Source organism: Hemiscyllium ocellatum, chromosome 20 (genome assembly GCF_020745735.1).
Source record: "Hemiscyllium ocellatum isolate sHemOce1 chromosome 20, sHemOce1.pat.X.cur, whole genome shotgun sequence".
In the NCBI taxonomy this organism is placed as follows: domain Eukaryota; kingdom Metazoa; phylum Chordata; class Chondrichthyes; order Orectolobiformes; family Hemiscylliidae; genus Hemiscyllium; species Hemiscyllium ocellatum.
The window spans coordinates 36,081,717-36,222,768 of NC_083420.1; the positions used below are offsets into that span (position 1 = coordinate 36,081,717).

Below are 141,052 nucleotides of genomic sequence, written 5' to 3' on the forward strand. Positions count from 1 at the left end.
GCTGTAGCTTCTTCAGCTTAATGAGGGGCTGTCTATGATCCAGATAAAGGAACCCAGCCAGCCATATAATTTACGTAGTGCCAACCTCGGCAGCATCACCGGAAGCATTCTCATAGGGTATAGGAGACGGGGCAGGACATTCATTTTAATTAGTGCTATTCTACCCAACCAGGAAATTGGAAGGTCTCCCCATCGCTGGAGGTCCTGCCTTATCCTTTCCAGTAAATGCATAAAGTTAGCCTTGTATAACTGACCAAATACTGGGGTAATAAAAATGCCTAAATATAAGAAACCCTCCAGGGACCACCGAAAGGGAAAGTGGGAGCCGTCCAATAAGTGGGATATACTAGCAAGGCCACCAATTGGCATAGCCTCCGATTTTGAGAAATTAATTTTATAGCCTGAAAATACACTAAATGTATTAATAACTTGGATTAAGCGAGGCACGGACATCAAAGGATTACTGAGAAATAGAAGAACATCATCTGCATAAATGGTAATTTTATGTTTACCTGTACCAATCCTCAGGGCCGTTATATTAGGGTCAGCCCATATAGCTTCTGCTAGTGGCTCACTCATTAGCGTAAATAGCAATGGCAAAAGAGGACACCCCTGACAGCAGCCCCTACCCACACTGAAGCTATCCAAGCCTAATCCATTGGTAATCACAACTGCTTTGGGATCACTATACAGTGTTGATACCCATTTGGTAAACACCTTTCCAACGCCAAACCTTTTCAATGTGTAAAACAAATATGACCATTCAACCCTGTCAAATGCCTTTTCTGCATCTAATGAGACTACTACGCCTGATATCTTTCCCTGATGACAGGCTTGAATCACACTCAAAACCCTTCTAATCCATGGATGATCTACGGCCCTCAATAAACCCCATCTGATCCTCCTTTATTATATGTGGCAATACCCTTTCTAGCCTCAATGCTAACATTTTAGAGAGGATTTTAAAATCTACATCAAGCAAGGATATTGGTCTGTATGATGCGCAATCTTCTGGGTCCTTTCCTTTTTTGAGGATAAGAGAGATATTCGCCTCTTTCAGCGAAGGCGGGAGACAAAGAAAAAGAAGGCCCTCAAACTATCACGTATGAATAGTTATACGTGCCCATAAGCGGACCAGCAAATATTCCTGTAAATTCTTTATAGAATTCAGCTTGAAAGCCAGCTGGGCCGGGCGCCTTACCGCTCTGAAGTTGCCTGATTGCGTCAAGTATTTCTTGGATTGTTAGGGGAACATTCAAAACTCATGATCATAAAAGGATTAACGCAATCTTTATAAAATTTTATTCTGATTTATATAAATCGCAGGATTGCGAAGACAGGACTAGGAGGATGCAGTCATTTTTTAAAAACTGACCTTGAAAAATCAGAATAAAATTTTCTAAAGATTGCGTTAATCCTTTTATGATCATGAGTCAGAATACCCGTACTTTCCTTTATAGACGTGATAGTTTCAGGGCCTTCTTTTTCTTTGTGAGAAATGCTAAGTATTTACCCGGGTTATCGTCAAATTCATATAACCTTTTTTTTGCAAATAATATTTCCCTCTTAGCCGTTTGGGTAAGCGTGGTGTTTAGAGTTGTCCTAAGGGCCGTAGTCCTTTGTAATTTGATAATAGAAGGTCTGTCAGCGTATGCTGTTTCAGCCACTTTTAACCGAGCTTCAAGCAGATGCTGTTGTTCTCCCTTTAATTGTTTCTGGGTCGCTGAGTCTGAGATGATCAAACCTCGCACTGAGGTCTCCCACGTCATTGATGGGTTGCTAGCCATACCTGAATTAATTTCTAAACAAGTTTTAAATTCTTGAGAGAAGTACTTTCCAAATTTACTATCTTTCATCAGAAAGGGGTCCATAGCCAATGCCAGGGGGATGTCTCATTGTTCCTCGCCTTGATTTCCATATATACAGCAGTGTGATCGGAAAGTGCTATACTGCCTATTTTACAGGATGATATGGAATTTTAAAAAAACGAGGGGGCAAAAAATATATCGATTCTGGTGTGACATTTATGTGGATTGGAGTAAAAAGAAAAATCTCTGCCCTGTGGATGAAGGCATCTCCATACATCTACTAGTCCTAGTTCTCTGTTCAAATCCACCAAATATCCAGATCTGGGAGATACTCCTGCAGTACTCTTGGGAATCCCATCTATTTCCAGATCTATAATACCATTATAGGGGGAGATTTTAATTGTATGACGAGCACCAAGAGCCATCAATTTTGAGAAGGCTTCTGTTATAAATTTAAAAGGATGTGCTGGCGGGCAATACAAGTTTAAGATTCCATATTCCTCTCCATTTATAAGGGCTTTAATCAGAATATATCATCAAGATTCGTCTTTTATCTGATTTAGGATTTTGAAAGGGAAACTCTTCCGAATAAGAATAACAACTCTCCTGCTTTTTGAACTGAAAGAAGAAAAAAAGCCTGATCAAATCCACCCTGTCGTAATTTCACGTGTTCTTTATGCAGTAAGTGCATCTCCTGTAGGAGAGCTATATCGACCCTTTCTTTCTTGAGATTTGATAATATTTTCTTTCTTTTGACTGGTGAATTACTCCCTTTGACATTCCAGGTGCACCACTTAACTGACTGATCAACCATAATCGTCTGGGCAAGTCCGAGACTCCTCGGGAGGGGAAACCCTAGCCAGAACATCCCAAGCATAGAGCATATAAAATTTACAAAAATAAAGGCTCTTTAATACACTCACATCAATAAAATAAAAAACAACTTCTAAATTAAAAAAAAGTATTTAAATGGAGATTTTCTCCCTTGTTCCCAGGGGGTATCACTTCCTTTCCAAAGGTCCATCGTATCCTCTCCAAACCAGTGCCCCACCCTTGACCCAGGGACTCCTCAATAGGATGAAGAAAATTCAAATATACTACAGAGCTAGAGTTAACGGTGAGCACCCTACCCCAACACCTTGATATATTTGGTAACGTTAATACCATGTATAAACATATTTAACTATAAAATTACAGCCTCAACAAGTAATAATTAAATATAATAATACAAAATAACAGAGGAAAACAACACCACTCCTCAAGACAAGAAATAAAACAGGATAAGGTAACCACCTCCTCCCGCCAACATTAACTAGACCCCCGGTCTATATATATATATTAAAAAAAAGGGGGTGGAGAAAAATCACTAAGTTGAGAACAAATAAATAAATCCATCTCCCCACCCCCCAAAGACAATATTAAACAGGAAGGCTAAAAAAAGGGATTAATATTAAAAAAGGGGGATGTAAACCAGAGTGGGGGGAGAGCAAAACAACATCAATTAACTCTTAGATAAATTGTAAGAGAGTCCAAACATTCCTTGGCCTTTTCCGGCAATCCGAAGTTACACACGGACTCTTCATGGTTAAAGCTGGGTAGCACAAGGAGTGCTGAATATTTAAGACCCTTAAAAACTTCTTCGCTTCATCAAACGCTTTCCTCTTTGGGACCAGAGCTGGGGAAAAGTCCTGGAATAACATAATCTTCGATCCTTTATAAATCATGGTTTGGGGATCCTTGCTGAAAATGTGTTGCTGGTTAAAGCGCAGCAGGTTAGGCAGCATCCAAGGAACAGGAAATTCGACGTTTCGGGCATAATCGCTTCATCAGGAATGATGAAAGTCCAGATGAAAGGCTTATGCCCGAAACGTCGAATTTCCTGTTCCTTGGATGCTGCCTGACCTGCTGCGCTTTAACCAGCAACACATTTTCAGCTCTGATCTCCAGCATCTGCAGACCTCACTTTTTCCTTTGAGGATCCTTCCCAAGATTTCTGGAAGCTTCTAAGAGCATCTGCCTCTCCTTATAGCTCTGCAGCCAGAACAGGACCGGGCGGGGGGCGCTGGTTCAAGCCGGCCCGCATATTGCAATCTGGTAGGCCTATTCCACCCTTACCTGGCCTGATCCAGCCTCCAGGTTTAGAAGCCGTGGAAGCCACTGTTTGAGAAACGCTGTAAGCTGGGCTTCCTCTTCCTGCTCGGGAAAGACCAGCCAACAAATATTTTTTTGACCTCGATTCTCGAGGTCGTCAATGTGATTCTCTAAGGTCCGGACTCGCTGTTCGAGAGTTCAGACCGATCCACGGCTGATTCTGCTGTAGTCTCGGAGGTCACGGCCTTTAACTCCACCCCTCCGACTCTGTGCTCAATTCCCTTGATGTCTCAGTCGTGTTTTTGTTGTGCAGCCGAGAGCGAGTCCCATTGGCTCCAGGACTTTTCAATGAAGGCACCGATCTTTGCATCGAGTTTAGAGATTATTTCCGCGAGGTTCGCCACCGTAGGCAAGTCCTCCGGGACGGCTGCGGACGCCTCTGCTGCAGCTGGGGAGGGTGGGGAGTGGTTCCTGTCTGCTGAGAACTGCGGGCTCCCTCCCTTTTAGTCATTTTTACCGGAGATCAAATTGTTTAAATTCAGTAATAAGCAACTAATTACATTAAGTAAAAACTATTTTGAATGATTTGGTGAGTGGTGGGGGTGGGTGACTCACTTTGCCCAAGTCTTGGGAGGTGCACTATAGACTCAGACTTGCTGGGTCGCCGCCATCTTGGATCCTCCTGTATTGGAATTCTACTGATTGATAAGGCAAAGTATTTATCTGGCCTTCCATTCCCTTACAATTGTTCAACCTGAAAGAGCTGGTTACGTTAAAAAAGATGAAAATGTATCCTCCCTGCATGAAAGTCGAGGCAGAAAGAAAACTATCAAAAACAAACACTTAAGTGCACTGAAGTAGACCAAGTACAGCTTGACCAGGATCTAACTGGACAGGACACAGACACAAAGCATTTGCAACAGGTGTGTGTTGGTTCTGTGTCTGTGAACTGACAGTGGGGCTATGCAAGAGGTGGCAAGGTGTAATTATAATGTGTATATAAGTCCATCCAGTCTATTATCTATGATTGCTTATCAGTCACTGAAAGTCATTTTGACAAAAACCCTACCTGTAAGGCTCTGAAGAACTGCTTGCAGGCAAGTTGGATTTGAAGGCAAGTAGGCTATCCAAAGTATTTACAACTGGCTCAACTGGCAGAAGGGTTAGTTACTAGAGGGAACAAATTTAAGAATAAGATAATTGGCCAAAGAACATGAGGGAGATGAGGTTTTTTTTGTAAAGAGTGATCATGATCTGGAATGCATAGCCTGAAAGGACAGTGAAAGCTGAAATGTTGTTAACATTTAAAAGAAGAATTAACCTAATACATAGAAAAGGAAATATTTTCAAGGCAGTGGGAAAGTGCAAGGGAATGGAAATAATTAGAGATCTAAATTTCTAAGAGCTTGTGCAATAGCCCAAATCACAATTCTCTGTAGCACAATTCCACCAAACAGATATATTACAGAGCTGAAAATGTGTTGCTGGTTAAAGCACAGCAGGTCAGGCAGCATCCAAGGAACAGGAAATTCGACGTTTCGGGCCGGAGTCCTTCATCAGGAATGAACCAGCATCTGCAGACCTCACTTTTTACTCGAAGATATATTACAAAATAATACCAAGCCTGTAAGGCCCAAAACCCCAAAAGAGAAAAGAACAAAAATAAAGATTTAAAAAAAACTATACCATTGTCCACACATATCTTTTCCTCTTTTCCCCCCTCAGTCAAAGTCTATCATTCAGCGAGTTCAAAAATTCTTTTACTTTTTCCGTTGAGTCGAAGTTGTAGACAGTCCCCCCATAATTTAAATGTAGCACCGCCAGGTACCTCAGAGAATATTGAATGTTTAAATCTCTTATTTTTTTCTTTACTTCATCAAAGGTCTTCCTTTTCTTAATTATGGCCCCAGAAAAGTAATGAAAAAACATTATCCTTGAACTTTAAAAACCAAAGCCTGTGGATCCCCTCCAAGTCTTCTGGTTGTTTATAATTTCTTTTCCTTATAGTGCTGGAGTCGCACTAGGACAAGGCAGGGGTGCTGGGCTCCACACTCACCCGGCCCGACTCAATTTCCAACCCCAGCAACTCTGGCAGCCACCTCCCAAGAAATTCAGCAAGGTTTTCACCTTCTTCACGCTTTGGTAAGCCCACGATCCGTAAGTCTTTTCTCTGACCTCAGTTTTCGAGGTCATCTCCTTGTTCCATCAGGGCCTGAACCTGGCCTTCCAAGATTTGGCCCTGCCCATCGAAGCTCTCCATTGCGGCCTCTAAGGCCACAGTCCTTTGATCCACGCCGATCCAAAGTCTGGATCTCCTACTCATGCTTTGTCAGCATGGCAGTAATCGACTCCAGCACTCCCTCAATTTTTCCGCAGAGTTTTGCTAACTCCATGAGTAGATGCTGCTGCTCCACTAACCTAAAGGCACCACCACTGGAGTTGAGGCAATGGCTGCGGGCGTGCTTGACATAATAGGGGAGTGCCCTGCCTGCTGCACTCCCCTTGCTCCCTTTCCTTTAGATGTCTTCATTTCAGCTCCAGATTTTCCAAATCCTAATTTAAAGGGGCTCTAGGTATTCTACCTACTTTATACTAAAAATTTCCTCGCGGCGACTAATGGGGGAGAGTAGGAGCCCACCTTGCCTGGGGTACGGCACAGAGCCCAACACAGCAGACTGTCCAGACTGCCGCCATCTTGAATCTGCTGCACAATTCTATGTGGGTGAAGAGAGAAATGAATAACTGGGGAAAAACCTGTTTATTATTCAGTTACTGAGAGTGAGAATATTTCCTATGTTGCTTAATAAGTAACAGCTTACAGACCAGGCCTGAGTATCACCACATATAAATAGTTAACTATGGACTAACAAAGAGTCAACTAGCTTCCAGGTCCTGACCTCTCTCCAACATCATCTGTGGAATATCCATCTATACGTGTATGTTGCTTGAGAATAGGATCAGGCACTGCCACAGTTGCACAGGCTTTTGCCACAGCCTGTCCAGAATCAGGCAACAGACACAAGACTGGAACGCCCCCACCCCCTCAAGGATTTATACCAATAAAGAGACAGCACTTTATGGTAAGTGGGAAAGAAAATCTGGTGAAGGTTAAAATAAACATTACGAAACAGAGTGGTACAGCCTTCGTTTCTTGCAATGATTATCAAACTACAGGTCTTTCTACATTGTCCTAATAAACATTCCCAGAACAGATGTAGGCCTAGAGCTGAAAAGAATGTAAGAACATTGTAAAATGTTGGAGCTTTATCCCAGGTGTTATTCTCGAACAGCTGGGAGTAAAGGAAATAAAGCTTGTAGAAGGGAGAGGCAAAGAGTGGGAATGAACGTGAGTTAGGGAGAAAAGGCATGTGTATGCAAATTTGTTGTTAATGCGAATAAATAAGGGAGACAGTGAGTGAGCAAACAAGGAGCAAGGAAGATGGAATTAAGTGAGAAAGTATGTGTGAGAGTGCGCAAGAAAGTGTACGGGTACAAGAGCTACGCATGCGCTCAAAGATTACAAGCGAGTAATGACAACTGACAAACAAGCTCTCTTATACTTTATGCCAGAAGTTGGAACATCCACTGAAACCAATGGTCAATTATACCAACAACACTTTTTCTTGGGTGATCGGAGTGCAGGAAAATCACATACAATCAATATTTTTATTTCAGAAATATTTTAATCAATTAAATACACAGGGCAGCTAGAGATTTTTCAAGAAAGATTTTATAAATCAATTTTTAAAAACTCAGACAGTAGCACAAACATTCTGAAGTAGGAGGGGAGACAGGTACTTTACAAGAAACAAAAATATTTAAAATTAACAATAGAGATGCTGAGACTGAACTGAGAGAGGGAAATATCATAAATACCAGGCTTAAGAAAGAAGTGTTAAGGTTAGTTGATTGGAGAAAGAAGATGAACAACAAGATACAAGAATACCCAGAGGCAGTGATGATAGAATCGACAACTCAAACAGACAATCACCCACATTATGGGAGAACTGATTTGCATTTATATAGCATCTGCACTGGTTTCAGCACACTCCCAAGCATTTAGAACAATTAGTATTTTGAGTGTACTGTAATGTAGGAAGTCAATGTACTATGTACTTCAACAAGCATCCACCAGCAGCAATATGATAATGAACAGATAACGTGTTTTTTTGTGTCAAAGTGCTATTAGTTGACAGACAGATATTAAACAGAGTAATGTGAATTAATTGTCCTGTCCTTCAGTGTTCAAATAGCTCAATGGGATCCTTTACATACACCAAAGTAAGCAAACATGGTTTAATTTCTTATCCTAAAGGTGGCCACTTCTGACAATGCTGTGTTCCTTCAGTGGGAGTGCCAGCCTAGACCAAAGGAATTCAATCACAGTGCCTTCTGCTCTGAGGCTGAGCTAAGAATGCTCTGATTGAGCCACAGTTAACAACTAATCCACTGATGTTAAAGTAATTTGGAATGTCTTTCCATCTTCAGTCCCACCTCTGTCTGAGTAAAGACAATGAATTCACATGAGGAGGAACAGGACAGGATCCCCTGTTTGATCATATCCAGTTCTGGGTGACAATAACATCCCACAGATTGCATATGTTTCAATTCAGCAGATCTAAACCATTTGCTTCAATAGAAAAAACACTAACACACATAAAACTCCATTTCCAGTTCCTAACCATTCATCTCCTCGCAGTGTCATCCAGTGCAGGCATTACTGGTCTCAAAGGACCTACAAAGACACACCTGTATGATTATGTGATGAGTTACATAGAATGTTCAAGTATTTGTCAAAATTCATGATTGACGTTTTTATGGGCTGCAAGTATTTGCGATCCTCTACTGCCTGGTGAAAACAGCTGATTAACCAGCCTAGATGGGAAGGCAGTGGACTGTGACATGAACCTCTAATTTCTTTGTTTATCTTTGCTCTGAGGCAATTCTTAATGGGTAAGGTGACTCAGACTGGGAGGAGGCAAGCACTCCTGTTTAAGGCTGCATCTTAACACGATGCTATACTCAACTATCAAAACACCCTCCTCTCCAGAACATACATTCAGGTATTTTCTCTCTTGCTGGTTTTCCTGCATCTGTTCCAGGAGGCTTTAACTCGGTATTTTTAACAGATTATTTTTAATTGAGAGGACTTAAAAGAGAGTATCATCAGACCATCAAATCGGTCCTGATCCCATTCTCCCAGGACTGGGGAGACAGCTATGGGTTGTGGGGAAGAGGACTCTGAGAAAGTGCTCAGTTAATTGCTCACTCCCCACAGCAGGGTTACTGAGTCTCTTGCAGCATTCAAATCACCAACCTGTTTATCTACTGTAAGTATACTCTGGGCCTAAAACCAACAGCAGATCCTCACTTAAACCATTCTAAAAAATGCCTAAGTTTGAAGTCATTGCTCTTAGCAGGCAGTTGGAACACACTCATCAACTGGTTCAAGAGCCAGTCAGAATCAAGGCAGCCTTCAACCACCAGAAACAGAATTTGTTTTGCAAACAGGACACGTGATCTTTAATGGATATTCCTCATGGTTGCAATTGCACTGGTCAGTCTCCGGGGGAGACCCTTCACTGCTTGCCTAAAGTCTTCAGGCTTTACTTTCAGGGCAGTCACAGTCTGTTGCAGAGTGCGGGATGGCTGTAAGCCAAGAGCATCCATGACATTGCTGAGGTAATCTAGGAACAGAAGAAATGCAACATTCCTTGATAAAAACGAACTTCATCACCAATCTCGCCAACAAAAATTCAATGTTGATCACACCCTTCACAAGAGAGAATCAGGGCTTAAAACAGAAGAGAAAATTACTTCCTCTTTATTTAGGTAGCATTAGCATTGAATATTTAAAGCTTATGGAATTTAAGAAATGGAGAGAATTCAAGCACTCAACAATTCAGGTCTTGGCTAAGATGTTTTTTTAATATCTACAGGGTATGGGTATCACTGGCAAACATCAGTAGTGACTGCCCATTCCTAGGAGTACAAATGAGTAGCTTACTAGGCTGTTTCAGAGGGCAGTTAAGAGTCAACTACATTGTTACCTGTGTGGAGTCACATATCATCTGAACACTCCTTAAAGGTCGTTAGCAAGTTAAACATGCTTTCAGTTCAGTAGTTTCATTATAACTATTACCATTCTCCTAGTAATAGAGTCTACAGCACAGAAAAGGGCCTTTGGCCCATCAAGTCTGTGCGGCTTAAAAACAACCACCTACAGTTAGAAACAACTCTTCTCATCCCATTTTCCTGTACTTGGCCCTTGACTTGTATGACTTGGTATCAAAAGTGTACATTTGAATACTCCTTAAGTATTATAAATGTTAAGTATTCTACTTTTACGTCTCTTACAGCCAGACTCCCACCACGTTCTATGTGAATCTTGTTTCCCTCAGAGTCCTTTAAACCTACGGCTGCTTACCTTAAACTGTCTCATGGTCATTACTCCCTCCAAGAAGGGGAAAAGTTTCTTCAACTTTACCATCATAATTTTATGCATCTCAATTGTGTCACCCCTCATTCTCCTCTGCTCCACGGAAGGAAAACCCCAGTCTATCCAATCTTAACTTTTATTCAGAATTATATCTACTAACTAAATTGAAATTTCTTGATGTTGTAGTAGTATTTAAAATCATTTTTCAGGATTATTAGTCCAGGTCACTGGGTACTAGCCCAAAAGCAGAATGATTATGTTAGAGCATCCAACAATACTATTAGGACACAGTGGTGAGAAGGAAGAGGGGTAGGCAGAGCCGGGGGGGGTGGTGGAGGAGGAGAGAGGATGTGGCAGCGGAGAGGGAGGAAGAGAGTGTAGGAGTGAAATAAGAAATGTAAATGCAGTGCAAGTTGTCTTTGCAGGGCTTCAGCAAAGAGTGTAATTCATGACGCTAATTGAATAGCAGTTCCAAAATGGCCTGTACTGGCATGATGTACCATGTGGCTTCCTTCTATACTGTATCATTCTTCTACTGACCATAGGAGTACCAGTAAAACATAAAAGTTTCTTCTTCGGATATTTTCCACTTACCAATATCTGTGGCAAGTTGTTTGGTTGCATGCGGTGTGAGCTCTGGGATCTGGAGAATGGATTCATAGTAAGTATGCATTGTTGCCCTGGCAATGGAGCCCAGCCAATAATCAGCCATGTTGTCCAACTCTGGCAGCTCATCCCCTAGTAGAAATGACAGGCAGGTGAAATTACACAGGTTTCAAATCCCATCTGTAAAGCAATGCAAACTAAATATCCCGACACTTTCTGTCACTGTCCTACATTAACCTCAACTTGTCTAAAACTTGCCTAACAACATACATTCTGTCCTGCATCAAGTATCCACAATCCCACCAACGCATTGGCCTATACTGATCCTCATCCACATCACTGAACTACACTGGTTCCCTGCCTATCTCAATAACTCACACAGGCTCTCTGCCCACCTCACCAACCCTTCAAGTTTCCCATACAGCTCAATAATCCATACAAGCTATCTGCTCGTATTATTGAGCCATACCTGTTCCCTCCACTTCAACAATCCATGGAGGCTCTCTACACACTTCAATGACCCATACAGGCTTGTCACACATCTCAGTGGCATACATTGTCTCCTTGCACCCCACAAGCAACTGCCCCATCAAATCTTTGTCTTAATCATGCTTAAGCCAGCTCCTTTCTACAATATTCATCAGCATGCATTCAGCTTCCAAGTCTGAGCTGCTGTACATTCCCTTTGCCCATCATCCTCAGCATAATTCTCTGGGACTCACAAAACATTTGACCTTGCTTGCCCTTATTCATTAAATAAATTCCTCAACTACCTTTCACCCAGCTTTCAAAATTGTTCAGCATGACTTCTAGTTCTTATTATTTATGTGAAATGTCTTTGAAACCTTTTTGTACATTATAGGTGCTTAATAAAGGCAAGCCCTTGTTCATCTGTTAATTTAGGAAATAGGTACAATTACCTTAAAGTTTGTTGCAGTCAAGGACTTTTGAATGATCAGGATTAAAATCAATCTAAGGCTGGAGTTGGAATGCTGTGGAGCGTTTCTGCATGGGAACTCTAAGTCCAATCCTTTCCACTCTGGCCCAGTCACTTTATGATCAGGTAACCAGGATATAAGTTGTCTTGGAGTGGAATGAGGACAGGAGGAGGACTTTCACATCATTAAGCTAGTTTTCTGTCCAATGAGACCCCCACTTTTCACCCTCCTTTTCTCTATGTCCCTTATTATCCTTACGAACAACAACCTGCATTCATATAAAACCTGGAATGTGGTGAAAAGCCGAAAGCACTCGACAGGAATAATTGCCAAATAACTGACAACAAACAACATGTGGAAATATTAGGCAGATAAAGTAGGTTTAACAAAGCACCTTAAAAGAGAGCAATAGTTCAAAAGTTGCAGACGTGTAGAAAGGGAATTCCAGAGCTGAGAGGCAAGACAGCTGAAAGCATAGTTGCCAACATTGGATCGATTAAAATTGGGTATGTGCAGAACTGGAGGGGTGTAGGTACCTTGAAGGGCAGTAAGAGGGCACAGAGATAGGGAGGGACAAGTTCAGAAGGGATTTGAAATGAAGGATGGCAATTTTTAAGTCAAGGTCCTATTTACCAGGATGAAAATGTAGGTTAATGAGCATACAAATGATGGGTAAACCTGGCTTGCTGCTCGTTTGGATATTGGCAAAATAGTGAATGATCCTAAATTTATGCAAGTTGGGGAGGTAGCCAAGAGAGCATTGCAAAAGTCTAGAGTTAAAAAGGCTACGGGTGGTAATTTCAGCAACAGGTAATCTGAGAAAGGGGTAGATTCAGATGTTGCTTGAGGTAGAAATATATAGTTTAGTAACAACACAATGTGTGTTGGAAGCTCATCTCAGGATCAAAAAGTGCAAACAGTCTGTTACCCAAAGAAATCTATCAATTCCATTTTCAACATTCCAATTGTCCCACAGCATCTCACTTTTGTGAGCGAAAATTCCAGATTTCCATCTCCTTCTGTAGGAAGATATACCTCCTTACATCACTCCTGACTGCAATTCTGAATCATCATCATACCAGGCTCAAAACAGTAATTCTGCTTTCTCTCCACAGAAGCCGCCAACCTGCTGAGTTTCTCCAGCATTCTCTGGGCTTGTTTCAGACTTCCAGCATTGCAGCATTTTGACTTGATCAATCCTGAATGGCCTGGCTCTAATTTTAAGTATGCTTTATTTGTTCTGAACTACCTTAGTAATTGAGTTATTTTATTTTCCACCCAATAATTTTATTGATGATTTTGACACTACAGGAAACAAAAGCCACATTTAGGCAATTTGGCTTCATAATTTAACCTTCAGAGTCCAGTTTCATTCTGATAACTTTACTCTTTTATTGAGCTGTTAACCTCAAAATTATAGGAACATAGGACTTAGAAGCAGAAATAGGCTATTTAGCCCATTGCGCTTACTTTGCTATCCTATAAGATCATGTTGATCTGAAGTGACCTTAATTTCCTATCCTGTCTGCCCTGCCCCAGGTAATCCTTTCCTTCCTTATCAAAACTCTAAATCAGTCTTAAGTAAATTGAATGACCGAGCCTTCACTGCTTTCTAGGGAACAGAATTCCACAGACTAATGACTCTGAGAGAGGAAAACAAAAGTTTCCTCACCTCTGGCTTAAAAGGGAGAAATGTGTAACTTAGTCCGACTCTGCCCAAAAGAAAAGAACCTGCCTCCCAGTTTCCACTTTAGTGAAGTTCCCTCAGGATTATTCATGTTTCACTGAGATCACCCATATTTTCCATTTGCAAATCAATGAGTTGGCCCAATTACAGAAACAAACAGGTACCCACTCACCCACAGACTAAAAAGAAACTTCAGCTCCTCAATGTCTAATTTTAAGGCTCCATTTTCTCTCATTTAGAGTCATAGAGGTGTACAGCACAGAAACAGACCCTTCGGTCCAACTTGTCCATGCTGACCAGATATCTCAACCCAATCTAGTCCCACCTGCCAGCACCTGCCCATATCTCCCCAAACCTTTCTATTCACATAGCCATCCAGATGCCTTTTAAATGTTGCAATCGTACCAGCCTCCACCACTTCCTCTGGCAGCTCATTCCATACACATACCACCCTCTGCATGAAAATATTGCCCCTTAGGTCTCTTTTATATCTTTCCCCTCTCACCCTAAACCTATGCCTCTTGTTCTGAACTCCCCCACCTCAGGGAAAAGACTTTGTCTATTTATCCTATCCATGCCCCTCATGATTTTATAAACCTCTAAGTTCACCCCTCAGCCTCCGAAGCTCCAGGGAAAATAGCCCTAGCCAATTCAACCTCTCCCAATAGCTCAAATCCTCCAACCCTGGCAACATCCTTGTAAATCTTTTCTGAACCCTCTCAAGTTATACAACATCTTTCCGATAGGAAGGAGACCAGAACTGCATGCAATACTCCAACAGTGGCCTAACCAATGTCCTGTACAGCCGCAACATGACCTCCCAACTCCTGTACTCAATACCCTGACCAATAAAGGAAAGCATACCAAACGCCTTCTTCACTATCCTATCTACCTGCGACTCCACTTTCAAGGAGCTATGAACCTGCACTCCAAGGTCTCTTTGTTCAGCAACACTCCCTAGGACCTCACTATTAAGTGTGTAAGTCCTGCTAAGATTTGCTTTCCCAAAATGCAGTACCTCACATTTATCTAATTTAAACTCCATCTGCATCTTCTCAGCTCATCTGATCAAGATCCTGTTGTAATCTGAGGTAAACTTTTTCGCTGTTCACTACACCTCCAATTTTGGTGTCATCTGCAAACTTACTAACTATACCCCTTATGCTCGCATCCAAATCATTTATATAAATGATGAAAAGTAGTGGACCCAGCGCCGATCCTTGTGGCACTCCACTAGTCACAGGCCTCCAGTCTGAAAAACAACCCTCCACCACCACCCTCTGTCTTCTACTATTGAGCCAGTTCTGTATCCCATTGGCTGGTTCTCCTGTATTCCATGAGATCTAACCTTGCTAACCAGTCTCCTAACCTTGTCGAACGCCTTACTGAAGTCCATACAGATTGCATCTACCGCCCTGCCCTCATCAATCCTCTTCGTTACTTCTTCAAAAAACTTAATTAAGTTTGTGAGACATGATTTCCCATGCACAAAGCCATGTTGACGATCATTAATCAGTCCTTGCCTTTCCAAATATATGTACATCCTGTCCCTCAGGATTCCCTCCAACAACTTGCCCACCACCGACGTCAGGCTCACTGGTCTATAGTTTCCTGGCTTGTCCTCATCACCTTTCTTAAACAGTGGCACCACATTAACCAACGTCCAGTCGATACAAATATCTCAGCAAGAGGCCTAGCAATCACTTCTCTAGCTTCCCACAGAGCTCTAGGGTACACCTGATCAGGTCCTGGGGATTTATCCACCTTTACCTGTTTCAAGACATCCAGCACTTCCTCCTCTGTAATATGGCCATTTTTCAAGATGTCACCACTTATTTCCCTACATTCTATATCTTCCATGTCCTTTTCCACAGTAAATACTGATACTAAATATTTAGTATCTCCCCCATCTCCTGCGGCTCCACACAAAGGCCGCCTTGCTGATCTTTGAGGGGCCCAATTCTCTCCCTAGTTACCCTTTTGTCCTTAATGTATTTGTAAAAACCCTTTGGATTCTCCTTAACTCTATTTGCCAAAGCTATGTCATGGCCCGTTTTGGCCTCTGATTTTTCTCTTAAGTATACTTCTACTGCCTTTATACTCTTCTAAGGATTAAGTCGACCTATCCTGCTTATACCTGACATATGCTTCCTTCTTTTTCTTAACCAAGCCCTCAATTTCTTTGGTCATTCAGCATTCCCTACAATTACCAGTCTTTCTTTTCACCCTAATAGGAACATACTTTCTCTAGACTCTCGTTATCTCATTTTTGAAGGCTTGATTTCTTTCTTTGTCTTCTCAAACAGATAAACACTGCCTCACTCACCTAACCCCACTCCCTTCCACAACCCACAAGACCTGCTCTGACCCACTCCCCTCAGCTTACCTTGCTCTGGAGGGTATGGAAGTTTCCCAGAATGCAGTGCCAACTCCAGTGCTGGATCCTCCTGTGCTACAAAGGGCTCCAGATGCAGAGGCAAGGACATGATGTACTGGCCAATCTGTGAACAACAGCGTGCATCAGCAAGCAGTGATTTATAAATCCAGCAATGACAAGATAGTGAGTAAAGAGGCTTTTAGAATAACGAGTGTCGTAGAATCCCTACAGTGTGAAAAAAGCCAGGCAGTCCATTGAGTCTGCGCCAACCACCCCAAAGAGGTATCCCACCCATTCTTAGTCCCTATGGTGGGAAAGGAGGGTGAAGCGGAGAGATGGGAAGGAAAATGGACAGGTAGGACAGTTCAAGAGGGAAGTACTGAGTCAGAGGGTTGGATCTGAGATGAGGTGGGTGGAGAGAGATTAGGAAACTAGTGTGCACATCCAAACACCTCCTCTACTGTGTCCATTGATCACTTTAACAGCACTTTGCAACAAACAATCTCCAGAATGTTTGGTTCAAGAGGGTCATGTGCATGGGATCACCATTACTTCCAGGTTTCTAAGTGTCACATATCATCCCGTCTTGGAAGTATGGAAGCTATTCTTTCAATTTAAAAATTCCAGCAATACGTAAATATCATCATGGTAGGAGTATCTTCTCCACACACACTACAATAGTTCATACAGCAGCTCACCACCTTCTCATGACTGTTCATAAATCAGAAATAAATGCTGGCCTTGTCAACAAAAGCCAAGTCGTGAAGGTATTTTAATGTGATGACTCACTTGGTCAGATTAGGTTCAAAGGCTAGAGAAAAAAAACTATTAGTTATTAATAAAACTGATTCTCACAGAAACAAGGCACTTACATTGCTGATGTATTCAAGAGGAGCAAGGCTAAATGTTGGGAGATCTTCAGTTAACGTCTCTCCCATAGTTCCTGTGTTCCAAGTCTTTTCAATTGAGGGAGAAGAAAATACAAAAATAAATGTGAATATGGGAAGTAACAGAAAATTAGGGGTAAACCAGAATAATTGTGACACCAACATAAACAGATATGCTCGAGCTACTTCACTTCACTGACAGTCATTTCCCTACCGCAACCACGCTCTCCCCTATTACAGTTGTTCCCCCATCCCAATCATAGTTACTTACTCTCCTCAATTCACATCATCTCTAACCACCTTGCAGTGGAGAGAGGAATAAGTTCCAATGAGCTGAACAACCAAGCCCTCACTCTCACTTTACCTCCATCCGAGGCACCTGGGCAAGCTGCTGCTTGATCCGGAGGAACACAGAGTCAAAAGCGAGCTGATGTGCTTGCTGGTTGAGCCGGGTCAGTGCTGCACGAGCTTCTGACAACAAGTTATTGTTCCCCGTTCCCTTTTCCTACAAGGGAGAAGGAATCAACTTTAGCCCACAAACACTTGGACATTTTTTCTGAAAGACTTGACTTTCCCCACTTCCTCAAATTTTTTCATCTGTTGGGCAGGAAGGAATGGAATCTTACTTTCAGCATATAAAGCATTTCCATCAGACTGGCATATTCACTTGGATTTGCTTTCAGTAAATAATTATATTCTTGCCATGGATTCTTGATGGAAGTTTTCTTGTCAGAGAAGCTTGTTTCTTGTATACCTGTCAGACTGTGTGGACTGTATGACTCAGATAAATACTTCCCTGCAGTGGATAATATCCTGCAAGAGAGATTCAAAAAATTAGGGAAGTGCTTACATCATAGACTAAACGGCAAGACATTTATAAAGTGGAGAATAAAATCTTTATCTGTCTGACCTTGATATAGAGAATGTTTCAGGACTAAATGTGTTAGTGTATAATTCAGGTGAATCTTTTCTGGAATCACTTTCCTGTAGTGTGGCAACCAGAATGGCCCAACTAACATTATATACAGCTCGAACATAACCTACCCATCTCGATATTGTCTAGATCTTACTGCATTTGAACATGGACTGCTTCAGTATCTGAGGAGTCATGAATGGTACTGAACATAATGCAATCATTGGTGAAAATCCCCGTTTCTGACTTTATGATGGAGGGAAGGTTGTTGATGAAGCAGCTAAGATGGTTGTGCCAAGGACACAATCCTGAGGAACTCCTGCAGAAATGTTCTGTAGCTAAGAAGACTAACTTCCAACAATGTGTGGTGCTGGAAAAGCATAGCAGGTCAGGCAGCATCTGAGGAGCAGGAGAATCAACATTTCAGGCATAAGCCCTTCATCAGGCCTATCATCTCCAGCATCTGCAGACCTCATTTTCTCCTAACTTCCAACAATCACAACCCTTGGTCGAATTCGGCCTTGATGTCAAGAGCTGTCACAATAATTGCATCTCTGGAGTTCAGGTCTTCTGTCCACATTTGAACCAAGGCTGTCATGAGATCATGAGCTGAGTGGCCCTAGTGGAACCCAAATTGGATGTCACTGCGCAGGTTATTGCTGAGCAGGTACTGCTTGATAGAACTATTGATGACACCTTTACTGATGATCAAAAGTATTCTGATGGGGTGGTAACTGGCTGGTCTGATTTGTCCTGCTTTTTGTGTACATGGCATATGTACACAATTTTCCACACTGTTGGGTAGATAACAGTGTAGTAGTCATGTTAGGGAGCTTGGCTAGGGGAGTTCTACAGCAAAACCCTTCAGTACTATTGCTGAATATTGTCAGGGTCCTAACCTTTGTAGTATCCAGTGGCTCCAACCATTCCATGTAGAGTGAACCTGTGATATTGGGGTCCATTGGAGGAGGCAGAGATGGATCATCCATTCTGCACTTCTGGTTGAAGATTGCTTCACTTATCTTTTGCACTGATGTGCTGGACTTTTCCATCTTTGAGGACGAGAATATTTGTGGAGCTCCCTCCAGTAAGTTGTTTAGTTGCCGACCACCATTCACGACTGGATGTGGCAGGTCTACAGAATTTAGATCTGATCCTTTGATTGTGGGATCAGTTAGCTCTGTTTCTCACTTCCTGCTTATGCAGTTTGGCATGCGAGTAGCCCAGTTTAGTAGCTTCACCAGATTGCTACCCATTTGTAGGTGTAGCTAGTGCTGCTCCTGGCATGTTCTCATGAACTCTCCATTGAAGCAGGGTTGATGCCCTGGCTTGATGGTAATGACTGAATGGGGGATGTGTTAGGCCATGAAGTTGCACATTGTGCTGGTTTATAGTTCTACTGTTGTTGATGGCCCATAGTGCCTCATGAACGCTCAATCTTGAATTACTACTGTTCTACGCTGGAAATGACATTTGTATTTCTATTCTCAGAACAGAGGGAATAGAAATCCCTGCCTGCTAACCAATTTTCAATCCATGCCATCATATTACCACCAATCCCATGTGCTTTCATATGACACAATAATCTATTAATGGGACTTTATCACAGAGCTTTTGAAAATCCAATTGCACCACATCCACTGGTTCTCCCTGATCTATTCTACAAGCTAGCTTAACTGAATGAATATTTCACACACCCATCTAAACTCTCATTCCAAACAGCTAGACTCTTGGGCCTCTTTTCCTACCATTACCATTGCCGTTTTTTGTTATCAAACCCTTTTTAGACTCCAGTGGAAGTATGTGTGTTACTTGGAGCTAACCTGTTGGCCAACTGCTGCTCATAGTCTCCACACTGCCGCAATAATTCACCACAAGTTGCAATAATTCTGAAAATAAAACAAAGCAATTAAAGAATGGAAAAATAAAGTACAGTTATTATGACAAACCAAGAGCTTTGATTAAGAGAATAAAGGCTAGGCAGACACAAAACTTATAATCAATTTCTTCACCTATCTTATTCTCAGCAACATGGTGTAGCTTCACCATGTTTATACACTGCTGCAAACTCCATCCATATGTTTCGCTACCTTCACACTAGATTATTCAAATGCATTCCTGATCAGCGTCATACATTCTACTCTTGATAAATTTATCATTTAAAACTGTGCAGCTTGTTTGAGCTGACCTACATTTGCTCCAGGCAAAGCAACTCCTTTTTTTTTATTGATTTTAAAACTCTCACCTGTGCTTCCAATTCTGTCAATGGCCTTTTTGCTCTCTACTCTGTAATCTTTTCCACCCACCGCCCTTACAATCTTCCCAGATATCTGAACTTAATTCTGCACTCCAGTACTCATGATTTTAATTTCACCACCAATGATGGCTGTGCCTTCAGCTGCCTAGATGCTAAGCTCTGGAATTACCTCTTCTGTTGTGGTTCTGTTCGCCGAGCTGGAAGTTTTTGCTGCAAACGTTTCGTTCCCTGGCTAGGGAACATCATCAGTACTATTGGAGCCTCCTGTGAAGCACTGCTTTGATGTTTCTTCCGGTATTTATAGTGGTATAAATAAATATATAAATACCAGAAGAAACATCAAAGCAGCACTTCACAGGACGCTCCAATAGCTCTGATGATGTTCCCTAGCCAGGGAACGAAACGTTTGCAGCAAAAACTTCCAGCTCGGCGAACAGAACCACAACAACGGACACCCGAGCTACAAATCTTCAACCAGACTTTAATTACCTCTTCTTTCCAATCTCTAATTTTCTCACCTTCTTTCAAATGCTCCTCAAAGCCTAGCTCTTTGATCAAACCCTTGCATGACTGCCCTAATCATGCCTTTTGTGATTTGATATTAATAATGCTCTATCAACACAAATTTCAGGACCTTTAACCGCAACAGTTTCTTCCCTCTGATACCAAATGACTCTGATGTGGGAATTGTCAACCTGTCCTCACTGAACCCTCAAGCCACTCTCAGATATCTTATCATTACAACTCCCACAAAAGGAACAGAATTATTAGAATGGGCAATTACAATATTACAGATTTCAATGACAACTTCTCTAAACATTCTGAAGAATCATCTTGGACTTGGAAAGTCAACTATGTTTTTCCCTCTATCAGACTTTGAGTTCTCCAGTATTTTCTGTTTTTATTTTAGGTTTTTGGATCTGCAATACTTTGCTTTTAATAAAACAATATGTTAGATTGTCAATCTGAGTGGAGAACAGGCTCAAATCAGTACCTATTATCTGTGATGGATGTGGGCATATGACAGGAGTATTCAGTTCTGAATTCACTCACTATCTCTTTACCTGATAGAAGTTTGGAATGCAGACCAGTCTTCCTGGAACAAAGATCCATTGGAAATTTCCTCTAGCTTGCATTTCTTACGTATGGACTGCAAAGTGCTGGCAAAGTTGGATACGTATCTGGAACAAAGAATTAAAACGTGAGCCAGCTTATCCCATCGCAAATATAGTCCATAACCTAATGGGAGTATCTTCCTTCCGTGAAAATTAAACTGTAATATTTTACATTGTAACTTGTGCCAGAATAAACTGTCCTACAAAGCCATGTGACAAATTTAAACGACCAACATTGACTATGTTCTATTTGAGTGCGTCAGGTAATGTTATTGCTTAATGTAGATGTTGCCAATCTTTTTGCATGGGGGAAGAAGGCCACATTTCAAGTTTTTACTTCCTTGGGGAGTGATGAGCAAATTTCAGAAGGATAAATGTTGTCACAATAGTAAGTATGAACTTCAAGAAAAAAATTAAAGAGCAATATATTTAAATTAGTAATTAACAGAAACAATGATTAAAAGGGCCAAGCAGCAAAATTGAATAGAAAAGCTAATGTTTGCTTTTTCCGTTAAGAAGCGGAGCTAGAGACAGAAGAAGAATCAGTCCCAATTCATGATCCCCAGGGAGAGAGATGGTGACTGGGGCCAAACCAAGGAGTTAGCTTTATCTAGCACAGAACTTGGGTCACTTCTGGTGGGGCACACTCTAAACTGGTCTCAGCATGAAAGTGGGGGTCAGAAGTGAGTTGACTTTCAGCCTGGGGTTTCTTCCTCTCACAACCTGCTTTCCCTTTCCCACTTACTCTCTAACACCTTTCTCTCCTCTATATACCGCTCCCTCTCTCTCACTGTCTGCCTACCTAAAAACAAGATCCACAGGGCTGTGGGCTCCAAACATTTCCACCAGTAAACATTTTGCGTTGAAAACCGGCCAACTTTCTTTTGCTCAGAGAGACTTGAATGTAATTTGGTAAAAGACAATTTATTTTTAAAAACTGAAATGAAAGGATAATTAGTGGGAGTGACCGGGTCTGACTATCATTCTCCCACTCACATCATGGCCCAACTTGCCTCTGCCATCTGATTCACATTGCCTTCTCATGGTGTGATTCTCATCTCCTTCCCTTCCTCCCACACCTCTCCGAAAGCCTCCCCTTCCCATATCCGGCTGCTGACCCACTGCCACAGTTCCAGGCTTTGGGCCGCCCCGAAATGCTGACTTCAATTAAACATGAGTAAAACAAAAATTATTTAAAAAGAAGAAATTTTCACTTTACAGCTTTTCTTTCTCCTGGTCTGTGCTCCTTCCCATGTAATTAGAAATCATGGGAGGCCTTTGAAAATTTGTCTACCTATAAACAGGCATCAGGTTATATGAAGTGCTCTGCGTGGGTCATGTGAGACTTCCTGGCCACAAGTTAGGAAACCTATTACAATCTTATTTTTCTGCTAATTCTAGAGTGACAGACTGTATAATCACTAATGTATAGCCACCGGGCAGCAAATAGGCACACAACTACTGGATAACAGAAAGGGGACTAACTTCGAGAAGAGAGTCTTCAGTGCTTTGAGTAGGCCGCACGCTGCAAGTCCATCAGTCAATTTCACACATCTGTCCACTGCTCCACTGGCCAGGCTGAAGAGTTTATTCACTGACTGATTAAGCTCCTGAACACAATCAATCAGCTCTCCACACTCCTGAAAAGAAGAGCCAAAAGAATTATAAACAAAGTATGACGAATATATAAAACATTTACTGAAGGGCAAATGAACACAAATCCCACAGTTAGGATATTTTAGAAAAATTCATTTGTGGGGTGGAACAACATTGGCTAGGCCAACATTTATTACTCATGTCAAATCACATTTGAGAAAGTAGTGGTGAGATACCATCTTGAACCACTGTTGTTCTTGCAGTGTAGGTTCACCTGCAGTGCTGTGAGGGAGAGGGTTCCAGGATTTTGACCTAGTGACAGTGAACAATCAGTGATATAGTTCCAAGTCAGGAGTGTGAGACTTGGAGGGGAAGTCTTGATGTGATGTTCTCATTTGTCTGCTGCCTCAGTTTTTCTAGGTCATCATTTCTCAATCCAGTTCCACTGTAACCTCATTTTTAAAATTGTTAAAAATATTCAAAAGGTTGAAAATTGTCGTGACCCTTCAGTCATTACTGCCTCAGAGCTCACAACCCCATACAAGGAGCTGACTCCTATATTGAAAACCCTGCAGTAGAGATTGGAGGCTTGAAATGTGTTCAACTAGGCTTGATGAACTGTTGCAGAGCATTTCAATGCAGATGTCACACATTGATGGTATTACACCCTGCTGGTAGGAGTGAATATTGAAGTATATGGATGAGGTGTCAATGAAGTGGGTCACATTGCCCACAAGCTTCTCAAATTGTGGCTGCATTTTTTTTTAGATTAGATTACTTACAGTGTGGAAACAGGCCCTTCGGCCCAACAAGTCCACACCGACCCGCCGAAGCGCAACCCACCCATACCCCTACATATACCCCTTACCTAACACTACGGGCAATTTAGCATGGCCAATTCACCTGACCCGCACATCTTTGGACTGTGGGAGGAAACCGGAGCACCCGGAGGAAACCCACGCAGACACGGGGAGAACGCGCAAACTCCACACAGTCAGTTGCCTGAGGCGGGAATTGAACCCAGGTCCCTGGCGCTGTGAGGCAGCAGTGCTAACCACTGTGCCACCGCATTTATCCAAGGAGGTGAGCAATATTCCATCACACTCCTGACTTGTTCACTGTACATGATTCAAAGGGTTTTGGGGAATCAAGAGGTGAGTTAATCATCACACAATTCACAGCCTCTGACCTGATCTTGTCACCACAGTATCTAATTCAGTTTCTGATCCTTGCTGACCACCAGAGGCTAATGAGGGAGGATTAAGCAGTGATAATATCTTTGAGTGTCACAGGGAAATAAAACAGCTGGAAATAGTTGGGCCTAGGACACAGCCCTGAGGATTTCCTGCAGAGGTGTCCCGGGATGAGAATGATTGGCCTTTAATAACCATAACCAGCTTCCTTTGTTCTAGATAAGACACCAAGCAGCATAATTTCCCTCTGATGCAAATTATCTTCAAATGTACTATGGTTCATTGACGTCACTCTCAGTCAACTGCTGCCTTTATTCCAGGACAGTCACATTCACTTCAGCTCTTCAGCTGAACTCTTTTATCCAGGTTGCCTCCAACCTCTATTGCCCATAGCAGAGTTTCAGTACAGGAAACAAAAAAAAAACCCAAAAGAAATGCAGATGCTGGAAATCAGAAATAAAAACAGAAATTGTTGGAAAAACTCAGCAGATCTGGCAGGATCTGTGGACAGAAATCAGAGTTAACATTTCAGATCCATTGACCCTTCTTCAAAACTGATAGTAGCTGGGAAAACGTTGGTATTTATGCAGAAGGTGAGGAGGAGGGAGGAATACACGAAAGCTGCTGATAGAGCCCAAAGAGAGAGAAAAACAAGTGGGGAGACAAAGGAGTGGGTAAAGGTCAACCTGAGAGAATGAATGGCTGCTGTTAGTAGCTGATAGCGAATTGTGTGGTAGAAGCCCCTATGATGACAAGGCCTGATGTTTGGAGTTTGGGGTAAGGACATCACCTCAAGCCCTAAAATTGTTGAACTCAATATTAATATCCAGAAAGGTGCAGAATTCCAGAGAGGAAAATGAGACGCTGGTCTTCCAGCTTGCACTGAGTTTTGCTGGAGTACTGGAGCAAGCCTGAGACAGAGATCTCGACCAGGGAACACAATGTTGTGTTGAAGTGACAGGCAACTAGTAACTCGGTCTTTTTTTGCAGACAGAACGTAGGTGTTCTGTGAAGAAGTCACTCAGTCTGGATGACTGGATCTGGGGTTTTCCAGCAATTTCTGTCTCTGCTTTCAATATAGAAATCAGCTGTCCACATGGGATTGAGAGTTCAAGGCAGTCATAATTGAAGGGTCATCGCAATTTTTTAAACTAGGCTGTCCCTGACATAATCATATTGAGCATCAGTTGAGTCAATGACTGCCAAGTGAGTGCCATGTGATAACTATCAACAACGTCATGATGCTATCTGTAATTCAATATGTAAACTACATTCAGAGGTGTTGAGTCAAACATACTGGTAAATTATCTCCTACTTTCATCTTTCCTTTTCTGTTTCTCCCAAGGTTCAAAGAATTCATCCTGTAAGCTTTCCCTGCAGGTATCTCAGGTGTGCTGAAATCAAAGCTCACTTCAGTTTCCTAACTTGTTAATCATAGGACTTCAAGACTGTTTTTTAAAATTTGTTGCTTCCCTTACCTTGATCTACGCTTAAATTTGTTTTTAAGTCTAAATTTAGTCATGATGATTTGAATTCAATTTGCCTTCTCATATGATTGTAATCCTTGGCACCTGGCTGTTTAGAGGTTGTGCTTAAAGCACTTCCAACGACCACCAAATGAAATAGGGAGGTGCTGCACTACCAGATTAGCATCCTTCAAAAAAGAAGTTAAAACCAGGTCACATTGATTGTCTCAGATGGATCTAAAAGACACCTTGCACTTCAAAAAAGATGAAGGAGCTATCCTGGTCAATTTTTAGTCACGGGTCAAAGTCACAAGGAACGGACTACCTGGTCATTATAGCATTATTCTTACTGGAGCTTGCTGTGTACATTTTCGATGCTGCATTTTCTACTTGTACCAACAACTGAGCTTAGCAATTAATTGGCTGTAAAGTGCTTCGAGATATCTGAGGTTAGTGTACGGCACTTTGCAAATTTAAGTCTTCCTTTCAAGCTCCAATGTGGGTTTGTCCAACCTTCATGCAAACGAAACTACATTTTAATTTTCCTCTCATTTAGAGGGGCCGGTGAGCAATTTCAGAAAGATATGGTTTGCTTTACTTTAAACATGTAGTTCAGAGAAGAAAAATAATTTTGAAACAGTAAATTGATCATGTGATTAATTTTTAAAAAATTACCGTTCAAAAAGGAACAGAGCTAACTAATAACACCTTCCTCTTTCATTTTCAGATAAGCGGAACTAGAGAGAGAGAGAGAAAAAAAGACGAGACCCCAAGTCTCTTTCATCAGGGAATGAGGTGATTATGGGGGTCAAGTTAATGAGTTGAGCTTCACTAAAACTGCTTTTGGTACACCTCTGAAGGTGGTGGGCAGGATGGTAAGGGGTGAAGAGGAAAGGATAAGCGGCTGTCCCCCAGTAAAAATCCAACCCACTCACTCATCCTGACCACTAGTTACTCCCCAATTCAACAAGTCCTCATGTTGATCCCTCACTCACCCAGTCCTCATCACTCACCCGTCCTTCCCTGGTAACTCTTACACCCATCCTTCCTCCCATCAAGCCACTCTTATATCTGTCCTCCCACCTCAGTCAACTAATCTCACTCATCTTAACCCCTCCAACAATTACATAATTTCAGACACTAATAGCCTATGTCAAGTCCCACCAAACCATCACTCTCCCAGTGGGAAGGAATGCCACATAATATTGAGGATCAACAGATGTGGATGTGAAAGCAGCACTTTTTCTCATCAACTGGAACAACGTAACCAAGTCGCTAATCAGTGACGCTGCAAGATGAACCAATCAATGATGTGAAAAGCTGCTCAATGCTAATAGTTATCTAGGGATGAGAATTGGTTTCTGGGAAAGAAAGGTTCACCAACTCCAATCCTGCCAAACCCACCCCCGCCATCAGCAGCCCACTTCCCACCCCACCACCCAATGTCCATACCAACAGCAATACTCCTACTCCCTACCCAAACCCCCCACCAACTGCCCAACTCTCACCCTGCCAACCCCCACAGCCCAAACCCTACAACTAACCCGCCAACCCCACCATACATCAGCAGCCCAACTCTCACCGTGCCATCACAACTCCCAACCCCACCAACAGCTCAATACTCACCCTGTCATTCCCAATTCCCATCAACAACCAACTCTCTCTCCATAACCCCCCCCCATGAACAGTAAAGCTCTCCATCCACCACCCACTACCCCCAACCAACAACTCAACTCCAACCCCCCACCCCCATCCCTGACCAACAGTCTGACTCCCACTCTGGCAAACAATCCCAACACCACAAACCAACTCCACTCACTTTCGACTCTATCCCATCGACAAACTGATTCTCACTCTCAACATCACAGAATTGCTACTGTGCAAATAGAAGTTACACAGCCCATTGCATCAGCCCTCTCATCCTTGATTCGTATATGAAGTTTCTTCCGATGCACTCTGTACAACTCCCTCATGATTTGAACGTTTCCATCTTAGCTTTGTTCTCTCCAAGGAGGACAGTCTCAACCTAAGCAATCTAAGTTCATAACTGAAATATATCATCCATGGAACAAGTCTTGTAAATTTCTTCTGCTCTCTCTCCAATGCTTTTACATCCTTCCTATAGTGTAGGGTCCAGAACTGTACACAATACTCCACCTGAGTTCCAACGAGTATCTTACACAAATTTAACATCATGTCCTTGCTCATGGACTGAAAGCCCCATTAATAAAGCAGACATCATGCTGGATTTTATCAACAGATCTCTCCACCTGTTCTGTTACATTGTGCATCCCCACTCTGCCAAACTCAAAGGTCCAAGCAAAAGAAAATTAATAGGAATGCTGCTATTGACCTAATTGTCACCTCACACCCCCAAATTCCAATGGACTGTTGGAACCCTGCTCCCTTCATTAATAATTCAACTGTCACTCTGTACCTAACCACTTTCCCCTCCCACCGATGGGTCTCATCCTGCTATTCCCCCCGAGTCCCCAAAAACGGACACCTTGTCTCTCACCTCACTCTGATGGCTCAACTGTCATTCATTCCACTACCCTACAGCATTCTAAATCTACAATCCCCACTGACAGCTTGGCTCTCACCCTACTCTTTCACCCCTCCCCAAATCAGCTGACTTCCAGCCTGATCTACCTTCCCCTTCCATCCTAATCATCAGCCTGACTTTTAACCCTTTCCATCCCAAGGGAGTAACTCTCATTCCACTCCCCGCATCAGTTTGACTCACATCGTGTACCCCTTGATGGTGTGACTATTACCCTAATTATCCCCCACCCCCACTGACATCTTGTCCACCCCCCAACCCCGAAAAAATGACTCTCAATCTGATTCCAATCTCCCACCTCTAATGGACAGACTCTTATCCTATTCTCCTCCTATCTCCGATGGCTTGATTCTCATTTCAATTCCCTATCCCACAACAGCTTGACAATCAATAGCTCCTCCTCAAGCCACATTCTCCAACATGCTATCCTATCAGCAGCAGCCATGGGAAAATGACATTGTCTGTTTGAAAGAACAATCCTTGCTAAATGTTGCAGTTATACTCACACGCAGCTGAGACCAAATGTAAATTCAGGGCACGTTTTGCTGAACATCTCAGCCGAGGCTGACCTGACCTCCCAGTCACAACCCATTTTAATTCCCCCTCCCGCTCCCTTTCTGACATGACCTTCCTTGGGACCTCACTATTGCCACAATGAATCAGACCATAAATTGGAGGAACACCTCATCTTCTGCCTGGGCAGCCTGCAACCTGGATATTGAGTTCAACATTGAGTTTTCCAATTTCAAATAACCTTCCCACCATCCCCGACTCCCTTTTCAGTCTCTCCTCTTCCTTTCCATTCCACCTACCGACCTTTCCTTCCAGCTGCCAATTGGATCCATTTTTTCCATCGACCAAAAGGTCATACCATCTACCTGTGCTCACCTATCACTACCTCACTACTCAGCCCCTAACCCCACCCAAATGTCCCCCCACTCACCCCCACCCCCACCACTAGTATCACTCCTTTATCTGCAGCTCCCCTTACACCCACCCCCCAGTCCTGAAGGGTTACACCCGAGACAATGACTTCTCCACTTCCTGATGCGGCCTGGCTTGCTGTGTTCTTCTAGCCTCCTGCTTGTCTATTACAAACTATACACATTGGTACAGAGGAACTTTGACTATCTGAATACCAATTATCCGAAAATCTGATTATCCGAAGGAGATCTCGTGGTCCCAATAGAATCATTACATCAAAGACGTGTTTCCAACAGTGAATGTGTCTTTTGTTTACAGTAATTAAATAGGCACTGTCTCCAAATGACTGACCTCCCTCTCTCTCCTCACACTTTCCCTGGAGTTCTACAGAGGGATGTACTCTAAACCTCCCCCCCCCCCCCCCCCCCCCCAGATAATCTCTCCAACATTGTCCTGTACAGGGCAAAAGTTGAGGTAAAGGTGTGTGTGTGTGGCTGTATGTGCTACTTGGAGATTTACCTCACAAAGTCAGCAACAGCAGCAACAGTCTTGTTGTTGTACAATCTGGCTGCCCCAAAGAGGGGGGGGGGGGGGGATTTTTGTGGGTGGGCGGTGGGGGCCAGTGTTGGAGGGTGCGGGGTGTGGGCCGGTATTGGACGTGGATAGGAGGGGAGCAGTGGTAGACGGGGTTGGGGGGCCAGGGAGTGGAGTTGGATGGAGTTGGGGGACCAGGGGGGCAGAGTTGGGGGCGGGGGCTCGCACGCTGTGTGTTGCTGCAGTCTCCTGAATGGGGAGCAGACTTTAAAAACTCCAAGCCCCAGAGGAAAGGTATTTAATCAATTAACTGAATAGTCGATTATCCGAACGAAATAGTGCCTGCCCATCTCATTCGGATAAACAAGGTTCCCCTGTTCATTACAGTATAGACTCTACTGCTCCCGTCCAATCCTCCCTATTTTATATACTTGCTGAGATCAAAATTAGGCAAATATATTTCATGCCTCAGCTTTTTTTCCACAAGATTTCAAACAAAACTAATGAGGATTAATAGTCATTTTACAATGAGTCTAAGCATGAAGGTTGCCAAAACCTCCCCTGTCACTATTATGCATAAAGCCCCATTCCCCTGTTTACAATCTCCCCACTATTGTTTTTTGGCAGGAAAAACAGTCAGTGATCCAAAATATGGGCCTTACCAGTGAAATGGCACTGATCTGAATGAGCAAGTTTGACCCCTCCAGGTCACCGTACTGCAGTTGATAAGGCAGGTATGGGCTGTGGATTGCTGCAACCAGTTCTGTAACTTTCACCAAATTGGTCTCACCTGTGAATCAATGAAAATTAACAATTGTATAAAAACTTGCTGCAATTTTCCAATTTCCCAGACTTGGAATGTACAGATTCAGATAAATTTGAGGGATTAAGCATTTAAAGTCTTTGTCTAGAGTTTTGGACAAGGTAGTTCAAAAAATTAAAACTAATACTGAAGTAAATAGATGAGAATGCTTGGTTCTCATGCCTGGAATGTCATGGTCCAAAAAAGATAAATGAGAACAAAGACTATTTGAACTTTTTTTGTTACCATATTGCTAGGAAAGCATATAATGAGTAGTAAACAGGCTTTGGAGATGCTGGAATTAATAAACAGAAAGTAATTTAAGATTAAAAATGTCTCAAGTAAAGGTTGGAGAGTGTCTACCAATATAATATACATGAATTCCAGAAGGCATTTAGAAGAATTCCTCAGGAACAACTGTTAGCTAATGTTGAAATTCACAGAATTGAAGGCAAGTTACTGAATTGCTAAGAAAACTAACTGAAACACAGAAAACAGAGAGAAGGGATAATGTGCAGGTTCTTGAATTAGCAAAATGTGCTATTATAGAATATGGCAGCGCATATCAGGAAACTGTCAACTGTGAGACAGTGGATCATAGCCATGACCACTGGAAGCTGATTGTTTGGAATGGCATTGGAAGAGCCAAGCACAATGATGTGTTACAACCTTAACTATTAACCACATTAATTAATAACGTATTGGATGAAGAGATAGAAAACCATATCTCCACATTTACTAATGTCACAATGACAACCAATTTTGTAAAGCAGTGCAGAAGAAGTCACAACATCTGAGGTAGTGATGGATTTTGTAAAATGACAAACAATGGCAAACAGAGTTCAATGTAAACAAATACACTGTTATCCACTTTGAACCTATAAAGGAAAAAACAGGGGACCTTTTAAATGGTGTAAAGTTAGAAACAGTGGACATACAAAGTGATTTGGCGTCCAAGTACCCGAATCATTTAGACATCTAAAACAGATGCAATTAAGAAAGTAATTAATAGGCTAATGGAATGCTGGCTTAAGTATCAAAGAGAACCAGATGAAAACAATGAATAGAAGTTATGCTTCAGGTAGAAAGAAATCCCTGATTGGATCACATGTGGAATACCATAAATAGCTCAAAGCACCATGTCTTAGAAGAATATCATGGTCATGGAGGTTGTGTCATGTAGATTTAGAACAATAATAGTCAGACTCCAAACATTACATTTCAGGGAGAGATTCAACAAATTAGGGTTGCCTTTCCTGGAATGAGAAAGAAAAGGGATGATTTGATCAAAGATTTTAAGGTATGAAGGACACAGAGAAAATCTTTCTGCTGTTTAGGTCATCTAGGACCATATTTTTGTGATTGGGATCAAATCCAGGATAACAATGTCTCACCATTATGAACATATTCTAATTTGTCTTTCTCGGATCCTAAACAAATTACAATATCATTTCCCACAATAAATTCTTTCTCCCCTAGTGCTGTCCATTCATTTGTCTATCTACATGCCTTTGTAACTTGTTTAACCAATCCACTAATTTTCTGTCCCATTTTTCTATTAATTTCCTGGTTGTTGGCATCACTGGCAAAGTCAACATTTATTACCCATTCCTAACTAACATTGAGATAACAGAGAAATAACTTCTTGAATATAGATGAGTGCTTACTGGAGCTTAAGAGTCAGTCATATTGGTGTGGGTCTGGAGTCACAGATAGCTCAGACTGGCCAAGGACATCAAATTTCCATTCCAAAAGGGCATCAATAAATCATTCAGGGCTTTTCTCTTAATTTGAAAGATTTTTGGTCCCGATTACTGCTATAAATCTTTAATGAATTAATTGAATTAATCCTTCTTTTGCCAAGGTGGAAACTGAACTTGTTTCAGTATCATTAGTCTATTCATCTGGATCACTAGACCCGTAATATAGCCAATATGCTAGGGTAAGCCAAAATTTAATATTGTTTACAAACTTGGATATGCAAACCTTGTTGATCAAAGTGAGTGGAAAAGTTGAAGCCCCAATACGAACTCTTGGGGAACATGAGTCGTTATATCCAGTGCACTTGAAAGTTGAAACTGCACCTCAACAATCTGAACTGGTCCAAAGGTTCTGCAGAAAATCTGAAGATACTCTGCACAGACATCTTACACAAGCTGTTTGGAACAAGATCCCATTGAAGCAAGCACTCGAAGCAGTTCGCCATGTGACCAGCTTTGGGATTAAGAAATAGGAGGATGAATCCACCAGGCAAAAGTGGGTACTGCAAATGTTAGAGATTAGAGTCAAGATTAGAATGGTGCTGGAAAAGCACAGCAAGTGAGGCAGCATCTGAAGAGGAGGAAAACTGATGTTTTGGGCAAAAGCACTTCATCAAGAATCAGGATAAATCCACCAGTCCAGGGAGCTACTAAGGGAGCTGTGATCAAAGTGACAGCAAGTTAGAAACACGGCCATGAACAACCTATAGCTTGTCTTCCAGGAGCTTCGCCATACTCTGGGAGCAGGACACTGAGGTGAATTTACTCCAAGATATCAAAGTGAGGTCAATCTACCATGAAGAGATAGGTTTACTGTTTCTCCTGTTCCTAAGAGATTTATTCAATGCATTATTCCATGTGAATATCCTCCCTTACCGCTGCAATTCCTGTGGGATGCCAAGTTCAGTATGCCAACATACCTAGGTGTGGGAGCATAGCTGCCTCCAGGCCCTTAGCAAAGTGAATAGTACTGTCATGGAGATCCAGCAGCATGCTAAGCTTGTCCTCCTGGCTCGCTCTCTCCATTGCTGTGCTGAGGCAGACAGGGATTGACGGAACAATAGCTCCCAGGGTCTGGATCTGCAGCACGGTAACAATCTCACAGGGGTTCCTGAAGACCTGTACAACAAAAGTATTCTTTTACACATAGATTTTTAGGTCTCAAAGTAAAGTACAAGAAAAAAGGTTAGAGCACATTTCATAAAGAATCATAACATTACAAAGGTAAGGAAAGATTTCATTAACTTTTGTCTTTCCCTATTGTGAAAATGGTGAAAATATGGTCTGGACCATAAATCCTCATCCTTCATCCAGTAAATTCCATACAAAAGCAAAAGCTGCATTATTTAATGTATGGGAACAATTACTGAGTATTTGTAGGGCAGAAACTGGCCATTTTGTCCAAAAATATCTATGATGGTATTTCTGCTTCACTCAAGAATCTTCCTATCCCTCTTCATTTCACCCCATCAGCAAAGCTTGTGCTCCTTTCAATTTTGTGTATTTTTGGAGCTTATCCTTAACCTTATCAATACTATGAACCTCAAATACTCAATGCAATCAGGAATGTATTCAGGGAACCAAGCTTACTCTATTTATATGTAAAACTTTAGAAGGCAGCAATAGCTCCATGGATTGTTCTCCAAGTCACAAGGTACTGGGTTCAGGGAGCACCTACAAATCTGGTGGATTACTGTACTGTTGACAATGCTTACTTTTTGGATGAGATGTTAAAATAAGACCCCACCTACCTTACTGAAAAACAACAAGGAAGGTAACTCTGATATTCTGATCAATATCCAACTAACATCACATTATAAAAATGACTTTTTGAAACTGTACAGCAATTTGAGACATGAGGTGATAAAAATGATACAAAGTGGATACATTTTTTAAATGGTCAGTACCTAAATCGGTGTTCCTCAAATTTCTTTTCAAGTACTGTTGAACAACAAATTTCCACTTATTGAAGAGTTAAAAACTTCAGCTTTTATTTTCTCCTTTTAATCACGTTCTAGGAACTGATTATTTTCAATTTTGCCTCTGGGAACATTGTTTCAGCAGCTTTTGGTTGTTCATTTGTTTCGGAAAGCTTTTTAAAAAAATGCACCAACATCATTTAAAAATAAAGTTTCTTAATTGCAAAGAGCTATGTTTTTCTTCATGTTTATAATATGTTCCTGTATTTTTCCATGTGCGTGACACAGCTCCATTGACATGAATAATCCAAATCACATATAAGGATGTCGAAATTACTGCTGACATTTTGAATGGATTAATTTGATAATTTGATGAAGGAATGACAAAAATACAATTGATGAAGCCATTTAATATTTCCTTGTCACTAGCTTAATTAGACAGTGAGATTTTATTGGCCACTGATGGCAAAACCAGTTTGAATTGAGTGGGAAGCAATAAAATTCCTCCTTATCAGAGTCCCTTCTCCAGACTATTTATCAGTGGTGGAAAGGCAGTGGCTTGACTTATCTCTGACCAGAGGCAAATGGCAAATATAACCAAGTCAAGGCCCAATTAAGGCCCATCTACTGAGCAGCTAGCATTTTGCCAGCAGTGAAGTGGGTCTCACCATGGTCGGTGGCCACTAGCTCTCAAGAGGCAGCCCTGCAGCAGTTTTCTGAGATGGGAAGTAATGTTGCATGAGGGTCTATGGTCCAATGAGAGGCTCCCAGCAAGAGAAGTCACTCCACAGCCCCAATGGTACTACCAGAGGGCTCAACATCTGATCATCAGAACATGCCTCCCCAGATCTGCCAAATGTTCCACCTTATTGTTTTCCTTCACCCTCAGCAGTGAACATAAGAACATGGAGCAGGAGTAGGTTATCCAGCCCTTTGAGCCTGCTCTGACATTCAATAAGATCATGGCTAAACTTTTTGCAGACTCAAAACCACTTAACTGCGCTCTCACTGTAGCCCTTAATTCCTTTATTTTTCAAAACAAAACCTACTTTACCTTTAAAAACGTTTACTGAAATTGCATCAACTATTTCCCTGAGCAAGGAATTCCACAGATTAACAACACTCTGGGTGAAGACATTCCTTCTCAATTCAGTGGCCATCTCTTGCTCTCTGTAGCTTATCAAGAATATAGAACTAACTGCTGGTGCTCTGATTAGGCAGGCAATGTGGTGAGCTCATTCTTCTGAACTGAATGGTGAGCCTGGCCAAGTAAGAGGCTCACACTGGAAAGATTACCACTATGCAGGCTCAAGAACACATACAGTCCTGATTTTGGGACTTTGTCCTTTCTGAGAAAATCTCAGTCATTATTGCTCAATTGTGAGACTGTGCATAATACTCTGCTTTCATGCACTAAAAAAAAATCAACATGATTGGAAATGCAATGGTCTCCGACTCAATGATTCTCCACTGCAAAGAATTCCAGGTTTTAATATAACATTTCTCCTAAACTCTTCCTTCACTCTAGATAATAATATTAAACCGAAGACTTATGATTGATTAATGGAAGTAGGTCTCCCTACTGACTCTACCAACACTCTGTAGAACTTCAACACCTCATTAAATTTCCATTAGCCTCCTTCTGCTCAAATGAAAGTTGTTTTTACAAGTTGTACCTGCTATCACCTTAGAATTAAAGATTACTACAATACAGAAAGAGGCCTGTCTAATGTTTTTGTCCCCTAATTTTAAAGTCCCCAAATGCTACTGATCTAATAGCTTTATCTCCCCATATTCTCATTTTCAGAGATTTATGTTATCATCTAGTAAGATCTGGCAGAGATGCTCAAGACCAAATGCAACTAGGAAACAATGAAGGGAGAATTGGATGAGAACTTGACTGGTTGTATATAGGAAACAAGTTATCACTGTGACTGGGGTATTATGATGTGCAAGTTGAAATAAAACTCTTGACTAAAAAGTACATGCTTGGACACAGTCATAAAATCTTTAACCTCCAGTGTTTAACTTTCTGCATTGGAATCCTTACATCTTTCCAGTTATAATCCGCCTTCAGTATCTTTCCATTGAACAGATGCTTTCATTTTTGATACTACTTATTTCACATTAAATTGTACCTGTTTCCTTAGTCTGCTAACTAATGTCTTCTTTTAGCCTTTCGCAACACTCTTCACTTCTGCCAACTAGCCTCTTATGAAAGGTTTTATCAAAGGCCTTCTTAAACATCAATACACAGCACACCAAGGACATTCTCTTTATCTATTTAATCAATTAATTTTACAAACAAAAACTCTATTCAATTTGTCAAAAGCTTTGAGGATTGACAAAGCCTTACTATAAATCCAAAGTCCTTTTTATTTCTGTACGCGCATGCTGATTCACCTTACCCACTTTATGATTGCGCCTTTGTTCCTCTCCACTAACTTGCTGCGACTTCCACCTTTATTAAAATTCCTTTTCGGAACATTAGCAGCATTGACAAAGGATGACAATTATTGCCCATCCCTAGTAACCCTGGGAAGAGACAGTGAGCCTATTTGAATTGATGGTAGTGATTTCATAGAAATTCCAGATCATTCCAGAGAGTGATTCAGTGTGGGACATGGAGTCAGCCATAGGCCCTGACCATCTATCAATGGCACTTTTACTCCCTGAAAGAACTTTTGTGATCCAGATGGATCTTTCTGAAGTATTAACCAACACTGTTGTTGAGCCCAGGTTTTTATTTACAGCTCTTCTAAAGTCTGAATGTATAACAGAATTAATATCTGGATTCTTAATCTAACTTCAGATTCAATACACCAACTTACATCTAATCAGAGTTCAAATCCTCATCCGCCCACTCACACTGGGGTATGTGACAATGGAAAGGTGCTTTAGATTGTACTTTTGGCCTTTTCTGTTTGATTCCAAATTTCTTTTTACTTGTAGTTTACAACATAAATCATCCCACGAGCTTTTCTCATGCTCACACATCTCTACGGACTTCTGTGTTAATAAACATTTTGAAACCTCAGGATGTTCCAAAGCTCTCTGCTGCCAACAATGCATTTCCAAAGTCTAGTCACTTTTGTAATGCAGAACACATAACAGCCAATTGAAAACAGTTAGGCCCACAAGAAGCAATATGACAATAACCAAATAATGCAGCCTTGTTGGGTGTTGGGTGAGGAATATTATACAAGACATTGAGGAAAGCTCTGCTCTGTTCAAAATTACCATTTATATCCATTTGAAGGGCCAAGGTTCAGAATCACAACCAGAAAACTGGAATTACGTGCTCATCATTGGAGTGGGATTGAACCTTCTGACTGGTTCTCTCTGATTTCTTATCCCAAGTCTACATCCAGGTAAAATTCTGGTGAAACACTTGATTTTCTATTAATATGAGCCTTCATTATGGCTGAACGCCCTAGATACGTTGCCTGCAGTAACGGAACATAACATGCGAGATCCGGAGAGATTTTACATGACATTTCACATTTATTGCTTTTCAGAAGTAATGTCTTAACGTTTAATCTATTTACATAAAGCTATTCTTGGAAACTGATCAGAGATAAGGCAGAAAATTTAATTCGAGTGTAACAAGTTGTACTGGACTGGAGACTGCACCCTCAGGGAAACAATTAAAAGGAAAGCCAAGAATTTTCAAACACTTGTTGGGGCAAGGGGAAATATTTCCATTAAAGAGCATGAAATAAAACACCAAGGAGTGCAAGTTGACGCCTAAATTCAGAAATAAAATCTCAATTACAGGAAGCGTCATCCCCTTAGGCCCGCTCTCCAAACTGCTGAACCCAGCTGTCCAACAGACCGGTTTGTCCAGCTCTTCAATGCTATGTCTTCACAATTCCCCTTATATATATTTTATACACACCTAACTTAAAATGTAGTCACTGTGGTATATATAAACTTCTAGAAAGAGTTACAGGTTGAAGCCTGTCCATCCATTTTTTTTAAAAAAGGATAAATGATTGAAAGAAAGATGGATAAAGAAATATAAGGATACAAGCACATATGAGAAATAGGTCAATCCTATACTGGATAAAGATCACTGATCCTCATGTCTGGAATGATTGGGATTGATGGGGTGGCAACCTTATGGATTGATGGGGTGATGACTATGCATATTTCTTATTTTGTTCAATTATTATTGCGAGAGAGCACAAGACCAAATAGAGAAGAGTGGCATTCAGGCAATGCAAACAGAGCTCACATTTGCTCACAGTAGTCACTCTACAGATAGAATGGGAACTGTGGTCAATTTTTTCTTCACCCTCCAGCCCAAGTTTGAAGCAGATTTTCAGGATATAACCTTAACCTTGGTTGGTCAGCCAATTCAACATTGCTCCAGGATTGAAACAAGATTTTTTTGTGGTTATTTCACAGTTTAGCCCAGAAAGGGAAGGGTTTAGCCTAGAGCTAGGATAATCGGAACTCGGGGGTAGTCAGGATGGGTGTAGCCGTAGAGCTGGGCATACATGCCTACTCATCTCTGGCTGATTATCAATTCAGGGACTTTTAGAGTATAGGAAGGAGAATAAAGACAAGCAGTGAAATACTAAACAGATTCAAATTAAACAAATTCCACATACACATTCCAGTGATTAATGGAACTGTTATCTACATCTGTTCAGAAAGTAAATTGACAAGGTACTGTTCTTTTTACTGTTATGGGAACATAAAAACTGGCACATTGCGATACCTGCAGCCAACTGAGAAGCAATCTGTCTTTGTACAATTTCAATAAGCCTTCTGGAATTGCGATGCCCTCATGCACATGACTATAAACTTGCCCTGTCCTTCACAGTCTCAGAATCTCGTCTAGCTAGCACAACAGCACATGAAAACAATACTTATTCTACAGGAGCCACTGCTGACCTGGGGTTCACTTCAGATGCATAGTGAATTCCTCACCAGGTGCATTCCAACTTGAATACAGCCAAGTTTGGGAATTATGCAGTGAATTACCCACCTCTTAACTCCCCAAAACCTATCCAACATTTATGAGCCACAAGATAGTTTTGGGAATGCGACATCCTTAGGCAAATATATAAATAACCAAAGTTAGAAGAGATTGGATCTGTACAATTTTCAAGTTGAAAAGGATTTACCACGTGACTTCTTTGAACTGAAAAATCAAAAGTTAATGCAACAGTTCGCCTATTGTTCCAAAGAGTCACATGACTTTGAGGATGGCAGACAAACAAAGCTTTTAAAAGAGGTAACAGATTCAATTTTATTACTTTAATTGTTAGATAAACTAGTTTGGGAGAATGCTGAAAGTTGCCTATATACCTGTAGGGTGTCAGTTAAAGACTGTCAAAGGATCTCCCAGCCTTACCTTATCTGGGCCAAAGGTAAAGCCAGTTGCAGACTATCTGATTTTTATGGCCTATGAGCCTATTTTCCTAATCAACCAGTTCAAATATGTTAGTACACACCTATGGAACAGGTGGGACTTGAACATGGGCTTCCCAGTCCATGGGTTTGGGCACTAACATTACACTGCAAGAGGGCCCCTTAAGAGCCAATGAATGGGCAACTGCCTTGATCACATCACCTGTATTCTAGAAATACTTGAAAATAACATTCACTCCAGTGACTAAAGCTACTCCAGTGACTATAACTAATTGGCTCAGTTAAATAGAGGCCCCAGTCTTCCACTCATCTTTTTTCCACTCACGTAAAAGATTTCCTGGCACTAATTTGGAAAAGATTAGCTATGATGTGGAGGTGCCAGTTTTGGACTGGAGTGGATAAAGTTGGAAATCACATTACACCAGGTTGTAGTCCAATAGATTTATTTAAAATCACAAGCTCTTGGAGTGCTGCTCCTTCATCACCTGACAAAGGAGGAATGCTCTGAAAGCTTGTGATTTCAAATAAACCTGCTGGACTATAACCTGGTGTCATGTGACTTCCAACTTTGAAAAAGATTTGAGAGAACTCTACTTTGCAAAACTGTTGCAGAGCAACAATGTATCCACAAACATACTCCATTATTCTAACAAAGATGATCCAAGAAATTATTGTACAAGTAACCAATGACACCATGATTTCTTGGGAGATTTGTACTGCTTTGCTGTTGCCCTAGTCAAAACAGTAAGAACTCTTAGATATTACTGGTGGATTTGATGTTTACCTCTCAATCAACAAACAGCAAAACAGTTTATCTGGGTCATTTATCACATGCCATTTGTAGGGGCTTGCTTCATGTGTGTTCTTTTCATGTGCGAGCTGGAGGGGATTAGTTGGCTGTAAATTACAATTATTTTGTGGCTCTTATTGACGAGGGCATCACAGTTCCAAAAGGCCAAGTGAAACTGTATGTAAACTGTCTGTCACATTGCCTAAAGGATTAACTCCAATTTTCCCTGTAATGCTGTGTTGTTACACATGGCTAGTTTGTTTCAATGTGCAGCAAAAGATTATCCAGAAATCCAAAATTTAACACAAACCTATGGGTACCTTCAAGGCTACACACGGAAACATTTGTGTAGCTTAGTGGAAACATTGGTTACCACACTTTAAATATTCTTCACTGGCAAAAACTTGGAGAATAACCTCTACAAGAGTTGAGGAAGGTATTGTATAAATACAAGCTAGTTGATCAACAGAGAGATCTTGGTGTCCAGATACGATGAGCAGAGAGATCTCAGTGTCCAGGTATATAGATCCTTGAAAGTTGCCACCCAGGTTGATAAGATTGTCAAGAGGCATACGGTGTGTTCGCTTTTATTGGTAGAGGGATTGAATTGCGGAACCATGAGATCGTGCTGCAGCTGTACAAAACTCTGGTGTGGCCACATTTGGAGTACTGCATGCCCGCATATATTAGTCACTACATTATAGGAAGGATGTGGAAGCTTTGGGAAAGGTTCAAAGGAGATTTACTAGGATGCTGCCTGGTACGGAGGGAAGGTCTTATGAGGAAAGACTGAGGGACATGAGGCTGTTTTCATTAGAGAGAAGAAAGTTGAAAGGTGACTTAATTGAGATCTCTAAGATAATCAGAGGGTTAGATAGGTTGGACAGTGAGAGCCTTTTTCCTTGGATAGCGATTGCTGGCACAAGGGGACATAGCTTTAAATTGAGGGGTGATAGATATAGGACAGATGTCAGAGGTATTTTCTTTACTTAGAGAGCAGTAGAGACATGGAACGCACTGCCTGCAACAGTAGTAGACTCGCCAACTTTAAGGGCATTTAAATGGTCATTGGGGGAGATCCAAGATGGCGGCGACTCAGCAAGTCTGAGTTTACAGTGCTCTTCCCAAAACCTGGGTAAAGTGAGTTACTCACCCCCACCACACTTACCAAACCACCCAAAAAAATTTTCTAACCTTAATTAGCTGTTTACTATTATATTTAAGCAGTTTAATATCAAGTGGATAATGAGTAAACCAAAGGGATCCCGCAGCTCTCAGAAAACAAAGACCCCTCCCCCACCCTCCTCTCCTCCTCCGGCTGCAGCTGATGTAAAAACAGGCCTTGAAGAGATGATTGCCAGGCTGGAAACGACACTCGTCAATTTCATTGTAGAATCCAGACAGAGATGGAATGCATTCGAAGAAAAGTTACAAAAGCACAGCGAGGCTCTCGAGGAATTACAGGGCCGAGTGGAGGGGGCGGAGCTAAAGGCCACGCCCTCCGAGGCTGCAGCACAAACAGCTGCAGAACAGGTGCGAGCTCTGGAGCAGAGAGTCCGGGCCTTTGAAATCTACATGGATGACCTGGATAATAGAAATCGGAGAAAGAATATCCGTCTTCTGGGCCTCCCTGAACAAGAAGGGAAGGGACAGTTAGTAGTATTTCTGGAGCGATGGCTGCCCCAGCTTTTAAACCTGGGGGCTGAAACTGACCGGGTAAGGGTGGAGTGGGCCTACCGGGTCGCAGCACGCGGATCTGGCCCAAACCAGCGCCCACGCCCGGTCCTGTTCCGGCTGCAGAGTTATAGGGAGAGGCAGATACTCCTGGATGCCTCCAGAAATCTTGGAAAGGATCCTAAAGCTATGATCCATGAAGGATCCAAGATTATGTTATTTCAGGACTTCTCCCCGGCTTTGGCACGAAGGAGGAAGGGGTTTGATGAGGTGAAGAAATGTCTAAGGAACTTAAATATTCAATACACCTTACGCTACCCAGCGACGTTATGCTTTAACCACGAAGGATCCGAGTATAATTTTAGATCACCAGAAGAGGCTAAGGAACTTTTAGACTCGTTTAAATAAATCGTAAGAGACAATTTATGTTGGCTTGCCTCTTCCACACTCCGTGGGGAGAAATGGATACTTTACTCTACTTTACTTTTGCTTCTGGGAGCAGGGTTGTCTTCCCTTGCTATTTTATGTTATTATACTTAACTGTAATTTGTTGGAGTTGTAATTTTATAGTTATGTGTGTTTGTACGTGGCATTGATGCTATCAGATATACTCAGGTATGGGTGGGGAGGGGTGGGGCGCTCACTGTTAACTCTAGCTCGGTATTATATCTAAATCCTATTAAGGAGCGCCCGGGTCAAGGGTGGGACACTGTTTGGGAGAGGATATGGTGGACCTTTAGAAAGGAAGTAAGGCCCCCTGAGAACAAGGGGGAGGATCTCCATTCAAACATGTTTTATTTTTTTTTTGTTCTTATTGTTTGGAAATAGTTTCCTTTTTATTATACTGTTATGAGTGTATTGGAGAACATTTTCTCTTGTTTGAAGGATGTAAGTGACTCAACTATACACTCTGGATAATTGTGGATTAGATTAGTAGTTAACTGAGTTTCATTGTTTTTCTTTCTTCTTTAGTATCATTCCTTTGAATTTTGATGATTATATATTTAAGATCTATTTTTATATTAATGTTTGTGCTTGAAAGTTCTGTTTATTTTTGTAAATCTGTCAAAATATTAAATTTCTAATAAAAATATCTTTTAAAAAAAAAATGGTCATTGGATAGGCATGTGGATGAGAACGAAATAGTGTAAGTTAGATGGCGCTTCAGATTGGTTCCACAAGTCGGCACAACATCGAGGGCCGAAGGGCCTGTACTGCGCTGTAATGTTCTATGTTCTGTTTCGTTCTTTATATGATTAGAGCTCTTTATTTATTTGTAAGTTTGGATGTTACCTGACTAGTCCACTGTAGCTGTGAGTGCCATGTTGCCAAAAGAGTATCGTAGAATTCTGTTAGTTGGTGATTCAAACTGAGGTCACTTTGACACAGCTCCTGCCACACAGAGACCAACTGACTCTGCAAAACACAAAACACAAATTCAACTAAGTCAATAATATAAGGTCCAATAAGAAACAGCACAAATCCAACTCAAAGTCATTCTAGGCACAACTACAGCTTTTCCCCACGCCTTTACTAACTTTACCTTCCTGTGTCCTGCTCCAGCATATAGCTAGCATACAATCAATTTTATAACTTACGGAATGCATTGATATGAAAGATTCTGAATAGACTGGCATAGAGAGCAAGAATAGAGGAATCAATACTATCTCCCACTAGGCCTCAGTTCACCTCTCCTTCAGGTATCGTTACACAGGGCTTATCCCAGGACATGGGTCACACATCCAGGCAGGGAGCACAAACGACAAGCTTGCTGGCACACAGGGCTCACTCATTGCGAGATCCTGGCACATGGGGCTCACACTGGGACAGGAGGCACACACTTTAAAATGGGCTAGTGCACAGAGCCTCACATTGGGGCACAGGCTGGCTCATGGGGCCTGACTCATGAGTCTAAACTTTGTCCAACAGAAGGGGCTATGAGTGAAAGAGTGGAATCATATTCCAGGGTATATTTGGATGGAAGGTGACCAAAGAAGGAAAGCACTTTTAACAACCATCTGTCATGTCTGAAACAAAACAGGCTTGCAAAAAATTTTAAAAAACAATAGGGAACTTCTTCATCCCAAAAGACATCATGTTGCCCACTGCTCATGGTCCAGTCCTATTGATAATAAATTCCACTGTTTCACACGAAACCTGAAGATATTTCTAGACCTTGAATTTCAAATGGTTAACTCTTCTCTACACTTATTTCCTGCACTGCCCCAACCCGGTCATGATCTCTGGTTAGCCCTTCCTTTAAGTAATGGGAAGACAGTGCTTTATCCAACCTTGTGACACTTGTAGTAGTATGTCAGGAGCTGGGGCATTCGGTCCACTGCCACAAATACTTTCACAAAAAGCCGGGCCTGATCTGAAATGGAAACAAATACAAACAGGTAAATACCAGAATTACCCTCTCCCAGGTCTGTTTTTAAATCCTTTCCTACCCGCTCTATCATATTAGTGTATCTTTTCAGGTGACTGCAAAAATCCCACAGGATAGCAACAGAGTTCAACCCAATGTCCTAGTCAATATGTATCCTTCAGAGCTTAAAAATGTGTAGCTGGAAAAGCGCAGCAGGTCAGGTAGCAGCAAAGGAGCAGGAGAATCGACATTTCGGGAATAAGTCCGAAACGTCGATTCTCCTTCTCCTTGGATGCTGCCTGACCTGCTGCGCTTTTCCAGCAACACATTTTTAAGCTCTGATCCCCAGCATCTGCAGTCCTCACTTTCTCCAAATATGTATCCTTCAACCAACATCATAAAAAACAGATGATTCAGTCATTATTGCTGTTTGTGGAATTTGCTGTGCAAAATTCCTCTGAGCTCCTTACATCAGAGTGACTTCACATTAATATTTTACATCTGGCAAAATATTACTCTGGTACATCCTCAAATCATGGAAAACATAATGGAAATGCAAGTTATTTACTTTCTTTGAGTTACTACTAGCGATTCCTCTGTGCAAGCAGCTGACCTTTCCAGAGGCATCTCCAGGGCCACTCATAAGGCTAAAGGAAAGGTTAAAGAGTTGGAGTAACCCAATACCCACCCAGGTTGGCACATCTTTGGTTGTCATTTTAGACATACCCTAGAAAGACCGTGTGGTGCAGATTAAAGTCAATGCCTTCTCTGCTGATTCTGGAAAACATGTCACAATATGAAATTAGAGTCGAGTGTGGGGTGCTGGAAAAGCACAACAGGTCAGGCAGCATCCAAGGAGCAGGAGAGTCAACGTTTTGGGCATAAACCTTTCATTGGGAATCCTGATGAAGGGTTTATGCCTGAAACGTCGATTCTCCTGCCTGACCTGCTGTGCTTTTCCAGCACCACACTCTCGACTCTGATCTCCAGCATCTGCAGTCCTCACTTTCTCCACAATATGAAATCATTCTGCTATGCATTAAAGAATATTGTAAAGTGTTATCTACAGGCTTATCCACGGTAGCTATCTAAATTTAGTAACCACATTTTGAAATCATGAAGAAAGCCTGCTGGCTTATCATTCCTGCCAGCATTTCTTTTAACGGCCATGCCATTGTCATTTCTCTTTTTCCAAGTCTAAACCTAATTCTTTTTGAAAGTTACTATTTGACATGGTTCCGGAACTGTTTCAGGCAAGGAATTCTAAATTATCCTAACTTGATGCATTACAAGTTTCACTTCAACTTGCCTCCTGTTCTTTTTCCAATTGCCTTAAACCTCTGGTTACTGATTTTCCTACCAATGGAAATGGCTGCTCCACATTTACTTTATCAAAACCACTCATGATTTTGAATGTTTCAATTATATCTCCCTGTAAGGAAAAAAACCCCACTATCTCTCCAATATATTTATTTTAAAACATACTTTCGGAAGATGCAGGAAAATCCAGTGTATTCTATGAACATGATTTAAGCAGATCAAGGCGGCTCCTGGTTTAATACTGGAGTCAGTTGACTTAATCTGTAAAAGTGCAGATTGTTGGCTATCTTACGTTTCTATTTCTGAACTGTTCTGGGGTTTGCGAGGAAGAAGAGATAAATCAATTCTTAATATGATCAATTAATCACTGACTCATGGTGTTCAGTTATTGGATGAAGGCTCAATTCAACTTGATCATGATACCTCCTAGTCAGAATGGCTCACTATTTTGGTTTGTCAGGATGACATGTAAAGAATGATCACTTGGGCAGTGCACAAGGCAGCTACTTAGCAGACATTGTGCAGAGAGGAATGTAGCAGCTATTGGAAAGGGACCAAGGGTGAAAACAATATGATCACCTGAGACAAGTTTTATCAAATATGCCTTGGAGCACTGCTCCTTCATCAGGTAGCTATTGGGGCAAAATCATAGGACACAGAATTGGTGTCCTATGATCATGCCCCACGAGCTGCCTGATGAAGCAGAAGTGGTCAAAACCTTACACTTCCAAATAAACCTGTTGGACTATAACTTGGTATTGTGTGATTTTTAACTTTGCCCACCCCAGTCCAAAACCAGCACCTCCACATCATTTGTTCCCAATGCTCCCAATAGTTTCAAAAGATCATGGAAATGAGTTAGCCTATTATCTTTTGGTAAAATCTTTGAAATCTTGCTCCTTCTGTAATTAAACTCTCCATATCAAAAAAAGGATCATGGCACCTTCAAAGTTCATATCCTGATGTCATTAGCACTCCCTGCATCCTGTTCTCATTGTGTTTCATCAAAAATTGCACACTGCTAGCCCCTGCTGTTTGGTCCCTGGTTTTGCACCTAATTTTTTTTATGGAAGGTTAAGAACAGCAGATCAGTTGCCAATGTTTTTTTTCTGACTCTAAGCAAGTTGGTGTCCCAGTTCTGTTCATCCATGCTCTCTAACACACATTACCTCCTTGTCCAGTAACATCTCAATTCTAGAATTTTCATTTTTACTTCCAATTCCATCTCACTCCACCCTATCTTTGTATGTTCTTCCAAACCTAAAACTCTCCAAGATCCCGTCTTTTTTTAAGTCCGGTCTCTTGCGCATCCATAATTAGTAGCCAAGCCTTCAGGTAGCAAGGCCCTTAATTCTGGAGTTCCTTACCTGAACTCCTCCGCCTTTATAATTCCGTCCCTTCCTTTAAGATTCTCCTTCAAACCTATCTTTTTCATCAAATCTTTTCTTGATTATTCACCAAGTCTTTATGTCGCTCTGTGTCAATGTCATTCTCTTATGAGTACTTTGGGCATTTTATTGTGTTAAAAACACTATACAAGTGCAAGTTATTGTTCATTTTGAAGCAATGGTGGACATAACAGTGCTAAATCTTACTGTATACAAAGTGGATACTCCACACAGCTCTCACAGTAACAAGATCACTCACCAATAGACTGAGAATTGAATGCAGCCACAATCTGTGTGCTTGCCATGGCTTCCAATCGATTCTTTAGCGCCTCGAGGTGAACGCATTTCTCTGAATAATCTGGCGTATCGACCAGCATAGCCAAACTGTTCTGCATACTTGTGAGTTTGGCTGAGATAGTCTCAATGTCCTGTGGGGAATAAATCATTTCCATCACTCTATGCCACCATGTTAACAGTATTCACCCACCGTGGTTCGAAAAAGGCAGTGGTATATAGCAAACCTGAGGTCCCGATTAAGCCACTGCAGCAGAGTGGCACACAAAGGCACCCTGCTTTTCTAGAGTGAAGTGGGAGGTAGTGTTGTTATTCAACAACCTCTGCCGTTACATCCTACCAACAGTTCTTCATTGGTTGGCCCTTTCAGAAACGCAGGTGAGTGGACGACTTGACAATGATGGTCATCACAACACAGCTCAAGTCTATCATCTTGGATGCATGTTTACACCCTCATATACATACAGATATGCACATTAAAAAAAAATATCCCTGACACAGCCCCCACAACAGATAAAGCACAAGGTGATGTCACTTGCTTGCCTGCACCAAGAGCATTGTGGTACTCTTGACATTTCCTGCTTGATTGAAATCCACAGCAAAGTTCAAAACACCAAGTCCCTTCCTAGTCTTTACAACACAGCACAGCATTTTTTGCCATTTGAACTCAGATTTATTTGAACTTGGCACTTGATAGTGCAGTGCTGAGGAAATGCTGCATTGTCTGTGGTCTCCTGGATCATTTCCTGAAATCTCCAGTTTAGGTTTTGACCTCATGTTTTTCTGAGGTCAGAGTGCTATCCATTCTACAGTATATAATCACACAGTTATGTTTAGGTTGTTGTATTCCATCAGTGCCCATGGCAGAGACCAGAAATTCATGCCTTGGACCACCTGAACTAATATCAAAATGAAGGATAGGGCAGCAACTTGCCAGTTCCACACCTCATCCAACAGCATTTTAACATATTGCAGTCTGTCTGAACTTTCTGATAGTACTGGACTGAAACAGTTTCGCTTCTACCTGTGATTTCAGTGTTTCTTCAATGTCAGCACTGAGTGTACTCCACTTGTCAGCCTCCTGCAATGCCTCAGACGCCGCTTGCATTCTGGACTTCACTTCATCAAGCTCGACCAATACCTGCAGCACACATCAATAAACAAGCAAACACAAGGTGAACGTTGGGAAAAGGAGGAGCCCAGCTGAAAATTCAGCCAGTATCTTTTACTGATAAGCTCCTACCAAGTGGTGCGTACTCACTTCATAGAGGCACTGGAAAAGGAGAAAATATGTTTCACAATGATGAAACCAAAACTGAGAGAGCATAGTTATTTAGAACAGCAAAACAGTTTTGAGTTATTTCTATATAAAAGACTAAGGGATGAGCTGAGAAAGGTTTACAAATATGATGGAGTTTACTAGGGTAGATGTACAGAAGTTGTCTTCATTGCCAGAGGAGATGACAACTAACTGCCATAAATAATGCAATAGTCACCAATGAATCCATTACTGAATTCAAGAGAAACTTCTGTACCCAGAATGTGCGACCACTTGGAATATTTGATTCTATAGCTTTAATGCATCTAAGAGGAAGTTCAATTAGTATATGAAGGGGAAAGGAACCAAAAGATGTACTGACAGAGTTAGATGGAAATGGGATGGGACTTATGTGCAGCACAAATACCAGAGTGAGGCCAAATGGTTCGGCTCAGCCCTGTACATTTGATACACCTTCTGTGATTATGAATATACTACAGGAAACAAAACAATTACAACTGAGCCAAACTGACAGAGGGGAGCATTCTGTTCACATCTTTTTCCTTTTTTTCCCTTCTCTTCCTCTCCCTCTTGTCTTGAGATTTTAAAGTGTTTTTTTTTTGATAAGGAAACTTACCTTGGAACAGCTGAGAGCCAGAGCGACGTAGGCTGGAGGCATGGAACAGTGTGAAGTGGCTGAGAACTGGAGCAAAGCAGGCTGGACGCCTGGAGCAGAGTGGCTGCGAGTTGGAGTGAAGCAGGCTGGAGACATGGAGTGGAGCATGACTGTTGTTGGATTGGGGTCTGGCATGGACAGTCAGTGGCTTGTGAGGCTGGTCAGACCACATGTGGAAGCCCCTGCACCGATCTACCACAATGTAATGCTTATCTGCAAGCTGTTTACCTGACTGTAATGCTTAGAATCACTGTAAGGTAATGCAGCTTTTTCTCTTCTTTGTTCTTCTTTTGTACCTAAGATTTGTACCTAAGACGACGCCATGAGATGTGACATTGTAAACTTTTCACTGTATATGTAAAAATAAAGGAGGTTCTAACTCTAATTCTGTTGGAGGAGAACTCTTGTAGATGTAAAGTGAAAAACAGGCAGTTTGCATTTCAAGCATGCTAAACATGCAGTAGTGAGTTGACATGAAAGCAATGCAAGCCTCAAAATGTTTAACATCCTTACCTGCATGGACTGTGCTGTGTCCTGTTCAAATTTCCGAATATCTTCTTTGACAAGGATCATTTGCTCCTTCAAAAAGGAAGCTTCTTGTTTCAGAGCTTCCACATCGCGGAGAGCCCTAGGCATATTTTGTAGTGCCTGGTGACTAGTTTCTGACCAAGAGAGATTATAAAGAAATAGGCTAATGCACATTTTACACAACTAGATATTTTGAATCTTGCATGACCTGAAGACTGACACATCAGATGGAGAAATCACAAGAAGGAACAGGTGCACCAGAACAGACGTGTTGCTATTCCACAAATATTACCGAAATCCTGACACACTCTCAGGGAACCCCGGTAAACACTGACACACACCCAGGGAGTCCAAGAAAGTACTGCTACTTCCCAGTCTTACAAATGCTGACACACTCCAGGAGACCCCTGCAAATACTGACACTCCACAGGATCCTCTGTAAATACTGCACTCCAGGAGATTCATAATAAATAATGATATGTTCACCAAGGCTCCTTAGAAATAATCTTCCACAGTCACTACCATCAAGTACAAGGACAGCATATATATGGGAACACCATCACCTGCAAGGTCCCCTCCCAGCCACTCACCATCCTATTTGTAAATATACCAACAATCGTTCAGTGTTTTTGAGTCAAAATCCTGGAACTTACCTCCAACCCACTAACAACATGGTGGGTCTACCTAAACCAAATGGATTGCAGAGATTCAAGAAGACGTAATCTATATGGACTTCAGTAAGGCGTTTGACAAAGTTCCTCATGGTAGACTGGTTAGCAAGGTTAGGTCTCATGGAATACAGGGAGAACTAGCCATTTGGATACAGAACTGGCATGAAGGTAGAAAACAGAGGGTGGTGATGAAGGGTAGCTTTTCAGACATAGGAGGTATAGTTAGTATGTTTGCACATGACACCAAAATTAGAGATGTGGTGGACAGCGACGAAGGTTACCTCAGAATACAATGGGATCTTGATCAGATGGGCCAATGGGCCGAGGAGTGGCAGATGGAGGTTTAATTTAGAGAAATGTGAGGTGTTGCATTTTGGAAAGGCAAATCAGAGCAGGGCTTAAACGCTTAATGGTAAGGTCCTGGGGAATGTTGCTTAACAAAGAGACCTTGGAGTGCAGGTTCATAGCTCCTTGAAAGTGGAGGCGCAGGTAGATAGGATATTGAAGAAAGCGTTCAGTATGCTTTCTTTTATTGGACGGAGCATAGGAGTTGGGAAGTCATGTTGCGGCTGTACAGGATATTGGTTTGGCCACTTTTGGAATAGTGTGTGAAATTCTGTTCTCCCTCTTATGGGAAGGATGTTGCGAAACTTGAAAAGGTTCAGAAAAGATTTACAAGGATATTGCCACTTTTGGAGGGTTTGAGCTCAAGGGAGGAGCTGGATCGGCTGGGGCTGTTTTCCCTGGGGCATTGGAGGCTGAGAAGTGGCCTTATAGAGGTGTATAAAATCATGAGGGGCATGGATAGGATAAATAGACAAGGTCTTTTTCCCGTGTTGAGAGAGTCCAGAACTAGTTTGGGGTTTGAAGGGAAAGATTGAAAGGGGATCTAAGGGGCAACCTCTTCACGCAGAGGGTTGTGTGTGTAAGGAATGAGCTGCCAGAGGAAGTGGTGGAGGCTGGTACAATTACAGCATTTAAAAGACATCTGGGTGGGTAAATGAATAGGAAAAAATTCGAGGGATATGGGGCAAGTGCTAGCAAATGGGACTAGATTAGATTGGGATCTCTGGTCTGCATGGATGAGTTGGACTGAAGGATCAGTTTTTGTGGTATATATCTCTATGACTCTAAGTCAGCTTACCACACCACCTTCTCAAGGGAATCTTGGTATGGGCAATAAATGCTGGCCTAGCCAGAAATACCCACATTCCATGAACAAATAAAAAAGATTCTTAGGGAGTCCCGGTGAACAGTTATACATTCCGAGGGACACTGTAAATGTCAACATATTCTGAGATAAACTCTAAATGCATGTAAAGTGTGACACACACCTTCAATGGCATTGTTCACCTCCTGAATAAACAACTGCAGCTTCATCACCAGCGTGGCAGCATGACTGTCAACCTTTCCGGGTTCTTCCTCCTGAACAGTCTTGAAAGCCCCATTCACCCAGTCCTTCACGTCAAAATTGTCATCCAGAAATTTCGAGAAATCCATTCCTCGTGCTTTGAAAAAGATGCTGTGGAAACAAACTGTACGTCAACAATATCCCAACTGTCTAATGATCTGCCATATGTAAGAGGAAACAAATATGTCAGTGTGATGAAAGAGACTGGTATTTGAATTGATAGAGAAAACTGGAAACAGTCAGTGAAAAAAAAAGTAATCAACAACGCTAAGTATTCAAGAAAGATCAGTTTGAAACACAGGCTTCAGTTCTGCTCAGAGTTCCTTCATGCTCCATTTCTAGCACCATTTTCTCAGAACCAGGAGGAAGCCTTTTTGCCCCTGCATTGTGTTTTACTGGCATACAATGAAATTACTGCAGATTTGATCTTGGCCTTAACTCCCCTTTCCCAAGTCTGTTCCCCTAAATCTTGACTTTCTTAAAGTTCAAGAATCTGACAGGCTTAGCCTTGAGTATATTCAATGACTCAGTGGAATAGAGATTCCAATATTCACAACTCTCAAGAGAAATTCCTCTCATTTTCCTCTTGCATAGAAGGTCCCTAGCTCTCAATTCCTCAATGAAATAAAACATCCTCAGAGCATCTATCCTGTCAAGTCCGCAGTATATTTCATTTCATTGAGAAACATCTTTTCCATCTAAACCATAATAATTACAGATGATTATATCCAACCTTTCTTAACACAACACTTCCATTTCAGGAATCCACCTAACGAATCTTCTCTGAATTGTTTCTAACATTAAGTATACCCATCTTTAAATACGAAACTTCTTGCCAAAGACCTGTGCAGCTGTAGGAAGACTTCCTGACTGATTGTATGTCATCCTCTTTTGCAATAAAGGAGACCATTCCATTTATCTTCCTAATTATGTGCTGAGCCTGCCAACATTTTGTGTTTTACATCTGAGGTCAGCCCAGTCTCTCTGTACTGTGGAGTTCGACCATATCTCTCCATTTCAATAATATTTTGCTTTTCTATTCAACTTACCAAAGTAGATAACATCATATTTTCCACATTATATACCTATCTACCAAATTTTTGCCCATTCATTAACAATAACTATATGTCTATCCCTTTGCAGACTCTGCGTCCTTCCCACGATTTGCTTCCCTAACTTTGCATATCAGCAATTTTGGCTACAATATACTGGGGTCTTCATCTAAGCCATTAATATGAACCGCATCCCTGTGACATCCTCTTGTTAAATTTGACCACCTAAAATACCTAAAAATGACTACAACTACTTAGTAAAAATGACTCCACCATTACTTAGGTAGTGTCTCCCACCCATCCTCCTCCTCTACCCAAAGAAAAGGTTCTGTGCGCCAATTCGGTTAAGTTACTAGTTTTTTTTCCAATAGTCTCTTTGGGAATACAGAATAGTGGGAATGGATGTTAGGGTAGTTGCATGCTCTTGCTGTAGAATGTGGGAGGTAAAAATCGGCACTACTGTCCCCAATTACTTCACTAGTGTCCCCACTGATATCATCTGCAGGAAGTGCACCCAACTCCAGCTCCTCGGAAACCATGATAGGGAACTGGAGCTGGAGCTGGATGAACTTCGGATCATTCAGGAGATGGAAGGGGTAATTGAGAGGAGTTACAGGGAGGTAGTGACACTTCAGGTACAGGAAGAAGGTAGGTGGGTTAAGGAAAGGGAACAGGCAGACAATGCAAGGATCCCCTGTGGCCACTCTTCTCAATGAAATTTTGGATACTGTTGGTGGTGATGGGGGTGGGGAGGTGGGATTCCTACCAGGGGAAAACCATAGTGGCCAAGTCTCTGGCACTGAGCCTGGCTCTGTTGCTCAGAAGGGAAGTGGGGGAGAATAGAAAAGTGTGAGTGGCAGGAAACTCAATAGTTAGAGGAATGGACAGGAGATTCTGTGGTCACCCAGAAGGTATGTTGCCTCTCAGGTGCCAGGGTCCAGTATGTCTCTGATCGAGTCCACAAGATTCTGAAGGGGGTTGGTGAGCAGCCGGAAGTCATGGTGCACATTAGCACTAATGACATAGCCAGGAAAAGGGATAAGGATCTAAAACATGATTTCAGAGAGTTAGATTGGAAGTTAAAAGCAGTACAAACAGAGTAGTAATCTTAGGATTACTATCAGTGCCATGTGCTAGTGAAGCGAGGAACAGGGAGTGCTGGATGTTCCAGAGTTTAGATCTTCTAAAAAGAACAGCCGGGGTGGGGGGGGGGGGGTGTTGGGTGAGTGAAAAAAGAGGGGAAGTAGCATTGTTAGTTACACAATGCATCACAGCTGCAGAAAAGAAGGTTGTTGAGGAGGGTTTGTCTCCTGAGTCACTATCATTGGAACTCAGTAACAGGAAAGGAGCAGTCACTTTATTGGGTGTTGTCTATAGACCAGATCTTGGAAAGGTGCAGATGTAACAGGGTTGTTGTTTTGGGTGACTTCAACTTCCTCAATAATAACTGGAACCTCCTTAGTGCAGATGGTCTGGATGGAGGTGGCTTTGTCACATGTGTCCAGGAAGGATTCTTGCCTCAATATGTAGATAGGCCGATTAGGGGGGAGGCCATATTGGATTTGGTGCTAGGCAAAGAGGCAGGCCAGGAGTCAGATCGCTCGGTGGGAGAGCATTTCGGTGACAATGACCACCCTTTACCATAGCGATGGAGAGGGATAGGGGCAGACAGTGTGGGAAGGTATTTATTTTGGGGAGGGGAAATTATATTGCTACGAGACAGGAGCTGTGGATTATAAATTAGGAACAATTGTTCTTCAGGAAATGCACAACAGAAATGTGGAAGTTGTTTAAGGAGCACTAGTTGCGTGTGTTGGATAACTTTGTCCCACTGAAACGGGCAAGGAATGGTTAGTTGAAGGAGCCATAGATGACATAAGCAGAGGAGCTTCTCGTCAAAAGGAAGGAGGAAGCTTACTTAAAGTTGAGGAAGTGAGGATCTGGCACAGTTTTAGAGGATTATAGGGTAGTTCAGAAAGAACTCAAAAATGGGTTCAAAAGAAGAGCTAGGAGGGGGCCCAAAAAAGTCTTGGTGAATAGAGAAAGCCCAAAGGCATTCTACACATATGGGAGGAATAAGAGAATGATCAGAGAGCGAGTAGAGCTGATCAGGGATAGTGGAGGAAACGCGTGTCTGAACTCTGGAGAGGGAGGTGATGCTCTAAATGAGTTTTTTGCTTCAGTATTCACTAGAGAGAGGAACCTTGTTGATAGTGAGAACACCATGGACCAGGTTAATCAGCTTGATCAGATTGATATTAAGGAAGTGGATGTGCTGCAAGTTCTGGGAAGGATCAAGATAGAAAAGTCCCCAGGACTGGACCAGATATATTCAAGGCTACTTGGGGAAGCGATGATCTTTGCATCCTCACTCTCCACAGGAGTAGTACCGGCTGATGGGAGGGGTGGTTGTTCTTCTGTTCAAGAAAGAGAATAGGGAAATCCCTGGGAATTACAGACCAGTCAGTCTTACATCTGTGGTAAGAAAGGTACTGGAAAGGATTCTGAAAGGTAGGATTTATGACAATTTGGAAAAACAGAATGATTAAGGATAGTCAACATGGCTTTGTGAGGGGCAGGTCATAGGCCTCACAAGCCTTATTGAGGTCTATGAGGATGTGACAAGCCAAGTTAGCGAAGGTGGAGCAATGGATGTGGTGTATATGGATTCAGGAGGGCATTTGATAAGGTTCCCCATGGTAGGCTTATTGAGTAGGTTAGGAGGTATGAAATTCAGGGAAATTTGACTGTCTAGATACAGAATTGGCTGGTCAAAAGACAACAGCAAGTGGTAGTGGATGGAAAGTATTCTGCCTGGAGATTGGTGAGCAGCGGTGTTCCACAGGGATCTGTTCTTGAGCCTCTGTGTTTTGTAGTTTTTATGAATGACTTGGATGAAGAAGCGGAAGGGTAGGTTAGTAAGTTTGCCGATAACAGCAAAGGTTGGCTGTGTTGTCGATACTGTCAAGGGCAGTTGCAGGCTACAACAAGACATTGACAGGATGCAGAGCTGGGCTGAGAAGTGGCATTTGGAGTTCAACCTGGATAAATGTGAAGCGAATAATTTTGGAAGGTTGAATCTGAATGCTGAATACAGGGTTTAGATTAGATTAGATTACTTACAGTGTGGAAACAGGCCCTTCGGCCCAACAAGTGCACACCGACCTGCCGAAGTGCAATCCACCCAGACCCATTCCCCTACATTTATCCCTTCGCCTAACACTACGGGCAATTTAGCATGGCCAATTCACCTAACCTGCACATTTTTGGACTGTGGGAGGAAACTGGAGCACCCGGAGAAAACCCACGCAGACACTGGGGAGAATGTGCAAACTCCACACAGTCAGTCGCCTGAGGTGGGAATTGAAACTGGGTGTACAAGGTAATGCGAGCCATAGATAGAGTAGATAGCCAGAGAATTTTCCTGCAGAAATGGCTGTCACAAGGAGTCATAATTTTAGGTGATTGGAAGAGGGTATAGGGCAGATGTCGGATGTAGGTTCTTTACGCAGAGAGTGGTGAGTGAGTGGAATGCATTGCCAGCGGTGGTGGTAGAGTCAGAGACATTTAAGCAACTGCTAGACAAGCACATTGACGGCAGTAAATTGAGGGGTGTGTAGGTTACGTTGACCTTAGATTAAGACAAATGCTCGGCATAACATCGTGGGCTGAAGGGCATGTACTGTGCTGTACTGCTCTATGTTCTATGACTCATTATCTCAATTGTTTCCTGCTAGCTAGCCAAACCTCTATTATATGAATATACTATACCCTAAACCATGACTATTTCTCTACAACCTTCTCTATAACCTTAGTGAATGCCTTTTGGAATTCCAAATACACCATATCTATTGATTCCCCTTTAACCACTCACAATCTCAAAGAACACCAACAAATAGAGTCATTGAGATGTAAAGCATGCAAACAGATCCTTTAGTCCAACTCGTCCACGCCGACCAGACATCCTAAATTAATCTAATCCAATTTGCCAGCACTTGGCCCAAATCCCTCTAAACCCTTCCTATCCATATACCCATTCAGATGCATTTTAAATGTTGTAATTGTACCAGCCTCCACCACTTCCTCTGGCAGTTCATTCCATACACGTACCACTCTATGTGAAAAAGATACCAAATGAGCATCTTTCCCCTCTCACTCTAAACCTATGCCCACTAGTTCTGGACTCCCCCACCCCTGGGAAAAGACTTTGTCTATTTATTCTATCCATGCCCCTCATAATTTTACAAACCTCTATAAATTTACCCCTCAGCCTCCAACACCCCAGGGAAAACTGCCCCAGCCGATCCAGCCTCTCACTTTGCTCAAATCCTCCAACCCGTGCAACATCTTTGTAAATCTTTTCTGAACCCTTTCAAATTTCACAACATCTTTACCATAGGAGGGAGACCAAAACTGCACACAATATTGCAGAAGTGGCCTAACCAATGTCCTGTACAGCCGCAACATGACCTCCAAACTTCTATGTTCAATGCTCTGCCCAATAAAGGAATGCATACTGAACACCTTCTTCAATATCCTACCTGCAACTCTACTTTCAAGGAGCTATGAATCTGCACTCCAAGGTCTCTTTGTTCAGCAACACTCCCCAGGACCTTACCATTAAGTGTATACGTCCTGCCATGATTTGCCTTTCCAAAATGCAGCATCTCACATTTATTTAAATTAAACTCCATCTGCCACTCCTTGGCCCATTGGCCCAGCTGATCAAGATCCAGTTGCACTCTGAGGTAATCTTCTTCCCTGTCCACTACACCGCCAGTTTTGGTGTCATCTGTAAACTTACTAACTATACTTCTTATGTTCATCAAACATCATTTCTCTTTCTCAAAACCATGTTGAATTGAATCGACTGAGTTATGATTTTCTAAATCTCCTAATCCTCCTTCCTTAATAATGGATTCTTGCATTTTCCCAACAACAAATGTTAGGATAACTGGTACAAAGTTCCCTGTTACAATCTTTTCATGAACAAGGTCATTGAATTTGTGGTTTTTGACTTTTATAAAGAAGAGTGAATTTTGGAAAAAAATAAACCATATATCTACCATCTCTGCAGCCACATAAAATCCTAAGACATAGGCTATCATGTTCAAGGACTTGTCAGCGTTTAGTACCATTAGCTTTCCTTCTACTTTTTCCTCTGGGTAATTATTTTTAGTTCCTTTCCCTGTTTAGCCCCCTGATTTTCAATTATTAGTGGGATGCTTTTTAGTGTTTTCTACTCGGTATAGCTGGAGACTGAGCAAAATATTTGTTCAAATTCCAAAAAAACCCATCAGCATCCCTATTAGAAGCAATACCTTGATTTCAGTTGAAGCGGCTAAGGGGAAGCATATATAAAAAAAATATGATTTTAAAATAATCAATCCTTGGTGGACACCCGGGTAATGTTCCAGGAGCAGGAGAGAATCACTCTCATTTCAGTACCATCACTGTTATGGTACAGAACCATTTGCCAAGCATCAGTACTGGCCCTCCAACAGTACAGATTTTCCTCAGTACTGATGCTACAGCAATTAAGCTCTCCTTCAGCAAACACTCTCCAACACAACTCTCTCTCAGTAGTAACCTTTTGTTAGTGCAGAGTTCCCTCAAAACTGAACTTCTGACAGTACAGATCTCTCTCAGCACTGACCCAACAGGGCACCTAACCCTTAACACTAATCCTTCAACAGTGCAGACCTCCTTCTGCACTGACCCTCTGATAACACAACTCTGCCTCAGTACTAACCCCCGAAATGCTGCACTCCTTCAGCACTGCCCCTGCAACAATGCAGCTGTCCCACAGCACTGACTCTGTGAAAGAGCAGCCCTCCCTCCACACTGACCCTGATAAAAGAGCCCTGCCTCAGTACTGACCCTCCAACAGCACAATATTCCCTCAGGACTGGCTTTCTGACAATGCAGCACTCCCTCAGCACTGACCCTCCAACGGTGCCGTACTCCCTCAGCACGGACTCTGATAATGCAGCTTGACCTCAATACTGTCTCTCCAAAAATGCAGCACTCCCTCAGAACTACCCCTGCAACAAAGCAAAACTCCCTCAGTACTGATCTTCAAACAATGCAGCACTACCTCAGCACTGACCTTACCTCATTGCAGTTCTTCCTCAGCACTGACCCTCCGGCAGTGCAATATTCCACACTCCTACCCCTCTGAATGAGCTGCACGCCCTCTGACAGTGCGGCACTCCCTCGGTACTAACCCCTCTGACACTGCGGCACTCCCTCGGCACTGATCCCTCTGACACTGCGGCACTCCCTCGGCACTGATCCCTCTGACACTGCGGCACTCCCTCGGCACTGATCCCTCTGACACTGCGGCACTCCCTCGGCACTGATCCCTCTGACACTGCGGCACTCCCTCGGCACTGATCCCTCTGACACTGCGGCACTCCCTCGGCACTGACCCCTCTGACAGTGCGGCACTCCCTCGGCACTGACCCAGCTGACAGTGCGACACTCACTGGGCATTGACCCAGCTGACAGTGCGACACTCACTGGGCATTGACCCGCTGACAGTGCGACTCTTGCTCAGCACTAACCCGCTGACAGTGCGACACTCGCTCAGCACTGACCCGCTGACAGTGCGACACTCCCTTAGTACTGACGCTCTGGCAGTGCTGCACTCCCTCAGTACTGGCCCCTTTGAGAATGTGACACTCCCTCAGTACTGACTCTCTGACCGTGCAGCACTCCCTCAGTACTGACTTACTGATAGTGAAGCACTCCCTCAGGACTGATCCTCTGACAGTGGAGCACTCCCTCAGTACTGACCCTGTGACAGTGCGGCACTCCCTCAGTACTAACCTGCTGACAGTGTCCACTCCCTCAGTGTTGACCTTCCAACAGTGCGGCACTCCCTCAGTGCTGATCCTCTGACACTGGGCACTCCCTCAGTACTGACCCCTCTGACAGTGTGGCATTCTCAGTACTGACTCTCTGACCGTTCAGCACTCCCTCAGTCCTGACCCTCCGACAGTGCGGCACTCCATCAATACTGACCCTCTGACAGTACCCACTCCCTCAGTACTGATCCTCTGACAGTGCAGCACTCCCTCAGTTCGGACCCTCTGACAGTGCAGCACTCCCTCAGTACTGACTCTCTGACCATGCCGCACCCTCTCAGTACTGATCCTTTGACAGTACCCACTCCCTCAGTACTGATCCTCTGACAGTGCAGCACTCCCTCAGTTCGGACCCTCTGACAGTGCAGCACTCCCTCAGTACTGACTCTCTGACCATGCCGCACCCTCTCAGTACTGATCCTTTGACAGTACCCACTCCCTCAGTACTGATCCTCTGACAGTGCAGCACTCCCTCAGTTCGGACCCTCTGACAGTGCAGCACTCCCTCAGTACTGACTCTCTGACCATGCCGCACCCTCTCAGTACTGATCCTTTGACAGTACCCACTCCCTCAGCACTGACCCTCTGACAGTGCAGCATTCCCTCAGTACTCATCCTCTGACAGTGCAGCACTCCCTCAGTCCTGACCCTCCGACAGTGCGGCACTCCATCAATACTGACCCTCTGACAGTACCCACTCCCTCAGTACTGATCCTCTGACAGTGCAGCACTCCCTCAGTTCGGACCCTCTGACAGTGCAGCACTCCCTCAGTACTGACTCTCTGACCATGCCGCACCCTCTCAGTACTGATCCTTTGACAGTACCCACTCCCTCAGTACTGATCCTCTGACAGTGCAGCACTCCCTCAGTTCGGACCCTCTGACAGTGCAGCACTCCCTCAGTACTGACTCTCTGACCATGCCGCACCCTCTCAGTACTGATCCTTTGACAGTACCCACTCCCTCAGCACTGACCCTCTGACAGTGCAGCATTCCCTCAGTACTCATCCTCTGACAGTGCAGCACTCCCTCAGTACTCATCCTCTGACAGTGCAGCACTCCCTCAGTGCTGATCCTCTGACACTGGGCACTCCCTCAGTACTGACCCCTCTGACAGTGTGGCACTCTCACATTACTGACTCTCTGACTGTTCAGCACTCCCTCAGTCCTGACCCTCCGACAGTGCGGCACTCCATCAATACTGACCCTCTGACAGTACCCACTCCCTCAGTACTGATCCTCTGACAGTGCAGCACTCCCTCAGTTCGGACCCTCTGACAGTGCAGCACTCCCTCAGTACTGACTCTCTGACCATGCCGCACCCTCTCAGTACTGATCCTTTGACAGTACCCACTCCCTCAGTACTGATCCTCTGACAGTGCAGCACTCCCTCAGTTCGGACCCTCTGACAGTGCAGCACTCCCTCAGTACTGACTCTCTGACCATGCCGCACCCTCTCAGTACTGATCCTTTGACAGTACCCACTCCCTCAGCACTGACCCTCTGACAGTGCAGCACTCCCTCTGTACTGACCCTCTGGCAGTGGGGCACTCCCTCTGTACTGACCCTATGACAGTGCGGCACTCCCTCAGTACTGACCCTGACCATGCAGCACCCTCTCAGTATTGATCCTTTGACAGTGTGGCACTCTCTCAGTACTGACCCTGTGACAGTGCGGCACTCCCTCAGTACTGACCCTGTGACAGTGCGGCACTCCCTCAGTACTGACCCTGTGACAGTGCGGCACTCCCTCAGTACTGACCCTGTGACAGTGCGGCACTCCCTCAGTACTGACCCTGTGACAGTGCGGCACTCCCTCAGTACTGACCCTGTGACAGTGCGGCACTCCCTCAGTACTGACCCTGTGACAGTGCGGCACTCCCTCAGTACTGACCCTGTGACAGTGCGGCACTCCCTCAGTACTGACCCTGTGACAGTGCGGCACTCCCTCAGTACTGACCCTGTGACAGTGCGGCACTCCCTCAGTACTGACCCTGTGACAGTGCGGCACTCCCTCAGTACTGACCCTGTGACAGTGCGGCACTCCCTCAGTACTGACCCTGTGACAGTGCGGCACTCCCTCAGTACTGACCCTGTGACAGTGCGGCACTCCCTCAGTACTGACCCTGTGACAGTGCGGCACTCCCTCAGTCCTGGCCCCTCTGACAATGTGGCACTCCCTCAGTATTGACTCTCTGACCGTGCAGTACTCCCTCAGTACTGACTCTCTGATAGTGAGGCATTCCCTCAGGACTGATTCTCTCCCAGTGCTGCACTCCCTCAGTACTGACCCTCTGACAGTGCGGCACTCCTTCAGCACTGAACCTGTGACAGTGCAGCACTCCCTCAGTACTGACTCTGTGACAGTGCGGCACTCCCTCAGTACTGACTCTGTGACAGTGCGGCACTCCCTCAGTACTGACTCTGTGACAGTGCGGCACTCCCTCAGTACTGACTCTGTGACAGTGCGGCACTCCCTCAGTACTGACCTTCTGACAGTAGCCACTCCCTCAGCACTGACCCTCTGACAGTACCCAATCCCTAGTACTGAACTTCTGACAGTGCAGCACTCCCTTAGTTCGGACCCTCTAACAGTGCAGCAGTCCCTCAGTACTGACCATCTGACAGTGCAGCACTCCCTCAGTACTGACCCTGTGACAGCGCAGCACTCCCTCAGTACTGACCCTGTGACAGCGCAGCATTCCCTCAGCACTGATTCTCTGACAGTGTGGTACTCCCTCAGTACTGACCCTCTGACAGTGCAGCACTCCCTTAGTTCGGACCCTCTAACAGTGCAGCACTCCCTCAGCACTGACCATCCGACAGTGCAGCACTCCCTCAGTACTGACGCTCTGACAGTGCGGTACTTCCTCAGTACTGACTCTGTGACAGTGCGGCACTCCCTCAGTACTGACTCTGTGACAGTGCGGCACTCCCTCAGTACTGACCTTCTGACAGCAGCCACTCCCTCAGCACTGACCCTCTGACAGTACCCAATCCCTAGTACTGAACTTCTGACAGTGCAGCACTCCCTTAGTTCGGACCCTCTAACAGTGCAGCAGTCCCTCAGTACTGACCATCTGACAGTGCAGCACTCCCTCAGTACTGACCCTGTGACAGCGCAGCATTCCCTCAGCACTGATTCTCTGACAGTGTGGTACTCCCTCAGTACTGACCCTCTGACAGTGCAGCACTCCCTTAGTTCGGACCCTCTAACAGTGCAGCACTCCCTCAGCACTGACCATCCGACAGTGCAGCACTCCCTCAGTACTGACGCTCTGACAGTGCGGTACTTCCTCAGTACTGACCCTGTGACAGCGCAGCATTCCCTCAGCACTGACTCACTGATAGTGAGGGCATCCCTCAGTGCTGATCCTCTGACAGTGCAGCACTCCCTCAGTACTGACTCTGTGACAGTGCAGCACTCCCTCTGCACTGACTCTCTGACAGTACCCACTCACTCAGTACTGACCCTGTGAAAGCGCAGCATTCCCTCAGCACTGATTCTGACAGTGCAGCACTCCCTCAGCACTGAACCTGTGACAGTGCGGCATTCCCTCAGCACTGACTCACTGATAGTGAGGCCCTCCATCAGTGCTGATCCTCTGACAGTGCAGCATTCCCTCAGTACTGATTCTCTGACAGTGCGGCACTCCCTCAGCACTGAACCTGTGACAGTGCGGCATTCCCTCAGCACTGACTCACTGATAGTGAGGCCCTCCATCAGTGCTGATCCTCTGACAGTGCGGCATTCCCTCAGTACTGGTCCCTCTGACAGTGCGGCACTCCCTCAGCACTGACCCTGTGACAGTGCGGCACTCCCTCAGCACTGACCCTGTGACAGTGCGGCACTCCCTCAGCACTGACCCTGTGACAGTGCGGCACTCCCTCAGCACTGACCCTGTGACAGTGCGGCACTCCCTCAGCACTGACCCTGTGACAGTGCGGCACTCCCTCAGCACTGACCCTGTGACAGTGCGGCACTCCCTCAGCACTGACCCTGTGACAGTGCGGCACTCCCTCAGCACTGACCCTGTGACAGTGCGGCACTCCCTCAGCACTGACCCTGTGACAGTGCGGCACTCCCTCAGCACTGACCCTGTGACAGTGCGGCACTCCCTCAGCACTGACCCTGTGACAGTGCGGCACTCCCTCAGCACTGACCCTGTGACAGTGCGGCACTCCCTCAGCACTGACCCTGTGACAGTGCGGCACTCCCTCAGCACTGACCCTGTGACAGTGCGGCACTCCCTCAGCACTGACCCTGTGACAGTGCGGCACTCCCTCAGCACTGACCCTGTGACAGTGCGGCACTCCCTCAGCACTGAACCTGTGACAGTGCGGCATTCCCTCAGCACTGACAGTGAGGCCCTCCCTCAGCGCTGACCCTCTGACAGTGCGGCATTCCCTCAGTACTGGTCCCTCTGACAGTGCGGCACTCCCTCAGCACTGACCCTGTGACAGTGCGGCACTCCCTCAGCACTGAACCTGTGACAGTGCGGCATTCCCTCAGCACTGACAGTGAGGCCCTCCCTCAGTGCTGACCCTCTGACAGTGCGGCATTCCCTCAGTACTGGTCCCTCTGACAGTGCGGCACTCCCTCAGCACTGACCCTGTGACAGTGCGGCACTCCCTCAGCACTGACCCTGTGACAGTGCGGCACTCCCTCAGCACTGACCCTGTGACAGTGCGGCACTCCCTCAGCACTGACCCTGTGACAGTGCGGCACTCCCTCAGCACTGACCCTGTGACAGTGCGGCACTCCCTCAGCACTGACCCTGTGACAGTGCGGCACTCCCTCAGCACTGACCCTGTGACAGTGCGGCACTCCCTCAGCACTGACCCTGTGACAGTGCGGCACTCCCTCAGCACTGACCCTGTGACAGTGCGGCACTCCCTCAGCACTGAACCTGTGACAGTGCGGCATTCCCTCAGCACTGACAGTGAGGCCCTCCCTCAGTGCTGACCCTCTGACAGTGCGGCATTCCCTCAGTACTGGTCCCTCTGACAGTGCGGCACTCCCTCAGCACTGACCCTGTGACAGTGCGGCACTCCCTCAGCACTGACCCTGTGACAGTGCGGCACTCCCTCAGCACTGACCCTGTGACAGTGCGGCACTCCCTCAGCACTGACCCTGTGACAGTGCGGCACTCCCTCAGCACTGACCCTGTGACAGTGCGGCACTCCCTCAGCACTGACCCTGTGACAGTGCGGCACTCCCTCAGCACTGAACCTGTGACAGTGCGGCATTCCCTCAGCACTGACAGTGAGGCCCTCCCTCAGTGCTGACCCTCTGACAGTGCGGCATTCCCTCAGTACTGGTCCCTCTGACAGTGCGGCACTCCCTCAGCACTGACCCTGTGACAGTGCGGCACTCCCTCAGCACTGACCCTGTGACAGTGCGGCACTCCCTCAGCACTGACCCTGTGACAGTGCGGCACTCCCTCAGCACTGACCCTGTGACAGTGCGGCACTCCCTCAGCACTGACCCTGTGACAGTGCGGCATTCCCTCAGCACTGACAGTGAGGCCCTCCCTCAGTGCTGACCCTCTGACAGTACAGCACTCCCTCAGTAGTGACGAGCGGGATCTCCCGCGTTGGTTTTGTGATTTAGTTTGAAGTATGTCGCAGTGAAGGGCAGCCACTCAGTCGATGTGAGGATTTCTCACTCAGACCGGGCGACCCATGGGGCAGCCAGGGCTCACAGTGAACAATACAAACTGCTGCGATGCACCGGATTATCCTCTGAAACCCCGAACAAAACATCCTCGTCCCGATGAGAATTGTATATGACTCGGTACCTGGCTCTGGCTCTGGCTCTGGCTCTGGCTCTGGCCCGGACCCGGACCCGGCTCCGACCACAAACAAACCGAAAACTCTGCCGCTTCGGGAAACAGCAGCAGCCACGGGCCAACCGCCACGCAACCGGAAAGTGGATCTCACCGAGCAACTGTCGCAAACCAGCCGCCGTAAAGTAACACATGGAACCCAAGGGCCGCCATCTTGGTAAGGGCATACTGCCCTGAATACAGTAGGATGTGGAATGTGGGAGTGGTCATTAACAAAACATTAGAGTGTTTTGCCAAGCCAGTGGTATGTCATGTCAGAGCACGAGTGAAGAGCAGGAACACTGGCTGCAGTTGACCTTCTCATCATCAATCTTTTGTTTCATTTGAAGTGGATACAATAGTAAACACAGAACCTGCCAATCTGTATGATCACACAGTAAAGAGAAAGCCTTTCAGTCCACTGTGTTTGTATGCCAGGTTTTGAGCTATTTCTCACACTGTGCAAAAAGATATTTTATTTCCTCTGTTTCTGTTTGAAAGTATGGAATCTGCTTCAGCCAACCTGTTTCAGGCAGGGCATTCTGGATTTTCACACCATGAGGGAGTAACAGGGTATTGGCTGGATACAGGTATGCCAACCCTCACAATTATTTCAATAACAAGAAAACCAGTGTCTCAGCCAAATCCCACAACAGCCACCTGACGAAGAAGCAGTGCTCCGAAAGCTTGTACTTCCAAATAAATCTGCTGGATTGTAACATGGTGTTGTGATTTTTGACTTTATTCATCCCAGTACAACACTGGCATCTCCACATTAACCAAATCCAGCCTTGGTCATGATCTTGTGAGAAATTGGTGGAATTATGTGATTGTCTTGCATGTAGGACCAGCTCCAGACTGGGTTACTGCTCTGGTGAATGGTGACTTTGTGAGAGCTGGCTACCTTTTTAAACAGGTAAATAAATACTTTGTAGAAAAGGGCAGAAATGGCTAGCCAAATGGGGCTGTGGGTTCATTCAAATTGGCCAAATTCGCTAACAGTAGTGAGTCAAAGGTTGAAATGTCAGAACGACTTTTGAATAGAAGCATGTAGCTCCTGATCTCACACTTCAGCACACAGTGATTAATGTTGGAACAGGGGCAGCATGGTGGTTCAGTGATTAGCACAGCTGCCTCACAGCACCATGAATCTGGATTCTATTCCCTTGGGTAACAGTGTGTGGATATTGCATGTTCTCCCCATGTCTGCGTGGGTTTCCTCCAGGTGCTCCTGTTTCTTCCCACAATTAAAAAATGTGCAGGTTAGTTGGATTAGCCATGGTAAATTGTCCATAGTGCCCAGGTTTGTGCAGGCTATGTGAGTTAGCCATGGTAAATATGGGGTTATGGCAATAGGGTGGGGACTAGGTCTGAGTGGGATCCTGTTTGGAGGGTTGTTGTGGACTCAATGGAATGACTTTCCATCCTGTCAGGATTCTATGATTCAATCTATGAATTGGCTGAGTTTTAAACTAGATTAGATTCCTTACAGTATGGAAACAGGCCCCTTGGCCCAATAAGTCCACATCGACCCTCCGAAGGGTAATCCATCCAGACCCATTCCCCTACCATATATTTACCCCTGACTAATGCAGCTAACACTATGAGCAATTTAGCATGGCCAACTCACCTGACCTGCACATCTTTGGACTGTGGGAGGAAACCGGAGCACCTAGAGGAAACCCATGCAGACACAGGGAGAATGTGCAAACTCTATACAGACAGTTGCTCGAGGCTAGAGTTGAACCCTGGCCCCTGGCACTGTGAGGCAGCAGTGCTAACCACTGAGCCACGGTGCCACCCTTCGCGGCAAATTTTCCCATGGACCTTTGGGACTGGGCATGTTGTTGCATCAACTTCAGCCTCCAGTAGCAGTGGACAAGACATTTTATAAGGCCTGGACGGCTGAGGGCACTGATAGGCTGAGGACTGGCCCCCCTCCAACAGACTCTTCTTGAAGTATTTCTGACACTTGTTCACTTTTTTGGGGTAAGAGCTGTGGTACAAAGCACTGTCCACTTTCTGGTGGTTTGCATCAATGAGTGGCAGAATTTATAGCCATGGCCCAGCTCAATCTGACAGTGCCACTCAGTGTTTGAAATATACAAAGTACAGTTCTCTATGAACAGCAGAATCGAATGCTCTCATACTGTTCTTAAAATAAATTATCATGGCAACATGTATGCTTACAAGTTAACCATTAAATGTCTTCAGACATGCAGACCAGAAGCATATGCCACTAGCTCAAATCCAAATTTTAACGATTTTAAAAAAAATCACACAACACCAGGTTACAGTCAAACAGTTTTATTTGGAAGTATTAGCTTTCTGAGCGCCACTCCATCATCAGGTAGCTAGTGGGGCAGGACCATAAGACTCAGAATTTATAGCACAAGATAATCGTGTCATGCAACTGATCTGATATATTGAACAAACCTAGATGAGTGTTAAACCTTTCATCTTTTAGAATAGATTGCAGGTTTCAATTCATTAATATGTAAATCCCAGAATTTCTTTCAAGTCACAAGTTCTATGATTTACATATTAATGAATTGCAACCCACAACCCATTTTAAAAAGTGAAAGACTTGACAGCAATCTAGGTTTATTCAATATATCGTGTCAGTTGCACGATACTATGATCGACGCGATAAAATCTGTGTCTTATGATCCTGCCCCACGAGCTACCTGAAGAAGAAGCAGTGCTCCAAAGGCTCATACTTCCAAATAAGCCTGTTGGACCATAACCTAGTGTTGTGTGATTTTTAACTTTGTCTACCCCAATCCAACAGTGGCACTCCTCAACATGGTTCATAACAATAGCAGCTGATTGAACACTTCAATGCCTTTTACCCAGCCTATCTGCATAACTCTGTATGCCACTAGTAATCAGAAATCTATCAATCTCTACCTTAAACTTACTCAAAGAGCGAGTTTCCACAGTCCTTTGGGGTAAAGAATTTCCAAAGGTTCATAACTCTCTATGTTAAACTATTCTCATATCAGACCTACTAAGAATACTGAGATAATTCTGTCAGTGACAATTCAATCACTTTGCTTCTAATTGAGAGTATATTAATAGTAATAATAGGCTGATTGGATTTGGCTTGCTTTGCAGACAAGATATATCTGGGAAATTGTCCACTTAGTCGAGTAGAAACATGGAAAATAGGAGCAGGTGTGTTCAACTCTTTTGAGTCTGCTCTACCATTCATTCTGATTGTGACTGATCGTCGAACTCAATAGCCTATACCTGCTTTTCCTCCATATCCTTTGATTACTTTAGCTGAGTGCTATATCTAACTTTTCAAAATCATCCAATGTTTTAGCCTCAAATTTCTATAGCAAATTCCATCGGCTCACCACTGTCTGGGTGAACATGCCAGTATGTAACTGTTTCAGAACTGCTTTGCTAGGAATATGGTTATTTCTGGTGCACAAATGTCCTGCATAAGTACGGGGTTGTTATCAAGACCCTTTGACATTGCTGTATACGATAGGCTGATGGATGGTGTGAAGGTAAGGTAAGAAAGTGCTCAGAGACCAAGTGAGCAGCCCTGAGATACATTTTGCTGCAACCCATCAGCTAAGTGCCTGTGTGCCCAAGGTCCCTTCTGCAGTCTTTCAACCCTAGTTGCCAGTGTGCCTCGCAATGGAAGTTTGTGCTTTTTAAGTATCTTGCCAGTGGTTTGGGGGAGATGCTATATTGGTTTGTGAGGGGTTGGCAAATGCCAGATTCCAATGTCTGTGCACATGTGTCCATGGCTGGAGGCCATGGAGCATGCCCTGTGATGTTGATGCTGAGCAACATTGAGGCTCTTTGCAGCCAGTGGTGAGTTGAAGTGACAAGGGACCCAGGTGGGTTTCCATGTCAAGATTTATCGATGTCTGGAGTGTTTAGTAAATTAAGGAGAATCCAAAGGGTTTTTACAAAAACATTAAGGACAAAAGGGTAACTAAGGAGTGAATAGGGCCCCTCAAAGTTCAGCAAGGCGGCCTTTGTGTGGAGTCTCACAAACTTGATTGAGTTTTTGAAGAGGTAACAAAGAGGATTGATGAGGGCAGAGTGGTAGATGTGATCTATATGGATTTCAGTAAGGCGTTCAACAGGGTTCCCCATGGAAGACTGGTTAGCAAGGTTAGATTTCATGGAATACAGGGAGAACTAGCCATTTGGATACAGAACTGGCTCAAAGGTAGAAGACTGAGATTGGCGGTGGAGGGTTGTTTTTCAGAGTGGAGGCCTGTGACCAGTGGAGTGCCACAAGGATCGGTACTGGGTCCTCTACTTTTTGTCATTTATATAAATGATTTGAATGTGAGTATAACAGGTATAATTAGTAAGTTTGCAGATGACACCAAAATTGGAGGTGTAGTGGACAGCGAAGGTTACCTCAGATTACAACAGGATCTTGATCAGATGGGCCAATGGCCCGAGAAGTGGCAGATGAAGTTTAATTCAGATAAATGTGAGGTGCTGCATTTTGAGAAAGCAAATCTTAGCAGGACTTATACACTTAATGGTAAGGTCCTAGGGAGTGTTGCTGAACAAAGAGACCTTGGAGTGCAGGTTCATAGCTCCTTGAAAGTGGAGTCGCAGGTAGATAGGATTGTGAAGAAGGCGTTTGGTATGCTTTTCTTTATTGGTCAGAGTATTGAGTACAGGAGTTGGGAGGTCTGTTGTGGTTGTGCAGGACATTGGATAGGCCACTGTTGGAATATTGCGAGCAATTCTGGTCTCCCTCATATTGGAAAGATGCTGTGAAATTTGAAAGGGTTCAGAAAAGATTTACAAGGATGTTGCCAGGGTTGGAGGATTTGAGCTATGGGGAGAGGTTGAACAGGCTGGGGCTGTTTTCCCTGGAGCGTTGGAGGCCAAGGGGTGACCTTATAGAGGTTCACAAAATTATGAGGGGCATGGATAAGATAAATAGACAAAGTCTTTTCCCTGGGGTCGGGGAGTCCAGAACTAGAGGGCATAGGTTTAGGGTGAGACAGGAAAGATATAAAAGGACCTAAGGGACAACTTTTTCATGCAGAGGCTGTTACATGTATGGAATGAGCTGCCAGAGGAAGTGATGGAGGCTGGTACAATTGCAACATTTAAGAGGCATTTGGATGGGTCTATGAATAGGAAGGGTTTGGAGGGATATGGGCCAGGTACTGGCAGGTGGGACTAGAGCGGGTTGGAATATCTGGTCAGCATGGACAGGTTGGACCGAAGGGTCTGTTTCCATGCTGTAAATCTCTATGACTCTGTATGAAGCTGAATATTAATGAGGTGAGCTAGGTCATTGATGAGGCATTTGACAAGCTATAATCTCCCTTAATTGGCAACATATCTCTGCCTAGTAATAAACACTCACCACTTTGTAAAAGCATAAAAGTTGGAGCAAGATGCTCCTGATGTTCAAATGGACTTTGCCAGTCTCATTCAATACTGCCACAAATCTCTCAATAACCCATTTCACTCTAATCCCTGTAAGATTCTGCCAGTAGACTTTCTAAATATCTATTTAATAATTAAACCATTAATGAGGTTTGAAACAACTGTATTGCTTGAGATTTGGACAATACTGTATCAGATCTCTTAAAAAAATAAGAGTTTGTCTCAATTGATAAGATAATGGATTTGACATTACTGTGGGTGGACCATGTTCAATGTTACTGACTCAACCAGCATCCCTCAGTAGCCAGAATGAACCACATTACTGGCACTCTGGATACCTAGGTCTGCAACTACTGGGTGGTATGGTGGTTAGCACCTTTGCCTCACAGCACCAGGATCCTAGGTTTGATTCCAGCCTCAGGTGACTGTGTGGAGTTTGCACATTCTCCCCGTGTCTGCGTGGGTTTCCTCCACAGTCCAAAGATGTGCAGGTCAGGTGAACTGGCTAATCTAAATTGCCCATATTGGTAGGTGCATTAGTCTGGGTGGGTTACTTTTCAGAGGATTGTTGGGCCTGTTTCCACACTCTAGGGAATCTAATCTACTGGCGATTGTACAAGAGGGCAAAAAATTACAGAGTAAATTGAGGTGTTTAAATAGAAAGAAATACTATAAGTCTTTGAAAAGAAGTAACTCCATAAAAGTAGAACTTAAAACTGTCAACTCACAAAGTACAGAACCTAAGCTGTTATAGAATTCGGGGTTCCAGAAACAGGAGGTACACGTCATTTGCATAGCCTATTGCCAAGCCACTTCACAGGAGTGTAATCCAAAAATAAGCAGACACCAAACTAAAAGGTGATCAGGTGAAACAAAGCTTTTGTAACATCATAATGGGAAAAGAGGTGGAAAGGTTTAAGAAAGAAGTTCTAGTCCTTTACAAAAACGTTTTCTTACTGTGACCAAATTTTGAGGTTTGAAAATTGCCATTACCCCTCAATAAGAGTGCAAGAGCAGAGGAAATAGTGTCCAGTTGTGAGGCCTAAGGGTGGGGCAAGCAGGGAATCTAGTGTTTTACAGGTCTTAAAAAAGAACTACCCTCCTGCTTTTTTTTTGATGTGGAAGTCAGGCCTTAAAACAATAGAAAGTTAGGCCATGACCTACAGTAAAGATCCACAAGGATTTTAAAAGGGCCTTGTCACTGTTAGTCTTCAGTCAAAGTTCCACAGCAGTCACTGGTTCATCAGAGCTTGCGAAACAATTCCAACTCACTACAGTTTGCAAAGCCTTTTGTAACACCCTATACAGCTGAAGGCTCAGCTGTAAATGGTGTAACAATAAAGAGGCCAAATGAAGGACAGGTTTTTTTTCCTTAAGGTTTCCTTATAACACACTTATAATAAATAGCCTCACACTGAATATATAACACTTCACTCCACCCACCTGTGACAGATAATGAACCTAAAAGGTAAAATATTTATTGAAAGATTTTCAATGTAAACATTTAACTTGTGCAACAGCAGTTGGATCACCTGCTAAATTTAACAATGATTTGTAATGATCAATCATCAGAACACAAATATGATGACTGCCACCCTTTCCTACCTTATTAACACACAGGATTCAGGAAGCAGCATAGCACTCAGTTTCTGCACTTACAGATTCCAAGTAAATTCCTTACCTATCCCACTTTATTAGCATACAATCCAGTGCACAAATTGCAGTTCTTTGCAGACAACTATAGAAAGGAGCTGAAAATATGTTGCTGGAAAAGCACGGCAGGTCAGGCAGCATGCCCGAAACGTCAATTCTCCTGCTCCTTGGATGCTGCCTGACCTGCTGCGCTTTTCCAGCAACACATTTTCAGCTCTGATCTCTAGCATCTGCAGTCCTCACTTTCTCTTAGCTACAGAAAAGAGCCTTTCAATGGACGTTCTTCACAAAGAAGGTACAAAAAGAGATAGAGTTTTGTCATGATTCGTCAAAGACCTTGTGCTCTCAGAGCTGCAAACCAAGACAAGCATCAATTTGCTGATTCTCCTATTGTGCTGTCGAAACCTGCCAGTCTTCAAGTGAAAAAGAGTTGCATTTTTTCCTGGTTTTTGCAAACAGTATATTCCCAAGTTGTTGGTCTCCTTACTTAAGAAAGGAAGTAAATGCTTTGGAGGCAGTTCATAGGTTTACCAGACTACTCGCTGGAAATGAGAGGGTTGCGTTATGAAGTTGAACAGGCTAGGCTTGTATCCGCTTTACTTTAGAAGAGTAAGAGTCAACCTGATTGAAATGTAAAATATCCTGAGCAGTCTTGAAAAAGTAAACATGGAGAGTTTGTTTCCTCTTAGGGGAAAATCCAGAAGTATGAATCTAACATGGCCAAACTCAAAATCAGGGCCACCCAACCAAGGTAGAGATTGACTTTTTTTCCTCAGAGCATTAAGAGTCTTTGGGACACTGTTTCTGAAAAATGATGGACGCAGTATTCTTGAATATTTTAAGGCAGAAATACAGATTTGAGATTATAATCAGAAAGCCCTGATTTTAATGAATGGCAGAATAAGTTCAAGGGGTTGAATGGCCCACTGCTGCTCATAACTCATATATAGATATGTCTGTGAAAGAGCACTTGTGCTTATAAAACAGGCTTGTATGGAATAAAAACAGTAAGCACTGGAGAAACACAGCAGGATTGGCAGCATTTGTGGAAAGAGAAATAGAGTTACAGTTTTAAGTCCAATATGACTCTTCTTTGGAACTAAGAGATAGGAAAGTGATATATTTTATACTGTGGACAAAGCAGGAAGGAGTAATTGGAACAGAAGAGAAGGTTAGAGGGCGATGGAGGTTAGAGAACACAGAACAAAAGGCAAAAGAATACTAATGGCTTAGACAGCCAGCTCCAGGATCGATGTTAATAACAAAATACATCCGTTCTGCTAAACTAAGAAAATTAGGCATGAAGACAGAGTTCATGTTTAAAATTATTTTAGTCAATGTTAAGTCCAGAATCATAGATTGCCGTACATTTTGGAAGCAGGCCATTTGGCCCATCCAATCCACACCGATCCTCTGATGAGCATCCCACCCAGACCTACCCTGTAACCCTTCATTTTCCCTGGCTAACCTACTTCGCCTGCATATTCATAGACACTATCGGCAATATCTACCTCATTTGCACATCTTTGAACTGTGACAGGGAACCACAGCATCCAGAAGAAACCCACCCAGACACAAGGAGAATGTGCAAACTCCACACTGACAGTTACCCAAGGGTAGAATTGAAACCAGGTCCCTGTTACTGTGAGGAACAGTGCTAGCCACTGAACCATTATATCAAAGGCTGTAATGTCAGAATGAAAGTCAATCATTTGTCCACTCAGTTTGCAAGCATGATCACAACCTTATAATTGCTTGTCACATTAATACATCAGATTGCTCTCAAGCTCATGTTTTTGTCCTGGGCCTGCTGCACTGTTCCAGTGAAACCTCAGGCACTTTTACAGCTTTCTGGACTAAGAACTAACTCCAACTTCAGACTATGAACTCTCTCCTCCATTTTGTTACTTACAAAAGTGTCTCATTTTCTTGGTTTTACTTGCAACACAGATTTATATTTTGTTTTTAAAACACTTGCTATTAATACCTACTTTGAACTTAACACATCTCTACAACCATTACCACTCCCTTTTTTTTGTGACCACTAATCTCTCTCACCCCATACTGACCTGAGTTTCTCCAGCACTTTATTTTAATATCCCAGACTGTACATTTGCGATGCAATGTTTATTGTGAATACCATTGTATTATTCCTAAGAGTAGAATATACTATATGAAAATGTTGAATTCTGTAATACATTATTAAATTTTAAATATTTCATCCTTAGCCTATGTGCCTGACATAGCATATATATGTATAGTAAATATCAGGAGTGTAGCAACTGTATTGAGATACATCAGAGCAGAACATTAAGTATGGAGAAAAGTTAAATTTTATTGCACTTCTTGTAACATTCACTTGGGAAAAAAGTTGGCTCCAGGATATGGGGTTGGTTGGGGAAAAATAGTGCCATCACGTCCTCTACCATCACCGTTACAGGCAGAATCAGATATAGGATCAAATCTCAGGACTAGGACTTGAGCCCACACTTGGAGTGAGAAGTGAGAATATTCCATTTAGGTAAGGCAGAGAAGTACAATAAAAATGAGAACATTACACCTGACAGCACTTTCCAGACTCCAACCTTCTGAATATCGAATGGAGTGTGTATCTTTATACAGTCACATGATTTTACAGAATCTGGATTGTATTGTTGCTGAAAACATCTCACAAACCTACACAGGTATAAAGCCTGAAAGTTACATTATTGCATTTTCTAAAATTACAAAAATATATATGTACTTTGATTAATTTTCAAGACTAGTTTTTCTCCTCAAACATTTGTCACTTTCACAATATCCAAGAACATGTTTTCGCTTTTTATAAACTGGTTCTTAGCTCAGACTTTCCACGTGGTATTTTCAACAGCATGACATCTCTTAAGTTTTGCTTTCTGACTACAACTGCCAATTGTCTGCAGACAGTTTGATATTTCAGTTAGGCACTAGGAAGGGAGTCACTTTCTTCTGTACATTGTGTAATGCAAGCACAGAGAAAGTTAAGCCACAAGTGTCCAAAAAGACATCGATTCACGGCATTTATATAAAAAAAAGCAGACAGGCACACAATTGAACCTCTAGGTTAAAAATCACACAACACCAGGTTATAGTCCAACACGTTTATTTGGAAGCACACTAGCTTTCGGAGCGATGCTCCTTCATCAGGTGGTAGTGGAGGGCTCAATCCTAACAGAATTTATAGCAAAAATTTAGTGTGATGTAACTGAAATTATACATTGAAAAATTGATGGTCTGTCAAGCCTTTCATCTGTTAGAATACAGTGATAGTTTCACTTCTTTCATGTGTAAATCACAAAACCTTTTTTTAAAAAAAGTTGCATTCTCAGGTTAGCTGTTAACAATGGCGATAGCTAGACAATATGTTGAAGGTGTTGGCCCCCTGTGTTCTCTGTCTATGCCATGATGTTTAGATTGATTCTAATCTAAAAAGTGAGATAACGGAGTTTTACATAAATTCGTGCAGTTTTTGAGCTCAGAGTTCTACATGAACGCATGCAGTTTTTGAGCCAAGTACAATGTAACTCTGCAAATACAAATTCACCCCACAAAATATATGTGTGCATGTGGGTTTTTGTCTGTGTGTGTGTCTGTCTGTCTGGGTTGGGGGTTGTGAGTGTGAGAAAGTGTATGTGTGTGTGCAGTGAGTGCAGAGTGTCTTAAGTCTCTGTAAACTTTTGCTATAAATTCTGTGTTAGGATTGAGCCCTCCATTACCACCTGATGAAGGAGCGTCGCTCCAAAACCTAGTGTGCTTCCAAATAAACCTATTGGGCTATAACTTGATGTTGTGTGATTTTTAACTTTGTACACCCCAGTCCAACACCGACATCTCCAAATCAGAACCTCTAGGTGTCACTGTTACATCTGAATTATCCTATTCACACAATGTGTTGCAAATACTAACCACATCACTTTTGGATAATTCACTGTTGGGGACAAAAAGACAAACAACTCAGGATGCAGAACAAATTTGAGGGGTTGTGTGACCTATTTTTGTTCCTATGAAACTCTCCCCCAGCATTATCTTCTTCTATCTCCATACCAAAGTTGCTCACATGTGGTGGATTACACATATAAGATAGCAGGCAAGCATATGGTGACAATTACTGCCAAGGATCCAAGGATCAAAGAGTTGGAGGACCTTAGAATAGGAAATTAAGAGACTACATTCTCTTCATTTTCTTGGCAGTGACTGTGTTTGTGCTGAGTGGTCAATTCTACATCTCATGGGGTGCAAGCGATTACAATAAATGGGTGTTCAAGGTGTTGCATGAGCAGTTCCATGTAACAGGAGATTAAGATAGTTCATGGACACCACATAACAGGCGATTAAGATAGTTCGTAGACTGCCAGTAATTTTTGCTGCCTTGATGTTCTACATGTACACAGGTTACAGACCTTCTTTCAATTCTTGAGAGGGCTGCTTTTGAGTTTTTGGTTGCACTTCAGCCGCATGCTCCTCATCTTGCTCCTAACCATGGACAGAGCGGTTATGAGGATCAGAGGACCCCTTCACGAGTCCACTTCTGGGGCTGGCCAAACTATCATTGACAGGTCCAGGCAGCAGCCTATAGAGAACAATTTTTAGACCTAAGTGACTACTTAAGTTACATCCATGTGTCCCTGGAGAGCGAACACACAGTGTCCTCTGGCAAGCTTGAGGCATTCTGTGATTAGTAGGCATGACAGGGGTTTACAATACTTGCACCCAAAACTAAATTTTAATTTAAATATTGCAAGTTTCATTTGACAATTTTTTTTTATAACAGGAACTGTAAGTATAATTTTATTAGTTTAGTTTAATTGCTTTGAAAAGAGTATTGTGTGCTTTGTAGATGGGTGACATCTACTGATGGAACAGGAGTTCTCTGGCACCCCAAATAATAACATCTGTGCAAATTTGTACAGCTTCAATTTTCCATACAGTGGTTGTCGGATAGCCCAGTGCATAATCAAATGGAACAGCAACTCACTGGTGGTATGGAACCAAAGCTAATCGCCAGGGCTGAAATTCAGGAGACATAAGTGTTGTTAGTGGGAGGTGAAAACTTATATCAGGTTATGCAATCAGCAGGTATACACTTGAAACAAGGGTCAAGATCAGTGTCCCCTCCATATGTCATGGATAATTGTCACAGTGTGCCATTTAACCACATTGATCAAAAAGATATAACTGAAGTTGGGTGTAACAGAAAATTCCCAGTTGTGGATGTTGGATTTTAAGTCTATCTCTGAGAAAGGAAAGCATCTCTTTGATGTGATGCCAGGATGTATGCCATAATCGTTGGGGCCAAAAGTGTCCCCTGCTAACTGATGCCGATACTTTAGATAGTCTAAGCAATTTGATAATATGATGTTGAGGCAGGAATCAAATTCTTATTGTACAGAATAAGTATCAATCTCTATGATTCTGCATCTAATCCGTGCTCCAATTCTACAGAAAAGTGAACAAGAACCAACATAACAAAAAAAAAGCCCTTCCAACCTCACCGTGTGTCTGGATATTCCTAAAGTTGCAACATTTCCTTGCAAACATAAAATCATTCAATAATTGTCAATCACTCTCAGAGTGGAATCCAATGTAATTCCAGGGAATTCTGTGGCAATTTTGATAAGAAAACAGTGATAAGCCTTCATAGTTAGTGGTGGTATCCCCAGGAACTGTGTCCTTCTATAGTCATCCTTCACACTGATAGATTTCACTCCTCAAAGATTGCCCCAGGTTTCCACGGCTGGGAACTCTGTGACCTCCCCGATTTCTGTGAAGATCTGTTCAGCCAAAGTATAGAACAGCTTATAACGCAAGCGAACCCTCTCCTGAAATCAGACAAAAACAAAAAAAAAAATCTATAAATAACCACAATTCATATTGCGGAGTTGCCAACACTTCAGCATTATTTTGGAGTCTCCCAAAATGAAATAATCTCAAGTAGAGAGCTTTCAGGAGGAAACAAAAGGTAGAATAATTCAGTACAGCGGAGGATGCTGGCCAATCAAGTCTAACACCAAAAAACACTGAATCTACATCAGTCCCACTTTATAGAATCACAGACTTAGAAGCATGGAGCATTTTTCTTTGAATGCTTTTGATTAACAGTTATAAAAATACTGGAGATTGGGGAAAAAAACTGATTGACTGACACTGAATCTTTTAAATAACCAACTGGCTTCAGGAAACTGGAGATTTGTGAGGATGAATAATTGGGGCTGGGAGGTAGTGGATCACAAAGATGGGCTGTTCAGTAGCCAACACGGAGTATGGAATCACGTGAAAGTCATTTCACAAATGCCTTCCAATAATATGTTCTCCCTGAAATAAGAGTGTCCAATAGTATGTTGACCCTTCATCCTTACATTGATATCACTACCAGAGTACAAACTGCTTGTAAAAAACAGACTTTGTTCCATAAAAATGTTCTGAAGAAACATTAACTGTGCTTTCTCTCCACAGATGCTGCCAGACCTGCTGAGTTTCTCCAGCAACTTGTGTTTTTTGGTCCACCAAAACAAACAACCTTCAAGTCGACGAAGCATAAATTTAACATAAAAAAATATGAACAGGAATAAATGATATGGCCCCTCCAGCCTGCTCCATAATTCAATATAATTATGGCTACCTTCTACCTCAACTCCACATTCATATCTGCTCCCATATCTCTCAATTTGCCAAAACACCAAAATTTTGCCTATCTCAGATTTGACTATACCCAACACTCTATGGTAGAGAATTCCAAAAATTCACAACCCCTTTAAAAGATGATTTTACTTAATTCAGTGCAAAAAGATCAATCCTCATAATGAGCCTATGACATTGTTCTAGATTCCCCAGACAGGGGAGACAATCTCTCAGTGACTCCCCGTCCAGCTTCTTTAGAATCTTCCATATTTCAAAACTCAACCTTCTAGACTGCAAAGAATATTGGCCCAATTTTATTCAGCCTCTCATCCATCTAGTGAATCTTTGCTGTGCCAATTGAAGTGCATCTTTCCTGGAATTATGAAGGCCAAACTGTTGCCAGACTTCTGGATGTGGTCTCACCAGGGTCCATAATCTCATTATTGTACCTCAAAACACTTGCAATAAAAGGTAACCATGCAATTTGCCTCTCGAATTGCTCACTGTATCTGTATGCTAACCTTTTTTTTGTTCCTTGTACAAGTATAAACCAAGTCCTTCCAAACACAAGCATTCAAAAGTATGTCCTTGAAAAAAGTTTTTCTATTCTTGCAACCAAAGTAATAAAGCTCACATTTCCCACGTTACATTTTATCTTCCACCCCCCTTATTCCCCACTGACTTAACCCATTGATATCCTGTTGTACAAATTATGTTTTCGCAACAGCTTGCATTCCCATCTCAGATATTCTCAAGTCTCTTTGATTTAATTGAATGGTGGAGCGGGTTTAAATGGCCAAAATGACCTACTTCTGCTCCTAACTGTTGGTATGGTTGTGTTTACCCAAATCATTATCATAGATTGTAAATAACTGAAGCCTAAACACTGACCCTTGTGACACTCCTAATTGCAGTAGCTGATTTAAATAAAAATTATATTTCTTGAACTTTGCCAGTTTGAAGAGACTTAAATTTTGAAGAGAATGAAATGGGACCAAACAAAAATGAATTGTTTCTTCAGAGAAGCAGAGTGGATCCTGTAAATCAATGTTGTCTCAGAGATTCTATGATTTGAAGATTATATGCCTGGGCATTGTTGTAGGTGAAGGCAATCATAGCACCAAACAATGATCAGAGATGGACACGAAAAGACCAATGACCAATCATCCAATCAGGGAAGGAAACGTCCATTCATTTTCCAATGGTGGGGCACTCAATGAGTGGTTAGGGTCTGGAAAGCACTGGAAATGTGGTCAAGGCAGATTTGATTAAGACTTTCAAAAAATAAATGAGAAGTTATTCTAAAAGAAAATGTTTTCAGGCCTACTAATTTCCCCTTGCAGACAGCCAGCTCAGACACAGTGGGCTGTAAGGCCTACTCCTCTGCTGTAATCATTTTACTATTCTAACAAGGTCAAACATGTGGATGACAAATATTCAGGTATGCAGCACTAAGTGAGGCCAAGTGTATGGTGACCAATGATTGGGAGGGGATGGAATGAAACTTTCCAGAATACAATCAGAATGATTTACTGAAAGCCAAGTGTCCACCAAATTCCTTACCTTCTTGGGGTTGGCAAGGAGCATAACTTGCGAAATGACAGGTGGTGAGAGGACAGGATTGAATGCAGGGAGCTCTGTGCCAGAGGCAGGTTGCAGCTTCACCTTCATCACCTGCAATCACAAATACTCAAAGCAATAACTTGATAACCAAAATACCTCAACCAACACCCTGGGAAATCACACGACAACATATACAAAGAGTAGATTTCCAGCAGACACCAGGCACAAATGAAGCACTCAACAGTCACATTATCCAGTTACACTTATATGCATGAAGCACAAACACACACACACACCTGCAATGAGCAGCTACAGCCTTACCTTTGGCACTGCAGCTTGGAATGTGATATTCTTTATGGGTGTTGGCGCTGAGTTCAGCAGTGTGATGACAACAACCAAAAGATCAGGCCTCCCCACAGGAAGGGCTTTGGCAAAGTGGAACAGGACTCGGAAACCATCTTTGTCAAAGACTGTGACGGGTGGAACACTACCTGAGGGTTTAATGGAGGAAGGAAATTATGTTGGCTTTGCTGCTGACAGTTGGATAATTGGGATACTGCTTTCCTGTTTTGTCTGATCTCACTGTAATATTGGGTCAAAAACTGGTCTTAGCATCTGTTGACGGGAAGGTGAGGATAGACTATCCTCAGCTTAGTCTACACCCACCCCCTCCCTCCCATTGATCTCTGAAGTCCAATCTTACGTAGAATTCTATCTCAAACTTCTCCATCTCTCTTCCTTAAAGATGCTAAAGTAGAACTAGGGGAACAGAGTTTAAAAATAGGAGTCTTGCACAAATATGGGTTTTGTTACGATTTGATGTTAATACATTCCGAGCACGTATCTCACTACCCAATTTCTGTGTCATCCATCGGTTGTTTTTTTTCTCTTATTTGAATAATGTAAGAGACTTAATTATATGCTCTGGTTAATTGTCGGTTAGATTAGTAGTTAGTTAAGTTTTGTTTTTTTTCTCTCGGTATTTTTCTTTTGTTAAATTTTGGTTATTACTTATTTAAGATTTAATTGTATATCAATTTTATACTTGGGGCTTTTTTTAATTTTGTAAACTTGTAAAAATGTGAAATTTTCAATAAAAATATCTATATAAAAAGTCTTATTGAAAAATAAATTTAAGCTTCTGTGAAGAACATTGGGGAAAATTACTATATTAAAAAGTACCATATAAATACTAGTTGTGGTTGTTTCAGTTACTGAAGATGGATTGCAAAGAAAAGCACAGATGAGGATGCCATTTGGCCCATCTGGTTGAATCACAGACGCTCAAATGGTCTAACTTCCATTTCCCTTCCTTAGCTCTTTCCAGTTACAAATCCTTGTGGATGTTAAAAACTGTTTGCTGACCATAGGCCCAAAAGCTCACTAAGAAAACTGCCTCTCCCCAGTGAATCTGCCGTGATTTCAAACGATACAATCCAGTCCCAGTTTGGTCAAACTCAGAGGAGGCTTGGAAATCCCTCTTAATTAATGACCTTTTTCTTCCTATTGTTCTGTTACACTTACTTGTTTTAATGTTCTCCAAAGGCACAAAGACATTCTTCAAGGACAGGTCTTCTTTGTCAGCTTCCTGGCATCTGGCAGGTGATGGGATCTGTGGAGTGGGTGAGACGGACACGGTGCAGAGTGGCTGGGAGGCAGAGTCTTGGCAGAACTCTGCTGCTCCAGAAAAAGGCATTGTCCATTGAGGAAGAAGAGTTGTTGTGAGTTGAGCTGATGTTGCAGGAGAGCTGGAATCCTTGGCTGCAGCCAGCTGGTGGGTCAGGGACTGGTTCTGAAGCTCATTCAACGTAGGTTTCACTTGAGGCTGGTCCCTGGTCAGACATCAAATAGAATTTTGAAAAAGGAGTTGAAATTGCTTAGATTGTGTTTGGTGTCCTGCTTTCTGAAAGAATCTTCAATTTCGTGAGGAGTCTCAAGACTCTCTTCACACACTTATAGCGTAGAGAACGAATGCAGCATTGTCAGAGCCAGGACTGAAGGAGAACAGCGTTTTTGGGGGTAGTATTAAGTGCACACAGCATTGGAAGGGTAATACTGATGGAGTACAGCAAAGTTTGAGCAATACAGTGTGAGAACAGCACCATCAGGGCAACACTGAGGAAGCATGGCAGTCTCAAAGGTTCAGTACTGAAGGAGGGCAGCACTGTACTGGGGTAGTACAGTACTGTAACTGGGACATTACTGAGGGAGTGAAGTATTCTAACTTGGGTATTACTGAGGGAGTATAGTCCATTATAACTGGGGCATTACTGAGGGAGTGCAGCCCACTAACTGGGGAATTACTGAGGGAATACAGTCATGTAACTAGGGAATTACGGAGGATTCCAGCCCATTGTAGGAGGCTGAGGATTACTGAGGGAGTACAGTACTATGAGGCATTACTGAGGGAGTGCAGCACTGTAACTGGGGCATTACAGAAGGAATACAGTACTCTAACTGGGGCATTACTCAGGGATTGCAACCTTGTAATGGGCATTACTGAGGGAGTGCAGCCCACTGTAATGATGGCATTAATGAGGCAGTACAGCCCAACGTAACTGGAGGACTACTGAGGGAGTACAGTACTGGAACTGAGGCATTACTGAGGGAGTGCAGCACTGTAACTGGGGAAGTACAGAAGGAATACAGTACCCTAACTGTGGCATTACTGATAGGGCGCAGCCCTGTAACTGGGGCATTACTATCAGTAATGCCACAGTTAGGGTACTGTATTCCTTCTGTACTTCCCCAGTTACAGTGCTGCACTCTCTCATTAATGCCTCAGTTACAGTACTGCACTCCCTTAGTAATGCCCCAGTTACAGGGCTGCGCCCTAAGGGAGTGCAGTACTGTAACTGAGGCATTAATGAGGGAGTGCAGCCCATTGTAACGGTGGCATAACTGAGGGAGTGCAGACCATTGTAATTGCCGCATTGCTGAGGGAATATAGTTCTGTAATGGGGCAATACTGATGGAATGCAGTCCTGTACTGGGGCATTACTGAGGGAATACCGTACTGTATCACTGAGGGAGTGCAGCCCATTGTACCTGAGCCATAACTGAGGGAGTGCAGCCCTGTGAGTGGGGCATTACTGAGGGAAGACAGCACTGTAACTGGGACATTACTGTGGGAATACAGTACTGTTAAGTGGAGCATTACTGAGACAGTGCAACCCTGTAACTGGGGCATAACTGAGGGAATGCAGCCCACTAACTGAGGTATTACTGAGGGAGTGCGACCCCGTAACTGGGGCATTACTGATGGAATACAGCAGTGTACCTGAGGCATTTCTGAGGGAGTGCAGCCTACTGTAACTGGAGGATTACTGAGAGAGTACAGTCCTCTACATGGGGCATTACTGAGGCAACACATTACTGAAGGATTATTGAGGGATTACAGTACTGTAACTAGGGCATTACTGAGAGAGTGGAGCCCATTGTAAATGGGGCATAAATAAGTGAGTGTGGCCCTGTAACTGGGGCATTAATAAGTGAGTGCAGCCCATTATAACTGGAGGATTACTGAGGGAATACAGTAACGTAATTGGGGCATTACTGAGGGAATACATCCCTATACCTGGGGCATTACTGAGGGAGTGCAGCTCATTTTATATGGGGCATTACTGAGGGAGTACAGCCCATTCTAACTGTGCCATCATTGAGGGAGTGCAACCCAGTGTAATTGCGGCTTTACTGAGGGAATACAATACTTTAACTGGAGGATTACTGAGGGAGTACAGTATTGTAACTTTGGAGAGAAAAGCAGAGTTTACATTTCGAGTCCAATGAATCTTCTTTAGAACTGTTCCGCAGTCACTTTCTGTTTTTAGTTTAGAGGGACCAGAAGGTGGATGAGGTTTCTCACCATCGGATAGTTGACATGTGGGGTCCAAGAGATTGTTCCATAGCCACCTTCCCCAGGAGATCCAGTCCAGCCAAGCCTCGGCTGCCATTGGTCGTGGAGTTTGGTATTGTTTCAGATGGAATCACTTCCTGCAACATTAGAGACACATCAGGACACTGAGAATAAGAGTTGTTCATGGACTGGAATAAGGGAAAACATCCAAATGTTTTCTGTGCAATGAGAAACAGGTTGAGGGAGCATCTGGATGGGCTTCCTAAATCTTGTGGAGTAATCTGCAAACCTGACACATACTCCATTCACTCAACACATCAATAAACACACTCATTCATACAGTGTACCAATGCATAGTCTATTTGCAGGAAGTCCTAAAGCGCTGCTGGCCAGAAGCTCTGGGTTTTGAATACCATGCCAGGATATTTTGGTCAGGGAAGGTACATTCATAAAGGTGGCCAAATAGGGTGTTGTCAGCCTGTAAATCCTTTCAGTGTACCTGATGACAGGCAGTAGGAGAGTTTCCTGGTCAGCCATCTTAGAGAAGAGAAATGCAAACAATGCTGTAGTTTGCCCATAAACATACGCAATTCAATGCACTTCCTTGACCTAATCCAGGGAAACAAGGAAAACAAACAAACAACATGCAGTCATGGGCAGCCCATTTACCGGAGGACGAGGGAAGATACTCTACTCTGTATATTGCTTACCTCAGATGTGTTCCTATTCACAGATCTCTGCACTTGCTGCATCATTGGAGGGTCATTCAGGCCTGGAAAAGTAATATATCATTGAGTCACCATACAGAAATTAGTGACCCATATCAAAAGAATTATCTCTCTAAATATCGATCTATAATTTGATCCATGATTATCAGTGCAGGCATCATCAAACAATTTTAATCAACATTTTAGACCAATCAGAGATCTCATGCAGTCAAAGTGGGGAAAGGAATCAATGATTCCAAAGCTTGGGTGACAAAGGTTGATCATCCCAAACTCTGAACATCAAGTCTTTGTTTCCCAATTACACCTCAATTTCCATCTAAGTGTGTCTTCAGTCCCAAATCTAATCTGAAAGATATTACCTCTAAAATTGCAGCACTCTCCTTGTATTGCTTTGCGAGTGTCAGTCTGAAGTATGAAGTGGGGTTGAACCCACTATCTTCCAATTCAAAAGGCAAGTAAGATGCAACCGAGTCAAACAAGTTTGACCAATCAAGAACAGAGAAAGGGCATAGTCAAGGGGTGAAACTTTGCATAATGCAGCAGCAAACTGCAGACTAAGGCAGTTCTGTGACTGAATGCTATTTTAATTTGTTAAAAAGCAGGAATATCACACACCCAAAGACATTAGCTCTTCATCAAGCCAGGAAGGCAGCTGCTTCTTGGAGTCTAGATTAGAGACGGTTCCAGAACTTGTCAAGTCGGATTCCAAATCAGTTAAATCTGCCAGCATGGTATCAGCTTCAAAAATGAAAGGATAGAGTTTAGTTCCTAATTCCAAAAATCAAAAGTCAATCTATAATTCAGCCACTGAGCACATGCATTCTCACCTTTCTATGGTCAGCCTCTCAACCCTGTTAACTCTGAATTGTCTGTTATCGCACCTACCCAAAATGCTTGCATTCTGACTCCAGCTCACTTCTTGAACCAAGCTGTGGCACTCAAATCTCCCCAGCTCCAACATTCCACACTTGCACTCTGACACCAACCTCTCCAAGCTCACGTTCTGACCTGGGCACTTAACAACACTTCCACCAAGTTCAATAACTTTAAATCCTAACCAATACTCTACTTTGAGTCCTAGCACCACTAATATTGTGACACAAGAATTTTACAAAGAATGCGTTTTTACTTCCTTAATTTTAAGAAAATATACCCATTTTATCTTGGATGTTCTTGAACAGCAGTTATACAAGAAGGCAGCGCTTTACGTCCTTCTTCAGGATAATTAGGGTTGGGCTATAAATGACAGCTTAGTGAATGGTTTTCATGAGTCACCAACAAATCATTTTAAGAAAACATCTGGAACATTTTCCCTATTCTGATGAAACATCATTGACTTGAAAGGTTAATTTCATTTCCTTCTCCACAGATGTTGCCTGGCCTGCCGAGTATCACCATATTTGTCTCCATTCTAAAAACTCTTCATCAGAAAACACACAAAATAAACGTTGTTGAAACTGCACATTGATATTTGAGATGAGTAACAGGCAGGTACCTAGAATTACCTGTGGAAGCTGATTCTTTTGAGGCTGCTTTGTCTTCTTCATGTCCCTCCACTATTTTCTTGTACAAGTTGACCACAAGGGTGAGCGAATCATTGGCTTGCAGAATTTCCACTAAAATATTGGAAAAGGTATCACCATTACTGAGGCTTCTCAACTGGCACCTGGCTGGAAGCAATTTCATTCAACTTTCATACTCCAGATCAATCCCCACTAAATGAAATACTCTGACACCCCTCAAACAGCAAACTTACCCAGAGCTTCATCGTTATCTGTGGTATCACTTGCAAGTCGGAACAGTGTCGGCCGCAGTTTCTCACAGCGCTGATACAAGCCCTGTACACAAAACAGCAGGGAAGACACTGAGATAGCATAAACCCACAGTGAAAATAATATTGTTAAAAACAACAGAAAGTAAGATATTCAAAAGTAAATTACAGGCTAGAATCTAGTCAAGTGGTTGCTGTAGTTTGTATAAAGTGTCACCTTTAGTATTTCTATCTGGTCTTTGGGCAAACTGTCTCTCTGGTACAAGTTCAGCATCTCATTCAGCAGTTTTGTATTGTTTTGTACTTCCTCAATGGCATGTATCCGTTTGGTGATTTTCTCAGTCTTCTCTTGGTCCTGTAAACAACTTCAATTTGAGAATTTATTGGGTAACTAGAAACTGCAATTGTATAACTACTTTTTTTCTTTCAAGAATGTTAAACTGTAGATTTGCAGGGCAGATAATGACGCGTGTGGCACAAATTTTCATGAGCAAGACTAAATGTAGAGTGTTCATTGGCTGTTTACCTGTGGCCACCTTCAAAAAAAAAATACACTTTCCACTGAATCCTGGGTCAATTCTATGCCTGAACACAACTGCCACTTTTGCAACACTCCCCATCCAGGTTAATCTGACAAGGAGACCAGAGTCAAGGGTGGGATCCTCCAGCAAGCTTCCTGCCCCAATTTTTCCACTGAACCAAAACCCATTACCTTTTGTCTCAATGTGTTGCAAAGGAAACTCCAGTCAAATTGCTGAGTTATTCAGACTAATTTGTAAGACAGACCTGGAGGCACCGTACCTCATCAATCTTGGGTTAAATGATTCAATGGAAATACATCACTAGGTCAGGGAGTCAATGATCAATTGACCAAAATTCTGATTTACAAAAGTTGGAAGGATAGGTTAGCATTCTGGTTAAGAATAATTTGCCAGATATTGTAAATGAACTCACCTCTTTGATGATATTTTTGATGAGTCTGTTGGCAGCCTGCAAGTCCTCTGGGTTGTTACTTTTGAGAAGTCTTGCAAGGAGCTGTGGGGACAAAAGTTCACAAAAAAGATTCATTTTTCACAGATTCTTTGAGTTAATTTGTCACCTGAATAGGGAAAGCAGAGACTCTCCAACCCTTGACATCATATTTTATTGACATTGAATATTTACACTGTCTTTTTTTTTAGAGAATATTAAAACATTTTTAAGAAGCCATATTCCACTGTTTTGCCCAAGTTTTAGTAACACACCACCACTTGGTAGGAATTGAGATGAAGATAAGAAAATAATGATCACCTTTACATTTCCCCTTTAATCCCAAAGGTCAATATGAAAGCTCAGCCCTTTAATTCTGCTCCACCATTTATGACTGACCTAGCTGTTCCAAATTCCAGGTTTGATTGCCTACTTCCACCTTAAAATTATTCAATGACCTGGTCCAAAGCCTTTTAACGGAGAGTTACAAAGTCACACCACCAAAAATAATACTATTACTTTTATTTTCAATTCCTCTCATAATAAAGGAGCATTTCATTAGCCTTTTAATCACTTGCTGTACTTACACTCTCACTATTTATGACTCATACAGTAGAACACCTAGATTCCACTTTACATCAGAATTCTGCAGCTGTTCTCTGTTTAAATAATTGTGTTTTTATTCTTCCTGCCAAAGTGAACTTAACATTTTCCCACATTGTATTCTATCTGCCGTATTTTTGAACTTAACATATCTATAATCAGTTCACATTTTTTTCTGCCATTTTCACACATACCTATCTCTGTGTCATCAGCAAGTTTGATCATCTATGTCATTGATATAAATTGTAAAAGTTGCAGGCCCAGCAGAGACCCCTGTGAGACCCCTCTTAATGTATTTTGCCCATCTGAAAAAGAGCTATTTACACATATTCTGTTTTCTCAGCTAGCCAATCGTATATCCATGATTGTACATTACTCACTACTCCCATGGTCTCCAACATGTAGATTACAATCAACTGATTGATCAGTTTCTGACAGTCAATCTCATTACCTGCTCACCTTCCCTTTCTGTGTGTATCTCTGACAGTTAATTTTATTGCCCACCCACGTTCCTTCACCATGTGCGATCTCACTGCTTGTCTACATTCTTTCACTGTGTGTCGCCCTCTCTGCCCATTAGCATTCCCTCACCTGACAGTTGTACTCAATGCCTATCCACATTCCCTCACTACCTGAATTCATCAACGCCATGCCACTGCAAGACCTTCACTTCCAGAAGTTACACAGCTACAGAAGATTGCATGCTCCAAATCAGGTTTTGCCAGCTTTTGCATCATGTTTCAGATTGGTCCAGATAGACCATCATTGCAGAGTTAAATAAGTTTCGTGATGGCAACGCAAAGCAATAACAAAGTAACATAGCAGGAACTGTTGTGCGAAGCCAGTACATGACAGTACTAGAAACAGTAGGTCTCTCTGTATCTCTCTTATCGTAGCTCAGTTAGTCCCACTCCACTGCCTCTTCTCTGTAGATCTACAGCACTTTATCCCCAACAATTGCTCATCGAAAAGGTCCATACAAAATGACTAAGAATTATGGGAAACACAGTCACACCCCAATCCAGAATCCGAACGATGCAAACCAATCAGGGATCCCAGAAATAAATTGTGACTGCAGGAGTGACCCGCCCCCAGCCGCCTCCCCAAGCTCCATACTTGAAAGCAGCAGCAAATTCTGGATGTCCTAGAGGAGCTGATTCAGAGGCAACATACAGTGTGACTTGTGTGTCACGAAGGTGAAGCAATAATAAGAAATTATCCAAATTCATCACTTAAGTAACGAAAATGTACAACTTGCAGGCAGAATAGGAAAACGAAAATCTATTCATGACTGTAAAATATAAGTGTTTGCCTTAAATTTCACAAACTTTACAGTATAAATGAAAAAGAGAATATGGAATGACACCATACGACAATGCATTGTAAATGCTCTTAAACAGCATGCTTTACGCAAAGCAAGTTGACAAGCTGAAGGCCATTTTGAAAGCTCAATTGCCATCATTCACAGGTGGTGAAGTAATTAAAGAAACAATTACTGTGGCCACTGCCTATTTATTCAAAGGCCTTAAGAACAAACAAGAAATAATAACAACAATTCAGAGCATGTCACTTGGTAATTCCACAGTAGCAGGACATATGAAATCTTTGTTCAAAGACGTCTTTTGGGGGGGATCCAAGATGGCGGCGACCCAGCAAGACTGAGTCCACAGTGCTCTACCCAAAACTTGGGAAAAGTGGGCTATCCACCCCCACCACACTCACTAAACCATTTATAATAGTTGTTAACCTTAAATAGTTACCTATTAGTACATTTAAATAGTCTAATACTAGCTGGAAAATGAGTAAAGGGAAGGGAACAGGCGGCTCTAAGAAAGCAGGGACCCCTCCCCCACCCTCTCCCTCTTCAGCTGCAACAAAGGTGTCTTCAGCTACTTCAGGAGATTTACCAATGAAGATGAGCTTTGAAGAGATGTTTGCCAGGTGGGAGGCGAAGATTGATGCTTTTATCGATGAGTCTCGGCAGAGCAGAGAAGCACTATCAGCTGAGCTGCAGAAGCAGGGCAGAGACATTCAGGAATTGGAGTGCCGAGTCAGAGAGGTGGAGTCGAAGGCCGCAGCCTCAGAGACTGCGATAAAATCAACAGCCGACCACATCCGTTTTCTCGAGAATCGAGTCCAGAACCTAGAAAACCACATTGATGACCTCGAAAATCGATGTCGTAGAAAAAATATTCAGTTGTTGGGCCTGCCCGAACAGGAAGAGGGAGGCCAGCTAACAGCATTCTTAGAGCATTGGCTGCCACAACTTTTAAATCTGCATAATGGATCAGGCCGGGTAAGGGTAGAATGGGCCTACCGGGTCACAGTACGTGGGCCCGGCTCAACCCAGCGCCCACGCCCGGTCCTGTTCCAGCTGCAGAGCTATAGGGAGAGGCAGATGCTCCTGGAAGCCTCAAGAAATCTGGGAAAAGATCCCCAAGCTATGGCCCACAAAGGATCCAGGATCATGCTGTTCCAGGACTTCTCCCCAGCTTTGGTCCGAAAGAGGAAGGCATTCGATGAGGCGAAGAAGCGTTTAAGGGACTTAAATATCCAGTACTCCTTACGATATCCAGCGACGCTACGCCTTAGCCACGAAGGATCCATATATAACTTCGGATCACCGGAGAAGGCTAAGGAATTCTTGGACTCTCTTAAATAAACTGTAAGAGATTGTGGACGCTGGTCTGCCTTTCCCATTATTTTGGTTTACATCCCTTCATCTTTTCTTATCTTTCCCCCTATGTGTGTATGTATATATATATATGTTGGGGCGTTTGGTTAATGTTGATGGGGAGAGGTGGTTACCTTACTCTATTTTACTTCTGTTTTTAGGAGCGGGGTTGTTTTTCTTTCCCCTGTTATTTTGTGGTATTATATTTAAGTATTACATGTTGAGATTGTAATCTTATAGTTATATATGGTATTAATATTCCCAAATATATTTAGATGTGGGTGTGGGTGGGGGTGGGGTGTTCACTGTTAACTCTAGCTTTATATTATATTTGAATTCTCCTCATTTTATTGAGGAACACCTGGGTCAAGGGTGGGGCACTGGTTGGAAGAGGGTAAGATGGACTGTGGGAGAGGAAGTGACGCTCCCTGGGAACAAGGGAGAAAATCTCCAATTCGGAATGTTTTATATTTTTTATACTTAGAAAGAGTTTTTTGTTATATTGTTTTGAGTGTATCAGAGAATCTTTACTTTTGTAAATCTTGTATGCTCCATGCTCGGGATGTTCTAGATAGGGTTTCCCCTCCCGAGGGGTCTCGGATCTGTCCAGATGATTATGGCTGAACAGTTGGTTAAGTGGTGCACCTGGAATGTCAGGGGGAGTAATTCGCCAGTTAAAAGGAAGAAAATATTATCAAATCTTAAGAAGGAGAGAGTTGATATAGCTCTCCTACAGGAGACACACCTGTCGGATAAAGAACACTTAAAATTACGACAGGGCGGATTTGATCAGGCCTTTTTTTCCTCTTTTAATTCAAAAAGCAGGGGAGTCGTTATCCTTGTCCGGAAGAACTTCCCTTTGAAAATTCTAAATCAGATAAAAGACGAATCTGGACGATATATTTTGATTAAAGCCCTCATAAATGGAGAGGAATATGGGATCTTAAATGTATACTGCCCCCCGGCACACCCCTTTAAATTCATAACGGAAGCTTTTTCAAAACTGATGGCCTTTGGTGCCCGTCATACAATCATAGGGGGAGACTTTAATTGTATTATGGATCCGGAAATAGACAGGATTCCCAAGAGTGCCGCTGGAGTATCTCCCAGATCTAGACAACTGGCGGACCTGAATAAAGAATTAGGATTGGTAGATGTATGGAGATGTCTCCATCCACAGGGTAGAGATTTTTCTTTCTACTCTAATCCACATAAATGTCACACAAGAATTGATATGTTTTTTGCCCCATCGATTTTTCTAAACTCTATAGCAACCTGTAAAATAGGTACTATAGCAATCTCTGACCATGCCGCTGTATACATGGAAACTAAGGTAAAGAACAATGGGACATCTGCTCGGCATTGGCGTATGGACCCCTTCCTGATAAAAGATAGCAAATTTTTAAAGTACTTCTCCCAAGAACTTAAAACCTTTTTAGAAATTAATACTGGTACGGCTAGCAATCCGTCAATGATGTGGGAGACCATCAAAGCTTATGCACAAGGTTTGATCATCTCCTATTCAGCGACCCAGAGGAAAATGAAGGGAGAGCAACAGCGTCTGCTCGAAGCTCGCCTAAAAGCAGCCGAAACAGCATACGCTGATAGACCTTCTATCACAAAATTGCAGAGGATTACAGCTCTTAGGACAGCTTTAAACACCGCACTTACTCAAACGGCTAAAAGGGAAATATTATTTGCGAAACAAAGATTATATGAATATGGCGACAAACCGGGTAGATACTTAGCATTTCTTGCAAAGAAAAAGAAAGCCCCTCAAACTATTCCGACCATCAAGGAAAGTACAGGTACCCTGACTCATGATCATAAAAAGATCAATGCGACCTTTAAAGAATTTTATTCTGAACTATATAGATCGCAGGATTGTGAAGATAGGATTAGGAGGATGCAGTCATTTTTTAAAAATTTGACCTTCCCGGGCCTGACTCCGGAACAGGTGTCGGCCCTAAATACCCCTTTAACAGTCCAAGAAATACTTGAGGCAATTAGGCAACTTCAGAGCGGAAAAGCACCGGGCCCAGATGGTTTTCAAGCTGAATTCTATAAAGAATTTACAGGAATATTGGTTGACCCACTTATGGATATGTATAATTTTGCGCATAGTCAGGTCTGTCTCCCGCCCACGCTGAAAGAAGCAAATATTTCTCTTATCCTCAAAAAAGGAAAAGACCCAGAAGATTGTGCATCTTACAGACCAATATCCTTACTAAATGTAGACTTTAAAATTCTCTCAAAAATGTTAGCACTAAGACTAGAAAGGGTACTGCCATATATTATAAAGGAGGACCAGACGGGATTTATTAAGGGCCGCAGATCATCCAATAATATCAGAAGGGTCTTGAATATGATCCAAGCCTGTCATCAGGGAAAGATACCAGGAGTAGTAATTTCATTGGATGCGGAAAAGGCATTTGATAGGGTTGAATGGTCATATTTATTTTACACATTGGAAAGGTTTGGCGTTGGACAGGTGTTTACCAAATGGGTTTCAACATTGTATAATGACCCCAAAGCAGCTGTTATTACTAATGGGTTAAGATCGGATGGCTTCAGTGTGGGTAGGGGCTGCCGTCAAGGATGTCCTCTCTCACCGTTGTTGTTTACACTGATAATCGAACCATTAGCAGAAGCCATCCGGACTGATCCTAATATAACGGCCCCGAGGATTGGTACAGGTAAACACAAAATTACCCTCTATGCAGATGACGTTCTCTTATTCCTCAGTAATCCTTTAATGTCAGTGCCTCGTCTAATTCAAGTTATTAATACATTTAGTGCATTCTCAGGCTATAAAATTAATTTTTCAAAATCGGAAGCCATGCCAATGGGTGGTCTGGCTATGATACCCCACTTAATGGACGGATCCCCTTTTCCCTTCCGTTGGTCCCTGGAGGGCTTCTTATATTTAGGTATTTTTATCACGCCAGTATTTGATCAGCTGTATAGGGCTAATTTTGTACAATTAATGGAAAGGATAAGGCAGGACCTCCAGCGATGGAGAGACCTTCCGATTTCCTGGCTAGGGAGAATAGCATTAATTAAAATGAATGTTCTGCCCCGTCTCTTATATCCTATGAGAATGCTCCCGCTGATGCTGCCAAAGCTACGTAAATTATATGGCTGGTTGGGCTCCTTTATTTGGAACCATAGACAGCCTCTTATTAAGCTGAAGAAGCTACAGCTTCCACAGGCAAGGGGAGGACTGGACTTCCCAGACTTTAGGAAATATCAGTTAAGCTCCCTACTAAGTTACATAGCTGATTGGATTTCATCTGATCCACAATCAATTTGGCTGGATATCGAAGCCTCCCAAGTAAAATACCCACTTATTAACCTTTTATTTTCAGATAAGAGGAAAATCATTACAGACCACTGTAAAAATCCCATAATATTAAACACAATTAAGGCCTGGAATATAATGCGGCAAAATGAGGGTAACTCACATAAAACATCCCCCCATGCACCAATAGTAGGCGCATGGGGATTCCAACCGGGGATTACAGATGCCACCTTTAAACTCTGGAGATCCAGGGGCATCTCATGCTTAGGGGACCTATTTAAAGATGGGATCCTGATGTCCTTTGAGCAGCTGCGTCTGAAATTCGGAATACCTAATGGGGATCTCTTTCGATACTTCCAAGTTCGAGATTATATACAGAGGAAGACTACATTAATAGATAGTCTTTATAAATCAGACAGAGAACGTAATGTCTTACGACCAGCGGGGGCATCCTCCGTTAGTACTATATACCATTTGCTACATGAAGGAGTCTCAGGAGACATGGATGACCTGCTTAAAACATGGGAGCAGGACTTGGGGCTAGAAATCTCTGAGGATATGTGGAATAACATTTGGGAAAATGCTAGAAGAATTGCTATCTGTAACAGAACTCAGGCTATCCAACTAAAGATACTTCATAGGGCCCATATAGCTCCGGCTCGACTGGCAAAATTTAAGGCAGGAGCATCTCCAATGTGTCCTAAATGCAAAATAGAGGTGGGTACTCTTGTACATTGTTTGTGGACTTGTCAGAAAATCCGCAGATACTGGACTAAAGTGGCAAATACCCTGACAGAAATTTTAGGAACGGAAATAAGGGTGGACCCTGTATCTCTCCTTTTGGGCTTTTCGAACCTCTCATCTCTGGATGTGCATGGGAAGAGACTATTTTCTATTCTCTCTTTCTGTGCAAGGAAAAATATTTTGGTGAACTGGGTGGCTGAGGGCCCCCCATGACTTTCAAATTGGCACAGATTAATTATGGAATATATCCCCCTTGACTTCCTCACAAATATGGTGCACCGAAAGACTGAATTATTTTATAAAATATGGCAGCCCTTTTTGAATTATATAAATGCAGATATTTCGGCTATCCTAACAAGGGCTTTTATTTAGTGAAGAATTCAGACCGGGCTGCTCCGGGGCCCCTTGGGAGAGGAATCCTGCGCGAATACGGGTTTTATTATATTTGATGTTTATACATTCCGAGCATGTAAGAGACTTAGGTATACACTCTGGTTAGTTATAGGTTAGATTAGTAGAAAGTTGAGTTTTTTTTCTTTTTTCGTTTCTTTTTTTTTCTTTTTTTGTTTTCTTTCTTTCTCTTTTCTTTGTTAAATTATGTCTATTGTATATATGATTTAATTGTACATCAATGTTTGTATTTGAGAGTTTTGTTTATTTTTGTAAATTTTCAAAAATGTTAAATTTCAATAAAAATATCTACAAAAAAAAAGACGTCTTTTGGCAACTACAGCAGGACTTGAAGGATTGTGAATGTTTCTCATTGCATTTCGATGATACCCACTCCTATCATCCTGTTCATTGAAAGTGAGCTTACTTTGACTCCACATATCTCTGAGACAACGTTCTCAACAATGAAGATCATCAAGTTCTAGTTTCGCTTCCACCTCACAGATACTCTTTTGATTGACTGTATATGATTAACAAACTCAAATGACAACAAGACTTCAAGGCACTGGTAGATAGTGCGCAATCACAGGTATTACCCTGAGACGTAGTGAGTAGAGGACAAAACAAATAGTTATATACTTGGTTTTAGATTTATATAACATTAAAAATAAAATATTAATTCTGTATTTTCTTTAGGTTAGATCCTGATTTGCAGCTAAATTCAAAACATGACCTTGTGCCTCAAAGGCTGGAAACCACTGCCCCACACTATGAGCTTCTATTTATTCAATAACTAATTATGTGCCACCTCAACAAATGCCTTCTGGTAATCCAAGTACAGTACATCAACAGACTCCCTTTTATCCACTGACCATGTTAATCCTCCAAAGAACTCCAGTAAATTGGTTTAACATGGATTTCCCTTCCACAAAACCGTATTGCGTCCAAATGGAGTTTTTCCCCAAGTGCTCAATTATAACTTTCTTAGCGATCAATTATAATACAATTCCCATGACTGATGTCAGGCTAAGTGGCTTATATTTTCTTGTTTTCTGCGTGCCTCTCTTGAATAGAGGAGTTATTTCTATTTGCTACTTTCCAGTCTAATGGGATCTTTGGAAAATTAACACCAAATGCATCTACTACTCATTAGCCACCTCTTTTAAGGTAGAAGGTTTAAGTGTGTGTACTGTGGGGGAGTTTTTTTAAAACCTTCGATTTCTCTTCATCATCAAAAAGTGAGCTCTTCATTCTCGGAGAAGGTGGTGGAAAAGGCTTCACATTTGGTAATTTAGGATCTTTCTTAATGACACCTGAAGAATGAAAGAAAACAAATTCAAGGAAGGGAAACAAAATATTTATAATAGAATAACAGTAATTGTGACATTATTGTACAAATTCAGCTTTCCACCATGTCAGAAAACAGAGGCAGTGTAAAATTGATAATGTTTAACACCCGTGACACTTTCTTCAAATGGTTTTGTTCTCTCTCAGGAAAATTACATCTTACATGTGGAAGGAGAGTGAACAAGAGGCTAGACACTATGATAACAGGAGCCAGTAAAAGGGTGTGGGAAGAATTCGATGTTTGTATCAAGAAGGCACGATTGAGTAAGGAATGTGGGATGAACCATCATTTTTTAAAAACAAATGTTCATGCAATGCCCACCCCAACTGCAGGGATCTTGAATGGCTTGTCCAGGCCATTCAAGAAGCATGTTAAGAGCCATCTGTAGGGCTAGAACACAAGGATGGCAGTCTTCTTTCTCTCAATGATATCAGTGAACCAGATGGATTTTTACAACAACCACCATTACTGAAAGTAGCTTAATATTTCAGATTTATAAAATGAATGTAAATCCCACCACTTTCTGTGGTGGTATCTATATCTATGTCCTTGGGACATTAGCCTGATCATTTTGATTACTAATCCAGTAACATTACAATTACACCCTGAATGAGATGTTAAAACAAGGCCATGTTTGCACTCTCAGACATAAAGATTTTGTAGTATTATTTGGAAGAAGGGCAGGGGAGCTCTCCCTGGTGTCCTGGCTGATATTTATTTCGCTCACAGCCATTAAAAGAAGCTTACATCATTGCAATGCTGTTTGTGGGACATTAGTGTGTGCAAATTAGCTGTCGTGCTTCCACATTATAACAGTGACCACACTTCAAAAGTTCTTCCTTGGCAAAAAGTCATATGGGACATCCTGAAGTTGCGAAATATGTCGTACAAATACAGTTTTTTTTCTCGTTCCACACTTTGCACTGAGTCAGTAACATATTACATACCTTGCTTCTTCAGCATCTGATAGGCATCTCTGATTTTTATTTCACTTGGCAGCCACAATGTCCAACTATACATCATTTCTATTATCCTGGCCTTCACTGTTTCTGAGGACCATGTGCCCAGATACTGTGCGGAGAAAAAAAAGACAACAAAGATATAACTGTCGTGAACTGCAGTCTGGCCTCATTCTTTCTGAAAACACTGCTGTCCTAAATTTTCTTTCAATAAAAACACATTGACATGGTTGGCTCAAAAAAAGCTTGTAATGCATCAGAATACAGTTTAGAAAGTTTACTTTCATGGTTCATGTTTTAGGAATATAACTTTTAGGTCAGGACTTGGAAGTGTTAAATGTAAGGAAAGTGTGAACAAACAGGATGTGCTGGAAATACTTAGCAAGTCTGGGAACATCAAAAAGAAACAATGTTTCAATATGAATTCTTCAGAATTAAAGGAAATTCTGTGATTCTACAAGTCATAAATATGATGGGTTTTTTTTTAGATTAGATTACTTACAGTGTGGAAACAGGCCCTTAGGCCCAACAAGTCCACACCGACCCGCTGAAGCGCAACCCACCCATACCCCTACATTTACCCCTTACCTAACACTACAGGAAATTTAGCATGGCCAATTCACCTGACCCGCACATCTTTGGACTGTGGGAGGAAACCGGAGCACCCGGAGGAAACCCACGCAGACACGGGGAGAATGTGCAAACTCCACACAGTCAGTCGCCTGAGGCGGGAATTGAACCCAGGGGTTCTCTGGCGCTGTGAGGCAGCAGTGCTAACCACCGTGCTGCCCTATGGCTTTATGGCTGTGATGATGGTAGGGGAAAAAAGAATGAAAAATAAAGTCTGGACATAATGGAGGGTAGACATTTAATGACAAAGAAGTGACAAAGGGAGTGACAATGGCTGTGTAAAGTCAAAGCATCTGTCCAGAGTGTAAATGCCAAAATAATGAACAATAAACACATGAAAAACAAGATTCAACTGGCACAATACAAAAACACAGTGGACAGAGTTCATGGTCTGAAGTTCTGAACTCTGTATTCAGGCTGTAAAATATCTGATCAGAAGCTAAGGTGATGCTCCATGAGCTCAAGTTGATCTTCCCTAGTACACTGCACCAAGTGGAGTATAGAAACGCGTTGGGAGAGCAAATAGTGCACTTAAATTACAAAAGATTTAAAGTTTGAATTAGAATTAGCTTTACTGTCATGTACTCAAATGAGTACAATGAAAAGTTTACAAGTCATCACTTTCGACACCATCTTAGGTACAAAAAGGTACCTAGGTACAGATTCTTAAGTACAAATTTTTAAGGAAAGAAAAATTAGAAAAATCAAGAAATAAAAAGCCCAGAATTAGAGATCACTGGAATAAATTAGAAAAATAAAGAAATTAGCAAGTTAAAAATAATAGTCCTTCCAACCAAGTCCAAGTTGGCACTTAGCCTCTGGTCTGTGTCGGGCCTTGAGTCTAGGCCGCTCTGGGCTTCACCTTAATGCTCTCAAGGCCGTGAGACCACTTCTTGAATCATCTCAAAGCCAGAGATCCATGCTGAGGCTACACCGGACCAAAGGACCACCATGCTGGGTCGCCATGAAATCACTACATTGGACCCACACAGAGGCCAAGAGTCTGAGTTAGGTTATACTTGCAGACTAAATGGAGGTATTCTGCAACTAGTCACCCAGACTGCCTTTTGCGTCCACAGTGAGACTACTTTGTGAGCAATGCATACACTAAATTGAATGTACAACTACATCGCTACTTCACTTGGAAGGCGTGTTTGAGGCTTTGGACAGTGAGAGGGGAAGTTGGCTGAGAGTAGAGAAAAGAATAGTTGTTACATCTCCTGCAATCGAGTTGGAAAATGCCATGGAAAGGTGGTAAGATGTTGGTGCTTATTGGGTAGACCAAGATGTCACAGAAGGAATAGTCCCTTCAACATGCTAACGAGAAGAGAGAGAAACTGGTGGTTTGGTGGCAAATCCTGCTCAAGGTGGTAAAAATTGGGGTGGGAAGTGAGGAGATGGAGAATCTCATCATATTTCTGAGGGGGAAACAAGTGTGGATTTGAGAAACTGTCAAATACCTCTTAAATAATACCAATTTTAGTGTCAACTGCAAACTTGCTAATCAAACCATCTACATTTTCATGTTAATCATTTATATATATTACAAACAACAGAGGTCCCAACGAGGAATAATTATAAACAATTAATTAGTTATAAATTATAAGTATAATTTATGCCACTTATGAAACATTTGGACAGGTTCATGGTTGGGCAGGTATGGATCAAATGCAGGCAAATGGGCCTAGTTAAAATTATTAAACTGGACGGCAAGGGCAAGTTGGCCAAGGGCCTGTTTTCATGCTGTAGACCCCTGACTCTGTTAATATCCTCATCAGATCAAAGGGACCGGTTTAGAAATTGAAACTGGTTGGTCTGACACATCCCAGGGTGCCACATTACCATGTGAATAGGGTGCAGGAGATACACCCTTTTGTTTTAGGATTCTTGTGTGTTTCTGCTCTTTGACACAGATATAGAGAAAGAGAGAGAAAGCTGGCAAGAGTCAACTTGAGAAGATAGTGGTGTATCAGACAGCAGTCAAGAAACAGAGCACAGAGGCCAAGCGGAAGGAGAGTTACGGAATTGGAGTCACTAAACAGAAATTGAGAGGGGAGGTTATGCTTGCGAAGAAAGTCTAAATTCATGAGAAATTAAAATTGTCAGATTCATCTAATAAAACTACTGGAAGTGGTCCTCAAAGGAATCCTCCTGACAGAAGGAGCTAGGAAAGTCTAAGTACCAAATTGGAGAAACAGAAGAAAAAGTGAATTTCTGAAATCTGTGGCACACTATAGGTTGATCCCAGGAGAAATGAAAAACCCTCAAAATCCTGGAATGTTTGGGGGACTCTTGGGTGGAATTAAAAACAGAACAGCAAGTGGAGGTTTGAATTTCTTTTTAACTGCTTCCTTGTGATCATAACACCATGAATGGACAGTGTTCCCAAGCTGTCAGAAAATACAGTTCAACAGTCTTTAAAAGGATCTCCTCCAGTTGATTAGGTCAGCTTTGGGGAGAAACACTTCAACAAAGAATGTATTTGGCAACCTCTGCAGTGGTTGGAGATGCACCTATCAGACCCCATCTTGAGTATTTGTTCAGATTCAGGAACAGTGCCGCGGGAATAATATATTGGCCTTTAAGAAAGATATCATAAGTTCACCAGAATTTTACCAGGCTGAAAGGAATAAAATGCACAGATAGGTACATAGACTGGTGTCCTATGGTACTCCTATGGTGTCCAAAATAGTAAAGGGTGATCAAATGAAGATATTTAAGGTGATTAAAGGTTTCAATAGGTTAGATAGAAAGCAATTATTTCTCTGGTAGGGTGGGTGTGGAGTTTTGAATAAGAGGGGGTACAATCTCAGAAAATTGAGGCACAACGTCCAGGTGTGATAGCAGGCATTATATCTTCACACAAAACATAACGAAAACCTAGAACTCACAGGTAAGCTAAAAAAAGGATCAGAATGCACCACAGCATTATTGTTCGTTATCACTATAGCTCAAAGATACAATATTGATCTGGAAAGCATTGTACAATACCTTTGGTGATAAAACTTTAATTAGATCATTTAAAAATCGATATTTTCCAGCTTCATTCTGAAAACGTTTTCCACAGTCATTCATACAAGCCTCTAATACCTGTGAAAAGAAAAATCCAGGTCATTAAACACTGTACACACAAACACCATACCAAAACCAACAAATACAATCAAACTCTGTATACACACATACACACTCAAACATCAAACCATAATCACTAGCTACAACATATGATCAGTGGTCAATCTATGGAACATGATCTCTAAAACAAAAAAGAGTGAAACTGCTCAGTTAGCAGTTTATTGAAAGTAAAACTCTCTGGGACCATAATGGGAACTGTCAGTGTTGATTTTTCAAGGTTCCAACTGTTTGTGAAAATAATATTTTGGATGCAGTGAGTTATTTGAGACATTACATTTGTCAAGTGTAATATTGCTTATCAAGGAACAGGCAACTCTGAACCAATATTTCCCAAAGCTCCCTACTACTGAGGTTTTTTTTTCATATACCTTACACCTGGGTTTGGTATGGACCAACTAATCAAGAACAACTGCTATAATTTTTGACCCCATCACATATAGTAAATGGTGAGAAGGACTTTGGACCTTTTCATCTACTAATTCCTATGTTCCCATGCCATAATTTTGAACTGAGAGGAGGTGATCCATGAATGTTGATGGAATGTTTCTGTTTCTATCCTGTGCTCTCCCTCCCTTGGGGGTATTTAATGAAATATCTATAGAGTTCTTTACATTATACCTAAACCTGTGGTGTATCTGCCCTGAGTGCTGAGAAAGCTTTAATTTAAATCTGAACCATGGTGTACCTGCCATATGGGACTTCAAGTTGTAATGCTGCTGGTAATTAAAAAATATTGAATAAATTTATGTGTTCATAGCAATCTGTGAACAGCCTTACCGTTAGTGCATACAGTGCCTCCTTTTCTTGTGGTGATTGGATTTTGTGACCCAAAAGGCGAGTTGCAATCTGTGGGCTAAAGAAAGAGGAATTTACAGTTCAAATTTCATTATGTTTTGTCCGTTTTCATTTAATACCTTTTTGTCAACTGCCTTTCCAAAGAGGTCATCCTAACATCAGGACACGTCTCAAATTGTCATCTTTTATATCTATCCTGATGCTTATATCATAGAATAATAATGCACAGGAGGTTACCTCTCATGCCTATTCCAGCTCTCTGATCCAATTAGTCCCATTCTTTCTGCATAACCCTGAAGACTTTTTCAGTGATCATGAAACAGGATGATACTGGTCTAAAATGACATGTAAGTCTCACAGAATACGTATCATCTCTACTTATACTGATATCACTGATGATCACCCCCTCTTACCCTTCCAGTTCCAGATTGACCTGATCGCAGAATCCTTTGATGTATTCCCATTTCTCTTCAGAGTTTAGAGGATTTGTCGCTTTATCTTTAAAAGAAACACACAGACATTAGATCTAACAGTGTGATGCTGAACAAAGCTCCAGACCGAGGCCACAACTCCTCTCATCGTTCCATGATGTAGGTAACCTTTTGACTTTTTCCACCAAATGGCTTTTGCTTCAAATTAGGTGCATCTGTAGGATTTTGTTTTCTTGAATTACAGTTCAGGGCAGGCTCTGGTTTTGGATTTACAGCCCTCCATGATTGTCAGAGAATCTTCAGGAATTATTCCAGATGCTGTTATAATTAAGTAGGGGAGATGGGACAGGAAAATGATGTTTTATATTTGGAGGACACCAAGAAGAGTTATAGATTAGACTTAATCAAGGAGTTTTAGAATGTGTAAACCATAGATAACAATATATATACCAGATGACCTCAAAGAAATGTACTCATCTTAACCACCTCCCTGCCTTTTCAGCTGCAAAATTCTACACACCCATTAAAAATTAGCATCAGTTTTTTTCATTCCAGATTGCATGTTTTACTTACCAAATATAGATAATTCTCATTTAACGCCATAGTTTGGTTCCCATATGATCTCACTTTTTAAGAAAACCGTGCAATACCAGCACCATTGAAACTAATGGGGCCAGAATCATGTTATAGCAAGCACAGGTAAGGTTAGTCAAATTTCTCTACATTCACCAAAACACCATTTATTTAAACACCATTGTTAAAATACAACAAAAGAAAGAAGAACTTTGAATAACAGCTCTATTGAAAAACTTAACAGAATTACAAACACAGTGACTGTTACTAATTAACTGTTCCAATATAGTAACATCCTATAAATACACCCAAGCAAAAAGACAACTTCAGAAAAATGGATTTGTCTCACAGGTAACCCAGCAGCAGAGAGAAATCCCAACAACTAGCTAAATTCAAGAGAGGGAACAAATAGCTTCTACTTCTCAAAAACTTCAGCAGTTTCTGCCCTGTTGAATCTCTAACAGCAACTGCTTATAGCTAAACCTATAAACTAAAAAAAGCTACAAAGCCTGATCTATGAGCTGGACACACCCATCCAGGCTGCTTCTATTGTTCCAACTTAAACAAGGCCTCACAAGCTGTCTGCTTAACTGGCTTTCTTCCATTTTAAAAGCTGGGATAAAATAAAGCCACAGTATTATCACACTATGTACTCCAGCTGTGGTTTCAACAATTCCCCGTATCACTGAAGCAAACATCATTACCAGAAATCAGATGTGTATAAATACACTTAAGTGAGCCAAATTAAATGCTGATTCCAGCAAAGATTTCAAACCAACAACTAGTTCATGTGGATGCTTCATTCCATAAAGTCTAATGTTGCAACAGAACACGAAGATTGCTCACCAACTGACCACAATGCCAAAATTGCCAATTTCCAGTGATTTATCAATGACAAAGCACAACCATCCATTTGTCACATTAGCGACATCGGTGAAGAGCCGATGAATATCAATATGTATATCAGTCAAACTATGGAATGGAAATGTTCGATTACAGTTCTAGTGACAATGACAGGACAGGAGAAGATCCATATTAGCTGGTGTTAGCAGCAGGGTTGAAGAAGTTTTCCTCCTCTCTCTACAAGAATCTCAGTGAGTCCCTCTACTCTATGCTACTTTCTCCCCACCCCTACCCTCCTCTAGCTTATCTTTCCACGCTTCAGGCTCACCGCCTTTATTCCTAATGAAGGGCTTTTGCCCGAAACATCGATTACACTGTACCTTGGATGCTGCCTGAACTGCTGTGCTCTACTAGCACCACTAATCCAGAATATTAAATTAAAGCTTGTTATAACTTCTAAATGTAAACCAAGCCAAACATCAAGTTCACTGAAGTAGCTTTTGCACATGTTTGTAACAACAATTGAATAAAATCAACATACAGAAGATGCTGGAGATCTGAAATAAAGACCCAGCAGGTCTGGCAGCATGTCAAGAGAGAAACAGAGTGAATGGTTTGAGTCCACATACACTTATCAAGTCCTGAAGAATTATAATAGACTAGAAATGGTAACATCCTCTCTTCACACATGCTACCAGACCAGCTCAGTTTCATTTGACCCCTTAAACCTGCCTTGTCATTCACCAAAGTCATGGTTCATTTGCCTCAGGCCTCTTTTTTTGCCCAAGGCAGCTCTCTTAGTCCTCAACTCACTGATATTTCAAAAATCTATTTCTGTCTTCAAAATAACTTCAATGATCTAGCCTCCACAACTATCTACTGAGGCAGAGAATTCCAAATATTCAGTACTCCCTGAGAGAAGAAATTCCTTTGCATTTCAGTTTTAAAACAGTGTCCTCTAATTTGGGATCCTTCCCCGGTCCCTGAGTGAAAAGATCTACCCCTGTCAAGTTCCTTCAGAATCCTCTGTATTTCAATAACGTCACCCCTTCATTCTTCTAACCACCAATGAATAAAGGCCTAACTTGCTAAGTGGCTCTTGTTAACAGTTCATTTCAGGAATCAGACTAGTGACTCTCTTTTGAATGACCTCCAATACACAACAGCAGTTTACAAAGGAGATGGGGGGGGGGGGGGGGGAAAGAGAGAGAGAGAGAGAGAGAGAGAGAGAGAGAGAGAGAGAGAGACAGAGAGAGAGAGAGAGAGAGAGAGAGATCGGAGTGCATCTGGGAAAATTAACAAACAGTGAAATTCACAACTAATCTTCGAGGAACTGTTGGGCAAAGTTCGCAGCACGGAATCAGATAAGTTAATTGTTGTTTTAAGTCTGTCCATGAGAAAGGCTAATCATGAGTATGGCGGATTCATTCTTGATTATATATTTTTGGAGATAAGTCTGTTGATTAATCTTAAAATATAAGCCATAGCTATTAATTTAAACTAGGGCAGTGTTTGTAGAGGAATAAAATGTTGTATTTTCGGGGTCGTAGATTGTCAAGGAGCAAAAATGGCCTTTGCAGTGATACGTACTTCTTGTCAGATGTGGGAGTTTAAAGAGAGTTTAAGGGTTACTGCGGATTATATCTGCCATAAATGTTGTCAGATGCAAATCTTATCAGATCGAATGGATTGGTTGGAGAGACAGATAGAAGCGATAAGGAATTTGCAACAGCAACAGTATGTGATGGATGGCAGTTATAGGATGGCGGGGGAAGTCACAGATACAGTCAAATAGATGAGTTAACTCCTGAAAGGGTGAGAGAGCTAGGCAACTAGGGCAGGAGTCTTTTGTGGATATACCCATTTCAAACAGGTATGCTGTTTTGGAAAATGTAGGGAGTGATGGATTCTCAGGGGAACATTGCACGAACAGCCAAGTTTCTGGTATTGAGACTGACTCTAATGCAAGGGGTTCGTCGGCTTCCAAGAGATCAATTGTGTTAGGGGATTCTGTAGTCAGAGGTACAGACAGATGTTTCTGTGGCCAGCAGAGAAAAGGCAGAATGGTGTGTTGTTTCCCTGGTGCCAGGATCAAGGATGTCTCAGAGAAGGTGCAGAATGTTCTCATGGGGGAAGAGGGGCCAGCAGGAGGTCATTGTCCACATTGGAACCAATGACATTGGAAGGGAAAAGGTTGAGACTCTGAAGGGAGATTACAGAGAGTTCGGCAGAAATTTAAAAAGGAGGTCCTCAAGGGTAGTAATATCTGGAAAATTCCCAGTGCTACGAGCTAGTGAGGGCAGGAATAGGAGGATAGAGCAGATGAATGCATGGCTGAGGATCTGGTGTATGGGAGAAGGATTCACATTTCTGGATCATTGGAATCTCTTTTGGGGTAGAAGTGACCTGTACAAGAAGCACGGATTGCACCTAAATTGGAAGGGGACTAATACACTGGCAGGGAAATTTGCTAGAACTGCTTGGGAAGATTTAAACGAGTAAGGTGGGGGGTGGGACCCAGGGAGATAGTGAGGAAAGAGATCGATCTGAGACGGGTACAGCTGAGAACAGAAGTGAGTCAAAGATTCAGGGCAGGCAGGGACAAGGTAGGACTAATAAATTAAACTGCATTTATTTCAATGCAAGCGGCCTAACAGGGAAGGCAGATTAACTCAGGGCATGGTTAGGAACATGGGACTGGGATAACATAGCAATTACGGAAACATGGCTCAGGGATGGGCAGGACTGGCAGCTTAATGTTCCAGAATCCAAAGCTACAGGAAGGATAGAAAGGGAGGCAAGAGAGGAGAGGGAGTGGCATTTTTGATAAGAGATAGCATTACAGCTGTGCTGAGGGAGGATATTCCCGGAAATACATCCAGGGAAGTTATTTGGGTGGAACTGAGAAATAAGAAAGAGATGATCACCTTATTGGGATTGTATTATAGACCCCCCAATAGTCAGAGAGAAATTGAGAAACAAACTTGTAAGGAGAACTCAGCTATCTGTAAGAATAATAAGGTAGTTATGGTCAGAGATTTTAACTTTTCAAACATTGACTGGGACTGCCATAGTGTTGAGGATTTAGATGGAGAGGAATTTGTGTGTACAAGACAATTTTCTGATTCAGTACGTGGATGTACCTCCAAGAGAAGATACAAAACTTGACCTACTCTTGGGAAATAAGGCAGGGCAGGTGACTGAGGTGTCAGTGGGGGTGCACTTTGGGGCCAGTGACCATAATTCTATTTGTTTTAAAATAGTGATGGATGAGGATAGACCAGATCTAAAAGGTGAAGTTCTAAATTGGAGAAAGGCCAATTTTGACGGTATTAGGCAAGAACTTTCGAAAGCTGATTGGAGGCAGATGTTCACAGGTAAAGGGACGGTTGGAAAATGGGAAGCCTTCAGAAATGAGATAACCAGAGTCCAGAGAAAGTATATTCCTGTCAGGGTGAAAGGGAAGGCTGGTAGGTATAGGGAATGCTGGATGACTAAAGAAATTGAGGGTTTGGTTAAGAAAAAGAAGGAAGCATACGTCAGGCAAAGACAGGATAGATAGAGTGAATCCTTAGAAGAGTATAAAGAAAATAGGAGTATACTTAAGAGGGAATTCAGGGGGGAAAAACGGGGACATGAGATAGCTTTGGCAAATAGAATTAAGGAGAATCCAAAGGGTTTTTACAAATATATTAAGGACAAAAGGGTAACAAGGGAGAGAATAGGGCCCCTCACAGATCAGCAAGATGGCCTTTGTGTGGAGCCACAGAAAATGGGGGAGATACTAAATGAATATTTTGCATCAGTGTTTACTGTGGAAAAGGATATGGAAGATATAGACTGTAGGGAAACAGATGGTGACATCTTGCAAAATGTCCAGATTACAGAGGAGGAAGTGCTGGATGTCTTGAAATGGTTAAAGGTGGATAAATCCCCAGGACCTGATCAGGTGTACCCGAGAATTCTGTGGGAAGCTAGAGAGGTGATTGCTGGGCCTCTTGCTGAGATATTTGTATCATTGATAGTCACAGGTGAGGTGCCAGAAGACTGGAGGTTGGTAAACGTGGTGCCACTGTTCAAGAAGGGCCGTAAAGACAAGCCAGGGAACTATAGACTGGTGAGCCTGACTTGGGTGGTGGGCAAGTTGTTGGAGGGAATCCTGAGGGACAGGCCGTATATGTGTTTGGAAAGGCAAGGACTGATTCGGGATAGTAAACGTGGCTTTGTGCATGGGAAATCATGTCTCACAAACTTGATTGAATTTTTTGAAGTAACAAAGATGATTGATGAGGGCAGAGCAGTAGATGTGATCTATATGGACTTCAGTAAGGCGTTTGACAAGGTTCCCCATGGGAGACTGATTAGCAAGGTTAGATCTCATGGAATACAGGGAGAACTAGCCATTCGGATATAGAACTGGCTCAAAGGTAGAAGACAGAAGGTGGTGGTGGAGGGTTGTTTTTCAGACTGGAGGCCTGTGACCAGTGGAGTGCCGCAAGAATCGGTGCTGGGCCCTCTACCTTTTGTCATTTACATAAATTATTTGGATGTGAGCATAAGAGGTACAGTTAGTAAGTTTGCAGTTGACACCAAAATTGGAGGTGTAGTGGACAGCGAAGAGGGTTACCTCAGATTACAACAAGATCTGGACTAGATGGAGCAATGGGCTGAGAAGTGGCAGGTGGAGTTTAATTCAGATAAATGTGAGGTACTGCATTTTGGGAAAGCAAATCTAAACAGGACTTATACACTTAATGGTAAGGTCCTGGGGAATATTGCTGAACAAAGAGACCTTGGAGTGCAGGTTCATAGCTCCTTGAAAGTGGAGTCGCAGGTAGATAGGATAGTGAAGGCGGCATTTTGGTATGCTTTCCTTTATTGGTCAGAGTATTGAGTACAGGAGTTGGGAGGTCATGTTGCGGCTGTACAGGACATTGGTTAGGCCACTGTTGGAATATTGCATGCAATTCTGGTCTCCTTCCTATCGGAAAGATGTTGTGAAATTTGAAAGGGTTCAGAAAACATTTACAAGGATGTTGCCAGGGTTGGAGGATTTGAGCTATAGGTAGAGGCTGATCAGGCTGGGGCTGTTTTCCCTGGAGTGTCGGAGGTTAAGGGGGTGACCTTATAGAGGTTTACAAAATTATGAGGGGCATGGATAGGATAAATAGACAAAGTCTTTTCCCTGGGATTGGGGAGTCCAGAACTAGAGGGCATAGGTTTAGGGTGAGAGGGGAAAAGTATAAAAGAGACCTAAGGGGCAACTTTTTCACGCAGGGGGTGGTACGTGTATGGAATGAGCTGCCAAAGGATGTGGAGGAGGCTGATACAATCGCAACATTTAAAAGGCATTTGGATGGGATATGAATAGGAAGGGTTTGGAGGGATATGGGCCAGGTGCTGGCAGGTGGGACTAGATTGGGTTGGGATATCTGGTCGGCATGGACGGGTTGGACCGAAGGGTCTGTTTCCATGCTGTACATCTCTATAACTTCCTTTCTTAAATACAGGACCTAAAACTGCACATATTACTGCAGGTACAATTGTAACGAGCCTTCCCTATTTTTAACAACTGGAGAAATTGCTGGGAAAACTCAGCAGGTCTGGCAGTGTCCATGGAAAGAAAGTAGAGTTAACATTTCGGGTCCAGTGACCCTTCTTCAGAACATTTTTGACCAGACAGTGGATCTGAAAGGTTAAGTTTGCTCTCTCTCCATGGATGTTGCCAGATCTGCTAAGCTTTCATAGCAATTTCAGTTTTTGTTTCTGATTTCTAGCATCCATAGTTTTTTGGGGGCATTTCCCCCTAATTTTAAACTCTAACTGCCTAGCAATAAAGGCCAACATTCTAAGTGTCATCTTAATTACTTGACACACTTGCATGTTAACTATTTGTGTTTCATTCACAAGAACTGTGTTTTTGTGGAATCGCTTTCCATTTAACTCGTAGTCTGCCTTCTGATTTTTCCCAAAGTACACGACCTCACTTTCCTACATTAATTGCCATTTGTCAAGATTTTTGCCTACTCATTCAACTTATTCATTTGCCCTTGTTGTCCTAAAAAAAATTCTAATCCTCTAACCATCACTTGTTTTTGCTGCTTTTAGGTCTTTGATTTTGATTGGACTTGTTAACCACAGGTGGGTAATCTTTCTCAGAGTCCTTCTTTTTGACCAGAACAAATTTTCACTGGACATTACAAAATGTCTGCCACTCCTCAGCCACTTTCCCTTTAGTCTGTAACCTAGCCCTGTTTAGACAACCTTTTCTTCATACCACTGTAATGGTCATTACCCAATTGCTCTCCCTCAAACTGAATTTGGAATTCTACGAGATTGTGATCACTATTACAAAATTTTGAACTAAGAGATTATTATTAGGACTACATCTTTACACATTATGAGATCTAAAACAACCTGTTGCTGTGCAGGTTACAAAATTGACTGTTCTAAGAAGCTATCTATGATGCACTCTACAATTCTGTGCTTCATGTTACCCTTGCCCATCTTATTTGTCCAGCCAATATGCAGATTAAAATAACTCATGACAATTGTACTGCCCTTCTTACACCGCTCTATTACTTCCCAATACTCTGTCCTATTGTGAGGCAACTCTCCAGAGACCTACAGATGAATTCCACACAACTTATTTTTCTTGCTATTCCTTATTTCCACTCAGCTGACTCTATTTCTCATCTACCGCATCCATATCATTGCTCACCATTGCACTTTATTCACTAAGCAACACCGCCTCCTTTTCCCTTGTATCTATTCTTGCAGAATATCAAATGTCCTTGAATACTGAGTTCCCAGTCTTGCTTGCCCTGCAACCTTATCGCCGTAATAGCAATCAAGTCATTTCCATTTATTTCTATTTGTGTTGTTAACTCATCCTTTTCTTACCATTATCTCAATGTGTGTAGCACATTTGTAAAGTGCCTTAGGCTTTGACATTTTTACCTACCCTGGTTCTAATTTCTGCTTCATTCTCCTCCTTATCTATTCTAGCCCTTTCGTCACATTTTCATTTGCCTCTTAACTGCCTACGCCTCTACTTTCTCATTTCTTACTGACTTTTTAAAACTTCTTTTCAAATGAATCCTTCCCTCCAGTACTTTCTATTTTACCAAGATGAGGATGGAGTGAAGTTTTGGATCAGTTGGCTATGTAAGGAATGTGGCTTTTTAGTATGGGATATGTTCACATCCATATAACTGATGAGATCAAGAGGTGCGTGTGAAGAAATAACACACATGTTGCAAGTACACTAGGAGGTCACAGGTCTATTGGTCAACCTTTGTGTCTCAACAAGCCATTGAAGAATCATGTCTGTGATGAATAGAATTAGTGAATGGTTGATAAAGAAAAAAATCCCTTACAAGGAATATGTTTTGCATAGTTTTTAATGATCAAATCATGGGATGATATTAGTGCATAAAGTTTCATCAGATTATTCAAAAAATGTGGTGTATTCAATTCAATGAGCAGAAGATGATTTGTTGTGGAGGGATGATGCTGAAAGAAGCATGCCAAATCTGATCCTGGATGGGATCCTTATGATGATACTGAAAACAAGAATCTAAGAAAGAATTTCATGAACTCTTCATTTGATGCAGAAGAAAGCAAATTAAGATTTAAAGCAATTTGATTGTTATTAAACATACAATATTAATATCATTAATTCATTCACTAAATTGTGCCACATTAGGTGAATACAAATTATCAGTGTTGTTCTTCACATTTCAAATTAGCAACCAGCACACCAGTGATTCACAATTTACACTTGTGTTGTTGAAGGTCAACCTTCATTTTTGTAAGTTTCAGAACTCAACTTGTACATTGCAACATATAGTGAAATGTCAAGGAATAAGACACTGGCCAGGAATCTAATTAAAGCATCAAGGCAAGTGGTGGGATCTACAATGAACTTTCCCTTTAAAATGAGCCAGTGCCCCTGCCACTGCTTTGGAACAGTCTGGGCAGAGCAACACAGGTTGCACACGACAAAGAAAATTCAAGAAAACACTGAATTACATATAGTATAGAACAATAGATACTTAGGAGTACATTACAGGTTGCAATCTATCAAGAGGTTTGGGGAAGAGGACTGCAGTGTTTGTATGTAGGACAAAGAATACCATGAGCTGCAGGCAAAGTATAATCTAGAGGTTGGAGTGTTTTATATTTAGAACAACAGGTACCTAGAGGTGAGTTACATCTTAATACAATAGCATTGAAAGATTACTGGAACAATGCTGAAATATATAAATGTCACTTTGATTTCCAACTCAGTATATCAGAGCTACCATAGAAGACAACAGGGATGCAGAGATGAGTTACATATTAACAGAGTAACATGAAAAGATTATGGGAACAGTGCTGAAGTATATAAAGGTCACTTTGGCCTCTGACTCAGCAGATCAGAGTTACCCTTGGTAGATTTGGAAATTTAATCCCAAAATTGGATGGGTCTACAGTGCTTCCATAACAGTGAAAGGACAACGAAATTTGAATCAAGAGGACCTTGAAAATTTTTCTCATTTACCTCTCGCTACTGGGCAGCAGTCACACAGTGGCAGGGAACCAGCCTCAACTCCACCCTTGGGTGACTGTCTATGTGGAGTTTGCATAATCTCCCTGTGTTAGTGGAGCTTCCTCCAGGTGCTCCAGTTTTCTCCCAAAGATATGTAGGTTAGGTGGATTGGCCATGCTAGTTAGACCATAGAGTCTGGGGATGTGCTGGCTAAGTGTATTAGCCATGGGAAATGCTGGGTTACAAGAACAGGGTTGGAGAGGGGGATGGGAGTGTGATGCTGGAAAGGCACAGCAGGTCAGGCAGCATCTGAGGAGCAGGAGATTCAATGTTTCGGGCAAAAGCCCTTCATCAGGAATGAGGCTGAGAGCCGAGGAGGTGATGAGATAAATTTGGGGGGGGGGGGGGGGGGGGGGTGGGGAAGGTAGCTGAAATAGGTAGGACAGGTCATGAGTCAGTGCTGCATTGGAAGATTAGACCTGGGATAAGATGGGCGGTGGAGAAGTGAGGAAACTGGTGAAATCAACATTGATGCCATGGGGTTGGGAGGGTCCCAAGGCAGAAGATGAGGCATTCTTCCTCCAGGCATCAGATGGTTAGGGAGTGGCGATGGAAGAGGCCTTGGACAGAGGTGTGGGCACAGGTTTTGCAATTCCTGCAGTGGCAGGGGAAGGCGTCCAGAAGAGAGGGTGGGTTGGTAGGGTGCATGCACCTGAAGAGCGAGGTGTGGACAAAACAATCTTTACAGAAAGCGGATCAGGATGCGGGGGGGAGAATATATCTGTGGTGGTGGGTCTGTTTATAGGTGGCAGAAATGGCAGAGGATGATATGATGTATACAGAGGTTGGTGGGATGGAATGTGAGGCAAGGGGGGTGGGTTCTGTCTTTGTTGCAGTTAGAGAGATGAGATCCAAGGGCGGAGATAGATGAGATGTGCTGGAGTGCATCATCAACTACGTGGGAGGGGAAATTGCAGTCTTTAAAAAAAAAGACCACCATTTGGTGTGTTCCGTGGTGGAACTGGTCCTGGGAATAAGGGATAGCATTTTTACAGGAGGCAGAGTGAGAGGAGATGTAGTCCAGGTAGCTGTGGGAGTTGGTGGGTTTGTAGAAGATGCTGCTGAAAATGTGTTGCTGGGAAAGCGCAGCAGGTTAGGCAGCATCCAAGGAACAGGAGATTCGACGTTTCGGGCATAAGCCCTTCTTCAGGAATGAGGAAAGTGTGTCCAGCAGGCTAAGATAATAGGTAGGGAAGAGGGACTTGGGGGAGGGGCGATGGAGATGCGATAGGTGGAAGGAGGTCAAGGTGAGGGTGATAGGCCGGAGTGGGGTGGGGGCGGAGGTCAGGAAGAAGATTGCAGGTTAGGAAGGCGGTGCCGGGTTTGTAGAAGATGTCAGGGTTGAGTCAGCCACCAATGATGGAGATGGAGAGGTTCAGGAAGGGAGAGAGGTGTCTGAGATGGACCCCACCACCACAGATAGATTTCCCTCCCCAGCCCTATCCGCGTTCTGTGAAGACCATTCCTTCCACGACTCCCTCGTCAGGGCCAACCCACCCTCCTCCCTTCCCGGCACCTTCCCCTGCCATTGCAGGAATTACAAAACCTGCACCCACACCTTTTCCCTCACCTCCATCCAAGGCCCCAAAGGAGCCTTCCACGTCCATCAGAGTTTTACCTGCACTTCCATGCATCATTTACTGTATCTGTTGCTCCCAATGCAGTCTGCTCTACATTGGGGAGACAGGATGCCTATTCGCAGAGCGCTTCAGAGTACACCTCCAGGACACCTGCAGCAACCAAGCCCACTGCCGCGTGGCTGAACACTTCAACTCTGCCTCCCACTCCACCAAGGACATGCAGGTCCTGGGTCTCCTCCATCACCACTCCCTAAGCACCTGACGCCTGGAGGAAGAATGCCTCATCTTCTGCCTCGGGACCCTCCAATCCTATGGCATCAATGTGGATTTCACCAGTTTCCTCATTTCCCCTCCCCCAACCTTATCCCAGATCCAACCTTCCAACTTTCCACCCCCCTCATGACGTGTCCATTGTCCTTCCCACCTATCTGCTCCACCCTCCCCTTTGACCTATCACCATTACCCCCACCTCCATCTACCTATTGCGCTCTCACCTACCCGACCTCCAGCCCCACCCCCCTCCCTCCCATTTATCTCACCACCCCTCAGCTCACAGCCTCATTCCTGATGAAGGACTTTTGCCCAAAACATCGACTCTCCTGGTCCTCGGATGCTGCCTGACCTGCTGTGCTTTTCCAGCACCACACTCAACTCTAATCTCCAACATCTGCAGTCCTCATTTTCGCCTATGAGAGGGGGATGCTCTTTGGAGGGTCGGTGTGGACTCGATGGGCCAAATGGCTGGTTTCTAAACTGCTGGGATTCTGTACTAACCATGGATAGCCAGTTCATAGCACAGCCAGTGAAATCTTTCTCGAGTTTCGTGCTGTGTTGTTTTTGCTGCTTTAAACATAGATCTGGCATTCACATAATCTTTGCACATATTTGGAATGTGCTGTACAGTTTTGCAACTACTTCTGAAGTATAGTCACTGTTGCGAAGTAATAGTCATGGCAGCTAAGACATGCATCGTAAACTTCAAAAACAAAAATTGGATAATGATTAAAAGTCTTAGTGATGTTGATTTGGTATATACTCTTGCCCCCCCCACCCCACACACACACCTTGCCTGCAGCATATATACCACAGTTTCCTCACCACAAGGAAGAAGGGTCACAGGACCTGAAACATTGACTCTGCCTTCTGTCCACAGTGGCTGCCAGACCTTCTGAATTTCTCCAGTAATTTCTGTTTTTGCTTCAGATTTCCAGCATCCGCAATTCTTTGTTTTTTGATTTTAGGAATATGATCTGGGACAGAAAATTTATCTGCTCTTCTTTTAATATGAATTTGAGAACATTTACATCTATTTGAGTTAATGGACTGGGCCTCAGTTCAATGTCTCATCTAAAATACGGCACCTTCAGCACAAATGAACTCCTCAGCACTTTACTGGCATGTCAGCCTGAGTATTTATTTTCAGATTTCTGGAATGAAACTTTAACCTATGACCTTCTGGATCATTGGTGACACAATGTTACTACTGAGCCACAACTGACAACTACACAGTTATTTCAACCATTCCCCTTACTCCATGCAATGGCCCACACACAGCTCATTCAGACTGGCAGACTGCTCCTTCAGGAATGATGAAGAGCTTATGCCCGAAACATTGAGTCTCCTGTTCCTCAGATGCTGGCTGACCTGCTGTACTATTCCAGCACCACACTTTTCAACTCTGGCTCCCCAGCATCTGCAGTCCTCAATTTCTTCATGTTACCTACATGTTGTGGTTGATGGGCAGTGATTTTTCACAAGAGGAATGTGAAACAGAACGAAGTAACCCATGACGTAGTATTCATCATGTGTTGTTCAACCAACACTCTTTACATAATATGATAGCCTAAAATGTGTGCCACATTGCTAAAAAAAGTAGAATTTTTCTCTCCTGAAATAATGCCTGTTGGCTTCTTATGTGTTAATATGGTGGAGACTGTGAAAGGAATTTTTAAAAGTTCTGTATTGACTTAATGATTAAATCTAACAGGAATTGTACTCGTGAAGAACAGCACATTTACTTGCTTTGTGTGTGAAGTGTTTTATACTGAAATTAATGCACAATGATAAAATAATGTTACTGTAATAAAATATTCAAACTCCTTGTGTATAAAAATGCACTTGCACATAGCCAGACTAAGATCTCCACAAAAAAAAATTCAATGGTTATTGTCAAATACAGTGAGGTACTGTGTCTGGGAGAAGCTACTGGATCATAACCAGATGGTCCAGTGCTTGTCTTGTGACTTCACTCATGACTTCCTAAATAGCCAATTTACATAACCACACACAGTTACTGGCTCAGTTCCTTTATCAGAAAGTTTTAAAATGTTTCTACTGTGTCTAAGGTCTTCCTGCCACTGCCCCCATCCGCCTAAACCTCACCAAATCTAATACAGCACATGATCTCTTACGTATTTTTAAGTAAAATTGCAACCCATCAGGCCAATGGTCATGTCACACATTGTAGACAGCTTTGAGAGATTCAAGAAACAAGCCAAATGGCCCGTAACGTACCCGCAACTCCCGCACTACATACATCAAGGCGGCTACATAGAATTGTTAGATTAGTTTAAGAACGATTTGTGATAATTTACCCAACTATTAAAGTAATGCAAACATACTCAGTCAGCTTCTTCCCAAATAATCTTGCGTACTGCTAGGGACCTAATATGAAACATTTTTCAAAAGTAGGAAGTGGAGTTTGCTGTATGTCCCTATTTGTTTGATGCCCAATTCACACCTGACATTTAACATTTCTTTTGCCCAGTGGTTCAGAAGATGGTGGGTTGAAGTCCTAGTCCAGAGACTGGAGCCCATAATGCAGACTGACACTTTGGGGCAGTACTGAGGGAATACTGTACTATTGGAAGTGATATCAGTCAGATGAAAGATGGCACAATTTGAAGAACCGAGACACCTCCTCAGTGCCCTAACCAACATTTACCATTCGGCTATCACTAAGGCAGATTGTGACATGCAGTTGTTTGTGGAGGAATTTGTGCACAAATTGGTTGCCGTTGTGTACATTTTAACGTTTCCTTCCCGGGTATGCCAGTCCTTCCCTTTAACAGTCTTGCAACCCAGGAAGCTTCAGTAGCAGGATACACCCCAGGGAGGCGACCACTGGGTCACTGACACACGTCCGCGCCTCATTTTTCCCAATTTATTAGCTCAGATCGTCCATCTACAATAAAATTGACTCAGATTACCCAACGCATCAGAGGGGCAGGACTCTCTCCTCCTCAGTCCCTCGCCGGTACGAGACGCCGGGGATTGGGAGGCCCTCACCCACCCCCCGGGACGAGAGACACCCCCCAATCTCTCAATCCCGGGACAGGGGGCATTCATCACTCTCTCTCCCGCTACCCCCGAGACCGAGGACAAGAAGCCTCCTTCCTCACTACCCAACCCCCCCCCCCCCCCCCCCAAGGCTCCGGGTCGCGGCCCGCGGCCCGCACTCACTCAGCCAAGACTCCAGAGTGTCTGCCTCCTCCGCCGCCATCGCGCTGACTCCTCCCGCGTGCGGCCTCGCGAGAACAAACAGCGGGCTCCTTTAAAGAGACAAGCCTGACATCCGGGGCCTGGGGGCGGACAGGGAGGAGGGAATGGGGACCAGAACCCAATGAGAATATGGGGGTGATCTGGGGCAATATTGGGGGGGGGGGGAAGAGATCTGGGGCAATATCAGGGAGGGGTCATCTGGGGCAATATCAGGGAGGGGTCATCTGGGGCAATATTGGGGGGATCTGGGGCAATATTGGGGGGGGAAGAGATCTGGGGCAATATTGGGGGGGGAAGAGATCTGGGGCAATATCAGGGAGGGGTCATCTGGGGCAATATCAGGGAGGGGTCATCTGGGGCAATATTGGGGGGATCTGGGGCAATATTGGGGGGGGAAGAGATCTGGGGCAATAGGGAGGGGTCATCTGGGGCAATATTGGGGGGATCTGGGGCAATATTAGGGCAGTGGGGGAGATATGGGCAATATTAGGGGAGTGGGGGAGATATCGGACAATATTGGGGAGGGATCTGGGAGATCTGGGGTAATATTGGGGATGTGGGTGAGATCTGGGGCAATATTGGGGGGTGGAGGAGATATGGGACAATATTGGGGAGGGATCAGGGAGATCTGAGGTAATATTGGGGATGTGGGTGAGATTTGGGGTAATATTGGGGATGTGGGTGAGATCTGGGGCAATACTGGAGAGTGGGGGAGATCTGGGGCAATATTGGGGGGTGGAGAGATCTGGGGCAATATTGGGGGAGTGGGGGAGATCTGGGACAATATGGAGTGGGGGTAATATGGGGTGGGGGCAATATGGGATGGAGATGAGGGTGGAGGCAATATGGGATGGGGGTGATTTGGGTCAACTTTGGGGGGAGATTTGGATCAAATTTGGGGTATTTGGTTTAGCATTGGGGGAAATTTGGGTCAATATTGAGGGTTGGGAGAGATTTCGGTCAATATTCGGGGGTGGGACAGATATGGATCAATATTGGAGGGGATGGGGGGAGATTTGGGTCAATATTGGGGAGGTGGAGCTATTAACGTGATGAGGTACAGAGGACATGGGAATTGGAAATATTTGGTGAATGGAAAATATAGGATACGAGTGTTCAGGGATAAAAGATCAACATGGATATTTACTTGGGGAATATTAAATTATTATTCGGGTGATGGGGGTTTGAAACATTGGGTAAATTGGGAAACCAGGATATGACAGGACATGAGGATATGAGCAACCAAGCTATAAGGAGTTTGGAAAAACTGGAACATTGGACTACAATGGAACAGGATGGAGTGAAGGGATTAACAGACTCAAAAGAAACAAGTTAGCTCAGTAAGAGACACGTATAACAGAAACTAAGGCTAAGGCCGACTAATAATGAGGAAGGCAAACTAACTGATCAGAGAAAATGGAACTGCAACTGAAACTTTAAGTAGACTCTCACTTAAATGCTTTATATTTCCAGCATCTTCCATTTTAATTTCATTTTTCTAATATTTGCAATTTCAACAAATTATGTTTCTTTTGTGTTCCTTCCGAATAACAAAGCAACAGTAAATTATAGCAATACCAAGTTTAAACATACTTTAAATAGACCTTGTTTAGGGAAATATAAATATTTGTTTTTTTCCTGTTACAGGTTGGCATCCTGTGCCTAGAGTCAATCACAGTGTGGAATTTGAGTTGCATACAGAATAACCAATGGGCTGTTGGTAAATCATTTTAGAATATAACAATCTGATTGCCCACAAATTACCAGATTTACTAAACTAAATTTCACAATGTTTCCTGATAGAAGTTGAACTCATGGATTGCAAGTCCAACACTGAAGTTTAACAAACGACAGTACGTATCAGATGCAAAAATAAATATAAATTTGATTACAAATCACAATTTAGTGTGGAGAGGAACTGCCCAACAGGAGTCATTTAAAATTAAACTGAGGTTATTATGTGTCTATTAACAATGCTTACTTGCAGTCTCTATTCCAATTCACATCATTTTTTGGACTGACACTTCCAGACCCATGTGTCTTCTAAAAGGAAGGTTTCCATTCACATAGTACTTTTCATTATCACCAAATGTCTTCAAGTGCTTTCCAGCCAATAGAATACTTTTGAATTGTAATCTCTGTTATAATGTAGAAAATGTGGTGCCCAATTTGCACACAAGGAGGTCCCAAATACATCAATGTAACAATGATCAAATAATTTGTTTTTGTGATTTTGATTGAAACAGATGTCCCCTCTCTCGGGTAATTCCAGAACCAGAGGGAACTGTTTAAAAACATAGGAGTGGCCCTTTTAGACAGAGATGAGGAGAAAGTGATTCTTTCAGAGATTGAATGACTGTGGTACACTCTGTCTCAAGACGGGTGAAGCAGGGTCATTGAAAATTTATGAAGGTGGAGGAAAGTACATTCTTGTTAGGCAAGGGAATCAAATTTGGGATAGATGGGAATGTGGAAATCAAATCACAAACAGATCAGGCATGACCTACTTCCGTTCCTAACTTGTATGTTCTATGTATCTTCAAAGGGTGGATATTGGCCAGAACATTGAGAATAGCTCCCTTTTCATTGAACATGTTCCAAAGTCTCTATATCCATGAGAGGGAAAACAGGTCATGATTAACATTTCACCCAAAAGATGGCATCTCCAACTCCAATAGCATTGAATACTAGCCTTGATTTTTGTATTCAAGTCCTAGCATGAAGTTTCATCTCAAAACCTGTGATTCAGAGGAAGGAGTGCAACCAAATTAGTCACTATCCAGAAACTCCGACCTCAAAAAAGACAGTAATAGTTCACTGGCCTCTTCAATATTACGTTCTAAACCTGTAATTTCTATCATCATATGAGAGCACCATCACCTGAAAGATCACCATCACCAGTCAACATGTCATCTGGATTTTAAACTATATTGCCATTCTTTCATTGTCACTGAGTAAAAATCTTCTAACAGTTCGTAAAAGCACCACAGGTGTGCCTGCAGCACATGAATGCAGTTGCTCATGAAGGTGCCTCACCAACACTTTTTCAATAGCAATTAGGATAGACAACTAATTATGGTTTTGAGAATGATGCTGACATCTCATGATTAAATAAAAAAAATGTAATTAATAAGTTCAAAGGGGAATTCAGGAGACATTTCTTCACCATATGTGATTAGAATGTGGAACTTGCTATGTCAGGGAGTAGTTGAGGCAAATAGAAACAATGGAGCAGGAGTAGGCCATTCAGCCCATTCTCCTCCACCGTTTTAATACTGATGACTGATTGAGCACTTGAAAGCCTTTTACTCAAACTATCTCCAAAACTCTTTCTAAATCAACTTCTACTTTAAATATTTTCAAAGATTGAACTTCCACAGCCACGTCTGGTAGAGAATTCCAAAGATTCACTATCCTGAATAAAAACAAAATTCTCATCTCATTTCCTTATTTTGATATTGTGCCCACTGGCTCCAGACTCCCTAACCAGGGGAAACCTCTTACATGCATTACCCTGTTTATCCCTTTAAGTATTTCATAGATTTCAATGAGATCACTGCTTATTCTTTGAAACACCAGAGAATATAGGCCCAGAATGTCCAATATCTCTTCATAGGTCAGTCCCAACATCTTCGGACAGATCTGGTGAACTTTTGTTGCACTCCTTCTCTGGCAGTATCTTTCCTGGGACAAGATGAAATCTGCATAGAGTTCTCCAGATTCAGTCTAACCAAAGTTCTATCCAATTGAAGCAATATTTTACTATTAGCTTTTCAAATATATATAATATTTAATATGTATATGTATGTTTAAGGGAAATCTATTAAGTACAAGAGGGAGAAAACAATAGAGGGTTATATAAAGTAGGATAGGAAGTTCAAGTTGCACATAAATACTGATACAGACCAGTTGAGCCAAACGGTCTGTTCCTGTGCTGTACATTTTATGATACTAACCGACCTTAACATGCATGTTGTGAAGATGATGCAAAGCAGTTTCAAGAAGATTTGAAGAGACTTAGTAACTGGACAAAAAATGGCACGTGAAATACAATGTGGAATATTCAGTATATCTACTTTGATAGGAAGAACAGATGTGCATAGTATTTCTCAAAAACGAATAAGAAGTTAGAGAGTGTAGATGTACAAAGGGACCTGGGAGTTCTTGTCAATAAGCCCCTGAAAACTAACATGTAGTTGCAGCAGGTATTAAGAAGTTTAATGGTATATTGGCTTTTATTACAAAAGGACTCAAGTTTAGGAGTAGTGAAATTTTGTTTCAATTCTATTGAACATTGGTTAGATTATATCTGGAGTACTGTACTGTATGCAATTTTGGTCACCTTGAAGAAAGATCTTACTGCCGTAAAGAGAGTGCATCACAGGTTCACCAGATTTGTTCTTGGAAGAGCAAGACTGTTTTATGAATAAAGGTTGGAGAAACAGCTTGTATTCTGTAGAGTTTTAATAAATGAGAGGTGATCTCATTGAAAGCACAGAATTCTCAAAGGGATAGATAAAGTTGATGCAGGTAAGACGCTCCCCATAGTTTCAGAGTCTGTAACCAGTTACAGTTTCAAAATAAGGGGGCAACATAAGGGGAAAACGTCTTAGGGCAAAGATTAGAAAGCTTACTGAGAGTTGTGAATCTTTGAAATTCCCTACCACAGAGGACTGTGGAAGCTCAGTCATGGAATATGTTTAAAGTAGCGATGGACATATTTCTCAATGCAAATTATATTAAAGACAATACTCTGGGGGAAAATAGCTTTGAAATGGATGATCAGATGTGATCACACTGCATGGAGAAGGAAGCCTGACAGACTTTTCCGGCCTGGATTATATGGCAGCAGAGGAACACTTCCATACAAGTCTGGGAGGTGCATCACATGATGTCCAAACTGCAGGTGCTAAGTAGATAGTCAATGGATGACAGCCTGTTGCAGACGTTTACACACCTCTTTAGATCCCAAAGCCAGCATCATCTCAGCCACACTCGGTCCTTGCTGCAAGGAAATTAAAACAAAATCAGTTCCTCAAAAAAAAATCATAGGAGCCAAACACTAAAACTTGCAATATTATTCAATATACCCCTAGTTCTCAATGCCATAGCCTTCTTCCCCTGCATGTTTCCAGATTGTAAATCCTTTCCTCTTTCCCCACAAAACATCAGGATTAGATATTGTGCAACCTAGGAGCACTGGAGGCCATTTGACCTCTGCTAGTTCTTTGATAGAACTATCCAATTAGCCCACCGTTATCACAAAGCCCTACAAATCACAGCTCATAAGAACTAGTTGACTAAGGAAAAAATATTCACATGTCTGCGCACACCCCTCAGTTTTTTGCTGATTATTTAAATGTTTCCCCTAGTTTCTGATTCTCTAACCTCAGGAAACAATTTCCTCCTATCTACTTCTTCAGTCATTTTACATTTTGATCATCTGTATCAACTGTTGGCCTTCTTTACTCTAAGGAGAACAATCCTGGCATCTCCAATCAGTCCATATAAGTGAAGTCATTCACCCTGGTAAATATCCTCGTCTCCCTACCTGCTTTCCACTAAGAGCCAGTCGAAGAACCTTCATCATGTCACTGTACTTGGTACTTGTGAACTGGGTCTGTAGTGCTCTCAGTTCATTGTTCAGCTCTGCTGGGCTCACACTTCTATTGGACCAGGTCTGGAAGAATCTAGAATTCAGTGGATGAGTTACAATTAGCTTGGTGTACACCTGAATTTCTAAAACTGACTTACGGCATGTCAGAACTAGAGGGAGATGTGGGGTGGAGCTTGAGGAGGTGATTGGAGGTTGGTGTGCAATTATTGTAAGAGAGCGAACCAATGGTGACAACAAAAATTGTGCTAGCTGGTGGGGTTGTTGGGCGGGGGAGATAGGAGGAGGAAATAAAGACAAATCCAAAAGGTATCATTTAATGAAAACATGCTTGCTATTCTGGACGATCCTTCGCATTTTGATATCCTGATTCAGCATTTACCAACGGGAAATGCTAATTGTGTCCCTAATGTTGTCTCCAGGCAGGGTCAGTGTTGCAATGTACCCCATGCAATTTCCTGTTTCTGAGCAGTAATTCCAGAGCAGGAAATGAGTGCAAGTTGCAGCATGCAAACATTTTTATTTCAATGATTGGCAGAACTCTCAGCCTCCCACAATGGCAATTGGTTTCAAGGGAATATTTGGTAAATCAGGCTAAAGTTAAAACTGCCCCTACTCTAATTTCCACACTTTCCTCAACAGCACAGGGAGATGGAATGGAAAGAGAATTTTACCTGCTAAATGAAATGGGTTTCGGTAATGAAGGGAACAGAAAAATGACAGGTGGTAAATATTATGTTCCATATCACTTCAGCCCATGTAACTTGTGCAAAATCAACAGGTCCTTACCGCATCACTACACAACAGATCTTTTCTCCTTCAGTTGACAGATTCAGCATTTGCTCATGGGACACAACAGGTCGAAACCAGAGGTATGAGTAGTTTGGTGACACCAATTCCTGCAAATGGGTGATGTGGCCCTGTCAACAAGAACATAAAACACAATTTAGAAATGGAATCCTGCAATTTGTGAACACTAGCAACGAAATGGGTAGGAAACATAATGGGTAGGAAATTCAAACCATCACTGGACCCACACAGGAAAATCATTTCTCCCTGTATATTTTAGCAGTTCAGGTAGGCACCTGGGCTGGTTCAGAGTTCAGAAAGGGGTAAAAGTGAAGAAAAACTTCAGCATTGTTCTTACCTTCCTGTGTAGCAACATCCGTTCCACATAATCAGTGCATAACGCCTCACTATCCATCAGCTTATCACCAAACTCCTTCTCAACCATAGCTTGAAGCTCTGTCACTAACCGCTGCCGCGAGTTGGCACATTCAATACGCTGCAGCAAGTGCATCCTGATGGACAGAAAGCCAGCAGGTGGATAAGTATTGGCAAGTAGAAACAGGAGTAGACTATGCTGCCCCCTTAAGCCTATCTGCAATTCATTAGCTGAAATATATGCCTTTGCCCCATATCCCATAACACCTATAGTGAACAGAAAGCTATCCCTCAGATTCAAAATCAACATAGCTGTTTATGGAAGAAACTTCTTGTAAAAAAATGAGGTCTGCAGATGCTGGAGATCACAGCTGAAAATGTGTTGCTGGTTAAAGCACAGCAGGTTAGGCAGCATCTCAGGAATAGGCCTATTCCTGAGATGCTGCCTAACCTGCTGTGCTTTAACCAGCAACACATTTTCAGGAAGAAACTTCTTCCAAAGGCATTGATTACCTGCTGGGAAACAGCCTCCCCTGCTACCTCACCTAACATTCCTCATCTTCTTCTACTGTGGAAACCTTTCCATTTTGTGGAATTACTCAAGTAGGCCCCAAAACATTTTAAGTCTCATTAATCCAAGAATCGTGAAGTCATTTGTAGTCCCAATAGGTTGATTAGCTAACTTGGTGCAGACCAGGAACAAATCTGAGACTATCAGAGTCTGTATGATTCAGTAACAAGTTTGCACTTTTGCAGCATGATCGAAGGACATTTGAAAGCACTTCACAGGCAATAAACTGTTTCTGAAGGCACTGCAGCAAGGTCCAACAAACAGTAGCCAGTTAAGGTGCCAGGGAAATTTCTCAGCTTCTCTTTGATTAGTACCATGGAATCTTTTGCATGCACCTGTACAGATCAATGGAACGTTCACTTATTGTCTGAAACAAAACACTTAGATAGTGTAGCACTCTCTCAGTACTGTATGGAAATGTTGGTCCAGCTGATAATGGTGGCTCCACTCTCAGCTTGAACCCACACACTTCTGTAACACACAAATATGTAGATTTGACAATCAGGCAAACCCAGTTGGTGCAACAGAATAAAGTGCTGGAACAGAATAAAGGAAAGCCTGGAGCATAGGTGGGAGACAGGGTGCTCATTGTCAGCAACTGGGGAGAGAATGCACTACTCCAGTGAAGGGGGGAATGACCATCATGCCAATCACAGGGTGGAATGGGGGAGTACTACTCCAGCAAAGGTGAGGGATGAGGACAGCCCTGATTGCGCCTGTGTGAAGGGGTGGGTGATCAGGGGGATAGAATACCATTTCAGTGAAGGGAGAAGAAAGGCCACCATGCCAGACAGGTGGGGGGGCAAACTAACCTGGGTAGGGAACATGCTGCCAAAGTGGGCTGGGTGCACCATGCCAATGTGAGCAGGGAACACACTGTTAGCTTTTATAATGTGTTGCACACTTATTCACCTGTTAAACTCTGGCAGCTTGTCAAGGTCCAAAAGTGCAGAGTGGGTTGTTATTTTGGTCACATCAAACTCGCTGATGAGCTCCTCCAGCATCCGACCTAGTCGATTTCCTGGAAACACAAAATTAAGATAACAGGGTTTTATGTAGTTTTCATTTCACTTCCTCTCAGACTTCCGTCTCTGGGTCTTTGCATCATCCATCAGGGGATCAGACCTGCTGCTGCCCTGTGCTTATTCTGGTGCTCCCAAGCTTGCACTATCCAATATGCATCTTCGCCTGACTGCATACTATCCTGTAGTATGATATCTGTTCAGTGCACAACCCTGTACACAATGCAGCCCAGCTTATACATGTTCACTGTACCATACAGTCCAGCCTGTACATGTTCACTGTACAACATAGCCCAGCCTTCGTATGTTCATCTAAATATAAGACTGTACAAATTCTCTCTATAACATCCTGCGCTGTGACCACTTTGCAACAAAGTCCACCCTCTTCATGTTCCCTTTATATGACCTAGTCTGTACATAGTTCTGTGTGCAACACACCCCAGGCTGCACACTATTCTATACACAACCACAGAGGTAAAAACAATGACTGCAGATGCTGGAAACCAGATTCTGGATTAGTGGTGCTGGAAAAGCACAGCAGTTCAGGCAGCAACCAAGGAGCAGCAAAATCGACATTTCGGGCAAAAGCCCTTCATCAGGAAAACCCCAGCCTTCATTCAGTCCAAATTACAACACAGAGCAGCCTGCGCAGTGTCTTGTGTGCAACACAACCCAACAAATGAAATCCCACATAGAATGCAAGTAAGCACGTTTCATCTCTGCACAACCCATTCCAGACAGAGTAAATCCCTTTCCCTACACACAGCACCTGAGAAGCCAGATCCACAGTTGGTGACAATGTCAAGTAAAGCCTCTGGAAGCACTCCATTCTGGGAAAAGTTCTGGATGAACAGATCACCCTGACGTTTGGAAAGTTTGCTGCCATCTTTGTTCAGGAGAAGTGGAAGGTGAGCAAAAGCTGGAGGGTCCCATTCGAAGGCCTTGTACATCAGTAGGTGCTTGGCAGTGGAAGTGAGCCACTCAGTGCCCCGCAAAACATGGCTGATTTTCATATGGTGATCATCAACTACATTTGCCAAATGGTAGGTTGGAAACCCATCCGCCTTAAGGATAACGGGGTCACCCTCCACACTGGCAGGATCTAGCCTGTTCAGTCCATATACCAGATCTTCAAAGGGCGCAGCACCCTCCTCCAGTCGAAACCGGATAACATGTGGGCATCCTTGTGCCAATCGCTCCTCTACTTGAGTCTGAGTCAGGTGCCGACAGCGATTATCATACCTGAAAAAGGACAGCATTTGTATTACAGAAGTCCACAGATAGTGAATTTGAAGCCCACTTCAGAAAGGAGTCCACATGTCAGACTAACAGTGTGGAAGCAGGCCATTCAACCCATTAAGTCCACACTGATCCTGCGACGAGCATGCTACCCAGACCCCTACATTCCTCATGACTAATCCACTTAGCCTATATATCTCTGGACACTACGAGGCAATTTAGCATGTCCAGTCCACCTAACCTGCACATCTTTGGAAACCAGAGGGCTTGAAGGAATCTCACGCAGACAGGGAGAACATGCAAACTCCACATAGACAGTCATGACAGTGGAATCAAACCTGGGCCCCTGGTGCTGTGAGGCAGCAGTGCTAACCACTGCACCACCATGTTCTGATAGACTGTTGCAATGTTAGAGGTTCCCTTTCAGATTCAACATTGAACTAATACATCTGGTCTTATAGGTGTAGATAAAAGATACAACAGCACTTTTCAAAGAAGACTAGGTTAGGTACTCCCTGATCAATTTCTATATACCAACAAATATTGTTAAACAAGTTGGCTATTGCCACATTACTGTTTATGGGGATTTGCTGCGCACAAATTATCTGTCACAATCCCAATATTACAACAACTACATTGGTATATCATAAAGTTATAAAAGGCATTAAAGTTTGTCACTTTCTTAATTAAAGGACAGGGTGTACTGTACAGGGAAAGGACAAAGTGTATCATAAAGGATATAGCATAGATCAGGACCTATTGAATATGATAGGACGTGGTGAGTATTAAAGATGGGTGTAAATTGAAGGACAGAGTTTATCTTAAAATATAATCCAGAGATAAAAGTCAAATGCTCACATATTTTAAAATTATTTTTCTACAAATTATTTCTGCAATCAGAGCTAGATAGCAAAAACTGAGTGTCACTGAAGATATGACGACTGAAGGATTTAGAAGAAACAAGCAGAAGGCAGAGATTGGGTTAGTTGTTTTTGCTGGGGGTGGGTTAGTGCAGGGGAAGGGGGACATGACACAGGGGTAGGTAAGAGCAGTAGGATTCCAGATAATTCACATCACAGTTTCTCCACAATAATACAAATAGGCTTTGAAGCCCATTGAGGTTGTTTTGCTGCTCAATTTGATCATGATTGAGCATCCTCTTTCAAGTATAGAAATAAATCAAAGACAAAGTCAGAAGGAAGGCAAATGATCTGTGTCCACAGATAGCTCCCTGTAATCATATATTTCAAACTTACTTTGGTGTTTGTCTCATTCTCAATGCTTCCTTCTTCAACATTTCCAGACGCTGGGGGCTACAGAAGCAATAATATGCTGCATTCTTCATTAGCAGGGTTTCAGTGGCCTTTAAGTACAGATCCAGTCGCTCTGACTGTTTGTATGGTCCATACGAGCCTCCTCTCTTAGGGCTTTCATCAGGGGGGATTCCTAGTTAGCAAGTAAAACAAGTGTGATAACCTAGAGAAGTATACTGCACATGGAAAACAAAGGGATTCTTATAATTGAAGGCTTTATATTAATTGTAACAGGGTTTGTTATTACAGCAAGTTTTACATTAGTTATGTATACCAGAGTGTATTCTAACCAAACGTTTTACTGAGTGTATTTAACACTCTATATTATAATTGTACTGGGTTCAGGAACAAGAAGATGGTGATAATTGAGCCTAATACTTAGCCTGAAGTTTTTAAACAGAGGGAGTGAGATGAATGAATGCCTTATACTATGAATGTACAAATGACAGCCTCCCAGCATACTCTACCTGCCCATTCCAGTACATCCTCAATGCTCTCCGCTGCTCCAGGAACAAGGCGGCTCTGATCTGTATCTTCAATCCGGAGAATGAACGTACCTCCATGTTTTTTGGCAAATATGTAATTGTACAGAGCTGTGCGAAGTCCTCCTAGATGCAGGAAGCCTGGTAAAACAAGTGAAAAATCAAGGAATTTAGAGAAAGGACTTCTTCAAAAAAATCAGGTCTGAGGGCACCCCAACAGCAAATCAACTAAGGAATTTGGAATAAAAAGTCCAGACTGTCACTTCTTGTGATGAAATTTTACCTCAGCAAGAATATGCCCAATGAGCTACAATTGGACCATGGTATTCAGGAGCTCCTGGGACAAGCAGGCGTTAAAGCAAATGATGACAAGCACTAAGGTGGCAGTTGCCTTAAGGACAATGGTTTTCAGGGATGCACAGTATGTTGGGATGTACAAAAAGGGACACACGAGGAGGTGAGGATGGATGTTCAATAAGAAAGGTTTACAGAGGAAAAGTAGGTAAGAGTGGCAGAGTAATAGAAAAATATTGATGGGGAAGACTGGGCGAGGTTGAGGAGGGACGTTTTACAGGTTCCAGGCAGAGGCAGAAAGCTGGGGAAAAAGTCTTGCCAGGAGGGGGGGGGGGGGGGGGGAGTTTGGTGAGCAATTTGTGGAGATGGGGGAAGAGCGACACAAATGGTCTTATGACCGACACGAACATGATGGGCCGAAAGGCCTCTTTTCATGCTGTTAAAAAAATTATTTACTACGACACTGGGGTCATGTCTCAGGTTGAATGTCGCGTGGAGATCTGGAACTGGAGCTTTACTGAGCCAATACCGTAATGCCCAACTTATTTTCTTTATTAACTACAAATATGTGAATATCAATATGTTATAATCTGCCACCCTGCAGCTCCTCTGCCTCACTACCTGTGGGGCTCGGCCCAAACCGCAGCCTCACCCTGCCCTCCGGCCGCTCGCTACTCCCGGCCCCTCCACACAGGCCGGATCTCCAGCCTTCAGCCAGACCGAAAGGGACACACTGAAGCCGAAACAGCCGAGGCCTCAGGGTTAACAACACCATGTTGGCGCAGGCGCCGCTTCGGGACTGACTGGAGGAACAACTTCCGGCCTGTCCTTTCATTGGGAAGGCGAGGCCTCCCACTGTCACTCAATCACCAAGCCCCGCCCCGCGCAGGTGTGTCTGAGATTGATGGATGCAGAAAGAGGATCGGAGGTTTGGAGAGATAGAGAGAGAGAGTGTGTGTGTCTCTGTCATGGTCAGAAAGACAGAGAAGCTGAAAGAGAAATATCTTAGCAAGCGAAGGCGGCAACGAGAAACAAGAATAGTCAGTTACTGTGGCAGCCATAACTTCAACCTACAAAGAGACTACCAGCCACAGTCCTTTAGTATTACTGTATTCCAAACTGAATGGCATTTCTGACTATCATGTCACCAGACTACACTCACAAAAAATGCAGAATTTGCTTTGCTTCCTTCTTTGTCCTCCTGTTTGACAAGGTGGATGGATGGATGGTTGGTTTGCAATGCAGAGTGAGGCCAACAGCATGGGTTCAATTCCTGCACTGGCTGAGGTTATAGCTGCAAATGTGTTGCTGGTCAAAGCACAGCAGGTTAGGCAGCATCTCAGGAATAGAGAATTCGACGTTTCGAGCATAAGCCCTTCATCAGGAATAAGAGAGAGAGAGCCAAGCAGGCTGAGATAAAAGGTAGGGAGGAGGGACTAGGGGGAGGGGTGATGGAGGTGGGATAGGTGGAAGGAGGTCAAGGTGAGGGTGATAGGCCGGAGTGGGGTGGGGGCAGAGAGGTCAGGAAGAGGATTGCAGGTTAGGAGGGCGGTGCTGAGTTGAGGGAACCAACTGAGACAAGGTGGGGGGAGGGGAAATGAGGAAGCTGGAGAAATCTGAATTCATACCTTGTGGTTGGAGAGTTCCCAGGCGGAAGATGAGGCGCTCCTCCTCCAGCCGTCGTGTAGTTGTGTTCTGCCGGTGGAGGAGTCCAAGGACCTGCATGTCCTCGGTGGAGTGGGAGGGGGAGTTAAAGTGTTGAGCCACGGGGTGATTGGGTTGGTTGGTTCGGGCGGCCCAGAGGTGTTCTCTGAAGCGTTCCGCAAGTAAGCGGCCTGTCTCACCAATATAGAGGAGGCCACATCGGGTGCAGCGGATGCAATAGATGATGTGTGTGGAGGTACAGGTGAACTTGTGGCGGATATGGAAGGATCCCTTGGGGCCTTGGAGGGAAGTGAGTGTGGAGGTGTGGGCGCAAGTTTTACATTTCCTGCGGTTGCAGGGGAAGGTGGCGGGGGTGGAGGTTGGGTTGGTGGGGGGTGTGGATCTGACAAGGGAGTCACGAAGGGAGTGGTCCTTGCGGAACGCTGATAGGGGAGGGGAGGGAAATATATCCTTGGTGGTGGGGTCCGTTTGGAGGTGGCGGAAATGGCGGCGGATAATACGTTGTATGCGCAGGTTGGTGGGGTGGTAGGTGAGAACCAGTGGGGTTCTGTCTTGGTGGCGGTTGGAGGAGCGGGGCTCAAGGGCGGAGGGTTATAATCAAGGTTTTTTTTTCTAGATTAGACTTACAGTGTGGAAACAGGCCCTTCGGCCCAACAAGTCCACACCGACCCGCCGAAGCGCAACCCACCCATACCCCTACATTACCCCTTACCTAACACTATGGGCAATTTAGCATGGCCAATTCACCTGACCCGCACATCTTGTGATTGTGGGAGGAAACCGGAGCACCCGGAGGAAACCCACGCAGACACGGGGAGAACGTGCAAACTCCACACAGTCAGTCGCCTGTGAACCCGGGTCTACAGGCGCTGTGAGGCAGCAGTGCTAACCACTGTGCCACCGTGCCGCCCTCAAAAAAGAAGGTTCTTCCTTCTCTACCTCTTTACTTGCCTGAGGCGGTGACCCTCAGGTTAAGCTGCCACTAGTCATCTCTCTTTAATGAGTCTGGTAGGACCAGGGTGACTCTATCCTTACCCCTTTTTGAGACAAAGCATGATGTAGTTTAGGAGAAATTGAGGACTGCAGTTGCTGGAGATCAGAGTTGAAAATGTGTTGCTGGAAAAGCGCAGCAGGTCAGACAGCATCTAAGGAGCGGGAGAATCGATGTTTCGGGCATGAGCCCTTCTTCAGCTTGAATGATTGGCTGCGAGCTCTTCTATATCATTATTTCAATTTGCTGCACTACAAGGAGAACTGCAGTCTTTGAGGAGAGTCTTTGAGACATTTTATTTGTTCTCATCAGGCAGATTGGCCATTTGAGAGTTGGAGCAAGCAGGACCTGGCAGGGAAGACACTCTTCAGCCATTTGGGGACACTGTTGATTTTCCAAGTTTTCCTGAATGCTTGTGGAACTGGCTTCAAATAGTACACTAATGTTTGTTCAGTGATCGTCCCATTGGAGGATGCAGTGGAGGCATTGCTAATAGAGTTTCTGTTAGGAGCCTGGAAGGACACAGCAAGCCAGGTAGCATCAGGAAGTGGAGAAGTTGATATTTTGGGTATAACCCTTCTTCAAGAAGGGTTCATTCCTGAACAAGGGTTATACACAAAACACCAATTTTTCCACCTCCTGATGCTACCTGGCTTGCTGTGTTCTTTTAGCCTCCTAACTGTCTACTTTGGATCCTACTATCTTCAGTTTTTTTTTCTCTATTAGAGTTTCTGTAGATTTCTTATATGTTGCTGATACAAGTCCAGGTCTCACTGTAGTACAGGAGTACAGTGATGACAACTGCTCTGTATAAATCTTTGGTTAACTTGCAGATGTCTTTGATGAAGAACTCATGCTTGAAACGTCGACTCTCCTGCTCCTCAGATGCTGCCTGACTGGCTGTGCTTTTCCAGTACCGCACTTTTCAACTCTGATCTCCAGTCTTCACATCCTCCTAGAGGTCTTTGTTGGACCACCCCATCACTGGTGACCCTTTAAAAGAGGAAGCTTCCAAGGTAAACAAAATGCTACTCACAGAAACAGTGTACATCAGTAGTCTGTTTCTCTGCAATTACTTTTGAATTCACACCTACCAGACCAATTGCTCTTAAACATTTTGCTTCTGATGCTCCCTTCTCAAGTGATGAAAATTCCATGGACCTCCCATTAGTATTTTCTTCTGGGTATAAAAATGAGTTGTACAATCAAAAATTGAAAAGTATATAATTTCTGGGAATGATTAGCTCAGTTTTTTAGGCAGAGAGTGTGGTTCAGAAAAAAATAACAGCCAACAATATGAATTGAATTCCTGTTCTGGTTGAGATAAATTTGGAACTGGCTCCTTGCCTGATGTGATGATAGTTTCTGTTCAAGCTTTGTAGCTAATCGACTCTTTAATAATGAAAAATTCCTACAATCCTTATAGACTATGGTTATTAATTTTGTTTTCCTCACATTGTGAAATTTGATGATGTTGAGCAATAATTCTGTACAAGCATTGACAATATGTGCGAATATCATGGTCAATATGGGTTAGTAAATTTGCAGATGCAGCTAAAGTTGGTGGAGTTGTGGACAGTGTGGAAGGATGTTGCAGGTTACAGAGGGACATAGATAAGCTGCAGAGCTAGGCTGGGCGGTGGCAAATGGAGTTTAATGCAGAAAAATGTGAGGTGATTCACTTTGGAAGGAGTAACAGGAATACAGAGTACTGGGCTAAAGGTAAGATTCTTGGTAGTGTGGATGAGCTGAGAGATCTCAGTGTTCATGTGCGTAGATCCCTGAAAGTTGCCACCCAGGTTGATAGGGTTGTATGTACAGTGCATTTCAAAGCCATGAAGTCATGTTGCAGCTGCACAAATCTCTCGTGTGGCTGCACTTGGAGTATTGCATACAGTTCTGGTCGCTGCATTATACAAAGTTTGTGGAAGCATTGGAAAGAGTGCAGAGGAGATTTACCAGGATGTTGCCTGTTATGGAGGGAAGGTCTTATGAGGAAAGGCTGAGGGACTTGAGGCTGTTTTCTTTAGAGAGGATAAGGTTAAGAGATGACTTAATAGAGACATACAAGATAATCAGAGGATTAGATAGGGTGGACAGGAAGAGCCTTATTCCTTAGATCGTGATGGCTAGCACAAAGGGACATAGCTTTAAATTGAAGGGTGAAGGATATAAGACAGATGTCAGAGATAGGTTCTTTACTCAGTGAGTTAATAGGGCGTGGAGTGCCCTGCCTGCTACAGTAGCATATTTGTCAACTTTGAGGGCATTTAAATGGTCATTGGATAAATGTATCGATGACAATGGAATATTGTAGATTAGATGGGCTTCAGATTGGTTTCACAGGTTGAGAGCCGAAAGGCTTGTACTGCGCTGTAATGTTCTATGTTCTCCTGTCTCAGTGTATTGTTTTCATAGGTGTCATTGCTGAAAATACAGCTTAACAGAAGTAGGTTGTACTAAATGGGACCAATTCATTCAATACTACATTCATTAGAGCATTCACATCTGTAACCCTCATTGTCTTTATACAAACAGACTTTTATCCATTGAACTTCATTCTAATATGTGTTGATAATTCAAATTGAAGTCAGCTTGCTCCATTCAGAAAAGAGGGAAGGGATGTGGGGTTGGAGGAGGTGTGGGGAGAGGATGTAAAGAGACATTAATAATAAATTAGGCTTTGCACAGTCATCCAAAACATTTTTATTGGATTTTTGTTGGAGTGAAACATTTTTAAATTTTGCCAGCAGTTTAGTTTCAATGTTGAACATTGTCAATGACTGTCTCATAAAAGGCGAGAGATCAGATGTATCACAAGACTGAATGGGGCTAATTGTGATGGCTGTTGGTAGAAGCTGAGGAAGAAGGTCAAGAATAATGGTGTTCGAAGAGGCCACAGAGCTGTGGATCCCTAAGTAGTCAATGCCCAAGGCTTTTCCCAAAGGTTCTTATTTTGGCTGAGACCATTATGAAGGCAGGACTGTGTTTCAAAAGCGCTCAAATCACTTAGCTCAACAGAGGAGCTGAGTTCACATCACAATTTACATTTTAAGAGACCATTACAAGACTGACCACCTTTGATATCATTATTGAATATAGGATTGTGTAGTTTTATGTAAGGTTGAAAGGTTTTCATGAAAGATTTCTTTCTGTATCATATTTATTACAGCATGTTATTAGAGAAGGTAATTGAATGTGAAAATTTATTGCAAGTTGAATTGAATACAAAAGTAGGAAGGTTATGAATAAATTATTCAGGGCATTGGTGAGACAAAATCTGGAATCCTATGCAAAGTATTGGTTACCTTATTTAAGGAAGGGTGTAAATGTATTGGAGGCAGTTCAGAGAAGGTTTACCAAACTAATATCTGAAATGGGGATGGTGTCTTATGAGGAAAGGTTGAACAAGCTCAGTTTATATCCCAAGAGATTAGAAGAGAAAGAGGCAACTTGGCCAAAACACATAAAATCCTTAGGGGTCTTAATAGGTTGGATGTAGAAAGGATTCTTCTCTTAAGGAGAATCAGGACCAAGGAATCAATGTTTAAAGAATTAGGGGTTGTCCATTTAAACCAGAAATGAAGCTTTCTTTTCTCTAAGAGGGTCATTAATCTTTGGAATCTCATGCTAGAATGGTAGTTGAAGCAGAGTTCTTAATTACTTTTAAGGCAGAAGTAGATAGATTCTTGTTAAGCAAATGGGGTGAAAGATTATTGGGACAAGAGGGAATGTGGATGAGGTCACAATCAGATCAGCCATGATGCTGTTGATTGATGGACCAGGCTTGAGCTGCCAAATTGTCTATCCCTGTTCCTTGTCAATCTATAAAGACTACATGCTTTAATATTGTTTATTTAAGGACTATGGACTGAAAAAACAAGATAATGTTTTAAACAAAGGAGACTGTGTACATAGTTGCAGTTTTAAAAATTACGTTTACTGGAGCACATTGTGAGTTGTACACAGTGTTGCTTTCCCCTAAAACAGTGACAACAAAAGCAGACACCACAAAGCTGATGGGTTCTGAACTGGGGGCGACAACTGCTTGACAACAATATTTTATTGCCGAATGAACAGGTGACCACAGTTCATGGGGTTCATAGCAACAGAGAATCATGCAGCCTGAAAAGATAAAGCATCAAAAAATCTCTGTGTGTCTCTCTCCTGTGTGAAGGCGCCAGGAGGTCTGCAGTAACAGCTAAAATAAAACAGTTAAATAAAACAGCTGGAAATCTGAAACAGAAATTGATGGAGACACTCAGCAAGTCTGGGAGCATCCAGGAACAGCTAAATGTTTTTCAATTACCTTTCACTGCAAATCTCTATTAAAGGAAGAATAAAACACCTTTAGAGACTCAAAAAAGGTTAAATTCTCAACCAATAAATGAAGGACAGCACTGGTGTGCAAAGAACTTTGTCTCATTGGCAAAGAACTGAAAAGAAGACAAAGAGAACAACTCATTGAATCCTGTTGTCTAGGCTGGTGCTATCAAACTACGTTTCCTGATTGTTTCACTTTGTACACCCAAAATAGGAGCAGGAATAGGCCATTTGGTCCATTAGGCTCCATCCGCCATTCAAAATGATCGCAACTGATTGTCTATCTCAAAGTCATACTCCCTTTCTTTGCCCATACTCTTTGACACCTTCAGCTTCTGGAAATGTATCCATTTCTTATTTAACTATATTCAATGATTTCATCTCCACAACCCTGTGGTACAAAGTTCCACAGGTTCACCACCCTTTGAGTAAGGAAATTTCTCCACCTCTCCATCCAAAATACCCAACTGTGTATCTTGAGGCCCTTTGTTCCCCAGCCAAGGGAAACATCATCCTTGCACTCAGTCTGTTAAGACCTGTCAGAAGTTTATAAATTTCAATGAGATCCCCTTTCATTTTACCAAGCTCCACTGAATACAGGACCAGCTGACAACCTTCTAAGTAAAAACAAATCCTCACTTGGTTCTGTGTGGTTCCACCTTATTTTGAAATTGTGTCCCCGATTCTAGACTCCCCAACCATCTTGTCTGCATCTCACCTGTCTATCTCTTTAAGTGTGAGTTCTGAGTGATGGTGATGTTGATCATAATGAAGGGTATTAAGGTCAACAATGAACACTTCTGAAACTGCAGGAAGAGATGGTAATAATTTTTTCTTAGCTATATCAGGTGGTGTGTAGCAATCTTTTTTTTCTGACCAACAGCTGCAGCTTTTATTTTCATGCTAAATGCTCTGGGGATTTAAAAATCTTCAGACCAGAACAGTTAACAGACTTTAACCATCCACGAATCTGTAACTGTAGGTTAAGGCCTTTGGAACAGCAAAAATGGGGCCTGTTTAAATTCAGCACTAATTTGAAATGGTCTTGCTGAATTCAGGATTCCAGTGCATGTGACTTGTTCTCTGTCACCTTCCTCCTGCAGCAAAAATGGGATTTGCCGGAAATGGGGATAAGATGCTCATATCTGAGTCCCTGCAACCATTTTTAAAACTGCAAAGTCAAGCCAACTCCTCACAAACACAGTACACGGTCTCCGTTTCATGGGAAGGCCCAGAGATCTGTTGCATTTAGCTCAGTTTAAAGCCACTTACACAGTTAAAATCAAGCACAAATAGAAAGAAGGTTGTGGATCTTAACCCAACATTTAAAATGTTTCTGTGAAACCCAACCAGTCTCAGGTAGGAGAAAGTGAGAACTGCAGATGTTGGAAATCAGAATCCAGAGTGTGGTGCTGGAAAAGCACGGCAGGTCAGACAGCATTTGAGGATTAGGAGAATTGATGTTTTGAGCATAAGCCCTTCATCAGGAATGAGGCTTGTGGGCCGGGGAACTGAGAGATAAATGGGAGGGTGGGTGGGCTGGGGTGGGGGGGGGGGGGGGGGGGGGTGCGGTGTGTGGAGAAGGTAACTGGGAATGCAACAGGTAGATGAATGTGAGCGAAAAGGTGATAGGTTGGAGAGGAGGGTGGAGCAGATACATGGGAAAAATGGTGGTTAGGTCAAGAGTGTGGTGCTGAGTTGGAGGCTTGGGACTGGGATAAGATGAGGGGGAGGGGAAATGAGGAAACTGGTGAAATGTACATTAATCCCATATAGTTGCAGGGTCCACGTTCCCTCTTGTCCTCCAGGCATCAGGTGGTTAGGGTTTGGCAATGCAGGAGGTCCAGGACGTGCATGTCCTTGGTGGAGTGGGAGGGGGAGTTGAGCCAGGGGGCTGTGGGGTTTGTTGATGCATGTGTCCCAGAGATGTTCTCATCCTTGTTTGAATTTATTGTTAGAAACCTGGTTTTATATAATTTCTTGCTCCAATTTATTATTTAGAGTTGGGCAGTATTTTCTCAAAAGTAATGACATACTTATTTTTAAGCCCACGCATATGTCATAACATGTTCCAAACAGGTTGATTAAAAATATCTACTCTTATTTCATTCCTTTTAATCCCTGATTTGGATCCCCTGAATTTCATGAACTAATGGATCTGACTGATAGCAGTTCTGTCATATTCAAACTGAAAGAACTAGCGAGTTTTAAGAAGATTTGTAGCTCAGGTTGAGGTTCTGGATATAGGTTTGCTCACTGAGCTGGAAGGTTCGTTTTCAGACGCTTTGTCACCATACTAGGTAACTTCATCAGTGAACCTCTGGATGAAGCACTGGTGGTATGGTCCACTTTCTATTTATCTGTTTCGGTTTCCTTGGGTTGCTGATATCATTTTCTGTGGTGATGTTGTTTCCTGTTCTTTTTTTCAGAGGGTGGTAAATGGAATCCAAGTCAATGTGCTTGTTGATAGAGTTCCAATTGGAATACCATACTTCTAGGTAGCCCACAAACCCACCAACACACTAAAATAGCAGCTAATGAACTTGAAAACCCCTATATAGACAAGTAAAACTAATGTAATTTACATAATAGCTTGCAAGAACTATAACAAACACTAGATTGGACAGTCAGAAAACTAGCCACCAGGATACATAAACATCAACTAGCCACAAAAAGACATGACCCACTCTCATTAGTATCCTTACATACAGATAAGGAAGGACACCACTTCAACTGGAACATCACATCTATCCTAGAACAAGCCAAACAGAGACACGCACTAGAATTTCTAGAAGTATGGCATTCCAATTGGAACTCTATCAACAAGCACATTGACTTTTACACATTTACCACCCTCTGAGAAAAAGAACAAGAAATGGCACCACCACTGGAAATTATATCACCAACCCAAGGAAACCTAAATACATAAGTAGAAAGTAGACCACACCACCAATGCTTCATTCAGAGGTTCACTGAAGAAGTTACCTCGTATGGTGATAAAACATCTGAAAATGTCCAGCTCAGTGAACAATTCTACATCCATTGAAAGAACTATTCTGTGTTGTCAAGATATGGGGTTTTTATTTTGACATATTTGGATGCTATTTTAATGTTTTTTTGTCTTTCTAGAAGTGTATAAGCTTTCATGACCTCACCATCCCAATTTTCAGGTCCTCATTCAGGCCTCTTGCACCGTTCCAATTTAATTCGCTCCACCATTGGTGACAAAACCTTTATCTGTCAAAGCCAAAGCCTGGAATTCTGTTCCTGCACATTTCAGATTCTCTACCTCTCTCCTTTTGTTTTACGATACACTTTAAAATGTGCTTCTTTGAACAAGTCTTTGGTTACCTGCCCTGATTGGTCTTGATTTGGCTCAGTTTCAAATTTTGTTCAAGAGCTCTTGCAAGATGCCTTGCCATTTTTTACTATGTTAAAGGCACCATGTAAAAGCAAGTCTCAATGCTGGTGTGATAGCAATTGAGGATGCATATGAAAACTGCAGGGGCAAATTTTCAGAAGTTTGTAGGCACCTTCAGATATTTAGGATGAGCTAAGAGGATGATTTGAAAACAAAGATGAGAAGTTTAAAACTGGCCCAGATCAAGTATCTTAAGTGTGAGATTGCATTCTGACTTGTCCTAGAGACAGAAGATAGATAGAATAAATGACTAGCCTTTATAATGATGTGGATTTGTGACTTACACCTGCATCAAACAATGAGTGACCATTAACTGAAGGGGATCAGCACACATGGGGCTCCTGTCATTCCTGGGAGAGACCGAAAGACAGTAACAAACTTGACTGTTTAATTGTGAGCTATTATCAGATACTGTGCTTAAAATCTTTTCGAATCAACCTGTTCAGAGATGTTATTACACACTTCAGGATCTGATGGTATTTGAAATTGGGCATGCTAACTTGCTTATACTTTGATTTACAAGGAATTAGCATTTGCTTATAAGCTCTCTGCATTGACAGCAATAATAGCTATTTTGTGAGATCAGTCCTTGCAAGACACAAGTAAGGTGAAAATAATCTTACAGTATAAAGTAATACTGTTAGTCTATTTGAAATTTCCAGTGATATCAGAAGTTTTTATTTTAGTGCTTGCAGAAACTCTCGGGTTGAGTGACTGATAGCTTATTTCTCCTGTAACACTCGTTCCAGGTCAGTGCTTACCAAACTTCTTCATCCTGTGGCTTGAATCAATTTCAAGGTTTGAAAATTGTCATGACCCCTGAGTAAGAACTGACAGCTTGTCAGAGAAGGAGCACATCGCCATAGTGGCCATTGTTACCTCCATTTTGGGAAGCCCTGTTGTAGGTT

The 141,052-nt window shown here is 42.7% G+C and overlaps 3 protein-coding genes across 3 annotated transcripts; all 3 read right to left on the reverse strand.

The window, feature by feature from the left end:
* Positions 1-7,636: 7,636 nt before the first annotated feature.
* cog7 (component of oligomeric golgi complex 7) lies at positions 7,637-65,488 on the reverse strand. The gene is made up of 18 exons (XM_060840733.1): positions 65,358-65,488; positions 51,559-51,746; positions 49,539-49,687; positions 48,116-48,232; positions 47,057-47,225; positions 44,013-44,095; positions 43,015-43,137; positions 32,877-33,075; positions 30,057-30,184; positions 22,604-22,758; positions 21,068-21,184; positions 19,570-19,635; positions 17,460-17,646; positions 17,198-17,338; positions 16,819-16,902; positions 15,956-16,070; positions 10,933-11,076; positions 7,637-9,586 (listed from the first exon to the last, which is right to left on the reverse strand). The coding sequence occupies exons 2-18, from the start codon at positions 51,722-51,724 to the stop codon at positions 9,423-9,425; spliced, it is 2,307 nt and encodes a 768-aa protein (XP_060696716.1). The 5' UTR covers positions 51,725-51,746; positions 65,358-65,488; the 3' UTR covers positions 7,637-9,422.
* A 10,106-nt stretch (positions 65,489-75,594) lies between these two features.
* On the reverse strand, positions 75,595-118,067 carry LOC132825451 (ADP-ribosylation factor-binding protein GGA1-like). The gene is made up of 17 exons (XM_060840734.1): positions 118,007-118,067; positions 102,938-103,022; positions 102,507-102,582; positions 101,589-101,687; positions 97,956-98,079; positions 96,873-96,973; positions 87,934-88,014; positions 87,197-87,334; positions 86,965-87,046; positions 86,714-86,824; positions 85,824-85,946; positions 85,191-85,252; positions 84,490-84,617; positions 82,149-82,456; positions 80,946-81,115; positions 80,625-80,735; positions 75,595-78,262 (listed from the first exon to the last, which is right to left on the reverse strand). Exons 1-17 carry the CDS (start codon positions 118,044-118,046, stop codon positions 78,152-78,154), a joined length of 1,950 nt encoding a protein of 649 aa, XP_060696717.1. The 5' UTR covers positions 118,047-118,067; the 3' UTR covers positions 75,595-78,151.
* Positions 118,068-119,521: 1,454 nt separating this feature from the next.
* On the reverse strand, positions 119,522-130,535 carry ears2 (glutamyl-tRNA synthetase 2, mitochondrial). Its single transcript, XM_060840736.1, has 9 exons — positions 130,366-130,535; positions 129,436-129,591; positions 128,912-129,101; positions 127,186-127,658; positions 126,307-126,415; positions 124,807-124,960; positions 124,449-124,579; positions 123,597-123,735; positions 119,522-123,050 (listed from the first exon to the last, which is right to left on the reverse strand). The coding sequence occupies exons 1-9, from the start codon at positions 130,517-130,519 to the stop codon at positions 122,967-122,969; spliced, it is 1,590 nt and encodes a 529-aa protein (XP_060696719.1). The 5' UTR covers positions 130,520-130,535; the 3' UTR covers positions 119,522-122,966.
* Positions 130,536-141,052: the final 10,517 nt, after the last annotated feature.

Coding starts and splice junctions, on each gene's coding strand:
- ears2 (XM_060840736.1), bottom strand. CDS start 130,519: ATGGTGTTGTTAACCCTGAGGCCTCGGCTGTTTCGGCTTCAGTGTGTC. Junction 129,102..129,435: donor GGATGTACTGGAATGGGCAG/GTAGAGTATGCT, acceptor CTTGCTAACTAG/GAATCCCCCCTGATGAAAGC. Junction 123,051..123,596: donor TGGCTCTTAGTGGAAAGCAG/GTAGGGAGACGA, acceptor ATTTCCTTGCAG/CAAGGACCGAGTGTGGCTGA.
- LOC132825451 (XM_060840734.1), bottom strand. CDS start 118,046: ATGGCGGCGGAGGAGGCAGACACTCTGGAGTCTTGGCTGA. Junction 88,015..96,872: donor ATGATGAAGAGAAATCGAAG/GTTTTAAAAAAA, acceptor TTGTCCCCACAG/CTCCTTGCAAGACTTCTCAA. Junction 85,253..85,823: donor TGAAGAGCTAATGTCTTTGG/GTGTGTGATATT, acceptor TTACTTTTCCAG/GCCTGAATGACCCTCCAATG.
- cog7 (XM_060840733.1), bottom strand. CDS start 51,724: ATGGATTTCTCGAAATTTCTGGATGACAATTTTGACGTGAAGGACTGG. Junction 49,688..51,558: donor GGTGAACAATGCCATTGAAG/GTGTGTGTCACA, acceptor TCTCTTGGTCAG/AAACTAGTCACCAGGCACTA. Junction 44,096..47,056: donor ATTCAATTCTCAGTCTATTG/GTGAGTGATCTT, acceptor TTTCCATTTCAG/ATCAGGCCCGGCTTTTTGTG.